The following is a 144,179-nucleotide window of genomic DNA, read 5'->3' on the forward strand; positions in this document are numbered from 1 at the left end:
TACGAAGATGGAAGAAAGCGGTTCTAGTAATTTTCTTTACATGCATTTCAAAGGATAGATCAGGGTCAAATATGACACCTAAATTTTTAACTGAGTCACTCTGTGTGATGTGACATTTGTCAATGTTCACAGCAGTTTTTGAGAATAAGTCACGGCATTTAGATGGACCGATGACTAACATTTCGGTCTTTTCAGAGTTAAGACGCAAGAAATTGAGTGACATCCACTCTTTTATCTCAATGAGGCAGGCCTCCAAATTTCCACAGTTTAGTGTGGTAGATTCCTCCAACGGAAGATATAGTTGAGTGTCGTCTGCGTAGCAGTGGAAGCTGATATTGTACTTGCGAATAAGATCACCTAATGGAAGCATGTAAATGCTGAAAAGAAGGGGGCCAAGCACTGAACCCTGAGGAACACCGCAGGTAACATTAAAGGGCTCAGATGTCATTTCACCATATTTAACAAAGTGCGTCCTATCTGAGAGGTAGGATCTGAACCACGAGAGGACGGTTCCTGAGAGACCAATCCATTTTTCCAACCGTTCTAGTAGGAAATTGTGGTGCACTGTGTCAAAAGCAGCACTAAGATCCAGCAGCAGCAAAAGTGATGAAGCACCAGAATCCATTGCCAGTAGGAGATCATTTGTTACCTTGATCAGAGCTGTCTCAGTAGAGTGGTTAGCCCTGAATCCTGATTGCATGGATTCAAAAAGGTTATTCTCGGATATGAAAACATTCAGCTGCTGTGCCACTACTTTTTCAAGTACTTTAGAGAGGAAAGGTAGGTTTGACACAGGTCTATAATTACTTAAGATTTGTGGATCAAGGTTGGGTCGTTTCAGTGTGGGTTTAATAACGGCGGACTTAAAAGCTGCTGGAACTACACCTGAGGAGATTGATATGTTTATTATATTTAGAACTAAAGGTCCAAGGACGCCAAAAAGGCTTTTAATAAGGGAACCTGGGAGCGGGTCGAACTGGCAAGTTGTCGGTTTGGCCGCATTCACCACCTGTTTGAGATCATCAAGTGACAGTTCACTAAAACCGGACAATTTCCCAGGACAGCCACCCTGTCGTGCATCTGTAGATTTCAGCCCTTTAATATGTGTGATGTTAATAATGTCTTTAGCAATTTCTTCCTGTATGCATTGAATCTTCTTAGTAAAGAAGACCATTAAGTCATGAGCAGAGTGCGTCGAACTATCTGCGATAGTCTGTTGCCTTGTAAGCGATGCTACAGTGTCAAAAAGGGCTTTGGGATTGTTCTTTTGAGACGCAATCACCTTCGAAAGGTAGGCCGATTTTGCAGAGGCAAGGGCCGCTTTATACTTTAACAAGCTGTCACACCAGGTTTGATAGAAAACCTCAAGCTTGGTAGCGCGCCATTTTCTTTCCAATTTCCTGCATTCTTGTTTAAGGGTTCTAGTTTCATCAGTAAACCATGGTGTGCGTCTTTTAGGACGTGATTTTAGCTTTATGGGCGCTATTGAATCCAGGACACTAGTCAGGGTGGTATTGAACTCATTCATGAGTGAGTCAATCGAGCCATTGTATGAAGGAAAGGACGCAACTGCTCCAGGAAGGAGTTCAAAGAGCTCAGAAACTGTGCCAGTGCTTATATTGCGTCCACTAAATCCTTCAGCTTTTTTAACACTACATTTAGCTAGCACCTCAAATGTAACTAAATAATGATCCGAGATAACGGTAGTACACGGTAACACCATAATGTTTGAGGTTAAAACTCCTCGAGTCAGAATCAAGTCTAGCGTGTTCCCATCTTTATGGGTTGGCAAATCAACCAGTTGATTAAAACCAAATGCATCAATTAGAGACCTAAAGCAATAGTAAGTGAACTGAGTGTGGAGTTCATATGAATGTTAAAGTCCCCCATTATTATAATTTTGTCTGCATAGGTTACTAGTTCAGACAAAAGTTCAGCAAATTCGTCTAAGAAAGTTGTGTATGGCCCAGGTGCGCGATAGATAGTTATTACATAAATTGACAATAGAGAGGACCGCATCACAAGAGCCTCAAACGCCTTGTAATTGTTAGAGGTACGAGGATTTAATTTGAGCGATTTTTCAGAAATTAGCGCAACACCACCACCCCTTTTCAACGTGCGTGCTATATGGCTACTCTCATAGTCTGGGGGAGAAGCGTAATTTAGCGCTAAATACTCATCCGGGCGTAACCAAGTTTCACACAGACCCATACAGTTAAGTTTATAATCACGAATAATGTTATCAACAAGTAAAGCTTTTGGAGCAAGCAATCTAATATTTAACAGACCAAATTTTAGCTTTGCTGAATCATTTGACTTAGCTGAACTCTTTGTAGTCTTTGTCAAGATCTTCAAAAGATGCCGCAGTTGTGGCTTTTCGTGTGCGCTGAGTGTAAAGCTTCGGTTGTCCGGCGAGGAATGAATGGTGAAATTAGTTACATCCTCGCGTCCATCTTGCTGCTTAGACTTCGCACGCTTCACACATCTACCTGCACGGCAACCACGCTTCTGTTTTCTGTCCTTACGGCGCCGTTGTCGTCGTTTATTAAGAGGAATAGCTGTCCACAAGGATGCCGGATCTCTTTGAAGTTCGCTCGGTATATCATAGGCGGTATAAAAAGTGCCCGAAAAGTCGAAATTTAGACGCCCACCCAACCGAATAAGTTCGTCCCTACTGTAAGTGTTTTTGGCCACACATGTGTCCAAAAGTGAAAGCAAAAAAGACAAGAGAACGGCAATAAATAGAAGATTAGCTGAAGAGCAACTAGCCGCATGCATGCATCCATGCGCCGCCATGTTACAATATTTTTTTCTTTCTTGCTTCGTTCAGTGTACGACACCCTTCCAACACCAACCAACCTGTACAGGTGGGGTTGAGGGAGGACCCACAGTGCAGGCTATGTGGTGGGAGAGGGACACTAGCACATATACTGGCAGGATGCCAGACTGCCCTTAGCCAGGGCAGATACCGCTGGCGCCACAACAAGGTCCTCGGTGCACTGCCTTAACATCTTGGAGCAGGAAAGGCAGAAGAAGAACCAACCTCAACCTAAATCAACACATTCCATCCAGTTCGTCAGACAAAGGGGAGAAACCAGTGTAGCGACCCTCTTTCATGCACGACACAAGGTTTCACAATCTCTGGGTTTATTGACGACATTCAGTAAACAAAACAATACAAAAGTCAGGGGCCTCTGTTCACGACTGCAATTATCTTCAGCGCTTACAAATTCACTTCAGCTACGGCAAGCAGACAACATGCGAGCACATTAATAATGAAACTTCCATAATAACAATGAACATAACTTTCCCACGTACCTGCATTCAGTAAACAGAACAATACAAAAGTCAGGGGCCTCTGTTCACGACTGCAATTATCTAAAATATTAAAGATACAAAAGAACGGGTCATCACTCAACAGGCCGCACCTCGTGGCGTGTTTGCATCAAAACACGTTGCATCTTCATTTCAAGCTGTATTGCTTTACTTCTTATTTAGTGCTTTTTTAATATACATCATTTAGCACAACTTATATATCTTTATAAACAAAAATAATTTGCGAAAGCAGCTCATATGTCTAGCAAAATATGCATTTTTTATCCAACTGATATTGGGCACATCTTACCTTCAGCGCTTACAAATTCACTTAAGCTAGGGCAAGCGCTGAAGCCCATAAAGTGCCAAACGAAAAAGACAGTCGCAGACGCCCATGACTTAACAACTGAATGAGGTACCGGAATATTAACAGTAATACAACAAAACACAGATTTTGTGAGAATTCAAAAAAACATTCAAAACAATCAAATTTCAACTCTGTTACACCCACCCCCACCGAATTCTGGACAAAATCTCACACTTGGTTATAAAATCAAAATCAATACATAACAGTAGTCATTGGGTCACACATATTAGGACCAACCTGAGAAGTATCCTTTAAGGATGCAGTGGACAGAGAAAATTCTCTGAACCAGCCACCGGCTATAGAATGCCTTACACATTCCACATTCACCCAAGACATATATAAGACATAAATGAGCACAAAACATTCTCTCCAAAACCAAGTTATTTTAGAAGAATTTTAAAGGGAAAAAATATCATGCCCCAAGAGCTCGAACTACTGTGTTATGCATAGTCTAAACATTACACTGTAGGTGTCTGGTGACATCTTGTCTAGCCATAGTGTGAAGAAGCCTGTTGACTGGTCGTATAACACGACCCAGGCGTGTAGTGCGGTGTGGTGCAGACTCTGGTTGATCAGTGTGGCTAATGTTACCTCCAGAGACAGCAGCCACTACAGATTGAACATGGTCATGCTCACTAAGAGTCGAAATGTCATCCCTAACAGCAGTGTCGTGAGTATGAGTGGTCAAGGAATGACCAGAGTGATCAGAACTTTCAGAGTTCAGCCCATGCACCCACTCTCTGGTTCTCTCCCCAGACGCAGGTGTGAGATCTGTGTAGTTGTCAGGGCCTGAGATGCTTACAAGACTCTGCGCATCATCTGCCGCACATCCAGACCGGTTTAGCTAAGCAGGCACTCGAGCATGAGATTCTTCGGAGACAGTGGGACTGGTCATTGAAGAACAAACAGAGGCAGATGATTGTGCAGAGGACAAAGACAAATCAGACTGGAGAGAGGGCTGGTCTTGAACTGGGAGAAAGTTAACCAACATCAGCAGGTTACGGTGAACAACCTTCTCATTCCCTGTGATGGTGTCTTGAATTTTGAATGTGTGTGTTTGAGGGTTCATCTCAATAACAGTGTAGATGGTAGACTCCCACCTATCAGCCAATTTTCGCTTGCCCCTCTCATTTTTGTTTGCCACAAGGACTATCTCCAACTCCAATTGACGGCCCTTTTGCTGCCCTGTTATAGAGTCGAGTCTGTCTGCCCTGTTCCTTTTTTGCATGTTCCTGAGCAATTGACATAGCCTCCCTCAGGTCTTCAGACAGTTTTGCAACATATCTGCCGTAGGTGGTAATGTCAGGATCAGACAAAATGTTCCCAAACAGAGTGTCGACTGGGAGGCGAGGAACTCTCCCAAACATCAAGTAAAATGGTGCATATCCAGTAGTTTCATGAGCAGTGCAATTGTACATGAATGTGAGTGTTTGTAAACGTCTTGGCCAGTCCTGCTTTGATTCAGGGGGCAGAGCTCTGATCATATTGCCCAAAGTATGATTAAAACGCTCAACACTTCCATTTCCCATCGGATGGTACGGGGTAGTATGTGACTTACGCAACCCAGATAATTGTAAAAGTTCTGCGACCAAATTGCTCTCAAAGCTTGGGCCTTGATCACTGTGGATCCTCTCCGGAAAGCCATAAACACAAAAATACTTTTCCCATAGAACTTTAGCTACTTGCCTGGCTGACTGGTCTCTACATGGAAAAGCTTGTGCCAATCTGGTGAAATGGTCTGTTATCACTAATACATCAACAGATTTGTTGTGTGAATCTTCAACGGACCAGAAATCAATACAAACAAGTTGCAATGGGCGGGAAGTAGCAATGCTTTCCAGAGGGGCCCTCCCTGCAGGCTCAGTGACTTTGCTGACTATGCAACGCTGACATTGACGAACATGCATCCTCACATCTCTGTCCATATGCAACCAAAAGAATCTCTGTCTGGCGATGCTCAGGGTTCTTGACTGGCCTTGATGGCCCGCACTGTCATGCACCCCTTTTAAAACTTCGGCCTTCAGGCAATCAGGGACCACTAACTGATGGCGTTTTGCATTTGAAATCTGATTACGGGATACTCTGTACAAAACATCATCACTCAAAACGAACTTCTCCCAGTGCTTCAGGAGGCCCAGGACTTGACTTGTCTCGTGTGCCCTTTCACGTCTAGACGGTCTTCGAGACCGCTCCACATAAAACCGAAGACGAGACAAAACTCTGTCCCTGGACTGAGCCTCCCGCAGGTCATCCATAGAGAATGCAGGCAGACTGGGTAGTGTATCTGGAATAAGGTGGCGCATGTGGCTTATCAGTTGAGCTGCACGAGTTCTCGCACCGGAGGCCCATTCAGTGTGTGACTGGACAACAGCAGCAACTTCTTGATTGGATACAGTCTGGGCCGACACGAGTAATGACTGGACATTTGTGGCTATAAAATGGGACAGCTTCTCTGCCATGACAGGCTGATCTGTAGAGTCTCTGAGAGTCTGTTGGACGGCTGTATCAGACAAAACCGCAGCTTTTGCAGTGAGATCATGAAGAGGTTCACTGACTAGTCTGTGGCCAACATTCTGACAAAAAGGGACACGGCTGAGAGCGTCAGCAACCGTGTTTTTGGGACCAGGCACATATTTGATTTCAAAATTGTAACTGGCCAGCTTTGACACCCATCTTTGCTCACAACAGTCCAATTTGGGTTTAGTCATAATGTGTGTAAGTGGATTATTGTCAGTCCAGACGGTAAACTCATGGCCTTTCAACCAATGGCTAAACTTCTCACACACAGCCCACTTCAGTGCAAGAAATTCCAACCGGTGAGCTGGGTAGTTTTTCTGTGACTGGGTCAAAGACTTGCTAGCGAACACAATTGGCCTAGCCACTGTGTCACCTTCACGTACCTGGGACAAAATGGCTCCAAGGCCATCCAGTGAGGCGTCAGTCGACAGCAAAAATGGACGACTAAAGTCTGGATGAGCCAAAACCACAGAATGGATAAGGGCCTTTTTGAGGTCTGTAAATGCCTGGTCGTGGTCAGCAGTCCAGTCACCTGATTTCAGTTTGCGGCCTACTACAGTGCATTTGGGCTTTCTGCCTTTCTTCTGTTTCTGGCCAGCCAGCAGATAAAACAAGGGCTTTGCGAGTATTGAATACCCTGGAATGAAGTGTTGATAAAAATTTAACATGCCCAAGAAAGACCGTACACGTTTCTCAGAAGGTGTCGCTCCATCCGACTCCATCAAGTCCGCCACAGTCATTTTGCTTATGCTTTCAACTTTTTCTGGATCGGTTGACACTCCATGTTCATCAATAATGTGGCCCAAGAATTTTACAGATTTCCTTAAAAAGTGACATTTCCTGGGGGCCAGTTTCAGATTGTGGGCACGGAGTCTGCTGAACACCATTTCAAGACGTCTTAGTGCAGAACTTTCATCAGGGGCAAAAACTAAAATGTTGTCCAAGTAGCATAGCAGACTTAAATAGTTTTGGTCCCCGAAAATGGAAGTCATCATCCTCATGAAACTCCCTGGGCTATTACAGAGCCCCTGTGGCAACCTGTTGTACTCATAAAGCCCCATAGGCGTAGTGAACGCTGAGTACTTCCTATCATCTTCGTGTAAAGGCATGTTGTAAAACCCAGACGTCAAGTCCATTGTACTGAAGAAGGAGTTGCCACCAAGTGCTGCTAAGCAATCAGCCTGATGTGGCAGAGGATGAGCGTCTTTCAGAGTCCTCTTGTTCAACCACCTAAAGTCAGTGCACACACGCATATCACCATTCTTCTTCCAGATGAGAACTAAAGGTGAAGCATATTCACTTGTCGACTTTCGAATTATCTCTTTCTCTTCCATTTCATTCAAGACTTGGCGTAATTTTTGATACTGACTCGGTGGCACACGTCTGAAAGGGAGTCTGAACGGCTTTTGGTCAACCACATGGATTTTGTGAACAAAGTCCTTCGCCTTTCCGCAGTCAAGGTGATTACGCGAGAAGATGTCTTGGTAGTGAATGATCAGCTCTGACAACTTGTCTTTACACTCAGACGATGCATCACAACAGCCAACATCTAGTTCACCCAGGCCAATAGACTGTAGCTTCTCCTCAGCATTACTTACATCAGAGCAGACAGGGGGCAATTGCACAACGGAAGTACTCTGATGGCCACTGACCAGGTCTAGATCCTCCAAAGCAACACAAGGCACCAAGTCAGCCAGCTTTGCATTGCGTCTCAAAAACAGTGGATATTCTGTGACATTCATGACCTTCAGTGGAACCCATCCATCTGCCCACAGAGGTGTGACGATTCTGGCGACCATTAGACCCTTGGGGGCAGATCGTGCCGACGTAGATTCTGTCATCGCTGCGCTCCCAGGAGATACTCGTGCAGTTTTTGATAGCTTCCCCCACAAGAGGTACTCACGGCCAGGCTCAAGGCATGTGGCTGAATTGCAGAGCACTGTGCCTATCTTCTCGGGCATTTCACCACCACTCCATCTATGCAAGCCAGCTAGCATTGAAAGAAATTGCTCCGTTTCAGCATTAGTGGATGATGGAGCAGAGATTGCTGTCCAGTACGCACTAAACTTCTTTGACTCATGCAATATGTTTCTGATAACATTAGTTCCAATGATTAGGTCATCAGGTTGCCCCTCAACAACAATTGTTGGCACAATAATTTTACAGTTATTGATTTCCATATGGATGTTGAAAGCTGAATTTGGGCACACTCGTCGACCCCCAACACCAATGAGTGTCACGTTGGTGGAAAATTCGTCTTCTGTACGTACTGCTCCAACAGAGAGCATCTTACGCAGAGAAGTCTCACTCACGGTACAGGCCATGGAGCCTCTATCCAACATCCCCCCCAAAGTCATACTGCTCCCCACTCTAACTGGTACATAAAACAAACTATCGCTGCCCCCTATAGTATGTGTGTTTTGATAAACAATATTAGGCAACTGAGATTGTGTGAACGTGTCAGAATTAAAAACTGAATTGAAATTGAGATCAAATGGGTGGGAGAACTCATTTTGACCTGTACGGCCTCCCTCCAAATACAGGTCAGCTAGTTTCCCGAAACTGAACTGATTTGGGGAGGAGCTTTGTCGGGGCAATGCTGCTTAGAGTGACCAGGGGCTAGGCACTTGAAACACAGATTATTCAATTTGCAATGATATAAAGTGGAGTGATTAGCGCCACCACACACCTTACATGGAGGGGAGTTGAAAGGACTTAGGCGCCTCTGAATACGCTCAGGATTGCGTGGCTCCACTCTAGACAAAACTCTCTCTAGCATGCTCATCATTCGGCCAAGGACATCACTGTTATCTTTCTGAGCAGGCTGTGGGACATGCTGTGGTGGGACATGCTGTGGTGGGACATGCTGTGATGGGACACGGACAGGCGGTGAGACATGCTGTGGGCGCTGGGCATGCTGTCGAACACACGAAAAATCTGTATATGGATCAGGGTTAACATGGTGGGGACAAATGGACTGGAGACCCGTCTCTATAGAGCCAGAGTAGGAACAACAAGAAGATTCACTGTCAAGCACTGCAGTCGGGTAATTCTTCAGTGGAGGGACACTGCAGGACCTAGTTGACGCCCCTGATTCCCTTTGATACTCATCTATCCTGAGTTGAACGTCCTTAGAGGTCCACTCATTAACAGGCTCGTATCTGAAAATGTTCGATAGCTGTGGATCAGGACAGTACTTTGAAAACATTTGTGCCACTTCCCCGCCAAGGTTTTCCATTTTTCTGCCCAAGCGACGCAAACCCTCATCAGCAGTGTCTGCTGCTTTGTTTAGTCTGATCCAGTAGTCAACTGGATTTTCCTTTGGCGTGGGTAGCGTGGTGTAAAAATCTTGCAACGGGAGAGTTGACGAGGAATGACTAAAGTATCGTATTAGAATGTCATAAATGATATCTGGGTCTTGCCTCACATCAAGTGCCTCATCACTCCTGAGAGCTACTCTGACAACGTCTCTTGCCCTCCCTAAAAGCCTGCTTAGTATCTCATCTGCTTTTTCAGCTGTTGTATAAGACTGTTTCCGAAGCTGGGCTTTAGTCATGGTGATCCATTCTTGAATTGAACACTTGTCAGAACCATTTCCCCTGAAAGTCACAATTTCACGTTCAGTCTTGACATGGACAATTACCGGTGTAGTGTTTACCTGCGTTGTGTTATGTGGTCTAGGGTCGTCTTTAGTCATAACAGTCGCTGCTTTGCCAGTCATTGTTGTGTCATGTGCATGTGTGCGATCAATGAAACCAGAAGAGAGCAGACTAGCCAATACTGAGTTGCCTATCTGCTCTCCAATTCGGCCTACCATGTCAGTCAGGTGTTGCAGGGCAATATTATCACTCATTGAGGTTGAAGTCTGTGCACTCTCCCTCAAGAACTGTTCACTTGGAGACCAGTTTGGGCTCATACCACGCCCCCTGTCCCTCCCATCACTAACATGTTCTTGGAGACCACCTACACCTTCACTTCCATACCCACGAGTAAATGTGTTTGCATTCAAACCATTAAAATGGACACCCCTGCCCCTGCCAATAGAAAAGCCCTTAAAATCGTCATTTTGACTACTATATCCTTCAGCCATTATACTTTCAGTAGTACAAAGAATAGAAAATAAAACAGGAAAAAATAAAAACCAGAAATTAACTAATAATTTACGTATTGATAGCAAATGCACAGTGGCACAAATACATAAAACGAAATCAAAGCGCAAATGCAGTGCAACGGTACCCTCTAGTGGACACAAGAAGAATATGCAGCAACGCCGGGATCTGCTCAGAGGCTGATAAAAATGATCCAGTTGTGTAGTCACGGCACCAGTGTAGCGACCCTCTTTCATGCACGACACAAGGTTTCACAATCTCTGGGTTTATTGCCTGCATTCAGTAAACAAAACAATACAAAAGTCAGGGGCCTCTGTTCACGACTGCAATTATCTTCAGCGCTTACAAATTCACTTCAGCTACGGCAAGCAGACAACATGCGAGCACATTAATAATGAAACTTCCATAATAACAATGAACATAACTTTCCCATGTACCTGCATTCAGTAAACAAAACAATACAAAAGTCAGGGGCCTCTGTTCACGACTGCAATTATCTAAAATATTAAAGATACAAAAGAACGGGTCATCACTCAACAGGCCGCACCTCGTGGCGTGTTTGCATCAAAACACGTTGCATCTTCATTTCAAGCTGTATTGCTTTACTTCTCATTTAGTGCTTTTTTAATATACATCATTTAGCACAACTTATATATCTTTATAAACAAAAATAATTTGCGAAAGCAGCTCATATGTCTAGCAAAATATGCATTTTTTATCCAACTGATATTGGGCACATCTTACCTTCAGCGCTTACAAATTCACTTAAGCTACGGCAAGCGCTGAAGCCCATAAAGTGCCAAACGAAAAAGACAGTCGCAGACGCCCATGACTTAACAACTGAATGAGGTACCGGAATATTAACAGTAATACAACAAAAACACAGATTTTGTGAGAATTCAAAAAAACATTCAAAACAATCAAATTTCAACTCTGTTACACCAGCATCCTCCAAGGAAACCAAGAAGAGCCTCCTGCAAACAGCACCAGCATGGCAGATGAGGGTAGACCTGGGAAGGAAACTAAACTTTCCCCAGGTAGTCCAAACTTCCTAGAGGCCAGACATCGTGATTTGGTCAGAAGCGGTCAAGTCGAGTTATGTTTATTTGTATAGCCCTTAATCACAAAGAGTTTCAAAGGGCTGCACAGATCAAAGACTATTGCAAACTACAGACTATTATCATACCATCCCCTCATCTAAAACATACGTGAGGGCAAATAATACATTTATTATCAGCATAAAATATAGGTTATTAATATGCTATAGAGTAGAAGTGTGTTTTAAGCTTAGATTTAATAATTTCCACTGAGGTTGTAGATCGGATCTCAGTGGGTAAGAGCATTCCACTGCAACTGGGCCCGAATGGTGAACGCTCTCGAACCTGCGGATCTCCTCTTGCCTCTTGGGATCACTAGTAGGCTCAAATGATCATCAAGATAGAGCTAACTGTACCATGGTAACATGGATGCAGCGAAGCCCATGAAAGGAAAAACGCCAAATATAAAGAACTGGTCCAACAGTGCAGGAACAAGGGATGGCAGACCTGGCTATTCCCAGTGGAGGTCAGGTGCAGGGACTTCCCAGAACAGTCTGTATGGGACACATTAACAGCTCTGGGAATAAGTGGAAGGGAGATGATGGCAGCTGCCTATAGTGTGGGGGAAGCCGCAGAGAGAGACTCTTGCTGGCTCTGGAGTAGGAGAGAGGAGTTTAGCTGGGGACCAGGAGACGATGGGCAGTGACTGGCCATCACTGCCGACCCGCCAGCTCGAGGGCGGTTGTGGTTTAGGGGCGAAACGCCTAGTGACAGTTGGACACCACCTGAAGGCTACAGTGCGTGTGAATGTTTGAGCGACTGCAAAGTTAGCACTGATTAGAAGTGTATGTAATAGTTTACATACATTTTAACAAGTGATCGTATCGTGGTTTTTGCTTTTACAATGAAGTCTACTGGACAATTTTTTATCTGAATTTTAACCAACATTATCCTTTTTTATATATTTGTGAAAATAGAAATATAATTACAATAACGAGTGTAAAAACGGAAACAATTTACCTGCAATGAGCGACACATCATACACACACCATGTGATTATCACGTCCGCTGGTTTTCAACATCTATAAGGGAAATTAGCCTGTCATTACAACGTATGGCAAAAGTAACGTAAATGACGACAGAAACAAAACGAAAATATATCCAAACAGCTTGACAGGGTTGGGTAGGGTTACTTTAACTGGATTACTTTCAATTACTTTTGGATTACTCCAATACCAAATATGCTAATAAAAGACGAAAGAAACTAAATATGAATAAAATGACTAATTTTTGTGCAGGCTTGGGGAGTAACGGAATACATGGAAAGGCAAAAATGATGTTGGCAAGCTGTTTGGATTTATTTTCATTTTGTTTCTGTGGCATTTTATGTTAGTTTTGCCGCAGATCAAAGAGATCAACGCCAGGAGAGAAAGCTTACCACGTTTTGTGAGTCATCTTTTTATTCATATTTAGTTTCTTTTGTCTTTTATTAGCATATTTGGTATTGGAGTAATCCAAAAGTAATTGAAAGTAATCCAGTTAAAGTAACCCTACCCAACCCTGCAGCTTGACAATGTCAACTTACATTACTGTGTATGTTGCAAGATTTGTCAGTTTTGTTTTAATGTTGTGAATAAAGTTTTTTGCGGAGCACCACGTGACAGCTTACAGTTAGCAGCGCGCTGGAGACTGCTTGCAATATCCCGTCTCGTCATAAAATCAGCGACTAAACCTTACTCCACAACAGCAGATAGCGCTGTTGGACTCGTCATTGCAGAACACTTATACACAGACTATACATATTTCAGCCGCTACATATAAATAGCACTTTTCCAGTCACTGAACATGCATTCCTTTACATTCTCGAATATAACATGAGGCTCACCTAGAGGGAGCTGACTCGTTAGCCTGCCACCTTTCTGCTAAGGGTTCTTCCAAAAGGCAAAAAGCATGTGATGTTCAAATATTACTCAGTGAGGCTTCAACGGATGGGTGCGTCGTTTTAGATATCCTAGAAGAGTTGAAATTTTCTCTTATTATGTATATGTTTACAATGCCCAACTTAGTTCAAAGAGGCTTTATATTTTTCCTTCTGCACTTTTGTGCTTTATCTTACTTTTATCAGCGCATGAAAGGAGGGGGGGTATGGAAAAGTGATTACATACTCGTGGCTGTGGTTTTCTATTAGTGTAACATAAAAATAGTAAAAGTAACAAAAGGCCTGTTTCAAATACAATCCAAATGCCAGCTTAAACCCCCCAAAAATATGAGAAAAAAAAAGCGTTTATTTGAGCGCGTCTAAAAAATACAAGTACTTGCACCCAACAAACAAGCAGCTTGACAGAGGTTGTGATGATGATTTAAGCCAAATGATGTCACGACCAGAACGGAATCAGGACCCAATTGCGTAACGTTTACCACAAGTTTTATTGAAAGAAAGAGGAAGGGCTGCGCCCACGATCCGGTGTTCGCTGGACGCAGGAAGAGAGTCGCTCTCGCACTCGGATTGTGGTCCGACTACGTAAGTGGATCTTCCGTAGCGAGCGATGTCAGGGACGGAAAAACAGGTCGGTAACCGGGACAGGGAGAGCAAAAACGTGGTCGGGGTTGGAAACGAGTCGTAAACCAGGACGGGAGAGTAGACGTAGTCGGGATCAAAACAGGTCATAGGGGAGACAAACGGGAGCAAAAATGGGACAGGCGGGAGTCAGGGTTAAAAAAGGCTTGCCTTGTATCAACAGAAGTTCGCATATGGACTGATAACAGGAGAGTGACAGGACTGTGTTTGAATAGGGACAGGGAGCCAATCAGAGCCCGCAGCGGTTGGCGCCAAATGAGCGGGCACAGGTGATACACATCGTAATCATGACAGAAGATGGCATCCGCAAATAGAACATTTTCGAATTCCAGACAGCACCTTTAAATAAAGCCTATATTATAAACATAGGCTGCAGTTGTCACGTTGCCAGGAACGGAGACAGGACTCAGCAGCGTTTGTTTACTCAGTTTTATTGATAAGAGGGAGGGAAGGGCTTGCTTCCACAATCCGACGAACACGGGTAGCAGGTGGCGGGAACGTGGAAGTGGCACTTCCGTGTCGAGTGAAGACAGGCAGGAATTACAAGTCGTTAGCCGGGACTGGAGAGCAAGGGCGGTGTCAAGTTCGGAAACGAGGTCGGCAACAGGAGGCAAGCAGGTAGCGGGGCAAAACAGATCGGATAACGGTCAGGCAGAACGGGGCAGAGTCAGGTCCGGAAACAGGTTGGCATTGAGGATCAGGCAGAGTAAAACAGGGCAGGAACAGATTCTGACGTAAGAGCTTGCCGAGCTGGGAGCAACGGTTCGCATAACGATCTAACAGGGATCTCTTGAGAGCCGGGAGTTTAAAAAGAGTTCATGGGCCAATCAGCTCTCCGGGCTGTTGCCGCCAATTAAGCAGTCGCACGTGCTCTGAATCGGCAATCATGACAGCAGTGCCAGAACCGCGCCCACCTTTTGATCACGACCCAGCCATTAAAAAAAAAAACACCAACGAAGGTTATAAATGGTAAATGGTCTGCATTTATATAGCGCTTTTCAAGTAAATGAAGACCTCCCAAAGTGCTTTACAATGTGCTTCACACTTACCCATTCAGACACAGACTCACACACCAATAGGGAGTCAGCCATGCAGACAACTCACTCGCTCATTCACACTTAAGGACAATTTGGACCGGCCAATTAACCTGACATGCATGATTTTGGAATGTGGGAGGAAACCGGAGTGCCCGGAGGAAACCCATGGAGAGAGCATGTAAACTTCGCACGGCGAAGCTGCAGTAGCGGGAATCAACCCTGAACCTCCGCACCGTGGGGCTACGTGTAACGGGACCCAGGTGTTACACATTTGTTTTAGATATTTTTGTTTTTTTACCTCATCTGCAAAAAAGATGATAGATGTCAGTCTCACACGACACCGTTTACTTGTTGAAATTAAGGATCATTTATTGAACAAGTCTCATTAAATCACCTGAGATCCCTTTTAACATAGAAATACAAAATAATATTGACATCAATTGGTACTTTTCAAGAATCATTTATCAAAACACCATAACTGTACCTTCCAAAACAACCCACCTTGTATAGTTTGGCATCAAATATACAAATTAACATCACAGTACACTTTTAAGTTAGTCCAGCATAACATAGCAAACCTCAACCAAGGCCCTATTTGTTACTTATGCTAACGGAGGACTCATTCATACTACTGTATTTCACTTTTTGTAAAATTTACAGACATCACAAATAACCTTAACACACATATTTTCACATATTATCATCCTCACAGTAAGTATGTTACCCGTATATACATCTCACCTGCTTAATAGATGACAGTCTCACGCGACACCATTTACTTGTTGACATTTAGGATCATTTATTGAGCAAGTCTCATTAAATCACGTGAGGTCCCGTGAGACTTGGCCCAAGCACCCTTCTCTGACCTGTGAGAATTTGTCATCTAGTCGTGATATACTGGTACTTTACTTACCTTTTCTGCTTTACAAAACTAAATACCTTAAAAAATACTAGTACACTTCCCTTAACAGTCAAATACAGATTAAACAACATAAAAATCTCAAAAGATAACATTTAAACTAGTCAGCAACCCTTGTTGCGCCACATACGCGCTAACCACCCAGCCGCCATACCGCACGTTACAATACTCGCTATCGAATAGAAATTGCATGGTGCCAACACTGATCACATTCTAAGCAACACCATAGAGAGTATTTTTAAAACATGGCAGGCTGGATCGTTTTGGGAATTTTGGGCCGCATTTGAGGTATTTGATTAAGGTTGTTTTGCTGGAAATGTACTGTGTGTGTATTGAATAAAATATTGTCCCCAGAGAGCATATTACACCGTACAAAACAGCAATACATCCCATTATCACTGTTTCCATGGAAACCAGACTGGAATTTGGCTGGGACTAGTGCATGATTCAGCACGTCTGTGCCGGTTGTCATGGTAATGCTGAGCAGTGAGTCAGCTTGTTGCCAGGTGATGACTCAGCAAAACACACAAACACCCGCGCACGCAGGCACACGCGCGCATAGACTGCACAAGGACAATAATGACCTTCTATTCAATTCTACTCTATTCTATTCTATTCTGTTCTATTCTATTCTAACAACAAAGCTCTTAGTGTGACTAACTTAAACGAATTAAAGTTGACTAATAACTTGACAGACTGCCTAATCACATGTTTGTACCCGCCCCTCCGGGAAGCCCCACTCCTTGCCTCACAACAAACACCCCCTTCAAATATCCCTTTTGCGCAACGTCAAGCTAACAAGTTTCCCTCAGTCGTGAGCGGATGCGACTCAGACTTCAAAATTAAAACTGGGTAGAATCAAAATTACCGTGGAGGGATAACGTGCTAAGAACTGATTAACAGCCCGTTGCCATATGCAATTATGAGGTTTAATGATGTACTTTGAGAGGAAAAACCTTCATAAGTGAGATTGTTTCAAATTTGTGTAAAGGAAAAAAAATCAACAAGCTGTGTGTGAAAGCATTTTTGTAGTTTGCAGGGGCGTACGTGGACATTTTTTGCGAATGAGTAAAACCCAACGTTCTTTAAATGTATAGAACATTTACTTTTAAAAGTTGACATTCAATCGTAGCTTTCCAAAGGAGCACATTTTTGAAGGGCACGGGGTTAGGAGTTCTTAACATAGTCCTTGTGTTTACCGCCACAGAGTCTAATCTACATTATTGTGATGGCCATTCTTACAGTATTAGTTTGGAGCCTTTCAGGGTCAGTTGTAGTGGGTATTCAACAGCATTTGAGAGTATTTCAATCGTGTATTTGAGAGACTTTTGGAAGTATCCATCCATTCAGCCATTATCTGCACCGCTTATCCTCAGTAGGGTTGCGGGAGGGCTGTAGCCCATCCCAGCTATCTCCAGGCAGCGAGCAGGGGCATTACTTTTGGATGTAATTACTAAATAATTTAAAAGTTGTTTCTAAAGTGTATTGAAGCATCTATGTGATAATGCTTAGTATTAGAAGCCGGATGAGAAACCGGTTGAGTAGTAAATCATACTTGCTCTCACATTTAACATCAGAATCCCAGGCCGTTTGAAAAGTTCATTATACCTGCTCTCATACATAACATCGTACTCTCACACTTGTGCAATTAGACTATCATAGAAACACAATCATACCCATGTCATGATTACTCATTGCACTCACCTGTGCCCGCTCGTTGACGCCAGCTGCTGCTGGTTACCTGATTGGTTCCCCCTCCTATTTAAGCTCAGTTCTCCCACTCGCCCTTCGTCAGTCTGTCAGTGAACCTCTGTTTACACATGGCAAGCACTTTGGCTCTGACTCCCGTCTGTCCCGTTTTTTTTCACCCATATCCCACTCGTCTGTTCCTGATTCGCCGCTTGTGTCCGGCTACAACCCGTTTCTGACCACCGACCACGCTCTGATCCCCCGCTCCAGCTATCGACACGTTTTTTACCGTTTGACCACACTAAGATCTCCCGCTCCAGAAGATCCACTTCCGCAATCCCGAACACGCTCCAATCCCATGAGTGGCTTGCTTCCCTCGTCCAGCAAGCACCGGATCGCTGGCGCTTGTTTTTTTCTCGATCCTTATTAAACTTGTGAGTAAACGTTAAACATCTGGGTCCTCCTCCTGTTCTGGTCTTGACAACCCACGCACAAACGCTGAGTACGATAGTATCAAAGTATGTGTGAGAGAGTATAGGAGTGTGTATGACAGTACAGTATAGCAGTATGCATATGAGACTATAGTAGTGAGTGTACGAGAGAATATATTAGTGTTTGTGCTGAATATGAATGTCTATATGAGAGTAGGGTTGTGCATGTGTGAGAGTATGATGTTTTATGTGAGAGCAAGTATGATTTACTTCTCATAGAATAGTGCCATAAGAGAGTGTCCATAAAAAACATTAATGAAATAATTTCAGTAGTGAGTGTGCATACCTGTCAACCTGTATCAAAGGTGTTATCAGAGGAGGGGGTGGCAGGGGTGGGGCAGTGATTGATTTAAAAATAAGCCATAATGAATCGATATATCTTACTACCTTGGTCATATCCCTTGAGAGGGGTGACCGACAGCAAGACAAACACACACAAAGACAAAGAAATAAAAAAGGGAAAAGGTAGCAAAAAAAAACAACACACAAATTTTTGGACCATGGCCAACACAAATGCCCAAACACCCAAACAACTTGGGCTACTCGGCACCTAAGTTGGTCATGCTTTCGTCCCTCCAGATGAAACGGGACACAAGAAAGCGGCCATGTCATTCGGGTCAGGGTGACACAACACACTCTTTTGTTCAACAGCAGGGCCCAATAGCTTTCAGTAGTTTACCCCTGCCGCATCATACAGGACAGGTCCCCTGCCCATCCTTTAGAGCGCGTCTAAACATCCCACTATCCTTTTAATACACTTCTCCACTCATTCCTTTCACCAACAAGAGCTCGAGCTTCCACTAGATTCAGACCTCTTCCAGCAGTGCATTCATGACATCATCCATCCACGTTAATGGCAGCCTTCCTCTTGGTCTCCTTCCATTTACCTCTGCTCTGTAGATCCTCTTCAACATTCGCTCCTCATCCATCCTCTCCATGTGCCCAAACCAAACGAGTACTGTCTTATCCACACACTTGCTCAGTTCCACGACTACTCTAGTTCTGTCTCTCACAATTTCATTTCTCAATCTATCCAATATTGTCACTCCTAGCATACTCCTCAAACACTTCATCTCAAAAACATTTAATTTCCTTCTCAAATCTGCGTTCAGGCTCCGATTGTTCTCGATTGTTCTCAGCTCAGGGATGCTGCTGGAAATGTGAATTTCCCTTCGGGGATGAACAAAGTATCTATCTATCTATCTATCTATCTATCTATCTATCTATCTATCTATCTATCTATCTATCTATCTATCTATCTATCTATCTATCTATCTATCTATCTATCTATCTATCTATCTATCTATCTATCTATCTATCTATCTATCTATCTATCTATCTATCTATCTATCTATCTATCTATCTATCTATCTATCTATCTATCTATCTATCTATCTATCTATCTATCTATCTAAGTCTCTGCACCATACAACACAGTGGGCACAATCACACTCTCATACAGTCCCCTCTTGACATCCATACTCATACTCTTGTTGCTCATCACACTCCTCAGAGCACCCAAAACCTTGCTTCCTTGATTCACTCTTTGCAATACCTCGCACTCCATTCCCCCAACTGCAGTCACATCACAACCCAAGTACCTAAAGCTTTCAACTTCTTCCAGCACCTGTCCATGCAAGCCTATTTCTAACACCATGCTCACCCCATCACATGAACACTTCATCACCGTACTCTTCCCAACATTCACACATAATTTACGTCTATCACACTCTCTTCCAAACTCCATGACCAACCTTCTCAATGTTTCCTCAGAATCAGCCACAAGCGCTGTGTCATCTTTTTTTTAATACTAGCAAATCGAGAAACTTGCATTCATTTTACACACCATGAGCCTCTCTCCCATAACATTTCCACTAACTCCCCATTTTGGATCATGTCTCAATTTTGTCTCAGATTTCTTGCCATCAGCCATGACGATGAATTGAATGAAGCTTTATGTTGAAAATGCAAACAGGATGTACTTTTGTTGTCGGAACTCCTAGCGCGACTAGATCATGAAATTTACACACAGGCGCACACGCACGCGCACTCACTTGCATGCGCGCCACACTCTCGCTCGGACGACTCCCGGTCTGTCGGAAATAGTGGAGGAAAAAAAACGGCGTCTAAAACTCCTCATGAGGAAATATTGACGCCCCGATAGGTTACATTAACGTCTTGTTAATATCTACGGAAAAAAACAATCAAAAAAAAAAAAACAGTAAGAGGACGCGAGACCGACATATGGGCGTAGTATTCGAGTGGCGATCCCTTTCCACACTCGTAGTTACAGGTTGCTAGCGGAGTTAGCCACTTAGCCACAGTTAGCTCGCCGTTAGTGGCCAACTGTTTTACCGTTTCCCGGCCAAACTCGTTCGTTCAGTCCGACAGAATGTGCTCTTTGTTAGGACGTTTATCCACCTGGCCGTCGGCTAGCATCGGTTAAGAAATTTGGCCTCTTTTTGTGCGTGTACTTTTCCTCCACTGTACTTTTTGGGAGCTGTTGATTCGACGAAAAGTGGACTTTGCCCCACAGCTGTTGTAATGTTAACCCTTGCCAAAGGTCTCAAGTGATTTTTGTCTATTTTTACTTTGGGAAGTTGAAGAGAACTTTTAAGGAAGAAGCAAACGAAGTTGTCTGGGATTTTTTTTTTCATTCTGACTGTGTGGAAAATGGATGCGGGAATTGAGAAAGAATGCAGCGCCTTGGGAGGTCTCTTCCAGGTCATCATGAACGACATGAAGGTAAGCGTGCTTTCGTTGCATTTAGATTGCATTTCAATGGGTTTCAATATTTATAGCATCAAGAGAATGTAGCTTTGTTTTCAGTTTTTGTGGAGTTCCATTTTTGTCAATACGCACCAATGAGTATTCTGTTTCGAAGCTAAAAGCCCTTTAAAGGACTATCGCTGCTTTGCTCTACGTATGCATTGTCATTATCATTGATTTTGTACCGATGAGATCATCACATTATTCGATTTATAAACGTGAATCCTCATTATAACTTTGGCTCCGGTTGAAGAATACTCTTTGCTGCAAGAGCCAAGAAGAGATCCGCAGGTTCGAAAGCGTTCTCCACTCGGGCCCCAGTCCTGTGGAATGCTTTTCCCCCTGAGATTCGATCTGCAATCTAAGTGGAACTGTTTATATCTAGATTTAAAACACACTTCTATTCTATGGCATATGAAAAACTTATATTTTAAGTTGATAATATCTGTATTACTTGTTATTGCAACATCCATTGCAGCCTGGTCATCCTGGAAGGGAGATTACCTCATGTACAGTCCCTTCTCAAGGTTTCTTCATTTTCCTCATGTTGAGGTTTTTGAAATTTTCCTTGCCCTCATGTAGGATTTAGATCAGGGGATGGTGTAATAATAGTCTGTGGTTTGCAATAATCTGTGATCTGTTCACTCGACTTACTACTTTAATTGCACAGTAGTGACTGATTAATAGTAGCGCTTGAAAAATCACGAAGAAGACAATGCAAATGTTCCGAGCACATACATTTTCATTTTTTCAGTGTTCGCACGGGTGCTTGAAATATTTGAATTTTAATGTGTTTTCAATGGTTGAAAAGTGCTTGAATTTTGTTAGGTGCTTGCAAATGCTTAGAATTGTTGCCATGTTTCTCAACAAGTCTTCTTAAATTTGGTCTATGGTGACTTTGCTTTGCCATTGAATTTTTTCCCTTGTGTTTTACGGCAGGTGACATTAATCTGTATAGCATTGTCCTATGAAGATTCATTGCCACTTACTGGTTGCGCCCAAGAGGAAAGGTGCATGCCCCACCTTAACAGGACACTATGAAATCTGTATTAGTCAATGGATTGCGTATCAATTATGGGCAATGCAAAAAACTGAGGTAGCCTTCCCCAGTGTTAAATTGTAATATGAGGAACTTCTGCATCTGAAAATATAGGCTGTATATTAAGGTCATGTTTACCCAATACCTACAGTATATGGGGAGAGAGATCTCAATAACAAAGATATTAGTGAATGACTCAATATCTAAAAGTCAAATGTCTTGATAAATGCACAGACAAGATTAAAAATCGCATATGTAAATCGCAGATACATTTGGGGCTCTGCAAAATATATGTTTCACACCGGATTTCTTCTTCTGATGCTACTGGATAAATTGGAAACTTGGCTTTATAAGTCCTAATAAAGTTTTTGAGTTTGGCCACAAAAATGGTGTACAAACCCTGATTTTTGATTGCAGATGGATTTTCCCAAATTATTATTTTACTGTGCGTTTGGTGACTGTCAGATTTTTTATTTTATTTCATGTAATGTTCAAATCATTTTTTTCATCCCTTGTTTGTGTGTTAGACAGCCCAGTTTTGTATCAGCTAGCTGCTGTTTCATCCTAAATCTTGACTGGACATCATTGTGTTGGTCGAATTACCTCTTGGGGCCAGCGGTTTGTTTTCTCTTACTACTTGGGGCCAGCGGTTTGTTTTCTCTTGTCGTGTTTTGTCTCAAATACGCAAATTCAAAGCAATAACTAATAATGCTTAAGGCTAACTCGAAGCCACTGTTCAGCCTTGGCGCGCCCCACCTACTACCTGGCATGTTCATTAGCGCTATTGTACTATTATTTTAGTGTCAGAGATATTCTATATTTTTTCCCAAAGACCTTTGATTAGTTTCAAGAGTGCTTGTTTTGCGAGTGTTAACTTTCGGGCGGGGAACTTGGTTAACTGAGTGCATGGGTAGCACAGTATTTTTTCAACCAGTGGTCACTAACTAACATCCATCCATATCAGTAGGTGGAAGCAGATTAGTTTTTTTTCTTTTTATTATTTATCTGTCAATAAGTTAGTACGGGAAAATATATCTAATATCTTAATTTGATATGATAAAAAGGTTAAAATTACACTGATGGAGTAACAATAATCGAATAAAGTTTACATACTGCACACCATTCAGCTGTTTTTATGCAATTTTGATCTTATTACCCTTTATTTCTTAACCATTAAATATGTATGTAAACCTTTTATCAGTTTTATTTATGGTATTTTTGCTTTAGAGACAAAATGTTGAAATGGCGCAAAATAAACATTTGCATTGGTCAGCAGGTGGTATAATAAAAAGAGCACTCATGGCTTAACTTCTCGCTAGGCTTAATGGTACTCTGCATCAGGTTTTGACTTACTTGTTCATCTAACATGCTTCCATCGCTGTCAGGTGAACTGTTTGTAATAAGTATTCATAGGCATTTAGTTCAGAGTTTACTGCTAAATTAAGTACTTGGTCTGCGTGCCTCTTTCAATGGATTTCATGAGTGAAGTTGTAGATGAAGATTATGACCTAGAAAATATACAATTCTGTAGCAGGGTTCATTTCACGACAGGGTAAAATTGTTTTCAATGGCTGGGTGACGAGCCCAACATATAACATTTCTGTGTTTTTTGCACTTTAAGGTGCACTGGATTACTGTATAAGGCACACCCCACAAAAATAATCTTTTATATACAAGGTGTACTGGACTATAAGGTACGTAGAATAAAACTACATTGAGCGCTACTACAACCGTTGCGCATTTTGTATACTTACGGTATAAATTAGTGCAAAGATTGATAAGTAAAAAAATGTTGCTGACCCTAATCACAACAGGAATCCAACCTGTGTTTTGGCAGTGAGAATGCCAAAACCTAACCACAGGGCCACTAGTGATACAGATGGCATTAGAAAAGGCACAATTTAATCTCACTATCACTATTTTTCCTCACAGTGCCAGAAATGTATTTCTGGTTATCCTGAAAGATATAAATAATCTCCCCAAGATGACGAGGGAAACAACTTTTTGGTGTACCTGATGATAAATCAGACTTTCTAGACCGCCGTGACCTGGTTCCGATTCCCGTTACATACTGTGCTTTGCGATTATGGTCAGCAATGTTTTTTGATTGATCAATCATTCCACAAATGCGGTCGTACAGACGCTCCCCTACTTACACTCGACTTACGCAAAACGGTAGATACAAACGTTTTCTTCAAGATGTCGAAAAATTTCCAGATATTGCTGTAATTTGGATTTTGTATTGTGTGCACCTTTTCCGAGTAGAGGATGGTACTGTAGTGCTTCTTTCCGACGCCTGGCGGTGTGAGAGTGCACCCAGCATCCTCGCCAAAGAAGAAATATGGCTTCTACTTCCGGGTTCGTGTGTAATCAGAACAATGTGTACCATTCAATAGATAGATAGATAGATAGATACTTTATTCATCCCCGTAGGGAAATTCACACTTCCAGCAGTATCTTTGTCTTGAAAAATAAAATGATAAAATAAAAGAAATAAAATACAGAAATACCCAATATAACGTGTTGTTATAGAGTATTTAAATAGTGCTACGTAAATTACACACTAATAAAGATAGGGTAATATGCAAATGTGGGGGTGGAGTTAAATGTGGGCTTTTCCTCCCCCGGGTGGAGTTGAAGAGCCTCATGGCATGAGGAAGGAATGATCTCCTCAGTCTGTTCGTGGAACAAGACTGTGACAGCAGTCTGTCGCTCAAGCTGCTTTACCGTTTTTAGATGATGCTGTGTAGTGGATTGTCATGTTTAACCCAACACTTGTAACAAAAACCTGCATGCAAAAGAAGACACAGAGAATTGTGTATGGTTTTCTTCCAAGGAAAGTGAACGGAAAACTGCTTTGGTTACAATTCTCCAACTCACTCCAAAGCAGTCTCCTTCTCCTGGCCTTTTATTTAGAAAAAGGGAATGCCCTGTTTACAATGTGATTTCAACACTAAGGGTTTAGGGGATGGTTGAAGGTTGAATTTACATTTGGATCCAGTTTTTGTACAAACACTTGTTATTTGAAATGTGACTGATTAACTCTCTTTAGCTATACTCAAGAAAAGATCCTTGGCCTTCGGGTCAAATCTGTAACTTATTCAAACCATTGGTTCTCTCTTAGAGTGCAGTGGAAAACTTTTGCTTGTGAGAACATCCTATTTCGTAAACACAGAATTTCAAGCAAACTTATAACATTCATAAATCATAGTAAAGTTGAATAACTTATGTACATTATTCCAACATGGATATGATAAATTGTCCATGATTGACCGCAGCTTTTTCAGTGTCCGTCTCTCAGCTACAGTTGTCAGGCTGTCTCTGTGCCCACAACAGAGCCCGCTTTCCTCACCAGTTTATTAAGACGAGAGGCATCCTTCTTCTTAGCGCTGCCCTCCCCACACACTGCCGCATAGAAGAGGGCGCTTGCCACAACAGTCTCATAGAACATTTGCAGGAGCTTGTTGTAAAGTGTAAGGAAGAGGTAAGCCGTTTCTTTTGAAATGAAAGTGGAATAAAAAAGCTTGATGTGGTTGAGAAAATGGTCAGAACGATTTTTTTGGCCACTTTTTACCATGGAGGAGGATGTAGCCTAACTCTTGAAGCCCATCTTTCACAAGCAAGTTAAACTTGACTTTATTTATGTCTATAGAGCATCCTATTTTATAAAATGTTTATTTTTCAGTACAAAACAATACAGGTTACTTATACAAGCCTTAATCATACTTATATAAATCATAAACATACAAAATGTAGCACTGACGTAACTTAGGAACAAATTCAACTTACGAACGATCGTCCAGAACCTAACCCGTTCGTAGGTCAGGCAGCGTTTGTATACCGTAAAAACCTCATGTCGTAATGCAGACGTAAAAATACTGTATGCATTTCCAGTCATATTCTTTATCCATCGATCCATCCATTATCTGCACCACTCCATCCTCATTAGGGTCATGGCGGTGCTGGAGCCCATCCTATCTTCGGGGAGTGGGCAGGGGACACCGTGAACTGATTGCCAATCAGTCGCAGGGCACACAGAAACAGACAACACAATTGCTCATTCATATTGTTCCTAGGGACAATTTGGATCAGGTAATTTACCTGACATGCATATCTTTGGAATGTAGGAGGAAACCCACGCAAGCACAGGGAGAACATGCAAACTCCACACAGGAAGGCTGGTAGCTAGATTTGAACCCATGACCTCAGAACTGTGCCGCGAACGCACTAACCACTTAGCCGCGGTGCCGCCCCATATTCTCCGTATTTTGTGCTATATAAGGCAGACCGGGTTATTAGGCGCACTTTCAAATTTCTTACAATATGACAATCGTGTTATATATGCACTATTTGCTCTGGGAATCATGAATCAAACAGTCCGATATTACAATGAACTTACCACTTATCAGTGAAGCTTACAAGCACATATATTAATTTCTGCTATTGTTTCTACAACACTGAGATGGTGCTATTATATAGGTCAGAGGTAGCCCACCCGGTCTTCGAGAGCAGCATGTCCTGCATGTTATTGGAGTGTCTCTGCTCCAATACATGTGATTCCAATCACCATGGACTTTATCAAGCTCCCACACAGCTTGCTTAGGAAGCTGAAAATTTGCATTACATGAGTTAGAGAAGAAAAAACTGCAAAATATGCAGGACATGCGACTCTTGAGTACTAAGTTGGCCACCGTTATAGGTTGAACCATTTGGTTGAAGACAGTGCATGTATGCATAGTGTGTGTGTGTGTGTGTGTGTGTGAGATTCCTTTTGGCATTCATGGCATTGTTCCAAGAAAGACAGTACAGCTCTCCTTCTGCCTTGTTGGCATGCACTGAATGTCATCTTGCATCATTGTGTCAGAGGACATGAAAGAGAATTAGCCTAATAGCATTTTTTTCAATAGACCTCTAGTTAAAAAAAATTGTAAATGATTACTCTGGTTAAAATGCAACAAAATCTCTTAAATAAATGTTCTTTCCCCAGAATATCTTTGAAAAATGGCAGCTTGTTGAAGATGATCCCATTTTTGATCTAGTACATTATGACGTCATCACGCTCTATGCGAACCAGGAGTTTCTTTAGATGAACACAGTGTATGTTTAAATTCAAGGAATCTGACTGAGTTAGGAATAATCAGTTTACATGACTAGTGTCGAAAACAAACCTCATTTACATCCATCCATTATCTAGTCAAGTCAAGTCTGCACCGCTTATCCTCATTAAGGTCGCGGGGGTGCTGGAGTCCATCTCAGCTATCTCCGGGCAGTGGTCAGGGGACACCCTGAACTGGATGCCAGACAGCCGCAGGGAATCCAGAGACAGACAAGTCACTCGCTCATTCACACCTAGGGGCAATTTGGACCCTCCAATTAACCTGAAATGGATGTTTTTGGAATGTGGGAGGGAACCGGAGAGCCCTGAGGAAACCCACTCATGCACGGGGAGAACATGCAAACTCCACACAGGAGGATCGATCTCATGACCTCAGAACTGTGCCGCACACACGCTACCTCATTTACAGTGCGTTCAATAATAATCTTGATTGCAACGGGCAAGACATGAGCTGTGTCATTCTACAGAGATACTGTAAGTCATTTCCCGATGTAACCTTTGACATTCACAAAAATATAATGCTACCTTTGTCACCCGCCACAATCGATGGAAGTACTGCATTGGCTCCAAAAGTGTACTTTGTTGCTTCCTCTTTTTTATTTGCATGGATATAAATTGCAATAATTTTGCTTTACTAAGAGGAAATAAAGCAGACATTTGAGGAATAATTAACCGATTCATGTGAGGCTTATTAAGCAAAATAGGCACATCAATGTGTATAATTTGTTAGAACAAAAAAACTGTTGAAGAAATCAGCATGTGTATTTAGCTGCAATAGTAACATCCTGAATAAGAGCACATTTGAATGGTTGTTCTTATTTACATGGCTTTACAAAACCGGAATGTCTGCCAAATTCTGATCTTAATCCTATTAACTATTTCCTGCATTTCATCGTACTGACAGAAAAGAGTTGCAGAGTACAACACAGCTTGGGGTTCTTGGCTATACTCAAATTAATGACAAAATAAATATACTTCGCATCGTAGTCTAACTTGATTATTGAGGTCATAATGCACGTCTCATGCATAACATTCACTCAATTTTGGGGTTCAAAAGCAGGTGAAATTTCTCTTTCACTGAATCAAATGTAGTATTAAAGCAGGGTGAAGCATGAGCATGGTGGACCACTGTTTTGGGTCGATCTATTAGGGCCCGGTCACACAGCCGTTTGCATCTGTATCGCGGGTAAAATTTTGCAATTTTTCATTTTTGCCCGCGATGGAAAATGAGCAAAATTGGCCAACCCGCTGTTCATCGGTGGTATGACCGCAAAAGAGACGCCGGCGACTGTTCCGCTTCCTCATCGCGTCATTTCCGCGTGTGGACCACGGGTATAAAAGCTGCCGAGCCAATGTTGTGCCGAGAAATGCATCCCTACCGAGATTTGCATCCCCTGGCTACTATAACCACTTTGACCTGGTTTTATCTCACTTTTATATCACTTTTCAGGAATGTAATAGCGGACATATAACCAAAACCACTTTGTCTTTGTATTTGTTGTGAATGTAATCGAATGGTAATGCACACCGTATATAAATCACTTTTGAGCAGGTAACATGTTTATTTTGCCCTTTTCTATTCAAATCGCTCGTATTGAAACTGTTATGCACTCTACCATAAAGCTTATTACAGCATAATAAGCTTTATGGTAGAGTGCATAACAGTTCTCAAAAGTGATTTATATACGGTGTGCATTACCGTTCAATTACATTCACAACAAATACAAAGACAGAATGGTTTAAATTGTATACATTCCCAACAAATGCAAGTCGAAGTGGTTTTGGTTATATCTTCGCCATCACATTCTCGAAAAATGATATAAAAGTGAGATAAAACGAAGTAAAAGTGGTTATAGTAGCGAGGGGATGCAAATCTCGGCGGGGATGCATTTCTCGGCACAACACCGGGCTGTAGAAATCATAACCGCTCAAGACACAGTCCCGTGAAGATCAAGATTTCAAGCTATGGCACCGAAGAAGCCAATATGTTATTATTGTAATCGTTTTTCATTTTTATTTTATTATCTTGTTATGAAATGAAAAGAAATGTCAAGAAATAAAAATGGATTAAGACGAGGTCACTACGGTGACGGGGATCCATGTTCACCCCTTGACGTCTCGAGCACAACTGACGTGTGCTCGGCAAATCGCGCTGTATATACGCGGAGAAAGGCATTTGACCGTCACACGCTAATTCACGTGATAACACCGCGATACAGGCTCAGAACAAACGTGCTATGAATCAGTATATTACCTAAAATAATTTGATAATTAAAACTGAATGAATATATAGATTTTTATTATATATTTGTCACCGATTTACAATTTAAACCTCGATAACACTAAAATTTGGGGACCCATAGATCTCTGTTGGGACCCATAGATTTTTGAGCATGCGAGTCCCCGGGACTCATCACTTTTCAGAGGTAAAATGAACACTGAAGACGTCACTATTTTTGGCAACATGAAACTGGTGTATGTTAACACTTTATTGTCATGTTCCCGAGTTCAAGTTGATTTTCTATCATTTTTAAAACATGTTTTACATAATAAGTGGAAGACTGTTATGTTTAGTTTGCCAGCCCTTAGTGGTTTTCTTTTCAGATCTGAAAAATGGCCTTATCCGTGTCTCTGAGTCACATACAGAGTATTTTGATCCGTTGCACCCTTATATTCCAGTGTCATTAAAGAATTTTTTTTTTTATCATGGATGTCAACTTCAGGGATAAATATCTGTAGGCCCCACCCCTTTTTTACCTGCACATCACCGTATTTTCCGCACTATAAGGCGCACCGGGTAATAGGGCGCACCCCGAAAAAATAGTTTTTGGTCCTATATTTGACATACATAAGACGCACCGGATTATAACATTGGTAAAAATGGCGGCGCCCTCTGTTGGCTGCGGCTGCATCGGCTCGCTACAACGGGTCAGGTGTATCGACATTTCGTTCTGTGTACATTGTTACAAAGAATGACAATACAAAGGAAATTATTATTATTATTATTATTAGAAGGCGCTACAATGGGAACGTCGACAAAACAGTCAGATAGTTAAGTCAAACTTATGACCCCCTTAACATTCCCAAAGCTTGCAAAGACGCAAATACGTGTCGAGAACACGTGCGGATGCGGTGTCCGTACGATGTCACTCAAATGCATCGTTCCATCATTCAGAAGGTTAAAGTCTTAGGATTCAAGAAATGCCAACCATTCCTTAGTTTCTATTTTCGCTCGCAACTTTACTGTGCATATGACAATGAACACTTGGAATTGAGTTTAATTTAAAAATAGACACTCCATTCCATCCATTTTCTGCACCGCTTATCACAGAAACATCGAGTTCAGTCTGAAACAAGATACAGGGAAAATATATAGCCGAGGTAGCTCACCGAAGTCGTTGTGTTCAATAATAATGTGCAGCCATGGTCCTCTTATATCTGCGAGTTTAGTAAATCCAGGAGAATAAAATATTTACAAATACAGAATAGTAAAAAATGCTTTCTGTATGCAGTCAGCCATGTGCTATAAGCATTCATCTTTTTCGGCCAACTGCAGGCTTTGTTTTACGGTTCAAGCCTATGCCAGCCTGTAAATGATGAAAACGATCCGCCCCTTGACCTCCGAATAACTTTAGCCAATAGTGATCGATTCAAATGATGATTGACACATTGGTTAGCCAATGAAACACTGGTAAATAAATCCCAGCATACACCGCGGACTACTTGGCGTTCGGGGGAAAATCTAGTCGGCGGCTGCAAGTTAGTTGGAAGACTTTGCGATTTAATATTGATCCATAAATAAGGTGCACTGTATTATAAGGCGCATGGTCAGCTTTTGAAAAAAAAATGAAGACTTTTAGGTGCGCCTTATAGTGCGGAAAATACAGTAGTTTTATTTTTGGTTTTAAACTGGGACTCTTGGAAAAAAATGGTAAAATGTATTTCACCAAAATAGAGGGGAAAGATAACCTGTCAGTGTCACTGTGTCCCAATCGTGTGGTTTGGGAGAACTGAAATGGGCTGAGTATCCACTGCTCATACATTCACAGTATTTCTGACGAGCACAAAATAGAGGCAGATTAGCCACACCACATTTCATTCATCCACCCGTTGCTTCTTCCTTCCAGCTGACTCTGTCGCAATGCTCTGTTTCCGCCTACTGTCATTCCAGTGTTTCATGAGAATGCAATTTGTACTTTTGTTTTTTAGCTTTCTACTTAAAAGGAAATTGTTTCTACAAGGCCCCCGACAATAGCATGCTTCTCTTTCTTTCTTATCCTGCCTGTGTGATGACTGAAATTGAAACCTTGTGTGTTTACTTCTGAGTAGAATGCCAACGAGTTGATACAATAGTACACTAGAGCCTCTTGGTTGTTGTTTGGGGTTAAAAGTAATCCTCTCTCATAACATCTGTAGAATTCTGAACTGTCACACGAATGCACAAGTACAAAATTGAAGTAATAATTGTTAATATTTTAATTGATGAGATTACAGGACTTTGCACTAACATTTTGAATCGTGGCACCAGTGCTGATCCCTTTTTTTAAATGTATTCCACATTACAGGAATTGTTTGTGTTTTGTAATTGTGTCTTACGACAGTATGACTTCATCATAGTTTTTTTTTCTTAAAGATGGATTGTGAGCATAGGTCAAGCAAATAAAACATGTTTAAGACACTGCCTAAAGGCAGAAACTCATGGAAAGTTACGTTTGTGGTGAATCACTTCAACTGTTTTGACAAACAAGCTGTGTTACTCCATACTATTGAAGAAAATGCATTCCTGCTTGAAATCTTTCTATCAAGTGGTTTTGGCTGATTAAATAATATAGCATGGTTGTAAGTAACCAATTATCGGGTTGATTTTTATTCATTTATTACTTTAGTTTTATTTGCTATTGGCCCGGATTTGTGTGTCTACATATTTTGCTATTATCGGCCCGATAACAATTAGCCCTATAATTATGTGCATTCCTAATTAATGGACAATTTGGAACCACATTACAGAAATAATAACAACAGACTGTTGTGAGAATACCCTATGTGGTATGGGTATTTGAGCTCTTTTATTTCCTCCTCAATGACATGCTGAGTTATGCGTTACCACAAACAATATTTCATCTGAATAATGACGAAAGACCAAATACAAAAGTCTGAGCCTAGCATAGTTTTTCTATTCTTTCCATGATATCAAAAGACCCAATCAACTACTAAACCTTTTGGCTCTTTGACAACATTTATCCTTAATCAATGGTGTTTGAAAAGAGTATTATGGAGTCTTGCACATGATCAAGCGTAGGATGTACTCTGGGAGGGACATGAGTCAACAGGTTGTGAGATGGATGAGTGATGCTCAATGAAGGGTGTGGTTCTATGACTAATTAACCCACAGGCTCACACATTCAGTCTTCAGAGTTGCACTCCTTTTAAAGGACAAGTCATCCATTAATATTGATCTTGAAGATAAAATGTTATATTGACCGCAACTAGTCTATACACTTGTGGAAGATAAGCCAAGTGTACATTGCTTAAAGTTGGAAAAAAGTAAATTGGATCGGTGTTCTAAGACGTATGTGTAAATGTGTTTTATTCCTTTCAATTGTCACACGTTCCAAATTGAAATTAAAAAAAAAATCATTCATTCATAAAGAAAGAAAGTTTGTTAACACAAATTGTATTTCTTTTATCACGAAACTAAGGAAAGCGATCTAAGCATAACAGAAAGGTATTGTATTAATTATATTAGCTCACTTTAGAACATGAGGCAATGCAAATCTTTTTACTGAAGTTCTTGAATAAACTCTTTTAATCTTTCTATTCTAAAATTTAAAACAAGAATAAGAAATCTAACTTTGAAAGATCCACTAAGGCTTTGGGATTTGTCATTTGCTAATGATTGATGTTTATCTGGAAGGTGTACAATGCCCAGATTGCAGCGGTCGGCTAATCTTAAAATGCTCATCATTTTGCAGCTTCATAGAACAAACCATTTACCTGATTTTTAACGCTCCTCCGCTTTCTGGTTTCACTCCTTTTGTCCAGCTTTTACTCAAAAAGCGCTGCTCAAACAAGCACTTACACCTGCTGTGTGAACAGCCATAACTTCCCTCCTTTGCACTTTAGTTTCTCCCCACTGACCTTTTTGAAAGCTCTCATATGCTCTGTTTTTATTTACTGTATTTTTACGACTGTAAGGCGCATATAAACGTCTCAGATTTTCTTCCAAATGTGCAGTGCCCCCTATCGTGCGGTGTGACGCGCCTTATGCGGTGCGGCTCTATCATTTTGTTTTATCTAGGGATCAGAATTTTCCGCGGATTTCCGCTGTTTTTGAACCCCAAAGGTCATTCCCGTAAATCGTCTAAATTCGATGAGAAAATATTTTGGGGGGGTGAGGTATGATACGTGACTGTTTCATCACCCCAAGTTAGCAGTTAGAGATCGCGAGAAAAATCGGCAAAAAGAAGCGCAGCGCATTAGATCTATAACACACAACAAATAGATCGACTCCTACCATTGGTCGACAGGTTCGCTGAGAACCAATCAGCGGAGCTTTTGTTCAGAGCATTGGCTTTCTCAAACATGGTGCTCCTTCCGGTCTTTTCAAACGGTGAAATGAGTGTTTGAAAAAGTAAATATGAAAATACTAAGAAAAGAAGACGAGGCTTTTGTCTCCGAGATTGATAAAGGAATCAAGAATAAATTTAAGTGGTCATGGCTGGAGAAGACTGTCACAGACTGACATGTATTTTCTTTAAGCATGTTCAGTTTGTGCATTCTATTTTCAAATTAATGATGAATGGTTATTAATGTATATATTTTCATATATATTGTTGATTAGTAGCTAAATACAAGGTCCATCTTCATCATCAAAACACAACAACAATTGTGATGGTTGTAACATTGTAATCCCCCAATTGTTTTAAACATCTTAAAACTGAAAAAAATACATGGTTTCTGTTTTGTTGGATTTAATTCATTCTAGTGCAATTTTCACATAGCAAATAAGATAAATGCCGTTGGCTTCGGGTGGGTTTGCCCCCCTGAGCCCCCCACCGGGCTCCGCCCTGGACCTGGCCGGGGCCTGCGGCCCCTGGACCCTGGCTATTTCAGCTGAAAATGAAAATCTCCATTCTGATCCCTGTTTATCTGTGTGTTTCACTTTGTAATCAATACCTAAATAAACCACAACAAAACACAGTTTTACTTTCATTGTATTTTTAAATATGCACACTTCTATGCTTTTCTGTTGTAACGCGGCTACAAGCTGCGGGTTCCCGTGCCCTATCGTGGGATGCGCCCTTTGTGTGTGTGTTGAATACAGAAATTAAACCAGCTTTGAAGACTGCGCCCTTTTACACAGTGCGCCCTTGTTCGTGAAACTAAGGTAGATTGTCCAGTCTAAGTGCAAGCATTTTTTGTGGCATTCACACTGCTGTCAAAAACCACACGTGTAGGTTCATGTGTGCGTTTACAAGTGGTGCACATAAAACTCTCAAATTGAGTATGAGTAATATCGACTAAGATTTTGTTTTAAAAGTAGTAGAACTTATTTACTTTCAACATTTACAAAGCGTTTCACCCTTAATTAGCTTTTAATCAGAGGACTGTTTTGAGTCTGGTGGATCAAAATATATGTGTCTTTTATACGTGTAATCTAATGAGGTGGGACATTTTTTAATCGTTTTAACTGAGAATAACACTGCTACAAAATGATATTCAGCCATCGGAGGTATTACATCAAGGATACATGCCACCTCTTGAAGAAATGTATTTCAGGATTGAAATCTAGGATTCGAAACTTTCAACTTCAATTGACTGTAATTCTTGTTGCTTTAAAAGCAATAACACTGCATGATAACAGCACCATACCAAATTGATATTCATTATGCAGTTGTTGGGGTGCGGCCGTCAGACGATCAGATGTCGTGGCTGACACCAATGCTAGAGGAACTGGTATGCTCTGATGTGGTCGAAACAAAATTCAGCCTAGTAGTACAAGTTACATAGCCAGCAAATTATAGGCAAACTACAAATGTAAATTGACGACAGACTATTGTTGGAGTGTATTTGTCACTTGGCATTGTTTACCCCCTCGGTATCGCCATACAGGTCTACAGGAAAAACAAACCGATAGTAAGTAATCAATACAGCCAATAAGATCATGTGCTGCTCTCTGCCAGTAGAGGACATTGCTGGCTTGCGATACCGCAGAAGAGCCATCAACTTCATAAACATGTGGTAGGAGCAACCGGTCCCTCAAAACAAGGACAAACGGGCTTAGAGACAGCTTTATTGTCATCACCACCCTAAAAAGCGCTCAACACTGTGAAAACATGTCTTTGCAACCTTTTTTGCTACTAAATGTTTTCGCAAGAAACTTAAAATACCGTACATACATTGTCTGTGACTTATTTATTGTTGCTGCTAAGTATTGCATTTCATTGGACTATATTTACGATGCACTACAGACTCTGTCCTTCTTACAAATGAGATGTGGCGATCGTTTGTAAGTTGAATTTTTTTTATAAGTTGCTTCAGTGCTATATTTTGTATGGAAAGTATGTTTAAGGCTTGTCTAAGTAATCTGCATTATTTTATACTAAAGATTAAACATTTAATAAAATAATATGCTCTATAAAGATGAATATGGTTCAGTTTAACTTACTTTTGGAAGATAGGCTTCAAAAGTTGAGGCGACTTCCTCCTCCGTGGTAAAAAGCAGAAAAAAGCAATCCAACCATTTTCTCAACCGCTTTAAGCTTTCTTATTCCACTTTCATTTCAAAAGAAACTGTTCGCCTCTTCTTTACACATTACACCAACCATATTGAATGGGTGCACAAGATATTAAACAATACATTTCAAAGTTCTTACAGATACATTATAGAATGTTTACACACAAACTAGGAAGAGGAAGCCTAATTTCTTCTTCGGGGTAGATGCTGAGTGAGCTCTCACAGCACCACGCGGCGGAAAGAAGCACTACAGTAATGTGCAATACTCGGAAAAAGTTGCACAATACAAAATCCAACTTACAGCAATGTCCGGATATTTCTCGACATCCCGGAAAAAATGTTTGTATCTACCGTTTCCTGTAACTCCAATGTCAGTAAGTAGGGGGGCATCTGTATTCTTTTTTTTTTAATCATTCACAAACTATTATTATAACTGTAGCCAGTCTCCAAGCACTACATTGTACTTACGTTTTGTGCCTTTTATCTTGATAGTCTTGTATCTTTATTTTCTCTTCAAAGTATTCATTAAATTTTTACCTTAGAGTGCCATTTCTAATCTCGTTGCAGACAATGTTTCACAGCAGCGTCCTTTTAAGGTGTGTGTCAAGTCATCTATTGACTTGATGAATAAATATGATCTTTTAGTCCGTCACTTAGGATGTCACCTGAAGTATCCTCTCAGTGTCCTGTCCTCTATTGTCAGTCAGTAGAGTAAACGCAGATTAAGAAGATTGGATTGGAGGCTGGCTACACACTCTCATTGAAACCAATAATAGTAAATCAGCTTGGCTCAGACTATCCCCTCTGCGCCGATTATGGTTTTGCTCATGTGCACCACATGCACATTCAGGTACAAGTATGTTTTTGATACTTTTTACAATATTAATAAACAGAAGACTTTCTGAAACTATAAATTTAGGATTTGCCTTTGCAAGCTACTCATATTATTTTTAGATTAACACAAAAATATCTTTTTCTGATAACAAACTGCTACATATCTAGTAGAATACATGAAAACCTCAACGTTTTTTGGGGCACAAATGCTTCTGAGCAATCTGTCAAATAACGCTATTACGCTTAATTACAATCTTGAATATAAATGGGAAGGATTGTGCCATCTTTATCGAGTTAGTAAAATGGGTGTAGAATCTTATAACAGGCAGGGTAAAAGTTGTTTCATGAACTTTGTATTAGTGTGATGACGGGATTACACTTTTTATAGGTTTTCAGAGAAATAAAGTTTGTGTCAAAAAGAGTTCGACACCGTTGCGCTCTATAGCACCAACAACATGTTTTCATAGTTGGCTTATATTTGCGCGCTGCTGCTTTTTTGGCGTAGCAATGTTAGATTCCTGGTGGTCGCAACAAACTCCAGTAGAAGGGAAAATTTAGGATAAAGTATTGAAGGAAATATTCTGCACTCGAAATAAGTCAAAGATGTTTCTAAGGTGTTCATAAGCCTTTTGAAAGTTCTCTGCCAAATTGTCTCAATGGTGCTCAACGTTTTAACAGAATAATCCTATCCTGTTTATTAGATGATTATCTCCTTTTTAGGCCTTACTATGGCGGATCATAAATCTTGCTTGCAATGTTCATATGGAATCAAGACCTTATGTGTGGTCCAGCAATGCACGAAAATTACCTTCCGGGGGGAAAAGTCTCATGATATCACAACTGCATTATTTGTGAGAAAAAAGGCAATTTCCATAAAATTGTTTAGCCCCTATAGGAATGGTGGAATTTAATGCAATATGCAGGTTATTGTTAAACTCTATGCACTTTTGATAAAGGTGTGCTTGTTTGCACTATTCAAGTAAAAAATTTCTAAAAGGAGAGTTGTCCTAAAATGTCTGGAATTTATCTATATGGGAAAGAGCATGCTTTTAAAAGAAGCCCAACATTTTTTATTAACTAAATGAGAGCTATCTTCTACAAAAAAGAATAGCCACAAACCAATTCATTCTAGCCGGACAGAGATTTGACTCTACTTTTCTAGTGCACAGTATAACAGCTTAAAATATAGATGTCCTTCCAATTACCCATCATGGATTGTGCTGTTGACATTTTGTCTGGCAGAAATGAATGAAAGAATGCACAGCTTTTTTGCCATTATATAATAGTATGTCGACCTTGGAGGGCTCCTCCTTTCAGTGCTTGTAAAACAAATTAAAAAAATGGAAATGGAAACATGGAAATCTAGCTTAAAAGTGGATCTGCATTATTTTTAAAAGGGTAATTTTATTTTATGGGAGTGAGTCATGGCGTCTAAAGAAAAGAGGAACACAGAGGGGCAAAAAACACCTGGTAGGTTAAACAAAAGCCCTTTGCATGGAGACATTTGTGGCAAAGATCTCAACAACTACCTCGTAAACTAAGTACACTCGGGACCAATTTAGGGCTTACTAGTCTCTCATCTCTCATCTCATTAGCCGTACCGCTTATCCTCATTAGGGTCGCGGGGGGGCTGGAGCCCATCCCAGCCATCTCCAGGCAGTGGGCAAGGGACACCCTGAACTGGTTGCCAGCCAATCGCAGGGCACACGGGGACAGACAACTCACTCGCTCATTCACACCTAGGGACAATTTGGACCGGCCAATTCACCTGAAATGCATGTTTTTGGAATGTGGGAGGAAACCGGAGTGCCCGGAGGAAACCCACGGGGAGAACATACAAACTCCGCACAGGAAGTCTGGAGGTTCCCATGACATGAACTGTGCCGCACATGCGCTAACCACGGCGCCGCCGTGCTGCCCTGCTTACTAGTCTATAAGCCTGAAATTTATAAGAAGCTGGGTTCACGGCATGCGGCAATGCGGGATTGGTCACAGGTGTGGAATGGCAGCTCGAGTAACAGGTGGGTCTGCCAATCCTCTCGATAATAACAATATATAAGTATATATTTTGGGGCATTTTTGCTTTTATTGGACAGTAAATTGAAACTGAAGACTTAGCGGACACATGACGAGGAAATAAGTCACACCCTCATATTTGCCTAATAAACAAAAAATACAAAAAGAAACTCTCTGTACGTTGCTTAGCGGCAGCCATCTACTCTAGGGTCCAACAAATTGAACACAACATGTTTATTTATTGAAATTTTGAACTGGAAGTTAGTTCTACAGTGTTAGCATCTAAACACAACCAATGTCTAGCTACTGGATAGCAAAATTGTGAAATTGTGTTGCCTGAAATATGACAGTCGTATATCTAAGCATACAAAATGTATAATTCACATCACCTGTAATAAAATGATTCGTGCAAACTTCATAGTGTCACTTTGTTTGATCGCGAGTAAATCACCACCCTTAACAAGGGTACAAGAATATGAAAAATATATATCTTTCATTAATAGAAAAATTATAATTCTTACCATATTTATCCACTTATTCTGGAATTGTGTTGCTGCCAAATGTGTTAGCATTATTATGATGCACTATTTTTCAATGCACTATTGGTGCACTCCTACACTCCAACTGAGGCCTGCCTCCATGCGCCACCTTGAATTTTTTTCCCCTTTTTATCCAGACTTTTTTTTACCTGATCTCTTTTAATAATTTATTATGTATTTATACTAGAGTGCCATGTGTAATATTGTTGTAAACAATATTCATTATGATATCAATGACAATAAACACAATTGTAATCTTTAATCCATTGCGGTAGATTTTCAACATTGTAGTAATGGGTTCCATATATCAATACATAGAGATTTAGCGGTATTACTAAAAACAGGATTGCATCAGTTTTTTTCTTATGTCATATTGATACAATTGATTTCCCCCATACCAGCTCGAGAAGATAATACACTAGTCAGTAGCTGCCGCCATGCAAGTGAGTCTCACTGCCAGGAACTACAACCCACCTTGTTTTTTGTTAGCGTCAAAAAACATGAGCTTTGCGCAAAAGCCACACCAGGGAGAATATTGGTGATTTACAGCAGGTTAATAAAAAGCAGGGTTATGCGGATTTGAAAACATGCAAGTGAGCAAGCTTAACAGTGCTGATGTACACAACCCCAACCTGGTTCATGTCGCCAGGTTTGGTAAAGAAAACATTTAGCTAAGACGGCAAGTTCGTGTTCATATTTTAAGCTGGTTTAATTCAAATAGTTGCTGTTTGTGGGACAGGACAAGCATGTTTAAGATTCCATTAAGTTGTTTGTTGAAGTCAAATGATTAAAAGCCATCACAATTTACTGGTCTCACGTTGTTTGCCTACGTGCTTGTTTCGAACCTGTCATTTTCAGAAAAGCTTGATTTCCATCATTAACTGACATCCTTTCAAGGGATGGTGGATTTCTCGTGATTGTGAAAACAACTGAGCATTTTGACTCAGATTTTTTTTTCTCAACCCCAATCAGTTACATTGTACCATTGTAGTGTTTATTGTGGTGCTCCTGGAAAATATGGTTATATACTTTTACAGCTTTTTTTCACCCTCTGATGCACTTCAATGATTAAGGAATTGAAAGTAATTAATAAAAAAACGAACACCTATACCAACCCTATAAAAAGTTCTACAGGATTATTTTAAACAAAGCAAAAATAAGAAAAGTATGATGTGCTTGGTAAGTTTTGGTTAAAATATGAAGTGGCTCATGTATTATTTTTTTCTGTATGCGACCTTGGTGGAAACAGGTTTGGCACTTCTTATAAATAACGTAGCACTCTAAGCAAATCTTTATGTGCCTTTTTTTCCCGAGTAAATTTAGTATGAAAGCCCATTTGTTACTTCGTCAAATGTTTAATGTGTTAACAGAAACTAATGAACATTGACCTCATTATTATACAGTATGTTTGTACTGTGTACATTGTGTAAATTGTATTGAATCGCATCATGCTGTTTATTGTAAGTGGCTTTTTACTTAGGCGTAGGACAAAAAAAACAACCATTACCTAACAAAAGGAAACAACAAAACATTTGTACAAAACAGCTGCACAATGCAATGATATACCGAAAATGCATAAATGTGTGCCCAAAGGGAATAAGCTGAAGGAGAAGCGTTTTATTGCCTATCTATATTCCATTGTTGTCTTACCGGAATAACAAATTCAAATCAAAACAAGCAGTCAGAGTACAAAAGTCATGTTTATTTGTATAGCCCTTAATCCAAAATACTGACCATTATTACACCATCTGATCTAAGGGGCCGGTCACACAGCCGTTTGCGGCTGAATCACGGCTAAAATTTTGCGGTTTTTTTTTTTGCCCGTGGTTGCCCGCGATGGAAAATCCGCAAAATTGGCCAACCCGCTGTTCATCGGTGGTATGCCCGCAAAACAGACGCCGGCGACTGTTCCGCTTCCTCATCGCGTCATTTCTGCGTCATTTTCTCGTGTGGACCACGGGTATAAAAGCTCCCGAGCCGGTGTTGTGCCCAAATCCGACTCCTACGCAACACCCCCACCTCCCCACCCCCTAGCGTGAACGCGCATTCTGCTGCGATCGCTTTTGTTGTAAGCGTGCATTGACGTTGGTGACTTTTTCATCCGCGTTAACAAACGCATTTTGTAGAATACGATCGCACTTTATTGTTTAAATAAACACGTTATATAGGCTAGGATCTCCCAATTGTTATAATTAGCTCGCTTTATTGTTTTAATAAGCGTTTTACATAGAATACGATCGCTTTTGTTGGAAGCGCAGCAGAATGCGCGGTCAAGCGAGGGGGGGAGGATTTTATATACGGTGTGCATTACCGTTCGATTACGTTCACAACAAAAACAAAGACGGAATGGTTTATGTTGTATTACATTCCCAACAAATGCAAGACGAAGTGGATTTGGTTATATGTTCGCCATTACATTCCCTAAAAGTGAGATAAAACGAGGTAAAAGTGGTTGTAGTAGCGACGGGATGCAAATCTCGGCAGGGATGCATTTCTCGGATAACACCGGGTTGTAGAAATCATAACCGCTCAAGACACAGTCCCGTGAAGATCAAGATTTCAAGCTATGGCATCATTTTTATTTTATTATCTTGAAAAGAAATGTCAAGAAATAAAAATGGATTAAGACGAGGTCACTACGCTGACAGGGATCCATGTTCACCCCCTTGACGTCTCGAGCACAACTGACGTGTGCTCGGAAAATCGCGCTGTATATACGCGGAGAAAAGCGTTTGACTGTCACACGCGTAACACGCTAATTTCACGTAATAACACCGCGATAGAGGCGCAGAACATGCTATTACCATGCTCCACCCACGATTACCCGCTGAAATTTCCCGTCCTACCCATGTGTAACCACGCCCTGGCCGCAACCAGAGCACGTCGTTCCGCGTCATTTCCGCGTCATTACCTCGTGTTGACCACGTGTGCGGCACGCGGTTTAACACGTGCTCAAACTTTTGAGCAGCTCAAAAGTTTTGCGCGCGGCCAACCTTGTGTGAATTTCCGACCGCGAGTAAAGCACTGCTGTATCTCGTCTATATGGCGGTCTCTAAACGTTCAACAGCGCCCAATAGCATCTGCTTCACGGCCAGAAATTTCTGGCCGTGGTTCAGCCTCGATACGCACGTGAAAGGCTGTGTACCCGCGCTCTCAAAAATTGAGCAGCGCAAAACTTTTTTGCGCTGCCACCCGCGCGCGAATTTCCGACCTCGTGTTAAGCACTGCCGTATCTCGTCTGAATGGCGATCTCAATGCGTCCAATAGCGTCCGCCTCAAAGGCAGAAATTTCTGGCCGTGATTCAGCCGCAAATGTCTGTGTGACCGGCCCCTTAAACCTACATGAGGGCAAGGAAAAATAAAAAAATAAAACCTCACCATGAAGAAACTTTGAGTAGCGCCCCATGAGGTAATCCCTCTTCCAGGATGACCAGGCTGCAATGGATGTTGCATTAACAAACAATAAAAATATGAAATAATTCAAGTATAATATGAAATAAAAACTAAAATAAAAAGGATGACCATGTTGCAATGGATGTAGCATTAAGAAGGGAAATCAGACCTGAAATTATGCCGCTGGACTCCTATAACATATAACACCCAAAGAAACTGTTGATATTAATCTTCAGCATGTTTATCGAACATAATTTATATTAATTAGGGCTGTTTTTTGCATCATCCTAAACATTCCATAAATGAATTTATTTTTGAGTGGCCAAAATGCCTTTTCAATGTACAAGAATATTGGACCTTGAAGGTAGGGAAAAATAATAAGTATCTGCTCCGTAGAAAAACAACTATTGAAGGTTTGTTGAGAATTGATGCTTATTTTACTTTAAGTACCACTATCATTTCTGGGTGTAATTCCTGTAAAATTGTACCTGAGTCTAAGATTGTGGTGTTGAAAGTGAATGGAATATTTTATTTTCTATGATACATTTCAGAAGTCATTTATGTAAAATATAAACAATAGAGGTCCGAACACAGACCCTTGAGGGACTCTCCAGCGGATGTTAGTTTTACTTGAATTCATGTCACCCTATGTGTCGAAGTGTGTATCGTATCACCCCGTTGAAAAATATACACATCCCTTGACATACACTAGTCATTTTTTCCTTCTACAGCTGCACAGTTTTACTTCCCTACTTAACATTGATCTTTGTAATGTCAAAAAAAATAAAGTATAGCTGTTTGTTAGTCCCCAAACTGAGTACAAGTTAACTATGTTAGTGGATGAAAGGGACATCTTTGTCCATCTGCCCTTACCAGACAAAATGTCTCACATTGGGCTTGTACACTTTAGGGGATATCAGTAGAAACACATTTATTAAAGACCTTCAGAGATCTAAAGGCACACAGTGAAAGGGTTAAAGGCTTTGTCTACTCGGCCAAGCGTCAGCAATATTAGAGGTCAAATAAGCTGTAGCGGGTTGGTTTTGGCAGTGCAGTAGCTGCGTTTAGTGCTTGCAGTCCAAAGCAGCCTTTTGAATACATCATTAGTCAAAACGGATTTATGGCCCCCGAAGGGCTCGTCATTTTTCAGGATTTAAGTTCCTAAACTACTATTTTTTGATAAATGTCATTTCTATTTTGCAAGGGGTTCCTTAACATGAATTGCCTGAGTATCAATTTGTGAATTTATGTATTGGCATCATTTGGCAGTAAAGACATGGCTGATAAAATGTAGTTATTAGTACCATAGAAATCAGTCTTTTCCATCCATAGCTGTACACTGACTTTTCCACTTGTTACACTATGTGCCACTAAGGTTTTTAATTTGTTGCATTAGAGGTATAGATGAATTAAGAATCCCCTGTTTTGTATGATGTAAAAATCGTTCGTGACTTGATATGTTTTCAAAATATTTACTTTTAGATATTTGTAGTTAATATATAGCTTCTGACAAAAAGGTTGAATTATTTTGTACAGGTTAACTAATAAGATCTACTATATATTTGTCTTGGCGCAGAGAGGTTTGATGGATATGAATGAAAGCATTTTTTCCCAATTGCCTGTTGTATTGCTCTTTTCATCATGATCATAGATTTATTTGGCATGTTTTTCAGGGCATCCATTGTCTCACTAAAAATATCGTCTGTTAGACAAGCTATCGTAGCCTAAAATAAAAGTTTAGGTAAAACATCCATGTATTGTTTTTCCAAATTCATGCACACACGTTTTCTGAAATCCCACAAAGACCCACAAAAATGTGATAAACTAAACACTCATTACAAGGAGTGGTTTAGAATGGGTGTCGTTTATTAGATAATTGTTGATTTTTTAAAAACTATTTTTATTTAGCATTTTGATTTACTGTTTCTTGCTATCCATAAACAAAGTTGTCAGTTTTTATGTGATTATTTTTTTTGTTTGAAATGTTTTGGTTTTCATCTCTGAAGCTAATATAAACCCATTTTGTTGTCTGTTTTTCTGCAGGCCAGTTATCCCACGTGGGAGGACTTCGTCACCAAAGGAACAAAACTTCAGTCGCAGCTCAGGTAAGGAAAGTGCAATATAAAAAAAACTTGCATGGCCCCCAAACTGATTGTGATGAGTAACAGGAAGAATATTCAGATTCAGATTCAGATCTACTTTATTGTCATTCTAGTACACGTGTATACAGAACGAAATGTCGATGCATCTGACCCCCACAGTTTCCTTGAATGTACAGATATAAATAAAGTTGTATTGTATTTTGGCTACGTATAGTATTTTACCATAGTGCCGATAGTGCAAGAAGAGTAGCTAACCAGATGTGCAAAATGGGCAGTCAGGTTAACAAGTCAGGTACACAGTAACATTAACACTGTAACAATAACGCTGTAATTACAATAGTGCAGAGAGCAATGTGCAATGAGTGGCAAGCTATAAAAAACTGCCAGTAGTGCAAAAAGTCAGATTAGCAGCCGTTTAGATTTAAGTTAACTATATGTTAGATTGACCATTTAACAGTCTAATGGCCAGGGGGACTAGACTATTGCGGAGCCTGGTGGTCCTGCACCGCACACTGCAGTACTTCTTCCCAGAGGCTAGCAGAGTGAACAGTCCATGATGGGGGTGAGAGGGGTCCCCGGTAATGTTCTTAGCATGGGATAGGCAGCGCTTCTGGCCAATGTCCTGAATGGAGGGAAGTGTAGTCCCGATTATTTTCTCTCTCTATATATATATATATATATATATATAATTGCCAAAAGTTACATTCAGAAACTACATTTTTGTCTTTTGTGCGTCACGCCTTCAAGTCGGGTTAGTGCCATGATTGAATCTTGTCACTGGTCATGTAAACGCATTATTAACATTGCTTCAAAAACCCAAAATTTGATCTTAATCAGACTACTGCCTGCATGTAAACATACCCGATGGTTGAACTTGTTGGCGTTGAACGAATTAGTGTCATACAGAATATCACGTTTCTAAATTATCAACTTTCTACTTGTGAAGCTCAAACTCAGTTTATGTTGTTTTATGTTGACCGGGCAATAATGCAAACAATGGGAATAGGCAATTCTGTGTACAATTCAAACCAGCTTTGTGTGTACTTGCTGGTTTACTAGTTCTGAGGAACTCTCCTCTCTTGAGCTTTTTATAATCGTGCCTTGTTTGTTCGGGAACACTCGTTCCTTATTGGAGGAACGGTTTTGTGGTCTTTTTGAGTTGGCTACTAAGTGGTGTCAGGTCTACCTTTTAAGACAGTCTTTGTATTAGTGAGGGTTACATAATTGTTCAGAAATCTTAAAGCAGAGTTTAAAATCACAAAATTTGCTCCACATAACCACTACTTATTGGTCCTCCACCTTTTGTTGTTTACTCCTTAATAGCTTTAATATGGAAATGACCCATTTTAACTCGTTATTTTTTAAAAAACAAATTAATACCAGCTCAAGTGTCCATTTTTTAACTTGACTCCACTTTGCATAAAAGCCTTATGTCATCTGATCTCCTTGGTATACAAGGGTAGTGCAATTCAGCCGTGGTGTATCATACATAGTCTAGCCTGGTAATAGAACACACACAGAGACTGCAGACAATGAGTCCATTGATTTTAATGATATGGCTTCAGAGGGTTTCCAGTTGCACTGCTGAACTGGTGTTTGAGAGTCTTTTACGTGTTTTTACATAAGGATTCAAAGAGTGAGAGTGGAACTGGTCTTGACATTCGTGTCTTAGTCTAAATCACTTTAATATATTTAGTGTGCTGTGGAGTTGTTATAAAAGTCAAGGTTACTAATGAATGCAAACTGTTAAAAATATGGGAACGTGTGCCACCGTTAAAGGAGCAAATGTGTGTTGAATATTGTAGTGCTTAGCTGTGTCTTTAGTAAAGGTAACAGATGTATGTAATGTAAAATGGTAAATAATATGGCGTGTTAAGTAAGTATGAGTCGTAACATAGTGTGTAGCTGATACTTTATTACTCTAGGTACATAATACTCTGTGACCAAACACTGTGCACTTGAGACTCAGAAAAGCCATGCCTCAGGCAATGTTTAGAACGCAGGGTTGCTCAATACATCAATAGCGATCTACCTCTCGATCACAAAAGGAGCATTAGGCTACATTCTCACTGCAGGGAAATCTTTTTTTGTACTAATGCGACATATATAATGTTAAATTCTGTCTGAACAGCACATATGTGATTTTTTTTTTTTCTCACCAGACCCAGGCCACTTACTGGACTGTCTCAGAAAATTAGAATATTGTGATAAAGTTCTTTATTTTCTGTAATGCAATTAAGAAAACAAAAATGTCATACATTCTGGATTCATTACACATCAACTGAACTATTTCAAGCCTTTTATTATTTTAATATTGCTGAATTTGGCTTACAGCTTAAGAAAACTCAAAAATCCCATCTCAAAATATTAGAATATCATGAAAAAGTATACAAGTAGGCTATTCAACTAATCGCCTGAATCATCTAATTAACTCGAAACACCTTGCGAGGGTTTCCTGAGCCTTAAAAACACTCAGCTTGGTTCAGTAAACTAAATCACAAGTATGGGGAAGACTGCTGATCTTACTGCTGTCCAGAGGACCATCATTGATACCCTCCATCAGGAGGGTAAGACACAAAAAGAAATTTCTCAAAGAGCAGGCTGTTCACAGAGTGCAGTTTCAAAGCATATCCACAAAAAGTCTGTTGGAAGGGAAAAATCTGGCCGGAAACGCTGCACAACCAAGAGAGATGACCGCAGCCTTAACAAAATTGTGAAGAAGAGCCGCTTCCAGAATTTGGGGGAGCTTCAAAGACAGTGGGCTGAAGCTGGAGTCCAGGTATCAAAAGCCACAGTTTACAGACGTGTCCGGGAAATGGGCTACAATAGCCGTATTCCCATGGTCAAGCCACTTCTGAACTCAAGACAACGGAAGAAGCGTCTGACTTGGGCTATGGAGAAGAAGCACTGGACAGTTGCAGAGTGGTCCAAAGTCCTCTTTTCAGACGAAAGCAAGTTTTGCATTTCATTTGGAAGTCAAGGCGCCAGAGTCTGGAGAAAGGCTGGAGAAGAGCAAAATCCAAGTTGCTTGAAATCCAGTGTGAAGTTCCCACAGTCAGCAATGGTTTGGGGAGCCATGTCAGCTGCTGGTGTTGGTCCACTGTGTTTCATCAAGTCCAGAGTAAATGCAACTGTGTACCAAGAGATTTTAGAGCACTACATGCTTCCATCTGCTGAAAAGCTCTATGGAGATGAGGATTTCGATTTCCAGCATGATCTGGCACCTGCCCACAGTGCCAAAACCACCAGTAACTGGTGCACTGACCATGGCATCACTGTCCTTGATTGGCCTGTTAATTCCCCTGACCTGAACCCCATCGAGAATTTGTGGGGTATAGTTAAGAAGAAGATGAAAGACACCAGACATACAAATGCAAATGAGCTGAAGGCCGCTATCGAAGCATCCTGGGCATCAATAACACCTCAGCAATGCCACAGGCTGATTGCCTCCATGCCACGCCGGATTGATGCAGTAATCCGTGCAAAAGGATTCCCAACCAAGTACTGAGTGCATCAATGGACATTTTCAAATGTTTGATTTAGTTTTTCTGTTATAAAATTATTTTTTTACTTGGTCTGAGGAAGTATTCTAATATTTTGAGATAGGATTTTTGAGTTTTTTTCAGCTGTAAGCCAAAATCAGCAATATTCAAATAATAAAAGGCTTGAAATAGTTCAGTTGATGTGTAATGAATCCAGAATGTATGACATTTGTTTTTTTAATTGCATTACAGAAAATAAAGAACTTTATCACAATATTCTAATTTTCTGAGACAGTCCAGTACATATGTAGTTTTAAGTCCCATACATAATTGATCTTTTGGAATGCGACTACTGTGTGAGCGGTCGAGACACGTTCATGCATCGGTAGGCGGCAGACGTTACTATTTTGCGTGCAACCAGGCGGAAGGAGGCGGAGAAAACACTGACATTCAATAAAGGGAAAGAAAGATTTTTTGATTCAACTATGCTGCCTCCACTAGCTTTAAAATTTCTAGATGCGCTCAGCCTTTAACATCCATGAGTATTTCTTCAAACATCGAGTGAATTGCATGTGACGTCATGTGTCTCTTTGCGCATGCAGGACACTTGAGGCGTTCACTCAGGAGATCACATACAAGTCTAATTTAGTTGGAAATGTGAACAATCTCACAAAAGCTACAGATTTCACCCCAAAAAGGGGAATTGAGCATTAAGCTCTGCGGTGTGAACCTAGCCTTAGTTGTTTAAAGCATGACATTAAAAAAATATCAGCCATTCATTTATTGATAAACAGGGCAGCCAGTTAAATAACAAAATTAATTTGATATTCCAGTGATCAACCAAGCGCTAACAGTGGCACAGAGTCCAGGAGAATGTATTTTCACGTCCATAAGGAGCACCATACTGAAAGGCACGATTTTAGTTGCATTTGCCTTTTTTGTTATTTAACACGCACTCAGGGCGCACCTGTCACATGGCATGGGCTTTATTACCGCCAATACCTCACCTTTAAACATGCTCATGATATCTTCTACTTCATTCTCCTTACACCAGGGGTCGGGAACCTTTTTGACTCAGAGCCATAAAAGCAAAAAATATTAATTTTATTTTGGGAAAGAGCCACACCATATATTATGAGACAAATTTACTAAATTGCTAAACCCGCGCCCCAGACAAAAGCTTAGTCTTCAGCACATTTATTTTTGATGATTTGATAAAAATTATGAAAAGAGAATAATGCCAGAGCCCCTGTCCCAAAATCAACAAACATACCACTTTAAACTTGTCTCTTTCTTGCAATTACTCAAGATCGGTTAAACTCCTTTTGACCCTTTTTTTTCATACATATTGGTTTCAAAACCAGATGCAAGCAGTTATTGTGTAAAAACGTCACAACATTCTGCAAATAGGGAGCCTGATGAGCTCACTTTTGGCGCAGACGGCGTAGGGCGAGAGATGGGAGGTAGTGCTTGCACATTTTGCATAGCTCCACCCATCCCTCCCACTCACCCAATCAAATGACTAAGTTCTCTTCCGGTGTCTTGGCGTATTTACAGTTCTGTGGATTCATCATAAGGTATCTGAACACTGAACACAGATTATATAGTGAACTTTTATATAAAGGATTCTTTAGCGTTGTACAGCCAAAACGAGTTTTTTTTCCCCCTTTATTTGTGTGACACCTTGACTGTAAATTGTAGTGAAAAACGTGCCCTATATATACTGCGAAGTAATATCTTGTTATTTAGCTTTGGTTTGGCTTTGCGTGTACCTGAATAGGATAGACATCTCAAGTTTTGAACAAGATGGAGAAATTTTGCATGCAATCAAATTTGTCTCTGAGCCACAGATACCATAGAAAGAGCCATATATGGCTCGCGAGCCATAGGTTCCCGACTCCTGCCTTACACCAACATCGGGGGGGTAGGGTGGGGGCTCCGCCCTGCTTTATTCCTGGACCCTGGCTATTTCAGCTGAAAATGAAAATCTCCATTCTGATCCCTGTATTTGTATCATTTTTTATTTTAAACCTGTGTTGTCTGTCACACTATACAGGACCACCATCTTGGTGACCGGCGCATTCCTAGATGCTTTTCAAAAAGTAGCTGACCTGGCGATGGGCTCCAGAGGTAAGCACAAACACAACTCTAACCCGTCCACCAGCGAGAGTTAAACACAGCAGATTGTGTTGATTCATTGCTGCGCACTAGGAGCTTTACAGTAGGCTGAAGTCTAAAACAGTTGCTGTGATTATGTAAGGACAGTTGGTAGTAAAATAAAATACAGCATGTGGGGTTGGAGTGCTAGGAGAATAAATCATAGCTACTACTCTCAGCAGCAGACTTGCTCTATCATGCCAGAGTGGTTGCTTTTTAAAAAAAAGTTTGGAGCAATAACAGAAAACTGTTTTTACTCACTATTGACAATATCAAAATTAGACTACACTAAAAAGGTTTTGCCCTAACAAGCTGGGCAAAAATGCACCTACTACCTAGGTGTTGAAATTCCTGCTAAAATGTAAAAACATCAAGCTCTGAGGAGTGAATGTGTTTTTTTTTTGTTTTCTAACAAAGGATATCCGCATCTGGATAAAAGACAAAACCATCCATAAATGGGTTTTTTGTATAAAAGGCGGCATATTATTTCTGCAGGGTTTTTTTTACTGAAGAAGAAGAGGACCTTTCTTTTCGTCATGTTTAGGACCCCAGGCGCTCGCACAGGTAGCATTGCCTCACATTTGTCACATCACTGGAAAGTTGAGAACAAAGACTTCTTCAGCATATGCTAATAGCATCACCAGATGATCAATAAAACACCCTCAAATCAAAACAAAATCAACTCTAACTTAACGTTTACAGAAAACAAATTTGCCTGTATCACAGGCCAGTGATTGATCTGACTCTGCGACATTCGCAAATAAAACCGCCAAGATCTATTTGCTCAGACTTAGTTGGTCTAAGGGCCCAGTCACACAGCCGTTTGCGTCTGAATCACGGCCAGAAATTTCTGCCTGTGAAGCAGACGCTGTTGGACGCTTTGAGATCGCCATACAGACGAGATACAGCAGTGCTTTACACGCGGTCGGAAATTCACACGCGGTTGGCAGCGCGAAAAACTTTTGCGCTGCTCAAAACTTTAGGGCCCGGTCACCAAGCCTTTCACGAGCATCCCAGAATTGTGAAATTCACGGAAAATCGGAAGATTGTCCTCAACTTCCACCCCATAACTATTGCCGTCAAGGGCGTCTTCCTCAATATCTGAACGTACCTCAACTTTACAGACATTGTATGCTTAAATTTAGAGGTTGCAGTCTTTTTTGGCGCACATATTCTACTGGTCTTAATCTTACATTTTATACTCCAGCGCCGCTGATGGCCGTTAGAAAAATTCCATAAATTAGCCGCTTCGCTGAATTAGCCGCAGGGCTGAACATTTGGGAAAAAAGTAGCGGCTTATAGTCCGGAATTTGCGGTAGTGGTTCTCTTGACAGCCTAATATTTATAAATGTATTGTTCTTTTATTTCTTACCCTCAAAGCATTTGTAGCAAAATATTGATGCTTGTGTATGTGACATTGAAAATAGGTCAGGTTTTCTGTTTCGCAATTTTTCTGTATCAGGTTGCCTTTGAGTGTCCTTGAAATTGTTGTTGTTTTTTAGGGTGGAGTGTTGTTTAATGTGTATACTGGTTAAATGTACAGTGCAAATACGTGAACACAGTCGCCTACAAAACTCTCGTAGCAGTATGGGTATTCGAAATTTAGTTAGCCATTTTAAGAAGTGGCAAATTAATGTAAATTTTTCTTATTACTGTTTTGGGTATTTGATTTTGGTCTTCTGTGTTTTGGGGCCATGCTTGTATTTTGGCCAAGTGCCAAATTTTCTTTTTAGTGTTTCTCCACTGATTACCCATTATTATTTCACCAGTAGCGTGCTCTAATTATATATTACATCCATTCAATAGCTTGACTAATTGGAGTCAGTATCCCAATGCGTCACATCATTGATTGACCGGTGATTGAACGGTTTCCATAAATAGAAAGAGCAAGCCATTTGAGTTTCTATTACATGTCACTTGTGACCAGGGCCAGAGTTGGCCCCTTTTTCAGCCCAGGAGTTTTCTACCCAAAGCCGGCCCACTTAGCAATAGGGGGGAACTTGAATGAACGGAACCGCAGGGAGCTTGTATGATGCATTTTTATTGGGGGAAAAATGGGTATATCTTGTTAGCAGAAAACACTTAACCATTTTATTTCAAAGAAAAATTATATGAAAATTTTGATATAGATGAAAACACATTTAGCTGTGTACAGAATCAGTTATTTGAGATCAAATTTGCGTTTGCCTTCCCAACAGATTCTTAGGCTTTTAACTAATGATCTGCGGAATGATCTGTTGCACTGACTGGGCAAAATAGCTGATTAGACAATAAATGCACTAGTAAGTTTAGATGCATGTTCAAATTATTTTTCTCATTCAGCCAGCTCAAACTCCACCTTGACATGAGCCAGCCCTTCGGGAAATCTCCCGTTCCTTTCAATTAGCCACGTTGCTTGTGACTCTGGGCCAATTTTTTTTTTATGTGTGCAAATTTTCTAGCCTGGTTGATTATGCCAAACTCTTATCAAGACCGGTTTTATCAACACTAATGTCATCCAAATTTTTCATTTAATTATAAGGTTTTTACTCGCTCACAGTAGTGTTGTGGCATGTGGTGCGCGGGGGAAAGCGCCGTCTGACAATCGTGCTGATTGCAGACTGCATCTCACAAATGGCGCCTCATCTGAACGGGGCTTCACAGCCAATGTGAAAAAACACAAAACAAACAAGTGAAGTCAATGAACTCTGAGCCTTGTTGCCATTGAACGAACTCTGAGCCTTGTTGTCTTTCCGGGAGGCCTGACATTTGAAGGCCAACCCCTGGAAATCGGTGTGAAAGACCGTTCAAAGAAATTTTGCGAGCGGCCTGGGTGCGATGCATGACTGATGGAGACCACATTTTTACACTGGAAGGCACCGCTAAGCGAGTCACGCCACAATTTGCGAATGGATTGTAGGTACTTGGGCTAATTTGTCTGCCCGTACTGTTGTCCGAGCTTTTGTAAAAGCTGGCATCATTACCCGACAGTAAATAAAGTGAAACTGGGACATTTGATGTAGATTTAGCGCAGGTGTTCAATTCAGGAACGGAGAATGTAGACTTGGATGGGTTTGATTGTTTGAATGTTTAGTTCACGCTCTATTTTTGTGCTTTTTTTAAAAAAACAAAACAAAATCGTGTTAATTTACCATGCCACTACCTATGGATAATCAAAAAAAGGTCGTAGTACTTTGTTGTCAATACTTAGTAAAGCACAACCAATCTCAGTCTTGCTCTGCTCTATATGCGTGGTTGCGTGCGGTTGTTGTTAGTTGAAGATGAGCTCTGTAAAGGACTCTGTGATAGTTAAGGACACCATCATAATATTTGAGATTTTCGCTTTGCTGCTTGAGGTATTAATGTGCGGATACTATACAAAGCCCTCACTCTATCATCAGTACATACTGTAAGTGCTGCTACACTTTGCTTTATTGTCTCCGTTTATTGATTACCTAAATATTAGAAAAACTGAAAAAATAATCAATTTCGAAATAATGCTGTAATATAACTAACCGTGAAAAAAATGTAATCACTGAGAATACTGTTGCTAATGAAGAGGAGTTTTGTAGCAATGCTGGTCATTTGAACAAAAAGAAAGTCAGGCAGGGCTGCTACCATTGAGGACCACAGTTGGACACCATTGGCTTAAGAAGATTGCAGACAAAAAAAGCACAAAATCTCAAAAGATAATATGCTAAATTACACTAGTGTTATCATCAGCTAATCACACAGAAGTGTTCTCATTCCGTTCCGTCTTTGTCGCTCCCGTGTGACCGATCACATGGTAACAAAGGAGAAGTTGACATTTTCTGCGTCATGGGGCTTTTTAATTGTAATTTCTTACCCCCTAGCAAACACAGACAATGGTATCATGCCATCATAGAGGTTTCCAAAAGTCAATAGCTGAAGCATAGCTGTTGACTCTCTCTGGCAAGCTGTTCAATAAATCAATAGTTGTTCAATTCAAACAGGCTGTAAGATTTACATGGTGCAATCTTTTGGCCCTCTTTCAAACTTGGAACTGTTGTCATTTCAACCACTTAGCGAACGTCGCTACAGTTCTAAGCTTATTACCACAGTTACACACTTTACACATCACACACACCTAGACAAATTGCTCTTGAATAAGTTGCATTATGAGCGACGGGAGTGCAAGACTGGAAAAATGTTGCTTTGGCCTGCTTGCTGAACAGTTTGTGCTGTTTTTCCCTCAAAGGAGAAACATTGTAAATTGAGAGTGGGGCTAAGATCCCTTTCATGCTTCCATCCACTTCAAATAGACCAATTTTTTTGTCAATTGTTTGAGGTCATTAACAGGTGGGCTGTTGAAGGACTGATAGTTTACTATATGGGATGCAAGCCTTTAGCTTCTCGTTAACTGTATTGGTTTTGGAATTAAACGAGGGGTGAGAAAACTGTCCTGTAGGGCAACATGTACTGAATGTTTTGGTTAGGTCTTTTTTCCAACACAGGTGATAAATGATCAGCCTGTGGCGAACTCCACAGGAGCTTGTTAGTGATCATAGTCTTTTTAATCGTCTTGTCTTGCAGCAAGAAAAAATACTTACAAAATCATGCAGGACAAGCCCTGGTGGACCAAATTTGTCCAAGCCTTTTTAAATTAAATCTATATTTTATATAGATATTTTGTAAAGTGCCAAATTAAACTAAGTGTGACAAAAAACTGGAATTCCTGTTAAGGGTAATCTTCGGAATAGCACTATTTAAGATAAATGGATAAAAATCTAATGTTTTTTCTTATCTATTTGGTTTTCTAATGAGAATGATTTTGCTTCGATTTATCATATATTTTTTAAACAACAATGTCACATTTGCTCTCTGTTCATACAGACACAAGTGATGGGAAAAAATTGTGAAAATGTCTCTTTACAGGTTTTTGTCCTACTTTCCCCTGAGCAAACACTGGTTTTGTTCTTGCCTTAAGTAGAAGACGTGTTTTGTGCATCAGACAGGATACAAACACGCAAGCAAAGCATTGTACAGCAGCAGATAATTTGATGGCAACAGGGCGGGAAGGGCAAACAAAGCAAACACGCCTTGCCGCACCTTTTACCCAGGCGTTGTACGTTTTCTAATTGCAAAGAAAGTGATTATGAACGACAGATGAAAGCAGCTGTATTGCGGTCATGACTTGTTTTTAGACACCTTTGCATGCATGCCCTTGATCTCCTAAACCAGGGAGTTAAATTCACGAGGGGCTTAGTAAGTAATTTGGACCAGACTGATTTAATTTTGAATATTTGTAAATTGACATTTACAGTCTCTTGAAACCCATTGAACCTCTCTAAAACCCAACAGTTATATGCCAATAGGTTTAGGTAAATAAAGCAATATTTTCTATTAGCTGTCGGTAACCTTGAATTTTCAACTCGCACAAAATAAACATTTCTTTGAAATAAAAATCTTCATAAAATAGCATGGACATGATATTAATTTCCAAAAGTTTTTATCTGAGCAAAATCATGCTAAATTTTCTTCAGAGAAGAAAAAACAGTTTTCTATTATTCAGTCAAACTGAAATATTTTTTGTTATGATTGAATTGAAATACAATTAAGTGCAAAAATGTATGAACCAAAAACACTATCCAAGAATTTATCCTGGTGTATGATACAACAATGAATCAAGATAATTTCAGGGACCTTAGAAAACTTAAAAAAAAAACCTGCAGGCCTTGACTTTTGTCATGTGTGTCCGAAATGGTTTCACTTTCATTTAAGTTATCAGTATTCTTTTGGAAGCACCCTTCGTCCTAAAAATGGTTCAGACACCAACCCCTGCATATTTAAAAAAAACACCATTCTAAGTTGGAGTGTTCAATTTGTGAAATTTGTATAAAACCAAAATAATAAATGTTTAAAAAATCATGTGAGACAACATAGTGATACGGAAGAAAAACTGTTAAATCTTTTCTAAGAAGATATTTTCGGCGCAAGAGAATGAGGGAACTGATGATGCAACTAGTCACACTCTCACTTTCACCAAAGTAAAATAATATTAATGGTAAATTTAACTCTCTGTATGTAGCTTAGGACTTAGTAGACGAAAGTCACTCACATAGTGCGGGCTTACGCATTATAACTGCTAAACTGCAGTACCTTAGGTTAGCTTTGTAGTGTTAACAGGTAAACACTATCCAAAGTCCAGCTAGCAGCTAACAAAACAGGGAAAGAAGACCGTTTAAACGTGGTAAAATATAACATGCTAACATGCTGTATTTTACAAAATTGAAATACCCAGAGTGTAGTGCACTAGTCACTGATGCCGTTCTTACCATTAAATCTACATAGAGTCACTGCACTCAATGTATTTGTGACACATTGTACTAAACAACCAGCAAAATTTGGTGATAACACAGTATATTCAGTCCAATCTCCACTTCTTTAAATACACACATCAAAACTTTGGACATATAACAGGGGGCTGCAGGCATGAAATGTGCAACAAAAATAAGCCTCATTTAAAAAAAAAAAAATACTGACCAGCAACTGAGCACCAGTTCACCCTTCAAGGCAAGCATAGTTAATTAAATACTTAGATCGGGGCTAATTATTTGATCCACTACCAGCCTTGACATGTTCAGACAATTCCAAAGTTTTTGAGCGGGCAATAACTTGCAGAGGCTTCAATATCACTATTTTAGTCATTAAGCCACAGAGATATATTTCTTCATATAGTAGCAATTTTGGTTTAAAATGGCAACAAATGATAGATAGATAGATAGATACTTTATTCATCCCCGCAGGGAAATTCACATTTCCAGCAGCATCCCTGAGCTGAGACAATACAATAATAAAGCAAAAAGAATACAATATACAAATACCCAATGTGACGTGCAAATGCCCACTGTAGCGTGTTGTATAGAATATCTAAATAGTGCTACACAGAATACATATTGCAATAAAATTCGGTAATATGCAATGTAGGCGGTGTGGTTTAATGTGGGCTTTTACTCTGCCGGGTAGAGTTAAAGAGCCTCATGGCATGAGGAAGAAAAGATCTCTTCAGTCTGTCCGTAGTACAAGACAGTGACAGCAGTCTCTCGCTGAAACTGCTCTTCCGTCTGGAGATAATGCTGTGTAGTGGATGCGATGGATTGTCCAAGATTGACCGCAGCTTTTCCAGTGCCCGTCTCTCAGCTACTGTTGTCAGGCTGTCCAGCTCTGTGCCCACAACAGAGCTCGCTTTCCTCGCCAGTTTATTGATCTACCTGTGTGTATATATATATATATATATATATATATATATATATATATATATATGTATATATGTATATGTATGTATGTATATGTATGTATGTATATGTATGTATGTATATGTGTGTGTGTATTTATGAATATAAATTTGTTTTGTTCTACAGGTGCTACCAAGGAGATCGGTTCAGCACTAACCAGGATGTGTATGAGACATCGCAGCATTGAGTCCAAACTTAAGCTCTTTACCACGTAAGATGAAGACACACGTGTGTTGGTGCAGTAACCATGGCGTATGATTTGTCTATCTGAAGGATAGGGGGAAATACGATTGTGTCCAATTCATCTGTTTGGGAATGTCCGGTAGCGGTTTCAGTCATACTAAGAGCAGGCTAGTATTGATCAGGGTTTGGTTTCAATCATAATTGGAAAGGATTTGATGCAGTGTGGGCAAAGAATGCAGAACACCTTAACTTTTTTTTTTCTAACCCTAACCCTGAAAATTAAAGATCATTAGTGTCACAATTAAGCTTTCAAAAAGTGCATTTATGGCTTTTCTTTATCATGTTTGCTCCTCAAATGTTTTTTTACATTTTACTGTGCCTATTTGCCATCAATGCATTGAGTTTTTGGGACAGACTGCAACGTTTTGGGGATGAAGAAGAGTTGAAGACGATATGTTTGTTTACCGTGGTACATTGGCTAAGTTCCTGCATGCACACTGAATGTGCAACAACTAACGTATGACCAAATCAACGAACTTTTTATATGCAATTGATTTATTGTTCAGATACCTTTTTGGGTGAGTATTTCTTCAAATCCCCAGATGTTTAGCTTCTCAACAGTAAATATTAAGATTCCCTTGTGTAGTGACCACTCAAGACTATTTACATAAAGAAATGTAATCAAGCTCAGTTTTTGTGTGTTTTTTAATTAATGCAGTAATTAAAATAAACAATCTAAACATCTGTTTTCCTGTGAAAACGTTTTGGAATAATTTCAACTCAAATGTCTTTGTTTATTTTGATTTATACTTTACTTTACAAATACTACCAAAGTTCTTCAAATTGCAAATCCTGATTTAAAAATCTTGTAATACCAATAAATGTATGGTAAAACAGATTGATCAGTTTTAATTCTCATTTTTAGTCATGGCTTCCAGTTTTTTACTTTAGCTACAGTAGCTGTTTCTTTTGGATAGTGTTAGTGTTTGCATGCACAAGCACATCAAGGGTTCCAGTTTTGTTGTGTTTCACATGGGTCAGTCTCAAGTCCAAATGATCTTATCTGTAAAATAACCCTTTTATGAGTGTGATCCTCACCAAAATGACCAAAACGGCAACTCATGGAGAAATTTTCAATTTTCAGAGCACTCTCCGAAAGTCTCATCACACCACTAGAGTTAAAAATGGAGGAGTGGCGAAAAGCAGCCAGTCAACTGGACAAAGATCATGCAAAAGGTAGTCACACATGATCACTATGTTCCAATGCCTCTCAAATAATATCTTCTCCAAATGTTTTTTTCTCTCCTAAAGAGTATAAAAAGGCAAGAGCAGATATCAAGAAAAAGTCATCCGATACTGTCAAACTGCAGAAGAAGGTTAAAAAAGGTAAGATCCAGACTGGGCTTCTTTTGCTCTGCCTTTGAAACTCTGTGATAGGCTGATGATAAAATGCAATATAGAATGCTTTAAGTCAGGGGTTTTGAATGTATGGCTCACGAGCCAGATATGGCTCTTTTCATGAAATGATCTGGCTCGGAGATAAAATAAGTGCCACAGCAACCTCCTCTGTGTCTTTCCAATTTAAATGTATGCGGAGCTGAATCAACACAGTAAGTGGTTTGTCAGGCCAAAAAGAATAGGGCAAAGTTTCAATTACAGTTTACACTCACAGTGTTACATTAGCAGACCCCTTTTTGACTCTACGTCTCTAAAGAATCCTTTATATGAAAGCTTATTAAACAATCTTTGTTCAGCGTTGAGACACTTTATTATGAGAACCCATTGCATACCTGCCAAGTACTACGCTTTTGCCGTAATGAGTACGGTTTTCTTGAACCCACTACGGTATTACGGTTGGGTCACAAAAAACTTTGGTGCCGTCCGTACACCTTGGATTACTTTCTATCATATCGGTATGGGGTTTAACGTACAAAAATGTGTTTATCCGAGAACTCAACTCCTTGCCCTGAAGAATTCTCGCGCCGGCGTAACAAGGGGGCCCTATCGTGGATGCAGTGTCGGAGCTAAGGCTAAGCAGCTAGCGGCGTTATAAGTCTTCTGTACAGTCCGTAATCATGGTAAATGTGAACTCTTTACCAAATAAGACCGACGAACTGGCTGTGCTGGTGAAAAACATCAAAGCGTACAGAGAGTGCAGTTTTCTGTGTTTTACGTAAACGTGGCTCACGTCTAGCACCTCGGACGCTAACGTGGAGCTACCTGGAGCAACCGGTAGCTACCGGAGCTAACCTCTTCTCCGATTCCCGGCTTAGCGTGTGACGTCATCCACTCTGCTAAACGGAACTCCGGAAAATGAAAAATCTCCATCGGCATACATCGCAGGTCATTGACTATGCAATTTATTCAAAATTATTATTATTTCATATCGAAACTGATCAAAATCAATTATATAATTATTCACTTACAAATGGAATATCTAAAAAAAAAAAGTTTCCAAATTAAATTGAAAACCGACACTGAATAATATTACTTCAATGATAAAAACATGTTTTGTTTGTTATCGTATCAAATATTGAAAAGAAAAGAAAACTATGAGGGTTTTCTGTAACATTGTTATATTAAATACATTATTCAGCTTTAAAGAACTTTCTTTTGATTAGAAAGCAAATCAGAATGCAGAACACAATACATGATGCAAATACATGAAGTAGCAAACCTGAAATAAATCTTGTTATAGCAAGGTATGCATATACTCATACATGAGATTAAAAACAGTAAAGTGAGGTAATAAATGGAGAGATTTTTATCCTTTTACAAAGTAGGTTGCCAATTCTCTCTGTGGAATGAGCCTCCTGTGACACACCTGGTTGCCACCATGACAACACCTGACTACACCATTGTCAAGTACAGAGATTACCACTTGGCACCATAGAAAAGGGGCGACGCCCTAACACATGTTCAAACACCCCAAGTTCTGTCGCAAACGCGCGTCAGTGAACACACACATCACACATCACATACCCTATTAGTGACACTTCAGACCTTTCCAGGATGAACCCCACTCATGTGATTTAATCTTATCCGAACATGTTTTTTGTCTTGTTTTGTTTTCCAATTTGACTTAGCACACACTTTGTCATTCATTCTTAAAAGTTAACTGAAACAAAAACACGTCATGATGGCCATTTGTGCTTTGCTAGATTTAATCAGTACTGTTCATGAGCTCGCTGTGAGCATTTTATTGATTGCACTGCAGCTGGAGAACGAAGACTTTTAAATCTTAAAAGGACTTTTAATGTCAATGGGTTTTTTTTGTACTGTATTCCACCAATGCGTATCTCAACATTGTTTTTCTTGTAGTTGCTTGAATATTCTTTCTGCTGAGTTTTTCTGCCAATTCCTGTTCATTATTACATTAGTTCACATCAGTTCATTCACGATGGGCTTGGTGAAAATATGATTATGTATTGTTCCACGTTATATGTGTGTGCATGTGCATTGGCATGCTCTATCATTATGTGGTTTACGACCACTTCAGATAGCGTCTCAAATTGCTTGTAGCGAGTGGCAAGATGATGGTAGGAGTAAAATGAGCTTTTAAAGGTGGTGTACTATATGCTTCACCATAAGGTTGGGATGTTTTTATTGTTACTCCTCTGTTGTTCTGTAAAGAAAAAAATATGCAAAGAGAATGACTTGGGCCAAATACTCTTGATGTTTTTTTTTGTTTTTGTGTTTTTTTACTTGCATTCTTTTGCTTGAGGGGGAAGGAAGTCAAGTCAAGTCAAATTTATTTATATAGCCCTTAATCACAAAAAATGTCTCAAAGGACTGCACAGGATTACAGTTACAAAATTACACAATTACCTGATCTTAAACCAGCATGCGGGCAAGGAAAACTCAAAAACCTCAGTGTGAGGAGAAAAGAGAAACCTTGAGAAAGGACCTCACATGTGGTAATCCCCCTTCCAGGATTGACCAGGGTGAATTACAATTAGCATTACTGTACACATAATAGTAAACATAAGGTAAGATGTTGAAAATGTCCGGAAAGTGCATGACATCAACGACGCCCCCAGCCTGCAAACCAGTCCAAAAAGTCTATGACGGCCACGACGCTGCCTCCCGTCTCTGCCAGCTGGTAAATGCAGGGGTTGACATGCTGCAGGTCAGACGCCGGTCCGCTGACCCATCCCAAATCATCCTTCTCCTTCGTATCAGCCAGGCAGGCGTCGGAAAAAGACAGGACAAAACAGAATATGAGGTGGGCATCAATCATATGCTTTGGAATAGAAGTGTGTCTTAAGCCTCGATTTAAAAACTTCCGTTGAGGTTGCAGATCTTATCTCCAGAGGCAGGGCGTTCCATAACACCGGGGCCCGGATGGAGAACGCTCTCGAGCCCGCAGACTTCTTGGCTCTCGGAGTCACAAGTAGACCGGCATTTTCCGAGCGCAGACTCCGTGCAGGAACATAGGGGGAAATCAAATGGGAGAGATAAGAGGGTGCAAGCCCATGCAAACATTTATATGTTAATAAGAGAACCTTAAAGTCACATCTTAAGTGGACTGGGAGCCAGTGCAAGTTGGCCAATACAGGAGTAATATGCTCAAACTTTTTGGTCTTAGTCAAAAGTCTAGCTGCCGCATTCTGAGCCAGCTGCAAACTTTTAATGCTAGACATCGGGAGACCAGAAAGCAATACATTACAGTAATCAAGCCGAGAAGTAATAAACGCATGAATTAAAATCTCTGCATCTGATTGGGACAGCATCGAACGAATCTTCGCAATATTACGGAGGTGGTAGAAAGCTATTCTAGTAATATTTTTCACGTGTAACTGAAACGACAGATTAGGATCAAATATAACACCTAGATTTTTGACCGAGTCGCTATGGGTGATATTACATTTGTCTAGGTTCAGGGTAGTGGATACGCTGTTGCTTAGCTTACTAATTCTTTTACATTTAATTCATACTTCGCCGAAATGTTATTTTGCCAAGCAAGTCACTTCACAATTAATGCTGCTCGTTCTTTTGTGGAATTGTCTTACCCCGTCGAAACTTGCTCTCACCTTATTGGTTAATATCAGAGCAGAACAGAACGTCCAGCATACCTTTTTGTTATCACTGTTAGTGAGCAAATGTCAGTTTAGGCTGCCTCAGGCTAGCATTACCCCAGTGTTATTAGATGTGAATGTATTTGTGAGCGTGTGTCGGGAATGCAGACAACCTTGTTTTTTACATCAGTGAAAGTTTTCCCAGAAACCTACCTAGTTGGCGTCTAGATTTTATAAATACCTGTAAATGCAGGGCGCCTCACCAGTAGACATGCACTAAGATAGAAAACTGTTATTTAAAAAAAAAAAATCAGGCCAGGGCTTTACCTGGGCATGTGTTAATGAACTCTAGGCAAACGTTAACTGAACTTAGTACCATTTTGTAACATAAACCTGCTCATTCTGGGGCCAATGAATGTTATTTAAATCACATTTCAGTATTGTGTTCAGGAGTGTCTCGGACAACTCCTAATTTGGCACAAAGGGCCAGAAAATATTTTGGAACACCTGGCCACCAGCTGTTAAAGATTATTGAAATGCTAAATGTCCTTCGAGAGTGCCTTGCCTTTAAAGGTGGGAAAAGGAACACAAAGATGCACATCTGCACCCTACGACCAGCATGCAGCCAGTCGTGCTTCGGCAAATAATTAGGTGACCTTTTATAATATTAAAGAATTAAATGAGAAGGTCACTATATAAGAATAACCAAATCTGAAATTTGTGTCAGCTTTGCTCTCTAATAAAAAAACAAAGGATTTTTTTTCAATTGCTTCAAGATGCAAACATTCATTTTGGATGAACATCCACTGCCTGACTTACGAACTAGTTAGGTTACGGATGATCATTCTTAAATTGAATTTGGACGTCAGTTGCTTCTGTGCTATATTTGTATGTTTAATATGTATGTAAGTATGTTTAAAGCTTTTATAAGTAATCTGTATTGTTTGTACTAAAAAAATAACATGCTCTATAATGATAAAGTGAGGTTTAACTTACTTTTGGGAGATACGCTTCAAGAGGTCCTACTCCGTGGTAAAGTGGCCGAAAAAAAGCGTTCAGACAGTTTTCCCAACCGCGTCAAGCTTTCTTATTCCACTTTCGTTTTAAAAGAAACATCTCGCCTCTTTTTTTACACTTAACACCAACCATATTGAATGGATGCACAAGATATTGAACAATAAAAACGTCAAAGTTCTTAGCACGCTGGAGATAGTGTAGTGTCAAATGTGAGATGCGCATGAATGATGTCAGTAGGGCAGCGAATGTCGCGAGAGTTGGTGTGACAATGTAGGTGGGCGTGAGAGTTTATTTTTGGAGAGAGTTTGGTCTGTTTACAAAGAGACCATACTGTAAGTGTTTGAGTATTTTTTTTCATGAAAGAGGAGCAATCCATTACCCACACAAAACTACACACTACTGGTGGCAGCAGTGGGATTACGAGCAGGTGAAGGAGAGATGTTTACATACGAATTAGGAAGAGGAAGCGGATTTTTTCACTTCCGGGTTGATGCCAGGTGACCTCAAACAACGCCACACGACGGCAGCAGAGGAAAGAAGCACTACAGTAATGTCCTGTACTCCGAAAAAGGTGCACACAATACAAAATCTAATTTACAGCAATGCCTGGATATTTTCTGACATCCCGAAAAAAAATGTTTGTATCTACGGTTTTACGTAAGTCGAATGGTCGTAGGTCGGGGAGCGTCTGTAAATTGAAATTGCATTTCAACAAATAAGAGACAAATATTCGCAGATTATTTTTCTAATATTAGCTTTTAAAACAACAGGATGACATAAATTTGGCTTTAAAGAAGATAATGTAACGGATATCGATGTGAAAAATGTTGTCTCGACACATGGAAATTGGTGGAATAATGGACACAATTTCATAAATATAACATTTTAAAAGGAAAAAAATAATGAATTACATGAATAGACAAAAAACTCAATTAAAAAGGTTTTTTATATATATATATATATATATATATATGTCTTGCAAATTGAGAATTCAGAAAGGAACAAACTAAAGTATTTGACCTTTAAGAGACAATCATGAATTTAGTTGCCGAGTCATTTCATAAAATTCTAATAAGTTACTCTACCAGTGTTATGGTTTGGGGAGAGATAAGAAAATGTTTCCTCAACGTTCACATGGGCAAATTGCTGTTTTCTTTTTTTTAAGTCCCAGTCCTAAGTTGTGTGCGCAGCTGTGTTTATGTAGGTATGTTTCTATAGCAGGTACATGTTAGGCGGATATGGCAGTACAGCAACATTGAACCTTTTTGAGCTATGAGAAACTGACCCTTTCACGTATAGATGGTCTGTGTATGTGTGTGTGATTGGTATTTGCGAATGTGTGCATACGATTATTCACTGCAGCAGCTTTATTTGTTATATTTTTGAAGTCAATTTTTCGATATTGACTATACAGTTTATGCCGTTGTAAATCCAATTATATATAACTGGCTAGTGAAAAACAAAAAAATTTGTGTGTCATTTTTTCTTTACAAACACATTACAGAGCTCTGGTAAACATGTCTTCGAAAAGTAGTGTTGGAGAGACTTTGACTTAATTAATCAATCAATCAATTGATGAATTCCATTGTTTGTCAATAACTGTAACAACAAGACATTTTGAGCACATTTATACCTACTAAAAGTAAGATCTTTGGCCAGTTTTGGGCTTAAAATGTCGAACATGAGGTTGGTTGGTTCAGAGCTTCGCAGGTCTAAATAAATAAATAATAATAAGCTTCTCTCTCTCGCTGATTTATTATTTTTAATGTTCCACTCGTCATGTGTTCGATGTTTTCTTTTTCTCCGTGGAGGATCTGCATAATATGCACGGTACCCTTGGTGACTTTGGAAGGGTGATTAACACCGTCTACCCCCCGTCTCCTACAAGCCGTTTGTTGTCGGAAATTGCAAATATCACGTTTTTGAGGTAATCCGCGTACCGTGCATACTGCTGCACTTCGTGCTGGGCTGTTCATTGCGAAAATTCGGGTTTTTGACAGGCTGGGTCCCTCCCTCAAATCCAGTGAATCTGTTAGGCTTGGGTTAGTTCGGGTTTTCCACCCTCGGACCGGGTTAGGCTGTTTTTTTTGGGGCCCGATCTTACCTCTAATACTGACATAAATAGTGCATATGTATGTGATTATGGGGTTGCTCAGTATAATGGTATCAATGTGTGTTTCTGCAATAAACAAACAATATCCTGAGTGAAAACATTGTTCCCCAAAGCACGTGCTATTGCTAAGAAAAATGTTATCACTCATTATTATCATGTGGCATTATCTTAATTGTGCACATAGGTAAATCAAACAAATTATTCAAATGCTGGTGCATAGAGAAGAAACTACATAGAGCAAACAATGTTCGGCCAATTCTGAGAGTGAAGGTCTCACTATAGCTTAGCAAATCTATGGCTGTGATGACCTGCCCAAGGAGTAAAGACATCAAACCATGTACACTAAATGTTGAGGCATCTTTATATAGATGTCAAGTATGAAAAAGTAACACATTTGTTAGGATTAAGTCAGTTGCTTGCAGACTGTCAATCTTAATCAGTGAGTGGCATGGAGCCAATTAAATCTGTGTTCAAGCACAAACACAAAGACAGGAGCGTGACGGAACACAATCTTTAAACAATACAAAACTCCCCGTACTCAATAATTTTCAAAACACAACACAACAGTGCTGTATGTACACATCCTGAGCCACATGAATGTCAATGCACTTTCTCTCTGATGCCTCCAGCATACTATATATAGGAAGAGTGCAACATTTTAATGAGGTACATAGGTGCTTTGAATCTTTCTAATATGTTGTGTAGGCTGATTGAATTTTATAGTGGGACTCAAAATGACCTACTACAGTGGGACCTCGCTACTTTGCGGTTCCACGTTCGCGGGTTCGGAGCTTCGCGAGTCTAAAAAAAAAAAAAATAATTTATTTTTATCTTTTTAGGCATTTTTGAAGGGGCGTCGCTACTTCGAGGATTTTCACTTTTCGCGGGTGGTTTTGGTCCCCATTAACCGCAATAACCGAGGGATTGCTGTATTGTGCCTATTTTTTGCTATCAGTCCCATAACTGTGATGTCATATTTTCCATTATCAGTCCGTAGCTATCACACCGGAGTAAAATAATTTGTTCCCCTGAATATTCTTATTCTACCTGAGCGTATAGGATTTGTATTCGTTCCTGTAGTAAATAACTTCCTGTTAACATACAAATGTGCTGCTCTGATGACTACTTGTAACGCCAGGCTAGCAATTTAAAAGAACACTTTTTCTTGTTAATATGACAGTTAACGCCAATTGAGAGGTCATTTGCATTTGTTTGCACTGGTCTTGCTCTAAATCAGGAGTCGGCAGCCTTTTTTTAATCCGAGAGCTTGTTTTGTTACGTATTGGTACAATGGACTACCATTTTAAAATATACATCTCTAAAATATCAACTTATAGTTGTTACTATGTTGCTACTACTTTATTACCAGGATAGAATTATTAGAAGTTAAGTCAACTATGAAAACATCTTGTTCGTTAGCAATTAAACTTACTAGAAAATTGCAATGACCCCCATGCTGGTGAAATATTTTCAGAAACTGTCTGCAGGCTACTCATTCCTGCATTCTTTGACGATCTTCGTTGTATCCGCCTGTTTGGCTTCATAAATCCCCTTTAAAATAAACAGATATGTGAGATAAATTAAATACCTCCGTTAGCCTCTGACATTATGACTGACACCGCTCTTATGCAATTGCAAGATTATTTTTTTTATAATTCATAGCCCGTGACAAACTATGAAGGCCATCCACCCTTTATCTGCTCCGCTTATCCTCAGTAGGGTCGCGGGGGTGCTGGAGCCCATCCCAGCCATTCTCGGGCAGTGGGCAGGGGACACCCTGAACTGGTTGCCAGCCAGTCGCAGGGCACACAGGGACAGACAACTCACTCGCTCATTCACACATAGCGACAATTTGGACCGGCCAATTCACCTGACATGCATGTTTTTGGAATGGGGGAGGAAACTGGAGTGCCCGGAGGTAACCCACACGGGCACAGGGAGAACATGCAAACTCCACAGAGGAGGTACGATCTCATGACCTCAGAACTGTGCCGCACACGCGCTAACCACTGCGCCGCCGTGAAAAACTAAAACTAAAACAACGTCATGACCAATCTTAAAAACTCTTTATTGACACATAGGTTCGCAAATGAATTCTCTGCGTAAATATGTACACATTTGATGTGTGTATTCAAATCAGAGCCGAAGGTAAAAGTGCGCAAAGCCAATCGTAATTCATTTTTACACACCATTATTATGCGCAAGTGTGCACAATCATCGATTCATACCTGGAGAGAGAAGTCAAACATTTACAGCTCTTTCAGCTCTGAACTGGTTGTCTCCAAATGGCCATTTTTGGAAAAGCCTACACCTACCATTGAAAAAAATGAGTAGAATAAAAGTTTTCATTTTTCAGATTGTGATCAAATTTGTCAAGGTACTAGGTAAGGCTTCATTCAACCTATTGTCTTACCTATTTTTCAGCTCAAATGGCAATGATACACTCTTGCAGGCATTTGATTGACAAAAAAAAATTCAAGCGAAAATAAAACTTCTATTTCTGTATGTTCCAACTCTGATTACTAGATGTTAGTAGAATTTTCAGTGATTATTTCAGTTTAGGATAACCTTCAGGGTGTTACCTTCAAAAGAGGCCAAAACCGTCCAGATTCTCAACAGTTTAAGAACAGCATTCAATTTACCCTGGGTACTTCTTGGATTGGAAATTTTATAGTAACTGTAAGGGGTTGAAAATATTCAGAGTAAATGTCAGTCAAGGACATATGTAAATCTGCGAGTATCTGAAACGGCAGTCTTTACTGCCCCCTGCAGAAAACGGCAGTCTTTGATTCTCTAATGCGTGAACCATGAAACCTGCTGTTCATCTAAAAGAAATATTCTGGTGTTCATTTATCTTCCTACCTTTTATAAAGGGTACATTCAACTACATGGATTAGTCAGCAACATAACCATCAAGCGTCTCTTGTGTGTTTCTGTGCAGGGAAAGACGCAGTGCGCGGCCAGCTAGACAGTGCACTGCAGGATGTAAACTCGCGCTACGCAGTCTTAGAGGAGACAGAGAAGAGAGCCGTGTGTCGGGCGCTCATTGAGGAGAGAGCGCGCTACTGCACATTTGTTACATTGCTGAAGCCAGTGCTGGTGTGTGTGTTTGTGTGTGTGTGCGCCAAATCCCTAATAGAATAAAATGCGTTAATGGTAGTTTCTATACTGATCAGGATCACGAGATCAACATGCTGGGTGAGGTGACCCACCTGCAGACCATCCTGGAGGACCTGACCACGCTCACATCAGAGCCCAACAAACTGCCACCAGCCAGCGAGCAGGTGTGCTATTATGCACCACTTCAATGTCAGCTTCTGCTTTTACGTGGGCCATTACTGCATTTACACTGCGGGTTTAAACGGACATTCCCATACATTTAAAATGTGCATATTAGTTTTTTGCTGCCTCCTGTTTGCATTTAAGGATTGCACATTTTCTTCTTTGGAACTGACTCTTAATGGCAAATAAATGCAGACCATTTATCATAACTTTGATTTTATTTAGGTTAGGCAAAAAAATCTGTACTCTGGCGCCACTTTGTGGACGTGTTAGACTTCTAAGGCGAGTTTTATTTGATGTTCACTGACATTGTTTATTTTTTTGTTCTCATACTCGAAGCTTTACATTTCACTATGATCATTCCAAGTGAATATTGCTGTCAGTTGATTTTACAGAGATTGCTAATCAGAAGTAGTTTTATTCACCCTCAGGTTATACTGGACCTGAAAGGTTCAGACTTCACCTACACTTACCAAACACCACCAGCCTCTCCCAACAACTCAATGTCACGTAAGAGTAGCATCAGCAGGTAAGCTTTTACTGAAAAAAGTACACACAACGGTGGTAGTTTATGTAATAGTTACGCAAATGCTCTTTGTCTCTAAATAGCTACCAGTCTGGTTCAGTCCGACATGTCCCTTCCTTGGATTCCATTAGTTCTGCTGTGGATGGCGTACACATCAAGGTACCAGCTCACATTTTAAATGTCTTATAAATATCTAATGGTAAAATAATACACGAATATTATTGACAATATATTATATATATATATATATATATATATATATATATATATATATATATATATATTATGACAAACTCTCACTGACTTGAACTTTTACGTATACATCTTCTATGCAAATATATCAAATCAGGGTTCACAACATTTTCTGAAGCAGAAAACTACTTTTTAAGTACAGCTTAGTGTTGAGGGCAACCATTTTATAATGTGTTCTTGTAATAATGACTGATAATATGTTGTTTTAACTATGTGCACGACTCATTGTTTTTTTTAAAATAAAGAACAGTGTTGAAACGGGATCAGTCAAACAAAAACAACTTCAAAATACGGCAACGGGAGATTACAAACAGTATTTAGTCTATCACCGATTGTGCAACTTCTCCCACAAAATAAGATTTGTTGGGCCGATCGGTGCAATCTTAATTTTACCCCAAACTATGACGGAAGTATTAAGGACATTTTTTGTTGTCTTTTTCGTATGGTGTCTTGTGTCCACAAAGATTGAGAGGACACAGAAAAAAACAGTTGCCTGAGCAGCCAAGTCAGGGGATGCTTTCTGCATTAGTCCATCAGATTATATTACCCTGGGATGTTTTGCTCTGTGGGGTAGTTTAGCACCTGCTGATGTGTTACTCACATCGATCATTTCTACAAGATCTTTTCTAGAACCTTGCCCAAGCGGCTGCTTGGCTCTTGACATACTGGCTTTTGTATGTCCTGTTTTATTTACTTTCTCCCCTTTCTTGATCAATGAATCCTTAGCAAGCTTCTATGTGTTTCAGGGTATGTGAAGTATCTGTAAAAACATTAAAGTTTTACCAGAGAGAGGGGGGCTTATACAAACGTTAATATGAATAAAATTAATATCAGAAGCATGGTTTATTGTTAAATGATATTAATGTTGTATATTATAACAGCATTCGGTGTATCGATTTGCCTTTCCTGACTTTTTCTTGGAACCAATAACTTGGCTTTGCAGTACAATGGGTCACTATCTATCTATCTAGAGTACTTTTCATATGTCTAATACCCTGGTCACCATTCTCCTGGAACAGCACACATCTCTGGGCTTTTGAAATACATTTTACTAAAAGCTTTGTCTGTGAAAAGTTGAATGCAAGTATGTTTATAAAAAATGTAACTGGGGGGGATTGCATCTGCTCTGGTTGCAGTCTCCTTGCTCTTAAACCTTGACAGCTCTACAAAAGGAGCCAACACAGTAGCTATGTTCGTCATTAGGGTCCACTGATTTAATGTCATCGTTATTGGAAGCCCATGGTCAGATGAATAGATGCTGAGAGCCGATTTCTGCTTAGAGAGACTCTTTAACATATAAAAATACTGTTCCACCTAACTTATACATCCTGCTGTAGAGGCCTGATTCCTTTATGTATATTGATCTGAATATCTTCCAGACGTGAACAGGTCATGGGCGAATGTTTGGAGTGGTGCACAAAACCCATAGCATTTGCAAACCCTCTTACACCACAAATTAAAAGCTGTAAGCAAAACAGTTGAGACTTTTTACTTGTATATTAGCCATCAATTTCTTTATATTTCAGGGATTGTCCTTCAAAATTACGTGGACACCCTCTTTGTTTATTTCCCAATGATCAGTATATTTCAACAGCCTCATTCATATTCTGAGCTGTATGCAAATCACAAAGGTGCTGGGCATGCAAAATTATGCCCCGAAAATTGAAATATATACAATCCAACACGCTGTAAGACAGAAGGGAAATTGGGCACACAGAGAACTCCAAATGTCGATTATAATTTCTAAATATGGTACATCTTGTAAAGGAACAAGTAGGTGGTCACATGCCTCTCTATGAAGAACACATATGCCTAAATGATGATGGGTGGGTCTCTCAAATTGGCCTCCAGTTGCTCCAAGAGATGACTAAAGCCAATGTTGTGTACCACTCTCAGAGGTTGGTCATCAAGCGCGATTTACTGATTAATCGTTGTTAAGCCTTAATTGCTATCTTTTACCATGTTCTTTTTCCTCTGCAAAGTCTCTTTAACTCTCGGTTGAGTCCATGTGTTGTTTTGAGTGGCTGCCATAAACTCTTTGTGTAGTGTTTATATTTTAAGTGCCATATTATTTTTGGTGTATTTTCTGTTTTTTTCTGCCACCGGAAATGTTAACCTTGCATTAGATGCAAGTTTCTGTTGTGGCAGAGTCATTTTCAACGTGGAAATATCTTCATTCTGCTGACAGTTATACACATCGGAACCAACAAAACGCTGTTGTCGCCATTCTGGACACACAAAACTCGTTTTGGTTGCCCATTTAAGTTTTTTTAAATCTTCCTTAAAAATGCCCCCGTCCCAAATGAATCACTCAAAGTTTTAGCAAGTTCCTCAAGGTCCACATATGGCTCTACCTTAACTGCTCCTCATATCAGAGAAATCGAGCTCTGTTGCCCCTATTAGCATCTTCTTTTGTTCACTTCTCCATCCACCAGTCAGCCTTAATTTTCTAACCGTCATAAGCGGGTGTCTTCCAACCATATACAAAATAAGCCATTTTAACTGTAAAAACCTTATTCACATTAACCTTCCCCTCCTGTCAATATTCACAAACATGCAGTTAGAGTAGCAACCTGCCTGTGCTAAATGTAAAAACCATACAAAACAAAACTTTATCATTAATGTGTTTTTGATTACAAACTTGATGGTATCCTCTTTTTGAGAAACGTGGCCTGACAAAAGTTGTTTTCACTGAGACTTGTCCACTGAATTTTGACCTTTTTATTCTCAATATGGAAGGGGGAAAAAAGGAGATGGCACACCATCTATTTTTGATTAAATGTCCACCGGCTGATGCTCATATTCTCTGGGGACATGCCCAAATTGGTATAACAGTGCCCAAAATGATTTCTCAACCATCTAACTTTTGCATTCAGGGTGGTAGAATCTGCTAAATATGCATCTTTGAGATGTTGAGGCAACTCAGTGTGTCCATAAGATTGTGAAGGGCAGAAATCAGTTGCGGTGTGAACTCTGATAAAGCAAGCTTCAAGTCTAATTCTAGTGATCTTGAGAGATTCTGCTACTTGTCTAATAGCAAACAATCTGTTAGACTAGCTTCTGGTTTGAAATGAAAGAGCCAAAACAGGAAACGTTGCTCCTCCTGTGTGTGGCAGCGTTCGTCCCAGTATCTTCCGATCGGCTGCGACGAAAGCGGCCGCTCGCTCAGCGAAGGGAGCGCCCCTTCCCGCCCTGGCGGCCGCCAAGGCAGCAGCAGACGTTACGGCTACGTCGCTGGCACGGCGCCAGGCCGCCGTGTCAGCCGCCGAGATAGGACAAAAGTGAGATGCAACAAATTTTTGTTTCATTGGTGCATTGTAGTAGCCTCACCCTCATCGCATTTCCCCTGTCTCGTGTCGTTGAACTCCTCGTGCCTGCACAATTTGTCATTTGTTATTCTTATTCTCAGTTGCTGTTGAAAATATAAAACACAGATATTTTTAAGGCTATAAACAAAAATGTCGGGTTTTAGGCTTTGGTTTCTCATCTAAAGTTTGATATGAACATACACGTTTCATATCATGAAGAGCGCGTGAAAAAGCAAAATCTCCCCCTCAAAAAGAATTTGGATCTTTTCTTTTTCAACGCAAAAGCAACAATACATTTAATATTAACAGATTTAGAGAATGATTACTCTTTAAATAACTCTTGAATCTAACTTTGGTTGAGAGATGGCTAAGACGATGTATGTATATATGTGTATATATGTATGTATATATATATGTATATATGTGTATCTATATATGTATATATATGTATGTATATATGTGTATATATACATATATGTATGTATATATGTGTATATATACGTATATGTATGTATATATGTGTATATATACGTATATGTATGTATATATGTGTATATATACATATATGCATGTATATATGTGTATATATACGTATATGTATGTATATATGTGTATATATACGTATATGTATGTATATATGTGTATATATACATATATGCCTGTATATATGTGTATATATACGTATATGCATGTATATATGTGTATATATACATATATGCCTGTATATATGTGTATATATACATATATGCCTGTATATATGTGTATATATACATATATGCATGTATATATGTGTATATATACATATATGTATGTATATATGTGTATATATACATATATGTATGTATATATGTGTATATATACATATATGTATGTATATATGTGTATATATACATATATGTATGTATATATGTGTATATATACGTATATGTATGTATATATGTGTATATATACGTATGTTTATACATATATATATATATATATATATATAATACATATATGTGTGTATATATATGTGTATATGTATATAATTTAGAATGAAACTTTTTATTTTTTTGCAGCTCCAAAAATGTGTTTTTTTTGGGGGGGGGTCCAATATGGCTCTTTTCTTGGGTTGCCAACCCAATGGAGTAAGATAACGAATATTTGAGATGCATTTTATCACATGACAGTGCTGATATTTTGATAACTTCTAAATTTGTTTTCTAACTATCTCCCAAATTTTCAGACCAAGACTCATACCCAAATTTAAGTAATGATCCGATTTGTTCATAAAATTTTGTTCTCTTGGCTGATATTTTAAAGGGGCGTTAATAATGAATTGGTACCCAGATTCCACACAACTGCGCCACCAGTATTCCTGACATCACTTCCATTGTCATCCATTTTTAGTCTTGTTCACTTGCAACACCCTTTTAGATGTTCCTTCGCATTTTTCTCGCTCCAAGCAGTTTTTCAAACTGATGTTCTGTATTTGCGTCAGGATGCAGCAGGCTCAAACTATCAGATGGCTTCTGTTGGGCTGGGCAATGAGAATGGCCTCCTGGCTCTTCCACACTCTGCCTACACACAGCATGGCGAGCGGGCCCGCGCCATGTCTGCATCTGGCAAGGTAACACACACAATAACACATGATTGTAGAGTGCAGCCAATAGCCTGGATATGATCTCTTCATACACTATCATTCAAAAGTTTTGGGTCGCTTCGAACTTTACTTATATTTTTAGGTAAAGAACAATTCTTTATGCTAACGTCTGGTTTTAATATGATATCTACATAGATGTATAGAAGCCCATTTCCAGCAACCTGCACTCCAGTGTTCTAATTGTATATTGTTTGCTCATTGTTTTAAAACACTTTTATTATATTAGCACAGCTGAAAACAGTTTAGCTAGTGAGAAAAGCTAATAAACCGACTTACTGACTTACCTTACTTTGAGATAGTCAAGTAATACGGAGCATCACTTCAGCGGGTGTGATTAAACATTCACAATGGCTAGACAAATAGAACTTACTTGTGAGACTCAACAGTCTAAGAAATTAAGTCTATTCTATGCCAGGATTTCCCAAGAAAATAAGGATTTCCTACAATGGTGTGTACTACTCCCTTCAGAGAACAGCACAAAAAAGCAATAACCACAGTAGAAAGAAAAGTGTGAGGCCCCGCTGTACAACCAAGCAGGAGTACAAGTAGATTACAGCCTCTAGTTTTACAGGTCCTCAATTAGCAGCTTCGATAAATAGTACCCACAAACATGCTGGCCTTTGAGGCAGGGTGGCAAATAAAAAGCCATACGTGGGCAAAAGAACAGACATTGGACAGAGGAGGATTGGAATAAAGTATTATATTATTATTATGATATAAGTAATCTACTTGAATTACCATTCCATCCTCCTCCCAAGTCCTCACAAATAAAGTATGAGTATCCGTGTTTGCTTCGGGCACTGCCCCTCAAATCAAGTTAATTTGTTGGGCTTGGGCTAGTCCGGGCTGTTATACCCGCTGGCCGGGTTTGGGTCTGGCTGGATTTTTTTTTAGGCCAGATCTTACTTTCACCATATATTAAGATAATTTAGTGGGGAAAAGACCAAGGCTTTATAATTACCTTTTCCGTCTTTCCCTGCAGTCGTGTTCAGCCCGAGATCAGCTGGCCTTGACTCTGGGCACGTTGACGGCGGACACGGCTCGGAGTAGCCGCGACTCGCTGCACTGCTCCAGCGGTTACAGCACGCAGACCACAACACCTTCTTGCTCTGAAGACACAATCCACTCGCACGGTAAGAAACGCACATTCACCCGCACGTGTGCGCTCGTTTTAGTTCGCCTCAGCACCTTGAACACTTCCGTTTGTCTTTCTTCATTTCGGTTTTGTTTTGTTTCCCTGCTTTTAAAACTCATTCCTTCTCTTCCAGCTCTAAAGAGAGAGCCTCCCCTCTCTGGTAGGACTTCGGCTGTTTTTTCCTTGCCTATTTCTTATGCTCGAATCTCTTTCACTAAAAGCTGTGTAGTTACTCGTTTCTGCATCCATTAACTTGCATCTAAAATCCAGGTAAATTGAATGGAAATGCCACGAATCTATTACCGCCGTCTAGAATTCACCCATGATGTCCTCTATGAAAGAAATTTGTCATCTTCAGTAGGGCTGCATCTAAAAACTATTGTTGTAGTCTACGAGTCACCGACTACTATAACAACTAAACGAATGAATGGATAATTATTAATTTTGTTTTAAATTAAACATGGCCTCAATTGAATTATGAGTACTATTTTATTGGACGTACCTTGGACTTTTACAAAACGTAAAAGAAAATACATCTAAAACAAATTCTGATCAGTGGTCATCAATTGGGACATAAATAATCCTCTGTCCATCTTTTAAGCACTGGTAAATATGTGGGAAATTGAAATCAAGTAAACATTTTCTATCTGTTTAAACCATTGTTGTCCAACCCAGTACTCAAGAGCCGCATATACTGCATGTTTTGGAGGTTTCTCTTCTCCAACTCAGGTAATGCAAAATTTCAGCTTGTTAGCAAGCCGTGTGGGAGCTTGATAATGATCAAGGTGATTAGAATTACCTGTATTAGAGCAGAGAAACTCCAAAAACATGCAGGACATGCAGCTCTTGAGTACCGGGTTGGCCACCCCCTCGTGTAAACTAAGAATAGAACTAATGAGCTTCAGCAGCAGTAGAATAGCAAATTGAACAAATATTGTGAGCATTTTGTGAAGTATAAAGTCTGTAAAAATAAAATAAAAAGTTAACCATTGTTAACCGTTTGAAATAAAACCGTTTTAAAAACTGACGTTTGTTGTTTTTGAAATTTGAACAACTGAAGTTTGGTTTCCGGGCTGCGCGCATTTAATTTAAATACGTTTGTCGTTCAAGCACTCTCTTTTAGCAAAATATACACAAATAAAATGTGCAACGCATGTCATCAAAACCGCATCAGCTTGAATGTTACTTGAATCTTACCGAGGCGAGTCAGACTTCATTTCATTTAACTGTCTTACCTTCTCTGTAAATGTTCATGCGTAAAAAAGGTACTGCCGTGATATACAAGGTCTGCTTTGCAAACTTTGCAATTCGTTTTTTTATTGGCTGTATCCAGGCTAAAATGCTCCCAAATTTAAAAAGTTTTGGTATCCGCTCTTGATGTTAACGCTGCCACTTCTGTATTGGGAAAATGTTTGGTGACAATAGTTGACAATGGAATTCACTGTTAACTTTTTCTCTCATCGATTTGTGTCGACAATGTTGAGTAACCGTCACTCTCCTTCTTCCTCCAGTTGACTATGAGTCAATTTCCCTCCACGGGGACAGCGACTCCATTTCTCTTCACCAGCTGTCGCACATCGGCGGCAGCCAATCTGACTTCGACAAGTCCTCCACCATCCCGAGGAACTCTGATCTGAGCTTCCAGTACCGCAAGTTTTCCCAGTCCAAGCGTCCTGCCTCTACCGTCAGCTTGCTTGGCGAAACGGAGCTGTCCGCCACTGCCACCATTCGCCGCAAGCCGTCTACCAAGCCAGCGTTTCGCCGTGGCACAATCACAAGTGGGGTGCCCATTCCAATCAGTACGCCGCAGGTTCCCGCGGGAGCCTTGACACCCGGCAGCGATGAGAACGTCTTCATTACATCCTCTGGAGGAGGTTTAGGTTACAACAAGGCCTTCACCTCCACACAAAGCCTGAGTGGTCTCCCTCCATCCTCTTTCAACTCCTCGTATTCTCCGTACTACCAGCTGGTGCCCGGTCAGATGCCCATCCCTGCTCCTGTGCCCACCGTTCCACCAGAAGGCAGTGTCACCAAGCAGCAGCAACTCCAACAACTCAACCACAAAGTGCAGATGCAACAGTATCACCAAGAGCAGCAGGTTCAGCAACAGAATCGGCCCCAGATCCAATTCCAGACTCAACCCCAGTTGCAAAACCAGCAAGACAAACAGAAGCTTTACCACCAGCAGAGGTCCCAGTTCCAGGCCTCTCAGCCCCAGCCAGATGAATCCCTTCCAGGCTACTCCACTCAGGAGCACCCCCATACATCCTCTGACCAGGACCAAGACTTCCTGTCTCAAGAGAGGGGGGACAAGGACATGCTGCGTCTGATCCGAAGCGTGAAGCTCAAGAGGACCCTCACCAATGATCGCTCGGCCCCCCTGCTTCTTCCCCCGGCAAATCACAAATGAGACGGACGCTATTTGATTGATTTTATTATTTTTTTGCTTAGTGCCGTGCCTGACTTTCTGTTTTCAAAAAAGATTTTTGCCTTTTGTTACGCTGAAACATTTAAGTTGTTTAATGAGGTGGCTTGCCTCTTAGTTTGTGGACGTTTCCTGGACCTTATCCGTTTATTTCCATGAGGACCTAAAATGGGAGTTTTAAGCTGTTCCCACACGTGAGGGCAGCACAGTACTATAATTTGCTGTTTTTATTTTAGAGGTACAATTGATTTGATTTGTCCTCATTCACAAAGAAAACGGCTCCCTTGAAGAGACAACGCTTAGTTTTTCATTTCCATGAATTGCTGTTAGCTCAAACAAAAAGTTGAACGTTTCCATGACATTTTGAATTTTACAGCACTGCTAGATATTGAGGAGTCACTTCCTATGTGGGTACTAGTTTATTTTTTTCCAAAAACTCCCCACCGAGTAGGGTTTCTTGGATAGTCATGAACGTGGCCCTTAGGCCTGTTAGAATTAATTTTTTAATGCTATTTTTTGTGACCAGAGTACCCTGTTGACTGAACCTGAAGATTGCGTTTTTAAGAAATGGAAAAAAAATTGAGATACGTTTGCAGTTTTAGGGTTGAACAAAATCCTCAGAGATGACTGTTGGTTATTTTAAGTGTTTTTTTTTGTACTTGTTAACGTCATAGCAGGCTATGAAGAGAACAAGATCTAAAATGTTTCTTTTACTCATTTTGGCCACATGGTGGCGCGCTCAGCATTAGGGATGTAGTTCAGGGTTAGGAATGCTTATCAACTCGATGCAACATTTGTATGAAAAAAATCTTTATGCTGTTTTGTGGGCTCGAATTTAAGTTTCTGTTGACTCAGACTTGAGAGTCCTGAATTTTCTGATAGTGCTGGAGCTTGGTAGCGTCCACAGTCGCCACAGTAACATCACACTTTGACTGTCTGGTTGTTAATATTCTTGTTCAAAATTAGCGCTGTACACATATATATTGCTTTTTTTCTCTGCATCAGTGATGTGATGTATGACGCAGACGCCTTATTTTTATAAAAAATAGATACATTTAGTTAGAGCCTCCCTGCGAGGGGGCCAAGAAACAGAATGTACTTTGAGATGTTATTTTCCTTTTCTTGTGTCAGCCCATTTTCATCGGCATCAAAATTATATTGACAGTGCATGTCAAATGACTCCCTGGTGCCTTCTTTTAAAATGAGTTGTTTATTTGGGACTGTAGTATATAGACAGGTAATAAAGATACGGAGGCTTCAAAACTGCTGTAATATCCTAGTTCACCGCTTGATGAAACTGAATATTAATCATCGTACCTTTAAAGATATTCCCAAATACATAAACACCCAAAATGTGAGAAAATATGACATTATTTTTGCATAAAATCTACATATTCCCTTGGTATATTCCAATTATTTCCCAAGATAATGCATTTTGAAGACAGTTTAATTTAGTTATCCTGCGCTGTGACTTCATTGGAGGAATACCAACACCCTAGCAAGCCAGTCGCCATATTATTTTACGTTTTAGTCGAAGAGGTTACGCGTTTTTTAAGCAACGTTTTGGCCCTAGCTTAGTGTTGCAGGTGGATGCAGTAATGGTAAAACAAAGAAAAATCAGAAAAACGGTCTACCTGGCAAAAATTACACACGGACATCTAATGAGCTAACACAGACTGAGCAACAAAAAAGCGACTGCAGCCTCTGATTCAGTGGCAGATTCTGGCCACTGTTGTCCTTTCGCATTGTGGCCCAGAAAGCAGCTTTCTGTACTTTGTCAAACGTCTTCTTGATATCAACAAAAAACGTAATGGTAGTTTCTCTGGTGGTGTTGAAACTTCTCATGTAAAATGCACGGATTAAAAATCTGTTCTGTGGTGCTCCTTGCCTCCCTGAAACCTGCCTCTTCTTTAGCTAGGATGTTTTCAGCCTGTGGTTTCAGTCTGTCCAGGAGGACCTTTGAAAAAAATTTACTTGCATCACTAAATGAGACTGATGGTTCTGTAGTTGGTTTCAGTTCTTTGGTAGTATTATTACTATCGATTTTTTTCCATAAAGATGGCCACTGTCCTGTTTGCCAGATTATTTTGCAAATCTTTGTCAAGATGTCTATAGTTTGCTCACTACCATTTCGTATGAGTTCTGATGGGATGCTGTCGATTCTTGGAGACTTTCCGATCTTCAGCTAATTATTGCTGCCTCCTGCTTCTCTGATAGGGAAGTTGCCACTTTCCCCTGGGCCAGAATTCGAAGGGACCTCATGGTCTGTCTGTGTCGGGTGGTTTTAGAGTTTGGAGCAGTAATTTGTCCATCTATTCAAGAGCCCTTTTTCTTCTCTCAACTTTTTCCCGGCCTTATTCTGAATGCTCTGGTTTGTTGGTCGGCTTTTCGTGAAACTTCTTTTGAGCAATCGACTACTTTGAGGACTTTCTTTTTTTCCTTTTCTTTTTGATGATTTTTGTCTTTGGCTTTTTTCTGTCTGCTGGATGGTTTTCGCTGCAAGGAGAGGTTTCGAGCCGTGGCGTGGAGTTAAGCAAAGCTAACTAGCGTGGTCAACTGATGGGTGAGCTGATGCGAGCAGGGCGACTTCAGAGGGTCTTGATTGGAGGTAAAAATGGGGCCGAAAAGAGATCATGCCTCGGACAAGAAGGAAGAAATGAAAAAAAACATTGGACTTTCTTGCAAACAAGGCTGAAGATATCACAAACAAAATATGCTACTTAAACTGTTGGCTGAGGTGAAATAACTCAGGATGCAAGTTGTGGAGAAAGATAAAATATATTAGAAAGGAAAGTTGATGACTTGGAGCAATATTCAAGGATGAACAATGTCATTGTGACCGGGCTGAGGATCAAACCCAACTCATATGCAAGGGCAGCTTCGACCGGTACCGACAACGGGGTGGAGCCCGGCAAGGAGGCTGTTGCAGGTGCCAAAGCACAGGTGGCGTCTCTCTCACCGAACATGGATAACATTGAAGCTTGCCACCCTCTACCAATGAAGCAACAGTTTTCCAGCTGTGATCTTAAGATTTTCTAACAGGAAGAACAAAGTTAAATTGATGAAGCAGGGAAGAAAACTCAAAGATACTAATGTTTAACTTAATGATCACTTAATCAATAGAAATGCTCACATAGCGAAAAAAAGCAAGTCAGTCAAGTCAATTTTATTTTTACAGCCCTTAATCACAAAAATGTCTCAAAGGACTGCACAGGATTTCAATGACACAATTACCTGATCTTAAACCAACATACGGGCAAGGAACAACTCAAAACCTCAGCGTGAGGAAAAAGAGAAACCTTAAGAAGGGACCTCACAAGTGGTATCCCCCTTCCAGGATGACCAGGGTGAATTACATTTAGCATTACAGTACACAAACATAGTAAACACTAGGTAACATGTTGAAAATTTGTCCGGAAAATGCATGACAGCAGCGACGACTCCAGCCTGTAAACTAGTCCAGAAAGTCTATGACAGCCACGACGCAGCTTCCTATCTCTGCCAGCTGGTCCATGCAGGCATTCACATGCTTCAGGTCAAACGCTGGTCTGCTGACTCATCTCAAATTGTCCTTTTTTAAACAAACATTTACCGCACTCCAAACTTTTCGTCAGGCAAATCCGCCATTGTTGTTTTGGTCTTGCGCTGATCTCAGCAAACGAGATCTCGCTGCTTCAAGATGACGTCATTGTTTTGGTGGTTGTCGAGTGAAAGAGAAGTATGCCTCCGTAAAAACAGTTGGTATTAGGTGCAAATCAACAAAAAAATGGTAATTTCTTCAGTGTCGGTAATAAGTCGAAACATAATACAGAAAGTGGTAACAACGGCAATAATTAAGGCATGAAAAAATTCTTCTGAAGAGCGCGAAGGCAAGAAAAACACGTGTTTTCAAGCGAATGAATCAACGAAAGATAAACAAAAGAATGCTATGAGGAGGATGATAATGGATTGGACCTTGAGAAGGCATTACAACTGTGGCGGGACAGCAAACCACGAAGAATATATGAACTGAAAAATCTGAAGTGATTAAAACTGCATGAATATAGAGACTAATATTTCAGCAGTATTATTTTGTATAATGTACAGTATTTTTGTGAACTGAAAATCTGAAGTGATAACTGCTTCGTATTACCAGTTAAGTGTGATTATTAAAACTGAATGAATATATAGATTTATTTATATATTTGTGGTCTATTTACAATTTCAACCTCGATAACACTAAATTTTGGGGACCCATAAATCTCTGTTGGGACCCAAAGATTTTTGAGCATGCGAGTCCCCGGGACCCATCACTTTTCAGAGGTAAAATGAACACTGATACACTAATGTAATGATATTTATTCAAAACTCATTCATGACAGACAGTGAAATAGGACCCAATCAAAATATATTAGACCAAGAGGTACCGGAACTGAGATGTATTGCGCACACTGACTATAATTATTTAGAACTGGCTGATTCTGATAACCATTTCTTAACAACTGGCTCAAAAACCTGCAAGTATTATCCTGAAAATTGTACGGTAAATCCAAAGGGAAATTCTCAATGATTCACCTAAACAGTAGAAGTATGTATACAAATTTTGGAGCAATTACAGAATACTCGCAGCAGTTTGAGAACCCACATAGCACATTGCAGTTTCTGCAACCTGGTTAAACGATCAAAAGGGAGTCGATTTTCAGTTACTATATTAAAACTACGTAAATAGATCAAACAAAACAGGAGGAGTCGCCACTATATATGAGCACAGAAGATTCAGGTTCAAAATTGGCAATTATTGGCATAGTCAGCAATACGCAACAAAAATCTATTCATCTTTGGAGATTTCGACATTCATCTGATGAATCCAAACAACCATCAAACCACTGATGACTATATTAACAGAATGTACAGCATGAGTTTCAGACCTAGTAGGATTACTTCACTCAGTGCAACACTCTTTGATTAAATCTTTACAAATAATATTGAATTTGTGCATTATTGGTTTGTGAAATTTCCAACCACCTTCCAGTACCGTATTTACAGTATATGATGATAAGCTTACTAGTCAGTAATCAACTATTGAATATATTTACAAACGAACTGAAGAGACTATTTTTTTTTTTAATGACAACTTAATTAAACAAAACTGGAATACAATACATAGTACAGATGATGTAGATAGTGCGTTCGATATATTTTTGGAAATATTCAATACAGAGTATAATATAAAACGTCCAATGTGACAAATTAATATTAACAATAAATCAGTAAAGCATCTGTGGATACCTAAGGGTTTATACAATGCTTGCAAGAAGAAAAACACTGTATTAAACTCAGAAATAAGTAAGCTGTATCCCGATACAAAACGTATAAAAACACATTTATGGGCATATCAAAAGCTAGAAAGAAATTATATTAAACCAATTTATTGCATGAGAATAAAAGCAATATTAAAGGTATTTGGGGAATATTGAATACCATGATATAAGAGGGGCAGCACGGCGGGGCTGTGGTTAGCGCGTGTGCGGCACAGTTCTGAGGTCGTAAGAACAAACCCTCCTGCGTGGAGTTTGCATGTTCTCCCTGTGCATGGGTTTTCCTCCCACATTCCAAAAACATGCATGTCAGGTTAATTGGCCGGTCCCAATTGTCCCTAGGTGTGAATGAGCGAGTGAATTGTCTGTCTCTGTGTGCCCTACGACTGGCTGGCAACCAATTCAGGGTGTCTCCTACCCACTGCCCGAAGATGGCCGGGATGGGCTCCAGAGCACCCGCGACCATACTGAGGATAAGCGATGCAGATAATGGATGGAACGATATGGCATCATTCATTCATTCACAATGATGCTGACTTTTGCCCGTTTGCTTTGCATGAGGTGTTTTACAATCTGGAAGGCTTTCTTCGAATTGTTCTTGACAACGCAGTCTCCCGAGTACAAGTATTTTCCTGCTAAAATATAACTCCCCCCTCAGTCATGAAAATGAAGTTTGGTTTGTTTTTCTTTAGTTTTCCATTGATGATTAAGCGCGACTTGGGTCACACTAACCCGGCATTGACGCTTGAAATCAAATATGAGGGTTCAATCATTGATTCTCGAATTCCAACCAAGGTCAATCAAGGGCATGAGTTTTAAGGTTATAGCAAACATAAACCTTAACCTCCAAAACACACACACACATAGATCATGATACTTTGAAGTGGCCGTGCATGTGTTTTATACAATATGTCCCGTGTTACCCAATTTTTGGGGAGCAAGGGCAGACTTAATGTTTATTAATAAAACCTTGGGGCACACAGTCTCAAAAATGTTAAAAAATAATTTCCAACACCAGTTTACCTTTTTTTAAAGCTTAAATTATCATGTACCCTAAATTGACTGTCAAGTTTTCCTTATCATTTGTGATCACCTTGATCTTGAGGTAAAATGAGTTACTGTATACACTTTTGGTTAATAATTGTTCTGTAAGTTTGGATTTTACTTTATTTTTAAGTTTTACTTTTTTTTATTGTTTGTCTAGAAAATAATAAAGATTGTACCTAAAAGGAGCAAAAATGATCTGCAAGTGGGACAAAAATGTATTACATTTTTTAAGTAAAAAAATATTGTGTCCTAGAATGACAGTACAAGGTTTTTCTTCTCATTTTTATTTATTTTGGCCAATAACGTTGTCAATTTGGATTTTGCTAAATTTAAAACTGTTTAATTGCATTTTTTTCTATACAAATATCAAGAATTATATTACGATTAAGCAAAACCTATCTTCCAGTGAAACAAGTATTTTTTTTACCTGTTCTAACATTTTTTGTAGAACTAATATAATATTCTATAATTTTGCAGCACATCCTCAAACAAATATAGTTATTAAATATACTGTACAACATAATGAGCAGATAATATGGATATAAAAGGAAAAAAGTAATCTGATATGGATGAATGTTAGTTGTTCGGTTGATTACCAGAAAAAAGCAACAATATTGAGCAATGGCTTACTTTTCAAGCAAAGTTAAGATTTTTTCCCCCCTCACTTTAGACAAGGTCTCCCGGTACACTAGTGTACCCCGGCACACTGAAGCATTGGATGAGTAAAGTTATCAAATGCTGAAGTTGTCATGTTTTTTCAATTGCCCTCACCTGCGCTCACTCTTTCAGCCCCAGCTGCCACTCGTTCCCTAATTAGTCATCCTCCTATTTAAGCACGTCATTCTCGTTCACTCCTTGTTAGTCCGTCAGCGAACCTCCGCACATGCAAGGCAAGCATTTTTTTCCTGCCCATTGAGCACCAGATCGCAGTCTATTTCCTCTCGCCCTGACTTCCCCGATCCCTCAACAGCATTGTGTTAAACGTTACACATTTGGGTCCACTGTCGGTCGTTACAGAAGTTTCAAGGGACACTGTGATTTATTTAGCACATCCTACTACTACAAAGAAAATATTTATTTAAAAACGAGACAATATTTATTTGAATAGTAGGACAGAAATAGATGAATTATCATACAAATGTGCATTCTTTTTTTCTTTCAAAATTCTCGTAGCGTGGAGATGTTGAATTTATTTGAGGTAACATGAGCATCAACTAGATTGTCAGCCATCTTGCTGCTAAAGGTACCCTCAACAAAAAACCTGCAAAAAGCTAGGCAAAGAAATGAGAAGACTAATGGTGCTGTTTTGTCATTTTGAATCTCCTTAATTTTTGCTTTTCCCTTTGTAGCTTTTTTTTCAGCAGCATCTAGTCGTCAAATATTACACTGTGTCCCGTTAAGATAAATTGCAAGTGGGCAGGGGACACCCTGAACTGGTTGCCAGACAGTCGCAGGGCACACAGGGACAGACAATTTGCTCGCTCATTCACACCTAGGGACAATTTGGAGCCGCCAATTAACCTTACATGCATGTTTTTGGGAATGTGGGAGGAAATTGGAGTGCCCGGAGTAAACCCCTACAAGCACGGGCATAACATGCAAAATCTGTACAGAAGGATTCGATTCCATGACATCACAACTCTGCCACACACGCGCTAACCACTGTACCGCCGTAATGTAAACATTACCTTGCTCAAATAATGTGCCTAAACCGGGAGTCTGCAAAAAGAGACTCATGAGTCACATTGGGCTTTTTGGCGCTCCCTAGCGGCTCCCTGACACTGTTTCAAAAATGTTTGATAACGGAAAATTATATGGTTTCTGTAAGACAATCAACATGACTCAAACAATGGTTTTTCAAGGGATATAGATATATACCAGGGGTCTCCAATGTGGTACCCTCTAAGGAACGTTGAGGTGCCTGCAGCCCTTTTCTGAAAATAGCTCACCAGTGCTTGGTCATTATGATTTTCTAGAAAAAAAAAAAATATATTGGTTGACTGAGTCCACCCTATTTTTAATGGTTGACCCGGTAATGACTGACATAGTAATAGCATGATAAATTGTTATTTTAGAAATTTAAATAAATACATTTCAGTTCATGGGCTTCATATACAAAAACGTTTTTATTAAAGTGTTGATAACTAGTTTTAAGTAATTATTTAAAAGAACAGAATGAGAATCTATTCGTGTATTCAACAGTTGTATTTATTCATCTTTTTATTGATTCATTTGACAGGAAATACAAAAAAACAAAATTTATGGGTTTTAAAAAGCATATCCGCAAAATATATGCAGTTTTTTCTAGCTTTCTGGCAGTAGCTCAGGAGGTAGAGCGCTCGTCTTGGGATCAAGGGATCCCAGTTCGAATCCCGGCTCGCCTGTGTTACATGTCGAAGTGTCCTTGGGTAAGACACTGAACCCCTAATACCACCAATAAGCAGGTTAGCGCCTTAGATGGCTGCAAGGCCGCTAATGGGAAATGTGGAGCACATTGTAAAGCGCTTTGGAGAGTCATTGACTTGAAAAGCGCTATATAAATGCAAATCATTTCATTTCATTTGTAGCAGCTATTTTCCTACATTTTTAGCTATTTAGCAAGCTAGCTAGCTTTGTACATTCTTTGGATGCTATCTTGCAAACATTTTGTATTTCTTTTAGTAGTTATCAAGGTAAATGTTACCCTCATTTCTAGCTAGCTATCTAGCTTTTTTGAGCTTACTATCCTTCTATTTAGTTGGCTTTTAACTCTTTAAGCAATCGATCTCGCACCTTGTTGTTTTTTTTTACCTGTTTTCTTTTCTAGCTAACTATCGCGCTACTTTTTTTATAGCTATTTAGCAAGTTGTCTAGCTAAATTTGTATTTTAGAAATTCCAATAAAACTGGGTGCCCTTTGCGCTAATTAGTGACAAAAAGTAGTTGCCGTATGTGTTTCCCTTTTAAAAAGCTTTTCATTTTTTGTGACTCCAAACATGGGATTTTTTTGGGGGGGTCCAATATGGCTCTTTCAACATTTTGGGTTGCTAAACCCTGGTCAAGACTGATAATTCAAAATAATAAAATGTTATCAAAGTTCAGCTTATACCACAAATACTTTCTGCTCAACTTGCAGGTACATAAGAAAACTGTGGCATGCGTTTATTTTCTCAAAGTGGATTTTCCACCTGATGACATAAGATGTCATCAATTTATCTCGCATCATTAGAATGTTGCGGTGTCCCTAATGGTCTGGCTGTTTTCATGGAAAGCTGCGAGGTTTGTCGACTTTGAGAACAATAAAGCCGGCAGGTGGAGTGACTCACCTTTGCTTGTATTGTGGATTGACGCACTTCTCGGATCTCAGGTAACATAAACACATGACTCATGGTCTTAACAGGGCTCTTGTTACTCGCCCTTAAAATAGCTTCCAATCATCCCTAATGGATGTTGTGATGCACTCAACAAACCTCTAATCACTACATTTCATTACAGATGCACAATTCCCCTTTCATCTTTTTTATAAAACCGCAGGAGAGTGGAAATGTCACAAACATCAAATCGGCTATGATGATCCCATCGAGAACGTGACATTGGTCTATCTCGCGTTTGTCAGAGTCGAGGTTTTGATCTTAAGTCATTATCACAACCAGCCTATATACTGCAGCAAGCCGGAAGCCTGCAGATCTTTTGATTTCACAAATACTACATTTCTCACAACGCAACATGGATGCACATTCCGCATTAGGATTGACTAGCTACTTCCTGCAGCGTGCACATGTAACAGACTATAATTTTCAAAAAACATTACATTTAGTGGGCAGCACGGTGGAGCAGTGGTTAGCGCATGTGCGGCACAGTTCTGGGGTCATGAGATTGAACCTCCTGTGTGGAGTTTGCATGTTCTCCCTGTGCTTGCGTCGGTTTACTCCGGGCACTCCGGTTTCCATGCATGTCAGGTTAATTGGCCGCTCCGAATTGCCCCTAGGTCTGAATGAGCGAGCGAATTGTCTGTGTGCCCTGCGATTGGCTGGCAACCAGTTCAGTGTGTCCCCTGCCCACTGCCCGAAGATGGCTGGGATGGGCTCCCGCGACCCTACTGAGGATAAGCAGTGCAGATAATGGATGGATGGATTGCATTTAGTGTTACATAAAAGTTGGTTAAAAGCAGTGGCGGGCGTTTCAATTTCATCAAGAAGTTATTTTCTGTCAAGACCAGAACAGGAGGAGGACCCAGATGCGTAACGCTAACTCACAAGTTTATTGAGCTAACGTGGAAAAACAAGCGCCAGCGATCCGGTGATGGCTTGGCGAGGGGAGCAAGCCGTTCACGGGATCGGAGTGCGTTCGGAATGCGGAAGTGGATCTTCCGGAGCGGGAGATTGTAGCGTGGTCAAACGGGAAAAAACGAATCGTTAGCTGGGACGGGAGATAAGAACATGGTCGGGGTCAAAAAACGGGTTGTAGCCAGAGACAAATGGGGAAATCAGGAACAGGCGAGTGGGGAACGGGTGACAAAACAGGACTGACGGCAGTCAGAGTAAAAATGTGTAACAGGCGAGTGAAAGCACTGAGCTTAAAAAGGAGGGGAAAACAATCAGGTAACCAGCAGCAGCTGGCGTCAAACGAGCGCGCACAGGTGAGTGTATTAAGTAATCATGACACTTTTCTATCACGATCGTAGTTATTGCTGAAACTAGAGCCATTCTTGTCTAATCTATGGCATAAGTTTGTATTCGATTTAGTGCTGAAAATGTCAATTTGACGGACACAGTGGACATTTCTTCCAATTTCGTTGGAAAACTTCTGTTACCGCACCGTACCCAATCTTAGTTTGTGAAACTGATGATGTTTCCCAAGGCCCCGCTAACAGGTGCTCAGATGCCAACTAGTATCTGATTGGCCAAACCATTAGCATTATCAAACACTGATGTTATGTCATCTCACGGCCTCAAAAGTTTTTGTGAAGGCCTCCGGGCAGATTACTGACCCTGGCGACAAGTAATGGCTCTAATGTGATTGGTTAGATGCTTGAATATGAAAGCACACATATTGAAGCAGCACAACCAATGGAAAAGCAATGAATGGAAGCTGACAGACAATTTAGAATTATTTATTAAGTGTTCATGGAAAAAAATAATAACATCGCATGATTCAGAGAAGACCTTTCAGGCTTTGACGACCCGCCAATGGTGAAAGGAGGCTATTGCCTTATTCAATGTATGGTGTTGTAATATATTTATTTCGCTTTCACAACGTTCATTTAGGTCATGTCAAGTCAAGTCATGTTTATTTGTATAGCCCTTAATCACAAAGACTCTCAAAGGGCTGCACAGACCACAGATTATTGCAAACTACAGACTATTATTACACCATCCCCTGATCTAAAACCTACACGAGGCCAAGGAAAATCTTCAAAACCTCAACATGAGGGTTTGACTCACGTATGAAATGAATGAGATCCACCCACATCTACCACTGGAGAACGCTCTCGAACCAGCAGAACACTTCTTTGCTCTTGGGATCACCAGAAGACCGGCACTCTCAGATCGTAGGCTTCAGGGCAAATCAGATCTGAAAGATAAGAGGGAGCAAGTCCATGTATGATTTTGTATAATACTAAGAGAACCTTGAAATCACATCCAAGGCTAACTGGGAGCCAATGCAGGTTAGCCAAAATCGGTGTTATGTGATCGTACTTTTTTGTCCTAGTTAAAAGCCTCGCTGCGGCATTTTGTACCAGCTGAAGAGACTTGATTCTAGACTTCGGGAGACCAGAGAGTAGTGCATTACAGTAATCGAGACGGGGGGTAACAAACGCATGAATTATAATTTCCGCATCCGACTGAGACAGTATTGAACGGATTTTAGCAATGTTACGAAGATGGAAGAAAGCGGTTCTAGTAATTTTCTTTACATGCATTTCAAATGATAGATCGGGGTCAAATATGACACCTAAATTTTTAACTGAGTCACTCTGTGTGATGTGACATTTGTCAATGTTCACAGCAGTTTTTGAGAATAAGTCATGGCATTTAGATGGACCAATGACTAACATTTCGGTCTTTTCAGAGTTAAGACGCAAGAAATTGAGTGACATCCACTCTTTTATCTCAATGAGGCAGGTCTCCAAATTTACACAGTTTAGTGTGGGAGATTCCTCCAACGGAAGATATAGTTGAGTGTAAGTAGTGGAAGCTGATATTGTACTTGCGAATAATATCACCTAATGGAAGCATGTAAATGCTGAAAAGAAGGGGGCCAAGCACTGAACCCTGCGGAACACCACAGGTAACATTAAAGGGCTCAGATGTCATTTCACCATATTTAACACAGTGCGTCCTATCTGAGAGGTAGGATCTGAACCACGAGAGGACGGTTCCTGAGAGACCAATCCATTTTTCCAACCGTTCTAGTAGGAAATTGTGGTGCACTGTGTCAAAAGCAGCACTAAGATCCAGCAGCAGCAAAAGTGATGAAGCGCCAGAATCCATTGCCAGTAGGAGATCATTTGTTACCTTGATCAGAGCTGTCTCAGTAGAGTGGTTAGCCCTGAATCCTGATTGCATGGATTCAAAAAGGTTATTCTCGGATATGAAATCATTCAGCTGCTGTGCCACTACTTTTTCAAGTACTTTAGAAAGGAAAGGTAGGTTTGACACAGGTCTATAATTACTTTAGATTTCTGGATCAAGGTTGGGTCGTTTCAGTGTGGGTTTAATAATAATAATAATAATAATAATTTCCTTGTATTGTCATTCTGTGTAACAATGTACACAGAACGAAATGTCGATTGCACCTGACCCGTTGTAGCGAGCCGATGCAGCCGCAGCCAACAGAGGGCGCCGCCGACCACTTTTTAAGTCTTAGGAATGACTCGGCCGGGGCGCGAACCACCGACCTCCCAGTCTCAAAGCGGGCGCCTTACCATCTAGGCTACTAACGGCGGACTTAAAAGCTGCTGGAACTACACCTGAGGAGAGTGATATGTTTATAATATTTAGAACTGAAGGTCCAAGGACGCCAAAAAGACTTTTAATAAGTGAACCTGGGAGCGGGTCGAATTGGCAAGTTGTCGGTTTGGCCGCATTCACCACCTGTTTGAGATCATCAAGTGACAGTTCACTAAAACCGGACAATTTCCCTGGACAGCCACCCTGTCGTGCATCTGTAGATTTCAGCCCTTTAATATGTGTGGTATTAATAATTTCTTTAGCAATTTCTTCCTGTATGCATTGAATCTTCTTAGTAAAGAAGACAATTAAGTCATGAGCAGAGTGCGTCGAACTATCTGCGATAGTCTGTTGCCTTGTAAGCGATGCTACAGTGTCAAAAAGGACTTTGGGATTGTTCTTTTGAGACGCAATCACCTTTGAAAGGTAGGCCGATTTTGCAGAGGCAAGGGCCGCTTTATACTTTAACAAGCTGTCACACCAGGTTTGATGGAAAACCTCAAGCTTGGTAGCGCGCCATTTTCTTTCCAATTTCCTGCATTCTTGTTTAAGGGTTGTAGTTTCATCAGTAAACCAAGGCATGCGTCTTTTAGGACGTGATTTTAGCTTTATGGGCGCTATTGAATCCAGGACACTAGTCAGGGTGGTATTGAACTCATTCATGAGTGAGTTAATCGAGCCATTGTCTGAAGGAAAGAGTTCAAAGCGCTCAGAAACTGTGCCAGTGCTTATATTGCGTCCGCTAAATCCTTCAACTTTTTTAACACTACATTTAGCTAGCACCTCAAATGTAACTAAATAATGATCCGAGATAACGGTAGTACACGGTAACACCATAATGTTTGAGGTTAAAACTCCTCGAGTCAGAATCAAGTCTAGCGTGTTTCCATATTTATGGGTTGGCAAATCAACCAGTTGATTGAAACCAAATGCATCAATTTGAGACCTAAACGCAATAGTAAGTGAACTGAGTGGGGAGTTCATATGAATGTTAAATTCCCCCATAATTATAATTTTGTCTGCATAGGTTACTAGTTCAGACAAAAGTTCAGCAAATTCGTCTAAGAAAGTTGTGTATGGCCCAGGTGCGCGATAGTTATTATATAAATTGACAATAGAGAGGGCCGCATCACAAGAGCCTTAAACGCCTTGTAATTATTAGAGGTACGAGGATTAAATTTGAGCGATTTTTCAGAAATGAGCGCGACACCGCCACCCTTTTTCAATGTGCGTGCTACATGGCTACTCGCGTAGTCAGGGGGTGAAGCATAATTTAGCGCTAAATACTCATCCGGGCGTAACCAAGTTTCACAAAGACCCATACAGTTAAGTTTATAATCAAGAATAATGTTATCAACAAGTAAAGCTTTAGGAGCAAGCGATCTAATATTTAAAAGACCAAATTTTAGCTTTGCTGAATCATTTGACTTAGCTGAAGTCTTTGTAGTCTTTGTAGAGATCGTCAAAAGATGCCGCCGTTGGGGCCGTTCGTGAGCGTTGAGTGTAAAGCGTCGGTTGTCCGGCGAGGAATGAATGGTGGAATTAGTCACATCGTCGCGTCCTTCTTGCTCCTTAGACTTCGCACGCTTCACACATCTACACGCACGGCAACCACGCTTCTGTTTTCTGTCTTTACGGCGCCGTTGTCGTCGTTTATTAGAAGGAATAGTTGTCCACAAGGATGCCGGATCTCTTTGAAGTTCGCTCGGTATATCATAGGCGGTGTAAAAAGTGCCCGAAAAGTCGTAATTTAGACGCCCACCCAACCGAATAAGTTCGTCCCTACTGTAAGTATTTTTGGCCACACATGTGTCCAAAAATGAAAGCAAAAAAGACAAAAGAACGGCAATAAATAGAAGATTAGCTGGAGAGCAACTAGCCGCAGCATCCATGCGCGCCGCCATGTTGAATCCATGTTAACTATGGGGAACATTTATAGTTTAACAATCTTCCATTTAAATGTTTTTTTGCAACCAACTGTGTAAGCTGGTGTTAGCCTGACTGTTAAGTATAGTTGAAAGTGGATGGATGGATGGATGGATGAGCCATTATTTCTCTAGTGTTTGCTTGGTTTTGCATGTACCGAATCAGCAGTCATTTTCCAAACCTTGGAATCCCAGAGAAATGAGCTGCAGTCAAACTTTAGCCATATCTACTCATAAAAAGAGCCATATATGGTCCGTGAGCCATTGGTTCCCGATCCTGCTTTATAGTGACATTCTCAACAGCCGCTCTCACTTGCACTTGCCACATCAATTGTTGCGCTGGGCCATATTTTGACCCTATTTCGTGAGTTGGACCGTTTTCCTGGCTTTAGCGAAGGCGACTACTCACTCATTCTCTCACTCTCACTCTTACTCTTACATATCGCGAGAGTGAGTCACCAGGCCGAAATCGGACTCGTGACTCAGCGGCCACGTCACAATGACACAGCAGAAATATGGCGCTCATTTACAGGCAGGTTGCACTAGATGAGCCTTCCCTCTTGCACCACTGGGGGGCGCAAAAGACCGTCGCCTCACCTCACGTCACCTTCCGGTAAAGACACATCAGCAAGAAACGGTTTCCACTCCACACCCACTTACAATAGTTTGAGTTTGCCCACGTTTGAAAGTGTTCTGGGGCGCCTGAACACGTTTGGTGAAAGCACAAAAATAAAGGGTTGATTTCTTTCGACCAGTCTTTTATTTTCGTATAACCTTATTTATTTAAAATTGTCAAACTTCAAAACACGTATGATGTCATTAACATACTTGACCCCTTAACGTTCCTTTGATTTTCGCCTTAAATCTAAATCCAAGACGTCCCTAAAGTAAATTGAATGCCGTTCTTGAACCAATTAAAGTTAACACTGAGGTTTTGTTCCAGACTGAAATAATAATAACGTTACTAACATGGAGTTGGAACACACAGAAAGAAATAGGTTTTTATTTTGTTTGCAATCAAATGCTTGCAGATGAGTGCAGCATGTGCATCTTAGCTGGAAAGTAGGTAAAACAATAGCTTGAAGTCTTAAGTGCTACCTTTTCAAATTTTATCACAATCGGAACAACCAAACATTGTATTTGAGGCATTTTTCCAAGAGTAGGTTTAGGTGTTACCAAACGAGGCCATTTGGAGACGACCAGTTTACAACACTAAAACCTTTGCAACTGTGTATTTTACTTTGGCCATTTTTTTCGAAATTTTGAAAAAAAGTTGTAAATGTTTGACTTCTTTCCACGTCTCTATCACTATTGTGCACACCTGCGGGTAATAATGGTGCGTGAAAATGAATCGCGAGGGGCGTTATGCGCGTTTATTGTAGGGTCTAATTTGAATATTATATTTCATTGGCTAACCTATCTGTCAATTGGCATCTGATTCGGTTACTAATGGCTGAACAAATTCAAAGCTAAAGGAGGCGATGTCCATTTTATCAATAAAGGCCCTTAAAGGATAAAGCTGGCTGCAGATCGTGAAAGAAAGCCTGCAATTGGCTGAGAGTAGTGTCAATCAAAATGTCAGAGGTTAACGGCCATATTTGAAATCATTTTTCGAGTCTGTTTATTTGTAAACAGGAAATATGTGACAAAACAAGGAACGTCCAACGATGCAGAAATGCTTTTAGGCGGATTTCTTCTTTTTTTTTTTTTTAATCTCTCTGCATTATCGTGTTTTGGAGTAAATATTTTGCACGGTTAGATTCACTGGACGTTCCTGGATGACAACAACTCAGTGTTTGCAGATAATCATCTCAATCATCCCAATACCAGGGAATTTATTGGTGAGCAGTAGCTCAGGAGGTAGAGCGCTCGTCTTGGGATCAAGGGATCCCAGTTCGAATCCCGGCTCGTCCTTGTTACATGTCCTTGGGTAAGACACTGAACCCCTAATACCCCCAATAAGCAGGTTAGCACCTTACATGGCTGCAAGGCCGCTATTGGGAAATGTGGAGCACATTGTAAAGCACTTTGGAAAGTCATTGACTTGAAAAGCGCTATATAAATGCAGATCATTTAATTTCATTTTCACCTTATAAAAAGACCAATACACATAGGTATTGACATACATCTATCCCTAATTGTGAACAAAGATGGCTCCAAACCTACTCCAAAAGAAACAAAGATTATTATTGCATTATATATATTTACTTCTTAATGTTTATTTCACCAAAACGTATGACACCTTGAAATGTGGTTTAGTATTAACACAATACCTGCTATTGGTCATTGCGCATCCTGCAAAGACAAAATAAAAACACAGTTTAAAGGATGGGAAGGACATCCATCCTTTATCTGCACTGCTTATCCTCAGTGGGGTCGTGAGGGTGTTGGAGCCCATCCCAGCTATGTTCGGGCGGTGGGCAGGATACACCCTGAACTGGTTGCCGGCCAATCACAGAGCACATAGAGACAGACAACTCACCTGCCCATTCACACCTAGGAATGGTCAATTAACCTGACATGCATGTGTTTTGAATTGTGGGAGGAAACTGGAGTGCCCAAAGAAAACCCATGCGAGCATGGGGAAAACATGCAAACTCCGCACAGGGAAGCTGCAGTAGCTTGAACCCTGAACTTCTGCACCGTGGGGCTGCGCGTTAACCACCCAGCTGCCGTGCTGCCTGGAAGAATATTCATTAAAAAAAACAACCCAGATTTAAAGAGTCTGTGTGTACAATTTAGCGCCTCTTTATTTTGATTATCTATAGAAGTAGTTGCACATCTTGGTCTTTTCTCCTCTTTTGCCACCTCAAAATGTGCGTGAGGCATCCAAGTTACATTATTATTGTGAGTTTTTGTTAAGGGTTTAAGGATCTCTGAGCCTTGGATTTATTAGTTTAGATACATAAATAATCTGAGTATAGATACAAAAATAGACGAAATGCATAGTTCTTTACACGACAAAGAGCCTTTAATAAGAAAACGTAAGGAAAGAAATTAAAAGGAAGTGTTTTCCCTACGACCCTAGGGGTTAAGAGATCTGAGAAATGTGAACTGGTGAAAAAAACACCGTCATTTATCAAAAAACAATATTGAGTTTGAATAGTAAGCAAAAATTCATGAACTATCATATAAATATGCACTTTTCTAGAATATGCGTAGGTCGAAAAGTTAGCATTTAATTTACATTCAATGAGCCTCACCTAAACGGAAGCTGACATAATTGCCCTCCATCATGCTGCTTCGGGTACCTAAAAACATCAGAAAGGCTGGACAAACTAATGAGAGGTAAACTGGTGTGTTTTTGTGGTTTTTTGGTCACTTTTAGTCTTATTAGTCTGTATTCCTCCATGTGCTGTTCAGCACTCGTTTTCGGTTGCACTACACCATACATTGAAACCAAAAGTTAAAATCATACACAATTTCCCTTCAAAGATTTCTTTGTCAAAAACAAGAAAAAGGTTTTCCTTTTACAGCTGAATGATGACAGAGTTCTAAAACTCAAATTCTTCAGGTCAATTCTCGCCTCGCTGAATTCAGCCGGTGAACATTTTCGTTGAATGCGAAGGCGGCTTTGACTTTAAACCTGATGTTTTTTTTTATTTGCTTTCATCTCCAGAATGTCACACACTGAAGTTTTATGACGTTTGTCTTCTCGTAGCATTTGCAACCATAAAACAGTGCGGCAAAGCTCAGAGGGCGGTGGGGGCGCCCCTATCACACGGTGGCGGTGCTAACGAACTCAAGGTTAGCTGATAATCCGCCATGCGTGGCAGCGTCCCTCCCCCCCACCTTTTATCGCTAACCAAACAGCGGCGGCTCGACCAAAAGGAAGCAGAAGGCCGCTGTGTGCAAAGACCTGCGGATGATAACCAAAACGTAAAATAAAAATCATGTGTCAAACAAATCTCTTTTTTCTATGCGGCGGTTGCCATTGCGACATCAGAGTGAGTCATCTGCATTACGTCGCATAAATGCCGCTATTAGTAATATTTTGGGATGGGAAATCCTTGCCTGTGAGCACAGGTGAGCACAGGTTAATGTAAACGGATCAACGTTTGATCCAGGTGTGGTCGGAGGCATATCTATCCTTTACACAGGGGTGTCTAAGTGAAATGGACAGAGGGCTGAGTCAAACATTTGGCTACAGGCAGAGGGCCAGACTTATGGATTGTTGAAAATAAAAAAGCTGTTAATGCCAGTTGCTGTGGTTGTGCTCGTCGCAGGTAGCCTCCCTTAAAGCAGTGGTTCTCAAATAGTGGGGCGAGCAAAGACTGGTGTGCTTGCTTGTTAAAAATGTTGGCAGCGGACAGCATGAAGCCAAATAAATTAAGCTGTCAGTTCAAGACATTACAAGCAAATCATGCTAAAACGCTAAGTTTATTTTCAGCGTAAATGTGTCAAATTAATAATAGATTTGGCACAGACGGAGGTGGCGTGTTACCACCAATATCAACCAATTGATGTTTTGTCTCCACCAATATGATGTGATCACTTAAAAGAAATGGATCAATCGTGGGGGTTGTGGGAGGATGTCTTCTTCCAAGAGGGGGGTTGTGACAGAAAATAATTGAGAAGCACTGCCCTAAAGCAATATTAGACAACAGTAAAGCTAACCGCTACAGCTAAACGTGTGCTGAGTTTAGGCCAGGAGTGTCAAAGTAAAATGTCCCGAACCGGGACAGGAAATAAGAATGAGAACCCAATCGCGTAACGTTACTCACATTTTATTGAGGAAGAATGAGCGCGCACTCGATCCGGGGATCGATGGTCGCGGAAGTAGATTGACATCAAACAGATCGGGCCAAAAATAAAACAGGATCAAAACACAGTCAAAAGCTGAAATTCACAGGACTTCACACAGAGTCTAGCAGAAGTTTCGCAGACGCTCTGACAACAAACATCTCAAAGGACTGCGTTTAAGTACTGGTGTCCAATGGGCAAGGGCAATTGGGCGCTGTGTCAACCGTGACACAGAGGGCTGAATCCAATATTTGACTGATTGATTTTTGAAAATGAAAAAGCTGCTAATGCTAGTTGCTAATATTTTGTTCGTCTCAGGTAGCGACCCCTAAAGCGATGCTAGACAAGAGTAAAACTAGCAACTAACCACTAAAGCTAAATATGTGTTCCGTCCGGCTGTTGACGGCCAAAAATCAAAGACACTTACAATGAGAAAAAAGAAATTTTGTTACAGTGCATCAATTTTCAATTATCCTATTTAATTTGAGCAATGCAATGCAAGTTGTTAATTCTCTTTGCTAATTATAAAACAGCTAGTAACACACACGCATACACTACACTCAAGGGTGTCTTCAAATATTTCCACTTGAGTCATGTTTTCTATTGTGTACCAATATTATTACCACAAACACTAAAATCAGGTCAGTCTTGTGGCTCCCTTGAGGTAAAATCCGCTCGAAATGATTATCATGTCACTTCTCGATGTGTGTGTTCCTCTGACAGTTATGTGGTTATTCCACAATGGTGTATGGTTCCCCGCAAGGTTGTGTTGCTTCACAACAATGCAGAGCACTTCAGAAAGTTGTGTGGTCACTCAACAAAGGTGTGGGGTTAAGGGCATCCTACCTTTCTTTTGGTTGTTCCATCAGGTTGCGTTGCTTGCTCCTCTGTGTCGAGAGGAGAACGTTTCACAGTGTTGTAGCATGGGTGCGTCACACTGTTATGTGGTCTACAAAGTTTTTTCGCTTCACTTTTTGCCTCTGATTTTTGTCTGGTCTTTTTGAAATATTCTGTGGTTGCTCCAGAACATGCAGTACTGTGTGGTTGTTTCACAAGTTTGTGTCCTATTCTTGTTTATTTATGTCATTACACGATGTTGTACCTCACACAGTTTATGGTTGCTGAACAATGGTGTATGGTTCCCAGCAAGGTTGTGTTTCTTCAAAACGATGCATGGCACTCCTTAAAGTTGTGTGGTCACTTAACAGGGGTTGTATGAATCCTCCATAATTTGTTCGGATGTATCTGCTCCTCAGTATTGAGAGGTACCTGCTGAATTTTGTCACTGCGATGTTGTATGGGTGCCTCTGTCACAATCCAACATTCAGGTTTGTTTCCTCTATTTCACTCTCTGTATTTATCTCTCTCTATCTCGCTTTCTCCCTTGCTCTTTCTTTCTATACCTCTAGTTTGTTCTTACCCTATTTGGTGACTCACTTTCTGGCACCTGTTGCCCTCCAATCACACCTCTCCCTCTCCACTATTTAAAGACCTAGTGTCTCCTTGGTTTGATGCTAGTTCGTTGCCTTTAGCCACATCCCTAGCCAGAGACTTTTACTATACACTGTATCAACCCCTCACCTGGCAGTCTGGATCACGACCACCTCTTGGACCACGGCTGCTGCCTCTGGTTTTCTAAATACTGTTGCCTCGATACCTGATTCCCTGTGTACCGAACCCTGCCTGATATGAAGACCACTGCACCAATCTGTTCTTTTACATTGTCCTTCTGTACCACCCTGAGTGGGGCCCTGAAAGCATCACACTATTATGTGGTCGCTGCACAATGTTTTAGGGATCCTCGACAAGGTTTTTTCACTCCACTATTTACCTTGTGTGATCTGGTCGCAATGTTGAGTGGCCACTCCTGAACATGCAGTGAACATGCACGAACCAGAAAAGACGGCTGTGTGGCTCTTTCACATGGTTGTGTCCTATTTCAGTTTCTTTACAGGACTCATATTTATTTTACCTTTGTGGTAATTAAGTTTAATAAAGACATCCCAAAAAGACGCCCACTCAAATCTTCATTTCTGTAGACAAATGTCCGAAAATGAAATGTGTAGTGCACATATGTCAAACTCATGACTCTTGAGTAGCTGAATAAACAGGTTAAAAGAATGACTTGACCAAAAAACTATATTTCCCACAAGGCCCGTCTGTCGACTACAATATAGTACGTCTCGGTGCACTACATGTCAGTATTTACCATATCGATGCCAATGAGTGGAATCGAGAAATAGATGATCTTGAAAATGTACAAGAATATATTGTAATTTTGTCAATTGTGATACAGGTACCTCAACATTCTAGATTAATTTGTTACCGGATTGTGCCACTATCTAGAATATCTCTTATCTCGAGCGAATTTTCCTAAAACGGTATAACTGACATCCATTTAATACGTCAACCCTGAATAGCTATAAAACTCATCTCCCTGATCACTAAAAACACATTAAATAGTAATTGAACATTAAACGAGAGTAATATAAATAGTATGATAATAAAATTACTTTAAAGCCCCGTTCTTTAGTGGTAATGCCTAGAAATTCTAGTAATTTGGATTTTCTCTTGTATATCGGGCAAATATTTGGTCGAAAAACATCTCTATCAAGAATTTCTTGTAGCTTAGTGGCTCGTATATAGAGGTGTCACCCTATTTAATTTGTAATATCTAAACTTTGATCTGATCTAATGTAATCTAACCTAATCTAATCCAATCTATAAATCCTAGTGTGTTTGTGTGTGTGTGTGTGTGTGTGTGTGTGTGTGCGTGTGTGTGTGTGAGAGAGAGAGAGCGTGAGTGTGACGTATTAGCGGCGAAGCAGCAGAAACGATTTGCTGGGAAATTTACATCGTCAGACGTAAGCCTTCGGGAGTGTCTTTGGCTAGGTTTCATGTCAACGCACCTCAAATTAATACTAACAAGATCGATAAACATCTGCTTTTGTGGGGTCTGCTTTCATGGGGTTTCTGACACCCTCTGGCGGCCAATCTCAGCACTGCAGCTCGCGACCCCTGACAACTACAAGCAGCCGAATACAATCTTCTGCTGGAACCAACACCTTGATTGATGCAATTGTTTCTTATGCACACAGCTTGTATTAAAGTGATTTTTTTAATGTAACTGTTATGTTTGTTACTTGAATGATTAATACATTTAGAGTTACTTCACACCACTGCTCCTTAATTATATTTCGTCACGCCACCCCATTTTTGTGGCTGTCGGTCTCCGTACGTGTGGGTGGTTGCCAGGGCCGCAGCGGGGTACCTATATTAAAGCGTGTCCGGGGATAGCAACCCACTGAACTTTTGTACCCATGACGTTCTTCCTCGCTGACGACAGTGGCAAGTCACGAGGAGTGGAAAAAGCCCGCCAAAGTTGCAAGCCTCTCAGCCAATAGACGAACAGGGGGGCGTGTTCTTCTGAGAGTAGCGGATGAGTAATGTGCGTTTGTGCATTTGGGGTGAAGTCACTCACTGCGACCCAATCAGAGTGAATTGTTCCAACTGGGAGACCTTTTTGGACTGACTCAATCAAAACTTTTTACTTGTTTCCAAACAGAAAACTATAACATTGACCTCTAAAAGACTGTCTCCTTTCTTCGGTCAAGCGCCTTAATCATACATTTTCAAATATAGTTGCACAAAATCTTTGTCACGGTACTCAGCAGTTTGGCACATTAAATAAGTCAACAAGTTTTTCAAAAATATTTTTGCACTCCCAGTTAACCTTTACCATATATATATATATGGTCGTGTTATATCATTGTTACCATTATTATCCATTTTCTGAACCGCCTATCTCAGCTGATTTTGGGCAGAGGACACCCTAAACTGGTTTCCAGCCAGTTGCAGGGAACACGGAAACAAACAACCATTCACACACTCAGTCATACCTAAGGACTATTTGGATTCACCAATTAAGAAACCAACCAGGGTGCCTTGAGGAAAACCAATGCAGGTAAACGGAGAACAAGCAAACTCAGTAGCTGGAATTGACTCTGGGCCTCTGCACCATGGGGCTGACACGCTTACCTCGCAACTGCTGTGCCACCCCACTCCAATGGTTCCATTCCTTCTCCTGTGACCTTTCTCCGCTCGCCACAGGTGTATCCCAGGGTTAGGCACCGGGCCCCCTGCTCTTTATAAACTACCACCTTCCCTTTGTCCATGTCGTCCGTAATTCAACATATTCTGTAAACACCTAGCACAACACACAAACGAGGACATACAGGCTACGGCAAAACGTGCAAGATGAGTGAAATAAATGATAGCAGTCCTTGTTTTAAGGCTTTTCTTTTTCTTTTCCTGGCTTCATTGGCTCTAACAAGCCCCTTTCAGCCCTCCATCGTACATGACTCACATCATTTGCCCTGTTCCGTGTTCATTTTACCGCTAGAGAAAAGAAGAGTGATGGTCAGCCAATCAACTTAAAATTTAAGAGGTCAGAATTACCCCAAATGAAAAAACTCACCACATCTGTTGCGCTGAATGTGACTAAATAGCGGATTAGAGAATGAATGCACGAGTAAGGTTAGACAGTCTAAGTGCCGTACACATGTTCTAATTGTTTCTCATCCAACCAGCACAGCACTGTTTTGAGTGTTTTTTAGGGATGTGTTTCACGATTCGCTTTTTAAAAAAAAATATATGTAGTTGATTTGTTGTTGCGCTGAAAAGTCAACATCTTTAACAAACATTTTGTTGTGTGATGCAGGGATTCCAGTTTAAAGTTGCTTGATATAAAAAAGTTTAATAGAGTTAAAAGATCACGGCAGAGTGAATAAAATACATGTTAAGATATGATTAGATTTGTTTTTTTTCTTGCTTGTTTTCTTTTTTTCTCTCTTCTTCCCTTACCTATTATTTTTAGATTTTTTAGATTTTTACTCTTTTTTTGTTTTTTTCTCCCCTTTTTTCCTTTTATGATTTATTTTTCTTCTTCTCTTGTTGTTTAGGGTTAGGAATAGGGTTAGGGTTAGGATTAGGGTTACGGATAGAGTAAGGGTTAGGATTAGGGTTAGGGTTAGGGTTAGGGTAAGGGTTAAGAAAAAATAAAAAATAAATCAAAATGAAAAAAATAAAATAAAATAAAAATAAAAGTAAAAATAAAAAAAAAATCGAAAAATCAGGGTTAGGGTTAGGGTTAATAAAAAATGAAAAATAAATCAAAATGAAAATAAAAAATAAAATAAAAATAAAAGTAAAAATAAAAAAAATCAGGGTTAGGGTTAGGATTAGGGTTAGGGTTAGGGTTAGGTTTAGGGTTAGGGTTAGTGTTAAGGGTTAGGGTTAGGGTTAGGGTTAGGGTTAGGGTTAGGGTTAGCTTTTCCCAGTTTTTCCAAGTTTTTTTACTTTTTTTGTTATTTTCTTTTTTATTTCATTTTCTTTTTAATTTAATTTAATTTAATTTTTTCTTCTTTTGTTTGCCTTATTCTTTTCACTTTTCAGACTGCCCCCACCACTACATCCAGTTTTCTTTGGGTGAACAGAGTATTTCCATGGGTTGGCACTTTCCACCCCTGCCCCCTGTCCTCTCATGGTAACGCCCATGCTTTCCATTGATACTAAAAACCTAAATTTGATTTGATATTTGCCTCACTGTGACTCATTTCGGTAGATCGGGTCACATTTATATTTCCGATGTAAGCTAAAATGTCAGCAAGTACTACTCATTATAAAACACATCCAGCACTTCTTTTTTAGTAGTCTTACTTTTAATACTCGCCGCGTGTCGGGCTTATCGCTAGCTTTGTTTTAACTTGCATTTACTTTCAGGTCAAGTAAGGATAAGGCCGGTGAAGCTTGTTGAGCTCAAGTTTCGCTAAGGATAAAGAGGCACTCCAAGAAATGACCTTCCCAGCACTCGCTCTTTTATTTTTTTGGGTCGGCGGAGCGCCTCCTGGCGTCCCGCCAACTTTAAATTCCTGCGAGAGGGAGCAAATACTTTCAAAGCGACCCGGGCAAAAGAAGGAACCACACACGCTGGCAGCACTTTCTCATTCACAAATGATTCTTTTTTTGTGTGTGCGTGTGCTTGCATACATTTCCCATGAAAGGAAACTCATATACTGCCCCTCTACTGTTTACATTATGGATGTTAATGACATGTATCTGTCATTCAAGTGTGCAAAGTCAACATGAATGAGGGAATCAAAGACACTTGAGCCATTTTTAGGAAATGTAATCGATGTTGGGAGAAAAAAAATTATAGTTACTAGTTACTTAATTAAAAAAAATAATTCAATTAGTTTAGGGTGTACTCACTTTTTTACCAGAGGTTTAGCTATTAATGACTATATAAGCTTTACGCAGACAACCTGTAATGGTGTCAGAGCAATGTTTCTTCAGTGTTGTTCAATTAAACGTTATAACAAAATCTCTGTAGAAATGTGAGGGGTGTACTTTCTTTTGTGACATACTGTACTCGCATAGTTTCAAGGTTGCCATGGTGCCCAATTGGCCCCACCTGTGTGGCGGCAGCTGCGGCTCCTTGACGGATTGGCTTTCCATCTATTTAAGCACAGTGCGCTCATTCTTCCTTTGCCAGTCCGTCAACGAACCTCTGCCCTGCAGGACGTGGGTCTTGTTTTGCTGTTGGTATTTCCAGTGCAGTATTGTTACCGTTCATTTTGTCCTATTTAATATCAGTTTCCAGTTTCGTTCCCGTCTATTTTTGTCCTGTTTATTATTCTCTCCAGTTTTTGTTCCCGTCTAGTTTGTTCTGTTTAATTTCGATATCCTGTTTCATTATCAATCCTGTCTGTCCCTTCCTGTCCGGTATTGACCCCATCTGTCTGATATCTGTTCGGGCAATTGGAATCGATCTCGTCGCCCTCTGGCTTCCTGTCTTTCCACAGCAGACCGCTGCCTAATGTGCATGACTCCACATTTCCCGTAAAATAAAAGCCTTTTGTGAGAATGTCACGCATTTGTGTCCTGATCCTGTTCCGGTTCTTGACACATAGAAGTCGACCCTCTTCCATTGCTTTAATATAGCCTCATAATGTAAATGGTCTGCATTTATATAGCGCTTTTCAAGTCAATGAAGACCTCCCAAAGTGCTTTACAATGTGCTTCACACTTACCCATTCACACACACACTCACACACCAATAGCGGCCATGCAGCCATTCAAGGCGCCGACCTGCTTGTTGTGGGCATTAGGGATTCAGTGTCTTGCCCAAGGACACTTCGACATATAACACGGAGAAGCTGGTAATCGAACCTGCGATCTCTTGATCCCAAGACGAGCGCTCTACCTCCTGAGCCAATGCTGAAAAATAGAAGAAAATGTGTACACCAACATATGGAATCAGTAAAACCTTTATATGTCTTTGTGCAATATTGAGAGCTTGCAAACGAACACTTAGCCGAGACACTCCATATCCATTTTGCTTCTGGGGTTTAAAACACTCCAAGATCTCCTTCTCCATTTCTGGGTACTGTCAAAGATGGGAGTCTTTTTCCTCCAGGCATGGTGTATTGCAAAATTTTAGAAATATAGCCAACAGAATTAAGCATACTTTTACCCTAAATTCTGTGCCCTACTGATTTCTGATGACCCCCTGTTCTAAGTACTTTATTTCATAGTTGTAAATTCCTCTTAGACACGATAGGGAGATTATCCACATAAGGAGAATTCAGTATCTTGAGACGGCACCACTATAACTATAGTCACTCGTATTTTGTACTTAAATATAAACACCGTAAAAACACCGTATAAATATATTGTATTTACCGGTTTGATGGACGTATGTGACAACATTTGTGAAGCAAGAGGACACTAAAAAGATCGATTCGCATTTATAAAGTAGAGCAGTAACATAGTAGCTCACCAAGTAGAGATACACATTTTTATGAATAACACGTAACAGTACTCACTACCAAGAAAACTAAAATGTATTCCAGAACATGTTCCTCTGTAACACATTAGTCCCTAAACTGAATGTAATACAAAACTAGTACAACAAACTCAGCTCCATGTCTTCTTGAAAATGGGCTTGCTAAAAAACCTACTTTACACCAGTGGTGGGCCGTCAGGGCCCGCGTGGCCTTCTATGCTGGCCTAAAAAACATCTCAATCACATAATCTTGATTATCTTTTGTCTATGAATACTTATTAAATCATTCTAAATTGTCTGCTAGCTGCACGGCGGGACAGTGGTTAGAGCGTGTGCAGCACAGTTCTGAGGTCATGAGATCGAACCTTCCTGTGTGGAGTTTGCATGTTCTCCCCGTGGTTGCGTGGGTTTCCTCGAAGCACTCCAGTTTCCTCCCACTTTCTAAATACATGCATGTCAGGTTAATTGTCCCTAAGTGTGAAGGAGCGAGTGTGTTGTTTGTCTCTATGTACCAGTTCCGGGTATCCCCTGCCCACTGAACGAAGACAGCTGGGATGGGCTCCAGCACCCGCGAGGACCTTACTGAGGATAAGCGGTGCAGATAATGAATTAATTAATGAATGTCTGCCAGCTTAATTTTATTGCTTTTGTGTTGTTTGTAGATGTGTGCTTTCATATTCAAGCATGTAACCAATTACATATCTACCATTATTTGTTGCCAGGCTCAGAAATCTACCCGAACGCCTTTAACAAGCAGTTCCGCAGGCTCTGAGGCATAAGTGCACATAAAACTGTTGGTTTAGCCAATCAGATTTTGTGTTGGCGACGTCATGGCCTTCTAGCAGCACTAAGGAATTGTCAGCGGTTTGACGAACTATGATTGACTAAGGGGCAGTAACAGATATATAACAATGAAAAAGTATATAAGGATATTGGATCTCCATTTCTGCTGCTTCTGTCCAACAAAAAGGCAGAGCAGGACAGAGTCAGGTCCAGAAACAGGTTGGTAACGGGTATCAGGCAGTGAAAAACAGGGCAGGAAAAAATGTCGGACGGAATGAGCTTGCCTAGCTGGGAGCATAGGGTCGCAACGATCAGACGGCGTCCTCTTGAAAGCCGGGGATTTAAAAGGAGTCTCTTACCAGCTCAGTAGCCTAGATGGTAGTGTGCCCGCTTTGAGACTGGGAGGTCGCTGGTTCGCGCCTCGACCGAGACATACCTAATTGGTATAATGGCGGCGCCCTCTGGCTGCAGCTGCATCGACTCGCTACAACGGGTCAGGTGTATCGACATTTCGTTCTGTGTACATTGTTACAAAGAATGACAATACAAAGGAAATTATTATTATATTATTATTATTAGCCAATCAGCTCTCAGGTGCCTTGAATCGGCAATCATGACAATATTCCTAAATAACAGTGCACTTTTATAAGGTTAATATTGATGTTTTATTTTATATGTGTTTGCAACTTTTGCTGCAGTAAATGTTTAATAACCATAAAATAGTTATTGAGGGTTAGATTAATTCAGCTGTAGCACTACTGAAGGCCTAGGTGTGAAACACACATAAGAGGGAGTGCGAGTGCACAACTACGAATGCGTTTGTGCAAAAATACCTCTGACGTCCTCTCGCCGGCACACCGACACATGCTCATGTGCTCACATGTCAGCGCACTCTTCCCACTCTAACGCACAGACACACACACTTGGTTTATATTAAAGTACCGTTTGATGCTTTGCGGTTTTTGTGTAATGCTGGTAGCGAGGGCCAGAAACGGGTCAAAACTCAACACCGCCGTTTCCTGGAAGAGGTCCTAGGACATGTGAAGTGCGAGTCACACTTCAGCTGCAAACCCCCCCACGAGACCCCATCGGCCATCTTATCGCACCTGCTTGACATAAACCATTCAGGTTTTGTGTATGTATGCGTGTGAATGTGCGCTCTGTATCGAAGGCCGTGCAAATGGAAAAGCCGTTTGCTAGCCGTCCGTGGAATTTTGATGCCAGTTGCAAGTAGCAGCTTGAAATTCGAGGGGGGGGCTCCACCAAAAAGTCTCAAAAAGTCAACGAGCGTTTTTATCTGAAGGAATTTAGGGTTAGGTTTACAGTTGGGGTGTCACACATACAGTCTGCTTGCCGAATTAGGCCTGCCCATGGATTAAATCTGGCAGAGGAGACAATGCTGAGCACAAGAGAAAAATGAGCCGCATGATGTCAAACAATGACCTGCAGTTTTAAATATGTCCATTGGGTGTCGCCAAAGTTAGCCACAACTCCCACTGCAAAGCAACCACTGAAGCTGTATTGCTAACTACAATTTATCATCTAAAGAACATTTGAGGGGCAGCACAGCGGGCAGTGGTTAGCACGTGTGTGGCACAGTTCTGGGGTCATGAGATCGAACCTCCTGTGTGGAGTTTGCATGTTCTCCCCGTGCTTGCGTGGGTTTACTCGGGGCCCTCTGGATGGATGGATAGATGGAGAACATTTGAGGAAACACCCCTTCCAATATTATTTTGTTTAAATCTTTAATCACAGACTTGCTTTTTACAGCAATACGTAGTCAATGGATGTCTCTTTTAACCACCACATTTGAGACCAAACTATGCTGTTTATCCGCAGTAATTGAAAATTATCGGTTAGCACCTGAAAATGAAAAATAGTACATGTGTGTTAAAAAATGTTAGTTCCTTTCTCATAGATATGAAATATGACAGCAAAGTTCACCAAATTCCGGTTAACATTATCATTTGAAAATGCAGAAAAGACTTTTAAATCCTTTCCACATGACTTAGTGTTTTGTGCTATTCTTGTCACTTTTGAGTTTGCATAAGTTAAATAAACTGTCGTGGAAATGAATTGTTGTTACAAATGCACAGTTGATAAACACTACAAGAGAATAATTACATCTTAGTGTAGCAAAATAATATTGAGGCATTCAGAACCTTCAATAACCATTTCATAAACGAATCCTACACCCCTGAATCATAATTGTAATTTAATTGTGCCCTACAGCTAAGGCACACTTTTTACAACATTATCTTCTATGAGAGTGTTTTTTTTCTACCGCGTGGCCCTTGAGCTAAAGTGAGTTTGACACCCCCGGTGTAAGTAGTTTTAAAATGAACACGATTGGAAGGTAGTTCATGTATTTTTGCTTATGATTCAAATCAATTTTATTTTTATAAAACTAATGAAGTGGGGTTTTTTTTTACCACTAGGAGGCGACAAATAATACACACTGTCCCTTTACTGGCATGCAGTCTCACACGTGATCAAGCTTGTGCTGACATGGCGAAACGATGCACCATTCAGCTCAAGTGCAAACGGATGAAGCAAGACAAACTGGCGCAATTTAGGGCGCGGCAACTACAGCGCCGGTGCAAAGTGCCCACTCCAGGAAGTGGCCATATAAGGACAAAGTGCCCATATGAGGACATACCGGTGCGGGGGGTTAAAAGGGAGACAGACGGGATGCGCGCCAGGGCGGTATTCTGTAACACGAGACGGTTGCGCGCACGCACGGACGCACGCGCGTGCACCACGAGGGAATCTGGAAAACGCTTTTACCCATCAATGCAGCGCTGATGCCGTCAGCAAGGCGGGAAAACGGCAGCGTAAAGGGACAGTGTGTATTACTTAGCGCCTCCTTGAGGTAGAAAAAAAACGTAATTCTCATCTCATCTCATTAGCTGCACCGCTTATCCTCAGTAGGGTCGCGGGGGTGCTGGAGCCCATCCCAGCAATCATCGGGCAGTGGGCAGGGGACACCCTGAACTGGTTGCCAGCCAATCGCAGGGCACACGGGGACAGACAACTCACTCGCCCATCCACACCTAGGGACAATTTGGACCGGCCAATTCACCTGAAATGCATGTTTTTGGAATGTGGGAGGAAACCCACGCAAGCACGGGGAGAACATACAAAAACGTAATTCGTTTAAGCAAAAACATTTTGACATGAATAATAAGCAAAAAACATGAACTATCATAGAAACATACATTTTTTTAATAGCCCTGGTTGAGTCTGTCCGCCATCCTGCTGCTACAGGTGCCCTGTAAAAACAGTTTTTCTAGCTTATTTACTCTTTCTTCATTTCTTCTACCTTTTTATTCTTTATTCTTCCTTTATTCTTTTAACTTTCCTCCTTTTTGTTCTTCAGTTTTTCTTCATTTCCCCCATACATGTTCTGTTTCATTTGTCTTCTTCTTCTTCCTTCTTTTTTTCTGTAGTTCTTTTTCTTCCTTTTCTGTTTTTTATTATGACTTTCTTTCTTTCCTCGGTTTTCCTTTCCTTTTTCTTTTTTCCCTTGATTTCTTTTCCACTTTATTGTTTTGACAGGCCGTTTTGGGACCAAGAGGTCATAGGTTTGATTCCTGGGTCCTCCGAGTTAAATGTAGGACATTGAAGCCACAGTGCCCCCGATAGACAGGCAGGCTGCCCTGGTTATTGGCGAGTGAGCTAGCTAGATAAATTGCTAAATAGCTAAAAATGTAGAAAAAAAAAGTTAAAAAAAAAGTTAGCTAGATTGATAGCTAAAAATATGTGTGTTCTTTGCTCATTCATTTTATAAAACCCATAGATTGAAACTGAGATTGTTGTAATTTCCTGTATGATGAAAAGATGAATAAAGAAACGTCTTTAATGCTTGAACAGATTATCTTAATTAATAGCTTAAGCATAATTATCAATACTTGAATAGATCTTTTGGTCAATGAAACCCACAAACTGGAATTTATTTATTTACATTTCTATAAAATAACAATTTATCATGTTATTACTATGTTATTACTGTGTTATTAGCAGGTTATGTATTCAAAATAGGGTTAAATAAACTCAGTTAACCAATGAAAAAATTATTTTACTTAAAAATACACAAAAAAACAGCATTGGTGAGCTGTTCAGACCCCTGCGCTAAAGAATATTATCGCTTTAAGAATGAGCGCGACTGCTTGTTACATGTTGTGAATCCAGTTGTATGCAATGAAATGTTGGCCTTTCCGTGAGTTACAAAATAAACAAGTGTTCATCTTACGTGAAAGTGTGAATTCATGACACTCCGTATTTTTGTCCGCCATGGTTGTTGATCTATCCGCTTCCTCCCGCCTTTTGTGAACGTCTGTGGCCTATCGGTGACATGCAGTTCGCGTAAATGTGTCTCAAGCTTTCACTCAGCCGTCGCATTCCAAAAGATCGGACACGGATCTGATTTAGGACCACATATGAAAGTGGCCTGGATCAGCTGATAAAAAAGGACTTTAGGAGATCGGATTCAGGTCGTGTTTGTGAACAAAAATCGTATTTTTCCGCAGTGGGAACCTAGCCATACCTAGCCATATGTGACGACCCCTAGCCTCACTGGCCCCCCTTTTTGCCCCCATTTAGTGGAATGGACATGTCCAGACATGTCTTCTTTCGGTGCCACCAGAAATATTCTTTTCAATGGAAGCAAGGAAGGCTTTAATGACTTGAATATGATGAATATAATATTAGAGCATTTGGTCATGCGTAAATGCAATTTAGAGCATACGAGTTGGCTGCGAATGCATTTAAATCTTGTTTGTGAGATGTTGCGTATAATTGAGAGCGCTTGGAATTGAAACATTACATCATGTTTAAATCAGGGGTCCTCCAGGTTCAGAGTTCCTTCGCTCCTTCGTTCCTCGTTCCTTTGTTCCTTCGTTCCTACCTTGGCTCCTTCCTTCCTTCCTTCTTTGGCTCCATCTTTCCTTCCTTGCTTCCTTCCTTGTTCCTTCCTTCCTTCCTTTCTTCCTTCCTTTACTTCCTTTCTTCCTTCCTGTCTCCCTTGCTTCCTTCTTTCATTCCATCCTTGATTCCTTCCTTCCTTGATTCTTTCCCTCTTTCCTTCCTTCATTTTCTTCCGTCCTTCCTTGCTTCTTTTATTCATCCACCCCCCTCTCTCTCATTTCCCTCTTTCCTTCTGTAATTCCTTCCTTGATTCCTTCCTTCCTTTATTCATTCCTTTCTCTCTTCCTCGCTTCCTTCCTTTATTCATTCCTTTCTCTCTCCTTCGCTTCCATCCTTTAGTCATTCCTTGCTCTGTCCCTCGCTTCCTTCTTTTCTTCCTTCCTTCCTTCCTTCCTACTTACCTTCCTTCCTTCCTTCCTTCTTCCCTTCCTTCCTTCCTGTCTTGAGAAAGGAGAACAACCTCCTTTCTAACTAGTATCTTTTGCTTTATTCCACGTATTCTTTCTCACTCGCTTCCTACACACATGCTCCTTTTTGTTACTTCCTTCTTTCCGTGTAGTGTCCTTCTTTTCCCTTTGGTCATATGTAGCCCACCCCATCCGCTCTATCATCTACTTTTTGACGTGGCCTATTTTTCTTTGGATCCAGACCAACTTCTACTGGGAAGTCATTTGGCGTGTAGCAGCCGCTGTGTATGTGCATGTTTCTGTATGTGTGCATATGTGTTCACACGCTTGAGAGTAGTAAAATATGATATGCAATTGGGAGAACTATTAAAACACTCACGTGTACAGCAGTCAAGCTAGGGAAGTGCCCTTTATCTCTTTGGGCATGCTTTTCCAGTCCTTTTTTATACTGGAATTACAACAATGACAAAATAATATCTATAATTACCATTTCAACAATATGATAAAAATAATCATATTGATAATGCAAATTATTGTTCATTTCCTGTGGTCTCATTTTGTGGGTTCTAATGCCCTCTGAGGGCCAAATTGGCTGCTGCAGCTCCCGACCACAAACCACACCAAGCGGCTGAATCCAATCTTCTATCGGCCGGGGAACGGCAGACCATTTTGCTTGTAACTGAATAAAACAGAAGAAAATTATCTTTCAAGGCTTCGATGTTTAACTAACGAAAGAAAATCCAGCGTTTATCTTTTTAATATGATCACCATTTTCATTTTAACGGTAATAACACAATAAACATTATCATGATGATTTAATGTTATCATTTAGTACAGGGGTCTTCAATCTTTTTCAATCAGTGAGCTACTTTTGGTAAGTAATTCGAGCGAAGGGCACTTAGTTTGATAACAATGTTCTCGTTTGCCCGCGTCCCTGCGTCCTAGACGCATTATTTTTGCTGGGGACGCATCGTGTCAAATCAACGTGCGTCCCCAGGAAGTAACTTTTTTGACACGAAATTGTCATTATCATTTTTTAACAAAGATTTACCGCATTCCAAACTTTTCGTCAGGCAGATCCGCCATTGTTGTTTTGGTCTCGCGGTTCGAGTTTTCGTCTGCACGCCGATCTCCAGTTCGAGTTGTGTAGTTAAAGTCCGTTTCTTTTTATAGAACCGGGTTTTTCGGCTCAACTCATTAAAGAGAGCCGGCTCTCAAACGGCTCACTTGCTTTGATGCATTATATTACGAATGATTATGTTGTATAAAGAAGTTAAGAAAAAAAGGAAGTATAAAAAGAAAATGAAAAAAGACAGGTTTGTGGTGATCCCTTTTAATCAGTATACTACCAACAATAATTTAATGCAGAAAATGAATTAATAATTTGAATAAGAAAATGCATTATTCTACTCAATTATATTTGCATGTATTTTTTCCTTCTACAGTGAACGTCCAAGCGACTTCATTTTTGAACTTTTTTTTTATAATAAACCTCATTCATGTCGAGCAACTCAGTGTCTCACAACAAAACGTTCATTATCAATATATATGATATAAGGAAACACATGTACAATATAACATGTTAAACTACATAAATAAACATGTTGTATTTTGTTAGGGAAAATACGACAGTTTGTAAGGGCATGGAGTACACTAAATTTTGGGGACCCATAGATCTCTTTTGGGACCCATAGGTTTTTGAGCATGCGAGTCCCCGGGACCCATCACTTTTCAAAGGTAAAATGAACATTGTTGATAGGCAGTTCTTAAATAATAAATCCTCATATACAGTGGAAGCTCAGTTTTCGAACGCCTCTCAGTTTGAACAAATCGGAGTCCGACCGAAAATTTCGAGAAATACTTGCTTCGCTGTTCGGTCAAAAAAATCGGAGTTCGAACGCCGGTAATGCGTGAGTGCGTACGCTAGGATGCGATGCTGATCGGCGTACGGGTGTAGATTGCTCTTTTCGTGACCAACTGTTATCGTGTGTGGACGTGCTTCGTTTTCCTTTGCTTTTAATATAGGTGTAAGAAGTGTTTTAGCCTCTAATTATGCCTCCGAAGAAAGTCAGGTCAAGCAGCAAAGTTGCATGCACGAGATATTAAATGAAAAAAAACATCAAAGTTCTTAAAGCACTAGAGATACAGTACGCACAAACTAGGAAGTATAAGCTGGATTTCTTCTTCGGGGTGGATGCTGAGTGACCTCTCACAGCGCCACACGGCGGTAGCACAGGAAGAAACACCACAGTACTGTCCTGTACTCGGAAAAAGGTGCACAAAAGACAAAATCTAACTTACAGCAATGTCCTTATATTTTTCGATCCCGAAAAAAACCTTCGTATCTACTGTTTTTCGTAAGTCGAATGATCGAGCGTCTATACTTCTTTTCATTTCTAGTTCCTTTTCATCTCCTTTTTATTCCTCTTCCTTCAACAATATTTGGATATACTATAGTTAACCCCACCAAAACTGTATGAAATACAACCCAAAATGTGTTCAGCCCATTTACTATGACATGAATTAAAAATGTTGTTTTTGTTCCGCTTTATTGTTGGATGCAAATCTAAGCAGTGTGTTTTTGCCAGCGTGTGTGTGTGTATGCGTAACATCATGTGACAAGACAATAATGTGATCAGCAAGGCTTGTGAATGAGATACTCGTGTTCCCAAAGGATCATGGGATACACTGCCACGCCCTCGCGATGTCCATTTTTCAATGACGCGGCATTGAGCTCTCGCTCGCTTTAGCCCCCGGGCGAGCACACACACATTTGGAGCATGTTGCTTCATCAGCTTGTTTGCTATTGTGCGTCTTGTTATCTTGCAGTCATAAAAATACAATGTAAACATATGCACACCCTCACAAAAGCACACACACTTGAGGGTGTGACTCACTCATTCCATTGAAGTTTTTCCCACACTCTTGACTGCGCACCTTCAGTCACTTTCACACAGAGATCCTGCCAAAATTGCACAACGCCTGTCAAAAATGGATTGGTCTTTCGCACAGAACACTGTAAAAGTATACCGATTAAAGATATAAGTAGTGACTTGGGTGAAAGGATCTCTTGTGTGTGTATGTGTGTGGTTTAAAATTCAAAAAATTGCTGTTTTTTGTGTTAAACTCAGGTGTGTTTCAATCTGTTTTCGGTCATAAGGACCAGGGGCAGGCCGTGTATTTAACACCTAGGCCTTCAGTAGGCTAAGTCAATCGTACCTTTAATAACTACTTTATGGCTATGAAACCTTTACTGTAGCAACAGATGTGACACATATACAAAAGCATCAATAATAACCTCATTGAATTGCAACATTATAGGAATAGTGCCACATTATACTCACCCAAAATCCTTTTTGTTTTCGCACAAAATCTATTATCTTTATTTTCCTCAAGAAAATTTCAATTACTCTTTCGTACCGATTCGTTTTGCATTTTAGTTCCGTCAAGAAGTTATTTTCTATTGTCATCCAAACTAATGCGGAAAGTTGAGTCTGTCCTATCTTTGCATTGGTTTTTATTAGATTTATTGCTGAAAATGTCCGTTGGACGGAAGCAGTGGACACAGGGATACTGTAATTTCTTAAAGCTCGATAGCCAATCACAGTTTGTGAAGCTGGTGATGTTTGCCAATGTCATGATTACCCAAGTGGAGCCACCTGGGGTAATCATGTGGTGCGCTGGAATGTGCTTCCTGATTGGTTAATGCTCCCTTTTTAAACGCGTTACGCGGAGAACTCTTGGTCGGAGGATACCTTTTACCCCGTTTGACTCGCCTGATTTTCCTGTGTCTTTTTTTTTTTTACTTGTTTACCTGATTCTGCATGCCTCCGATCCGACCTGTTTCCGTTCCACGCTACGATCTTCTCTTCAGTCCCGGTAAACTCGACCTGCTTCCGTCCCACGCTACGATTGGCTACGTGTCCCGAAGCTGTCTTCACGGCGTTGCTGCTGACGTTCGACGGTCATCGCGTCTCCCGTTAACCCTGTACGCTTCCCCAAATAAAAGACTTGTAACGAACGCTCTGGGGTCTCCTGCATTGTTCTGGTCCTCCCTGACAGAATCCTCAGACCAGAATGGACCCCGCGTTCGTACAAGTGCCCCCTGACGACCATAAAAGTCAGAACCAGCAGCCCAATCCCCCTTTAGAAGGTGCAGTTCGGCAAGTAATTTCCGACGTGGCGGAATTGGCTAAGCAAGTGAGTCAGTTACGGCTCGAGTGGGATCTGTTAGGTCAGGACTGGTCCTATCTCTCCAAAGTAATAACCCATCAAGCCACTTCATCGGCGCCCAACACTGACCGGCCACCTTCGGCCTTTCCCAGTTCATTCAGCGCGGGATTCGCTGAGCCGCGAGTGGGCTCGCCAGAAAAGTTTGGGGGAGATCCCGCTCAGATCCGCCCATTCATAGTAAATTGTAGATTAATATTTGATCTCCAGCCCCGCAATTTTGCTACGGAAGCAGCTAAGGTAGCGTTTGCCATTAATCACCTCACGGGAAGAGCGCGTCTTTGGGGAACGGCCGCCTACGAGAGAGGTGCTACGGCGTGCAAGTCATTCAACCTCTTGGCTCAAGAGCTGATTAAGGTCTTTGACTCTGGTTCCTCATCGGTCGACGCGGCCCGCTCGATCATGAACATCCGCCAGGGGAGACGTTCCATTGCCGACTATGCTGTCGACTTTCGTACGCTAGCAGCACAAAGTGAGTGGAATGAAGAGGCGCTGGTCGACGCCTACCTCCACAGTCTGTCCGGTTATCTCAAGGATGAATTAGTCTCCCACGCTCCTCCGGCAACACTTGACGAAGCTATTGACTTGACCGCCCGGATCGACCGTAGGGTTCAGGCGAGACGCCGAGAGAGGGAGGGTCCCAGCCAATCCGTCACCAGGCAAGTTCAAGAAGCTAATAATGTACCAAACCCCCGGGTTCTGTTCAGCCCCATCGTAGAAAGGATGGAGGTGGACCAGGTCCCGGTCATCCCCAACGAAGAAAGGATGGAGGTGGACCGGGTCTCTCTTTCCCCCGAGGAATGCTGGTGAAGATTTGTCAATCAATTATGTTTATACTGCGGTGGTAAGGGACATCGCGTGGCCACCTGTCCGGTAAAAGGCCAACGCTCGTCGGACGTAAGGGGCGTCCGATTGAACTCAGTCCTTGTATCTGCTCCCATAGACGCTAGACCCGTTATCCAGGCTTCTCTCTTCCTCCCCGATTCTACGCAGACATTCCCAGCCCTGATTGACTCTGGCGCTGAGGTAAATATCCTTGATCTGTCCCTCGCACGCAAAATGGGGATACCTGTTAAACCCCTTCCTAATCCGATATCTGCTCGGGCTTTAGATGGTCACCTGTTAGGCACCGTGTCTCAAATAACTGAACCCATAGAATTACAGCTGTCTGGAAATCACCAAGAGAAGATCCGATTCCATTTACTCCACTCCCCGAGCCAACCCCTCATTTTGGGTCATCCATGGTTGGTCCAACACAACCCCCATTTCGACTGGCGCACTGGGTCAATACTGGAATGGGGCAGGGACTGTCACCAAACCTGTCTGCGAGCCGCTCCTTACCCAGGTCACTCCACTTCCATAAGAGCTTCACCCAATCTGTCCAAGGTCCCAGTTCGTTACAACCACCTACGGGAAGTCTTCAGTAAAGCTAAGGCCCCTTCCCTGTCACCCAATCGGCCTTATGACTGCGCAATGAGTCTCAGGCCTGCCTGTTCGACTCCCATGCCTGCCTGTTCGACTCCCATGCCTGCCTGTTCGACTCCCAAGCCTGCCTGTTCGACTCCCATGCCTGCCTGTTCGACTCCCATGCCTGCCTGCTCGACTCCCATGCCTGCCTGCTCGACTCCCATGCCTGCCTGCTCGACTCCCATGCCTGCCTGCTCGACTCCCATGCCTGCCTGCTCGACTCCCAAGCCTGCCTGCTCGACTCCCAAGCCTGCCCGTCTGACTCCGACTCTCCGGCCTGCCACTCCGACTCCGCTGCCGGCCCTGATTCTGCCTGTTCTGATTCTGTCTTTTCTGCCTGTTCTGTTTGCCGGTTCGTATTCTGCTTGCCCTGTTTTTGCTGGTTCTGATTCTGCCTGTTCTGTCTCCGCCTCTCCTGTCTTGCCTGATCTGATTCTGCCTGTCCTGTCTGAATTGCCGGTCCTGATTCTTCCTGTTTGCCCTCCGGACCCACCCTCTGCCGCCCCTTCGGATGCTGAGGAGGGGGCTTCCCTCCATTCGGAAGGATTCTGAGAGGTACTGTGCTGTTACATAGTTCCCCGATTACCTGTGTTTCCCTGTGACGTGTCTTGGGTTAAATTTATTTATTTTATTTTTTTTTGGGGGACTTCTGGAGCCGTCCCTTGAGGGGGGGGTTCTGTCATGATTACCTAAGTGGAGCCACCTGGGGTAATCATCTGGCGCGCTGGAATGCGCCTTCTGATTGGGTTATGTTCGCTATTTAAGCATTCTACACCGAGACATGGGTGTCTGAGGATTACTCCTGTATTCGTAAGACACTCCCGATTACCTGCCTTGTTGTTTACTTGATTCTGCCTGTCTGCCTTCGATCCGACCTGCTTTCGTCCCACGCTACGATCTTCTCTTCAGTCCTGGTAAACTCGACCTGCCTTCGTCCCACGCTACGATTGATCACGTCTCCCGCTAACCCTTACGCTTCCCCAAATAAAGAATTGTACGAACGCTCTGGGGTCTCCTGCTCTGTTCTGGTCTTCCGTGACAGCCAAGGCCAGCTTGCCCGCACTGACTGGCCAACTCGGTATCTGATTGGCTAAAACAACAGTTTTATCTTCACTTATGTTTTGCTCCTGGGCCTGCAGAAGTAATCTCAAAAGCCTGCAGGTAGATTGGTAGTAAAAGCAGAAATATGATTGGTTAAAGGCTCGAATATGAAAGTACACCTCGGGAAGCAGTGCAATCAGGGGAAAGCACCGAAAAGAAGCTAGGAGACAATCAGGAATAATTAGATAAGTATGCATGGACGACATGTGAATAAATTCACACGATTCAGGTTCATTTGGGCCAGCAGGGAAGGCCTTGCAGGCTCTGACAGCCCATCACTGGTAAGTATAAATATATAATTACTTTTTGTAAAAACAGATATTAATAATAATAATAATAATTTCCTTTGTATTGTCATTCTTTGTAACAATGTACACAGAACGAAATGTCGATACACCTGACCCGTTGTAGCGAGCCGATGCAGCCGCAGCCAACAGAGGGCGCCGCCATTTTACCAATGTTATAAGTCTTAGGTATGACTTAAGTTGCATTTTTTTTGCAATGTCACTGCATAGTAGAGTTGACCATTTTGCAGAATATCTGTTTAAAGAAGAGATTCCTAATTGTGGACAAGTAAATTGACTTCAAAGGAATGAAAATTTTGTAAGACAAAAGGAAATAAAAGGAGGAGAAAGAAGATAAAAGAATTCAAAAGCCTGCCCAAAGTGTGAAGGGCGCAAAGGAGAGAATGAGGAAGGAAAGGAAGGCAGCAGACAGCCTCAGGGAGAAGAAAAGGAGACGTGTTGAAAGCAAGAGGCCTTCGGATGGTTTTACAGTTTGAAATTTGAAAAAAGAGAAAAGAAAGAAAGAAGCCGCTTGAGGAATTCCATTCAGGCATTTCGCAGAAGGCTTTGGATTTTCGTAGAAGGAAAAAAAACTCTTGAGGGAAAAGTCGTTAAAAGAAAAATATGTTTTCTTTTTTTAATAAAAAAAACCTTTTTCATAGCATACTGTTTTGGCTTGCTGGCTAACAAATGGACTACGACGCTTCTGTTGGCAACACTAATTGTTAATTTCCTTCGAAACATGTAGAAAATAGACTAAAAACGTGAAATTACGTATTCTGGGTTGTGAAAGCCAACTGTGATTTATGAGGCTTTGGTATCGCTCATAAGTCCATGAAACGTTTTTCAAGGGTTGTAAGGAATTTCTTTCTCATACTTGTGGTTATGCTTTCCAAGCATTTAAGTTTTCGGAATTCAAAGTACTAGCACTCTAGAACAGGAGTCGGGAACCTTTTTGACCATAAGAGCCATAAAAACAATAATATTTTTTCCAGGGAGCCACACCATATATTTGAGGACAAAAGACAACAAAACGGCCAAACACGCTCTTCAGAAAAAAGTAAATACTCATTCGATTTCACGATGTGACGTTTGATGATATGATCAAATGTACAAAAGTCAATTCCATTGAAGTTGGGAAAAAGTTTAAAATGTCAGTAAAATTAGAATAGAATGACTTGCAAACCTTTTCTAACCCATATTTAAATGAATACACCACAAAGACAAGATTATCCATGTTCAAACTCATAAACTTTATTTCAATAAGCAAATAATGATAAACTTAGAATTTTATAATTGCAACAAGTGCCAAAGTAGTTGGGAAAGGGGCTTCTTCACCATTGTGTTACATCACCTTTCCTTTTAATAACACTCAATAAACGTTTAGGAAGTGAGGAGACTAGTTGTTGAATCGTTGATAGTGGAATCCTTTCCCATTCTTGCTTTATGTACAGCTTCAGCTGTTCAACAGTCCGGGGTCTCCTTTGTCTTATTCTGCGCTTTATAATGCGCCACACATTTTCAATGGGAGACAGGTCAGGACTGCAGGCAGGCCAGTCAAGCACCCGCACCCTCTTACTACGAAGCCACGCTGTCGTGAGACGTGCAGTGTGTGGCTTGGCATTATCCTGCTGGAAGAAGCAAGGGCGCCCATGGTAAAGATTCTGTTTGGATGGCAACATACTTTGTTCCAAAACCTGAATGTACTTTTCTGCATTAATGGTGCCTTCACAGATGTGCAGGTTACCCATTCCTTGGCCACTCATGCACCCCCATACCATCACAGATGCTGGCTTTTGCACTTTGCGTGCATAACAGTCTGGGTGGTTCTGTTCTTCTTTGGACCGGAGGACACGACGTCCACAATTTCCAAACACAATTTGGAAAACTGACTCATCAGACCACAGAACACTTTTCCACTTTGTATCAGTCCATTTTAGATGGGCTCGGGCCCAGAGAACCCTGCGGCGTTTCTGGATGTTGTTGATGAATGGCTTACACTTTGCAACATAAAGTTTTAACCCACACTTACGGATATAGCGTCGAACTGTATTGACTGACAGTGGTTTTCCAAAGTGTTCCTGAGCCCATGTGGTGATGTCCTTTACACATTGATGTCGGTTCTTAATGCAGTACCGCTTGAGGGCTCGGAGGTCACGGGCATTCAATAATGGTTTACGGCCATGCCGTTTACGCACAGTGATTTCTCCAGATTCCCTGAACCTTTTCACAATATTATGGACTGTAGATGATGATATCCCTAAATTCCTTGCAATTGTACTTTGAGGAATGTTGTTTTTAAACTGTTCAACAATTTGCTCACGCAGTTGTTCACAAAGAGGTGAACCTCGCCCCATCCTTGCATGTGAATGACTTAGCTTGTTCGGGTCTCCCTTTTTTATACCCAGTAACAACTCTCACCGGTTGCTAATTCATCTGTTCACCTGCAAATAGTTGGTTGATTTCCATTCATCCACTTTCTGAGTAGTTATTGACACCTGTCCCAACTATTTTGGCACGTGTTGCTGTCATCAAATTACAGAGTTGATGATTTTCTCCCAAAACAATAAAGTTTATGAGTGAAGACAATAAATATGTTGTCTTTGCTGTGCATTCATTTAAATATGGGTTGAAAAGAATTTGCAATTTACTTGGATCAATTTTTATTTGCAATTAACACACTTTCCCAACTTCATTGGAATTGAGTTTTGTATGAAATAATAACAATGTCTGGCCTGTTTCCCGTATCAATAAAAATATACCGCTTACATTTTTTCTCCCTCCTGCAATTACTTAAGAGTATTGAGGCTCATTCTGACAGCCATTTTTGTCCTTTATTTGGAAAAAATGTCACAAAATACTGCAAACGACGTAGTGGGAGGAGTGTGCACGCTCTATGTATAGTTTCGCCCAAATTGCTCTGAGTGCTTTGTTAGTTTTTTGAGTGTTAAAGGTGTGTTATGTGGAGTTTCATTATAAAGTAGATATAAACCAGGGGTCTCAAACTCAATTGAGTTGGGGGCAGCTGAAGCTAGGATCCGGCTGAGGTTGGGTTTTTCCCAAAAACAGCGCTGATAAAAACTTTCCGATTTATGTTTTGTATTTGTCCACTAGATGTCGCTGTAATGGATACCTGTCAACCTGTACGGTTTTGCCGTACAAAGTAAATTTTTTATGCATTTTAAGACGAGTACGATGTACAAGGCAATCCGTACGGAAAAACGCAAATTTGTCAATCGCATGCGTCTGCCGCCTGGGGATTTCCCATCATGCATCATGCCGAAAAAAATTATGGTGTACGATTATTTTGTATTTTGTACGGGAAAATACGACAGTTTGTACGGGCATGGAGGTTGACGGGTTTTGCGTAATGTGTAGGGCAACCAAAAATGAGGCCAAGGAAAACTATAGAGACTGAAAGTGAACAAAAACCACCATTTTTCTTTCAATTTTTACCCAGCCTTTCTGAAAGAAAGACAAAAAAGAGGAAAAATATATTTTTTAAATGGAATGAAAAATAGGGCAGAAAAAAATAAAAAAAGAAGCAACAAAGAAAAACGGGAATAGAAAGAAGGGATATGGGGTAACAAAAAAGTAAAATGGAGGAAAGAAAGGAAAGAAAGAAAATAAACAGAAAAAGACAAAAATGAAGAAAAATGCAATTGTATTTATTATTTCTTTTCATTTTTGTATTTTTCTCTTTTTATTCATTTTTCTTTCGTTTTTTCCCCTTTAAGTCCTATTTTTCTTTTCTTTCTTTTTTCTTTTCTTTTTCTTTTCCTTCTTTTCTTCTTATAAAGAGTAATGAAGTGCGTTATAGTCACTTTGAGTCTCCAAAAATGAGTGTTGCAAAGGCTGTGAATACTCATGTAAATGTGATTTCTTAGTTTTCTATTTTTAATAAATTCTAAAAAAGTAAAAAAAAAACTTTTTCACATTGTCATAATGGAGTATTTTGTGTAGAATTTTGAGATAAGAGATTAAATTAATAAAATTTGGAATGAGGCTGTAGCATAACAAAATGTGGAAAAAGTGAAGCGCTGTGAATACTTTCCGGATGCACTGTATAATATCAACATCAGTTCGGGACTGCAATGGGTGTATCTTCACAATGTTGCAAATATGGAAAAAAACTGTTCTGCTCATATTATTTACGTATAACTGGAACGACAGATTGGGGTGAAATATGACACTTACATTTTTGATCGAGTCCCTCTGTGTGATATTACATATGTCAAGGTTCAGAGCAGTGTTTATGATCAAGTCACAACATGTACAAGGACCAATAATCATCATCTTAGTTTATTCAGGGTGAAAACAAAACAATTAAGTGGAATCCATCTTAATATCTCAGTAAGGTAGTAAGGCAACTTTCTTCAATGTCAGATACTTTTTGTTTGTCATCTGCATTGCAATGGTAACTAATATTATACTTGCCAAAATATCACATGTCCCTTTCATCTCTGAACTGCAAGAATATGTTCAAAGTGACTGGGTTCTTGCAATGCTAGACCAACATGAAGTCAACGTGTTTTCACCCGTCATATACAGCAGGGGCGTCCAACTTATTTCAGCTCTGGGGGCACATGGTGTGCCTTAGCTGGAGGGCTGGGGGTCTTTTTGGAGGTTCCGAATAAAATTAGGATTCAGAGGTGTAAGATTTGATTATAAAAGTATTATTGAGGGATTTTTTCCCTTCAATACTTTTTTTCCCTTTACCAAAATGTAATTTCCAGAAGTGTGTATCAACTGATTGGAAAGTTATTTTTTTCAATTTTTCAGAGAAGTAAAAAAATTGTGATAGAACGTAAAGGTCTGCCCCAGTCTAAACATTACCCAAACCCCAAGAAAAAACCCCGTGACTTTAATTTTAAAATAAAATAACTTCGAGGTAGGTTTTCTCAATGTTCTCTGGTTGATGAATGGTAGTCAGCAAATACATCAACAGTGGTGCCTGGCTTTGGCAACATCCAGTGGACAGATTCAAAACTGCAAGTCGTTGTTTGACAGATGCAGAAAATGCTTCTCCTGTGTTTCTCTCGTGAGCCAATTAAAATGATACGGCGGGCCGTCCTTGACCCGCGAGCTACCAGTTTGATGCGGGTTCTACACAGTATCGTGTGTGTGTATGTGACAAGTGCTTGTGAAAACAGCAACGCTTGACACAACAGCGGGCGAATGAGAGCAAACATGTGCAAGCTCAATGAATGAAACTTCCCCCGGCGTGTTGTTCCACTTGCAGGATGTGTGTGTTAGTGCGTGTGCGTGGCTTTGCATGTGTGTATTTTAAAATATGCGTAGCTGGCGATATTGGTGGTCCTTTGAGAAGTGTGTCATACTCGCTCTCACAATAAACATCATACTCTTACACATGAACAACTATAATCTCATATGGTCATACCCACGCACAAACACTACTATACTTTCTCGCACATACTGCTATACCAGGGGTCAGCAACCTTTTCAGTGTGGAGTGCCACTTTCAAATTTCCTTGTAAAGATTAATGTCTCGCACAAAAACATTTTTATATCCAACAGAGCTGTAATTTTACACCAGTCCAATTATACAACATGGATATACATTGAAATCGTACAACTGACCAATTTTATCTTCCACTATTGTTGTTCATTGGGGTTTGGCAGGCATTTTACCTGCCAAAATCTGACTCACCTGCTAATACGGACCCTGTTTGAGATATAGACTTGTGACTTCTAGGGTAAACTTCTGTGACATAAATATGTCAGCACAGTGATTTTAAAGAGTTTCAGACGTTTCTCAAAATATTACTATTATTAATAATAATAACTCTTATTATCAAACGAACAAGATTTGCCGAACACCTATTCAGCATAATAGGTTTAAAGTGTGTCTTACTTTGCAAACAGTATAGGCAGGGAAGTCCGATATTAAATGAAAAAAAAAAAAAACGATTTGTTTACACCGCGGGATTCAATGCAACCAGGGTTTCATTTACAATAAAATACATCACATATGGCTATCATAGTACATTTAATAAAGGCTATTTGTGTACAATTAATTGTGATCGTGCATATCATAGCCAACATTGATTTGTCTGCGGTGTTGGTGACTTTTTCTTCCGCGTTAACAAACGCATTTTGTAGTCGCTGATTGGCTCCTTGCCATTTTTTAAACCCCCCGGCTCCCTGTTGCCACTGCTGGCACGCGTGCCATAGGTTGCCAACCCCTGTGCTATACTCACACAACTTACTCTCTCTCACAAATATAGAAAGTATACCGCTGTACTCTCGCCCACATACTACTATTCTTACACAACTCTCTCACAAATATAGATGTCATGATTGCTGATTGGGGGCACCTGCGAATGCCCCGTTGGCGCCAACAGCCTTGAGTGCTGATTGGCTCATTGACTCTTTTGAAACCCCTGACTTACAAGAGGAAGCTGTCAGACCGCCCTGCGAACCTACACTTTTGCTAGGCAAGCACCGTTCCCTTCGACAATCTCCTGCTCTATCTTCTCCTGCCTGTTACCTGTTACCGACCTGTTTCTGGACCCATTTCTGCCCTGCTCTTCCGTCCCGGCCATCGACCTGTTTTGCCCTGTTTCCTGCCTGATACTTGTTGCCGACCTTTTTTCTGGACTCTATTACGGCCCTTGCTTTCCTGTCCCGGGTACCGACCAGCTTTCTTGCCTCCCACGACTATCCCCGCTCAACACGGAAGTGCCACTTCCGCGTTCCTGCCATCAGCTACCCATGTCCGACCATCATCGGATTGTGGAAGCAATCTCTGCTGTCTATTTCAATAAAACTGAGTTTAACGAATGCTATTGGGTCATTTCTCCGTTTTTGGCTTGTGACAGTAGAAAGTATAGTAGTATGTGAGTAAAAATATAGTAGTGTGTGTGAAAGAGAATAGTACTGTGTGTACGTAAGTATATTAGACTGTTTATGAGGTAGTATAGTAGCGTGTGTAAGAACGCTACCAGATGTTGTAAATCGCGTTGCTTAAATGATGTTGAAAAAAAAAAATGTATTGGCTTGTAGTCCAAAAATTACAGTAGGTTGTCCTGTTGTTGTATTTTCAGGAGGAGTGGTGAAAGTGGGAGTTGCTGTCACACACATACTACTCTCTCAGATATACTACTATACTCTCATAATCACTTCACTATATTCTCTCACACTTACTTATATACTCTCACACAAACACTTTTATGATTCTACACACTCTCTCGCTTATAATACTACTCTACTGTATCTTGTATCCTGTAAAATAGAATATAGTTGTGTGGTAGTAATATAGTAGTATATTTTTGAAAGTATATTTGTAAGTGAGAGAGTATAGTAGTAAATGTGACAGAGTAATATGTGTGTGACAGAAAAGTAGTGTGTGTATGAGAGTAGTAATGAGTGAGAGAGTGTAGTAGTGTGTGTATGAGTGTATGTTAATAGGTTTTTGAGAGTTTAGCATTGTGCGTATGAGAGAATAGTAGTATGAGTGAGAGAGTATAGTAGTTTGCACGATAGTAGGGTAGTATGAAACAGTACATGCAACCGTGTGTATGTGTTTCTTATGTCGATTTTTGTGAGAGTACAGTATACTATGTATGTTAGTATGAGTGAAAGGGTATACCAGTGTGTACGAGTGTGTGTTTTTTGAATAACTTGTAATAGCGGTATTATGTAGTGTAGTATAGTAGTGTTTGTGCATGGGTATTGAAGGATTTTATACATTTGACTATAAAGGATTCTATATGATCGAATACAAATTACATTTAATACAAAAGATATTCACTGGCTGGGCTGTGGTGCGATGTAGGGCGATGTGGAAAATGTTGTTTACAGGAACGGCAGAAAGGCTGATAAGATAATCAGCACATCCAGACGCAGAAAGGCCCTGATGACGTAGAAACGCTCGGTGTTGTTTTGAGTATTCCAGACATCGCGACGTTCTAGGACAAGATGGTGAAGCCCAGGGGGGGCTTCCTTGGCACGCCCATGGGAGGAGTCGGCAGGTCATTATGCGGGGAGAAGATGGCCAAAAGGAGAGAGCTAAAAGACTTGAGAAAAAGGCTTCCCACAGACGCCAACGACACTAATTTGGCTGTCTTCGATGGAGTACACTTAGTCAAATTGTTAATGAAATTAAATCTGCCCCCGTGTGAAAATGTCGGCTTTCTTGTTCATCTTTTCCCTCAAGAAACGAGCGTGCATAATTTGTCGGGTGAATGTAGGTTGTGTTTGGTTAATAGAGTAAGATAACTAATTTGAACAATTTGGTAAACGGTACATTCTGATATTTAATTCCCAACAATTTGACTGCGTCTGTTTGAGAGTTTAGTTGTGCACGTGTGAGAGTATGATGTTATATGTGAGAGCGAGTATGATATACTTCTCAAATGGCCTCTCTTAGGTCAGAGAAGCACGATTTTTACACTTGCTACCACCGTTCCTTCCTGGCGCTTGTGCCTTTCACTTGTGCTTTTTCTCATCTTTGTAAAGGTGAGACTGTGTGAGCCTCTGTCGGTAATGTGGTAAGAAATGTCCGTCTGTTGTGATGAATAAGAAGTTGAATCCAGTGAGTCAAAGTAAAAAAAAAAGAGAGGAAATTACGATTGAGTGTTTCTTTTCCCGTCACTTTGCGGTATCCTTCAAAAACGGGAAAAGTCTATTAGTCATTCGGAAGTCCATTTGAAAAAAATGTCAGTTAGTCACCATGATATCAAATTGACCTGCCAGCTGTGTTGAGTTCAAGTCCGTTTCAAACCGTCCGGCTTTCCCTTTTCCGGCCAATAGTGGCATTCCTTCCCCGCCCACGTCTCTCTCTCTCAGCCAATCGCTGCCAACGCTGAGTATTCCATTCATTCTTCCACGCTGAGTCCTGTTCTGTGTGGGTGTGGGTGTGTTTAACACTTTCTATAGATGAACACTTCCTTCAAAGCAGTGTTTCGCAACACAGAAAAGTGGGCCGCGGACCTGAGAAGAAAAAAACACACAAGGTCAATTACACTCCTTAACAGTAGTTAGTGATAGTGCCCTTCTTCATTTGTTCTTACTGTTCTGCCATCTTATTTGTGTTTGAGATCACATCTTATTTTATTGCAATTTTCTTCGTTTTGATTTCATTTTTCCGGCAAATAAAATTTAGATGTCGGGCCTCAAATGATTGTTACTTTCGGGGTCCGGCTTGGCTTCTCTCTCGCTGACTTTTTGAATTCTGCCACAACTCGCTGTGATGTTACTACGGTAACATGTTACTACGGTAACATCGCAGCGAGCTAAAGCGTTTCGTGGCCACGCATAGTTTTAGACACGAGAGACAATGGTCCGCAAAAAAAACAGAAGTCGCCTCATCAATACACAAACTGTATTAAGCTTTTACATTTTGACATTTTACATTTTTTCTGTTTAAAAATGCCTTGGTCCTTGCTTGTGACGTTTCTCGTGTCCATCTCTGGCGCCTTCATTTGCCTCATCTTCTGATCCCAACTTCTCAACATCTAATTTTGCAACTTGGACTTTCTTTCGTTTTTTATTTTTTCTAATCTGCTAGTCGTTCCTTTCTTAATTTTCTTGTCTCCATCGCTAACTTCTTCACTCGTCATGCCTTTTAATTGTTACATTTATTTTTTCATTTGTGATCGTCTCCTTTTTTTTTCTTTTTGTACAGTGGCTTGGGAAACAATTTGGCCCCCTTTAACTTTGTGACCTTTAGCCACATTTCAGACTTACAACATAAATATATAAAACTGTAATATATTGTGAGGCATCAACAATAAGTGGGACACATGAGGTGGAACAAACTTTATTAGATATTTTAAACTTTTTTAACAAAGAAAAAACAAAAAAGTGGGTGTACAAGATTATTCAGCCCCTTTACTTTTAGTGCAGCAAACTCTGTCCAGAAGTTCAGTGAGGATTACTGAATGATTCAATGCTGATCTAAATGACTAACGATGATAAATTGAATCCACCTGTGTGTAATCAAGTCACTGTATGAATGCACCTGCACTGTGATAGTCTCAGAGGTCTGCTGGAACACACCAGGCAGGTCCGAGATACTGTTTTGGAGAAGTTTAAAGCTGGATTTGGATACAAAAAGATTTCCCGAGCTTTAAACATGCCAAGGAGCGCTGTGCAAGCAGTAATATTGAAATGGAAGGAGTATCAGACCACTGCAAATCTACCAAGATAGGGCCGTCCCCTTAAACTTTCAGCTCATATAAGAAAACTGATCAGAGATGCAGCCAAGAGGTCCATGATCACTCTGGATGAACTGCAGAGGTCTACAGCTGAGGTGGGAGAATCTGTCTAAAGGACAACAATGGGTCGTATACTGCACAAGTCTGGCCTTTATGGAAGAGTGGCAAGAAGGAAGCCATTTCTTAAAGATATCCATAAAAAGTGTCGTTTGAAGTTTGCCACAAGCCACCTGGGAGACACACCAAATACTGGACTGTCTCAGAAAATTAGAATATTGTGATAAAGTTCTTTATTTTCTGTAATGCAATTAAAAAAACAAAAATGTCATACATTCTGGATTCATTACACATCAACTGAACTATTTCAAGCCTTTTATTATTTGAATATTGCTGATTTTGGCTTACAGCTGAAAAAAACTCAAAAATCCTATCTCAAAATATTAGAATACTTCCTCAGACCAAGTAAAAAAAATAATTTTATAACAGCAAAACTAAATCAAACCTTTGAAAATGTCCATTGATGCACTCAGTACTTGGTTGGGAATCCTTTTGCACGGATTACTGCATCAATCCAGCGTGGCATGGAGGCAATCAGCCTGTGGCATTGCTGAGGTGTTATTGATGCCCAGGATGCTTCGATAGCGGCCTTCAGCTCATTTGCATTTGTAGGTCTGGTGTCTTTCATCTTCTTCTTAACTATACACCACAAATTCTCGATGGGGTTCAGGTCAGGGGAATTAGCAGGCCAATCAAGGACAGTGATGCCATGGTCAGTGCACCAGTTACTGGTGGTTTTGGCACTGTGGGCAGGTGCCAGATCATGCTGGAAAATGAAATCCTCATCTCCATAGAGCTTTTCAGCAGATGGAAGCATGTAGTGCTCTAAAATCTCTTGGTACACAGTTGCATTTACTCTGGACTTGATGAAACACAGTGGACCAACACCAGCAGCTGACATGGTTCCCCAAACCATTGCTGACTGTGGGAACTTCACACTGGATTTCAAGCAACTTGGATTTTGCTCTTCTCCAGCCTTTCTCCAGACTCTGGCGCCTTGACTTCCAAATGAAATGCAAAACTTGCTTTCGTCTGAAAAGAGGACTTTGGATCACTCTGCAACTGTCCAGTGGTTCTTCTCCATAGCCCAAGTCAGACGCTTCTTCCGTTGTCTTGAGTTTAGAAGTGGCTTGACCATGGGAATACGGCTATTGTAGCCCATTTCCCGGACACGTCTGTGAACTGTGGCTTTTGATACCTGGACTCCAGCTTCAGCCCACTGTCTTTGAAGCTCCCTCAAATTCTGGAAGCGGCTCTTCTTCACAATTTTGTTAGGGCTGCGGTCATCTCTCTTGGTTGTGCAGCGTTTCCGGCCACATTTTTCCCTTCCAACAGACTTTTTGTGGATATGCTTTGAAACTGCACTCTGTGAACAGCCTGCTCTTTGAGAAATTTCTTTTTGTGTCTTACCCTCCTAATGGAGGGTATCAATGATGGTCCTCTGGACAGCAGTCAGATCAGCAGTGATTTAGTTTACTGAACCAAGCTGAGTGTTTTTAAGGCTCAGGAAACCCTCGCAAGGTGTTTCGAGTTAATTAGATGATTCAGGTGATTAGTTGAATAGCCTACTTGTATACTTTTTCATGATATTCTAATATTTTGAGATAGGATTTTTGAGTTTTCTTAAGCTGTAAGCCAAATTCAGCAATATTAAAATAATAAAAGGCTTGAAATAGTTCAGTTGATGTGTAATGAATCCAGAATGTATGACATTTTTGTTTTTTTAATTGCATCACAGAAAAAAAAGAAGTTTATCACAATATTCTAATTTTCTGAGACAGTCCAGTATGTGGAAGAAGGTGCTCTGGTCAGATGAGACCTAAATGGAATGGTTCACCAAAAACATATCAAGGTGTTAGAATGTTATTTGTTAAAAAAAGTTAAAAATATCCAATAAAGTTTGTTCCACTTTATGATTGTGTTCCACTTATTGTTGATTCTTCACAAAAAATTACAGTATTATATTTTTATGTTTGAAGTCTGAAATGTGGCAAAAGATCACAAAGTTCAAGGGGGCCAAATAGTTCCGCAAGCCACTGTACTTGTTCCCTAAGGCGGCATGGCGGCTGAGTGGGTAGCACGTCCGTGGCACAGTTCTGAGGTCATGAGATCCAATCCAGCTACCAGCCTTCCTGTGTGGAGTTTGCATGTTCTCCCCGTGCTTGCGTGGGTTTCCTCCGGGCACTCTGGTTTTCTCCTACATTCCAAAACATGCATTTCAAGTTGTCCAAATTGTCACTAGGTGTAAATGACCGAGCGAGTTCTCTGTCTCTGTGTGCCCTGCGACAGGCTGTCAACCAGTTCAGGGTGTCCCCTGCCAACCGCCCGAAGATAGTAGGGATGGGCTCCAGCACCCCCGGGACCCTACTGAGGCTAAGCGGTGCAGATAATGGATGGATAGATGTTCCCTATTGACTCTCCATTTGTCTATCTTTTGCTCTTTCACTTGTCTCCTCCTCTGATCTCAATTTGTTAGTCATTGTAACCTTTCTCATCTCCACCTTTGCGCTTTCTCATATCCAATCTTATGTCCTTTAATTGTGACATATTTGCCTTCATATGTGACCTTCATTTGTATTGATTTTATAATCTGTGTAGTTGTTTCTCATCTCCATTTCTGGTGTGTCTGCATTTGTTTCATCTTCCGATCTCCAGTCTCACGTTCTTTATTTTTTTTTCCCATTATTTGTGACCTGAATATGTTAGTCATCTCATTGTGACTTTTCTCGTGTCCATCTTTTGCTCCTTCACTTGTAACATTGTGTTTTTTGTCTTTCTGCCTTATCTGTTATGTCAATTTTCTTGTTTCTCTCTTTAATCGTTCCTTCTATCCCTCTTTGGCCTCCTCGTCTTGTCATCCAATTGTGACATTTTTTCTTAATTTGTCTTTATATGTGTTAGTCGTTCCCATTGTGACTTTACACATGTCCATAATTTGCACTTTCAATTGTGTCATCCTCTGATCTCCAATCACATGTCCTTCGAGCCTGACATATTTTTCCTTTACATGTGACCTTTTTTCTTTTTTTATGTGTTGGTCCTTCCCTCGTGACTTTTCCCATCTCCATCTCTTGTGTCTGCGTTTATTTTATTCTTTGATCTCCAATCGCATGTTTTTCAATTGTAATAATTTGTAACCTTCCTTTCCTCTAATTTTGTTGGTCCTTTCCTTTTGACTCCTTTTGTCTCCATCTCTTTTATGCTCACTTGTCTCATCCTCTGATATCCAATCTTTTAATTGTGACATTTTTTTCTTTCATTTGTGACCTCCCTTTGCCTTTTCAAATGTGTTGGTCATTCCCTTGTGACTTTTCTTGTGTCCATCACTTGCCCCTTCACTTGTGTCATTCCAAGCTCCCCAAACTTATTTCATCCTATTGTGATATTTTTTCCTCTTCATTTGTGTTTTGGGGTTTTTTGTTTAGTTTTTTTTCTTTTAAATTTTGTTGGTCATTCCTTGTAACATTTCTTGTGTCTATTTCTTGTGCCTTCATTTGTCTCATTTTCTGATCTCAAATGTCACGCCCATTTTTCCACTCTTATAGGACTTTTGCCTTTTTAAGTCTGTTGGTCGTTCATTTGTTTCTTGTCTCCATCTCCTGCTCCTTCACTTCTGTTGTCCTTTGATCCAATATCATATCCGTCAATTGTGACAGTGTTTTCCTTCCTTTGTGACTCACTTTTCCTTTTCTTAAATGCGTTGGTCCTTCTCTTGTGACTTCTCTTGCTACCATTTCTTGTACCTTCACTTGTGTCATCCCCTGATCTCCAGTCATTTCGGTTGACCAATGTTTTTTTTTATATGTATTTGTTGTTCCTTCTGACTTTTTGTCTCTATCTCTTGTGTCTTCACTTGTGTCATCCTCTGATCTCTAATATCATATTATTTAACTGTGACTTTTTTCTATACAAGATTTATGTTGAGTGATTCAGGTTTTCGTTTTTTATAATTCAATCAACAGGAACGCCGTTGTTTCCCAAAAACGTCAGAGCGATAAGATCGCTATTTATGAGCCTTCAGTCATAAGAGGAAGAAAATGAAGAAGCTAGCGCAATAAAGCCGGGTGCCATCTTGACTTTTACGCGGTGCCTGGAGCATCTCCCGGGGGGGCCCCGGAGCATTCTGCAAGCACATTCCACGTCATGTGATCTGATCGGCCTCAGAGCTCTGCACTTTCATGATGGTCTTTCAGACATCTATGTGGCAACGTTTTCTGGAGAAAAAAAAGGGGGGATGGGTCTTTTTCTCAGCGACCTGCGACAACCCTCACCAAAACGTTTCTTTTAAAATACCTGTACTGTCATATGAATGTATATTCCATATCTAGCATACGAAATGTTTGAGTGACACCAACAGCTGCGAGCACATTCCATCTGTGTTTTAACATACTTGTTTTGTGAGGTTTTGGGGCGGGGGTTCACAGGTTATGACCCCCATATGGTTAAGTGTATAGGGGGCAGTTACAACCAGATGTTTTGGGGATTAATGAGAACAATCTGAAGTATTGGAACAAAGCAAAATGTCTTATGTGTTTTGTTTGTGGGAGACCTTCAACCTATGCTGCTCGATTGAAGTACACATTAAATATGTGTTCAGAGTGGGACATGGTTAGAGGATCGACTCAGTCGTTCTCAGAAGGGGCAATTTGGCCAAAGTACTGCCACAACCAGGAGAGGGCAGTGTGACAGTAAAAGAAAACCTGGGGGGAAAAAACGGTTTTTCACAATGTATTTTGCAATGATTTAAGATTAACCTCTGGAATATTTGTATTATTTATTGTAAGTATTTATTGAAAGTATGAAGAATGTGTTTATTTTCTGTTAAATATGTAACATGTTAGCTTAATTTGGCTGTTTTTTATTTGAAAAATATTGCTTAGCAGCAAGTAATTTCAGCAACACATTTCATTTTGAGTGAAACAAAATAAAAAAAAATTCTGTTATTCAAATCCGCCCCCCTCCCCTAATTTTTGGTCTAAAGTGTAATTTATTTTTTTCTAAGGTCCTTTTTATAGAACAGGGTTTTATTTTCTTGTTTTGATTCTGAATATGTCTTTCTCGCAAGGAAAAGATGGAATAGGGGTAGGCAGTTAAATGCTTCTGCTTCAGCCTAGTCCCTTTGGAAACATATTTATGTGAGTGATTGCTGTTTTTTTACAGCTTTTAGAGCAAATTTTTGGTTCTTTCCCTATTGTTAGTTAGTGGTTAATGGTTCTGTACGGAATTGTAAACTCCCCCCTAACCTATCTCCTGGCTCACGATCGCAGCTTCAGTCAACTCATTCATGAGAACGCGCATATCTTAGATGTGCTCATATGAATTCTTCTTTTTCACCTTATTAAGGGGGTTCGGTGGTCGTTTGGATTCTTACTTTTACCATTTCCATGCTACACTATAAAAACTGCTATGACAAGCATAAAGTCACTCTCGAGCCTTCTCCTACCCTTTCCTTCTACCTAATATGTTCCACCCTGAATAGCGTTGCTAAAAGTAGAAATAAAAAACACCTCAGTGCAGTGGGAAAAAAATTATAAAGGCTCTTTGAACTCTGGTGGGTATTGTAAACACATATGTCATAAAATATTGTACTCACAACTTTTTAAGGACACCCCCATCGACACACCCCACCTTTAATGTTGTTGTTTTTTGTGCCGTGCCTAAATAGAGAGCCACAATACAACCACGTGAAATCCTTGTACTTACTTTGCGACAAAAACACAACAAAATGTGTTTAATTAAGCATTTCTCCTTGCTTTTGGCCTAGTTTGCATTAACTCGAAATTTATACTGTTTATTTTTAGTCGGGTTGTTTTTCGACAGCGCGGGATTTTACAATGCCGATTTGAGTGTGTGTCTCTCCACGGAAACGCTCGCACACGCATATTCCCTGGAAAGCAGCAGTGAGGACATGTGTTCCTCGACTGTTCGGTCCTCTCTAAGTTACGTAAGTGTAGTTTGGCAAGTGCTCAGCGAAAACACACTTCCTTGTGTCCTCAACAAAATTGCAACAGTCCTCAGATCAAGCTGGAAAGGGACAGCACAGAATTGTATGGGGTTCGATTAGTTCCAACATTCTGTCTATAATTTATCATCATAATTATAATTGTTTTTTTTAATTATTGATGACAATGTTGTAAACATTGTTTGCAATGTATTAGAAACGGCACTATAGGATAAACACATAATAAAGACCTCAATGACATTTAAAAAAAAAAAAGATCAACAAATGTCAAAATAAATAGGCAAAGCCTAAGTTGTAATAACAGTGCAATTAAAAGTAATGCAATAACATTTAGCAGCAACAACAAATCTCAAATAAGTCAATAAATAAGATATGAATATCCATTTAGCGTTGCAACTTGTGATGTTGCTGTGAATAATATTCTACAATTCATAAATGTTTCCATTGACTTCTTGAACTTGGTATTAGTGTAGCATAGCACTGAGGAACTTGAGTGCCTGGCCTTTCTTTAAGCGCCGAGGGGTGATAGTAACAGAAAGAATGATTATTACTATGCTACGAGTTTAACCATTTGACAATGGTCTAGTTACCAATGAGGACATTAAATATAGAAGAACTCTTTTATTTCGTTTTTCAAATATCGTTATATTTGTTGATCCCAAAGTGTCTGAAACTCGTGACAAAAAGCCAGCGGACACCAGGGCAGACAACTCTGAAAAGTTGCCTGCCTAGCCATAAAGTTGCCTGCCCCATTTTTCATAACTTGAAACACAATAAGACAACTAATCACAAAAAAAAACATTGTTGCAAAGTATTACGGATTGATAATCAAAATATATAACAGAACAACACTTTAAAATTAAGTTTGTTATAAATCTACTTATAACATTCATTGCATGTGTATGATATCTCTGTTTTCCATCTGCCATCAGTGTGTACCTGTATTTACTCTTCTTCATTCATGCAATGTTTGCGATGCATCTTCTGCTGCAAGCCACGTTGAACTCCTCTTTCCACGATGCTTTTAATGTACTTTTACTTTTAGTAGCGTCATAAATTTTGTTAGCTTCTTTTGAATATTTCTTCTGGGGCTGAGGTTTTGGCTTGATTCCTAACCACTTCTCAATTTTTCTTGTGTTCCCTGTGCATCTACTCTGGAAAATTATATGCAAATGCATGACCTTATAACGCTCGGGAAAGTCCGGAAGCACGAAGTTATTCGACACGGGTTTCTGATCGGCTGCCAAGTATGCAAACTGCTAAACGAACAGAAATTTCCAAACTGAACAAAGATTTCGAAATCAGAATAAAGCAAATGTTTGATTTGAAAAAAAAAACTAAAACAAAAAAGAAAAACTTTAGTTTTTTTTTTTTTCTTGAAAAGTTGTCGTCCACCCGGGCGAAAACGTTGTGTAAGTTGTACGCCCGACGTAAAAGATGCACGCCTCCGGCGTCCGGGCAGACGTTATTTCAAACACTGCCTAAAGGGACTTTAACTGGGTGATACTGGTAACTTTATTGCCATTAGTTAGATTTATCCTAGGCGGCACGACGGAGCAGTGGTTAGCGTGTGTGCGGCACAGTTCTGAGGTCATGAGATTGAACCTTCCTGTGTGGAGTTTGCATGTTCTCCTTGTGCTTGCGTGGGTTTCTTCCGGGCACTCCGGTTTCCTCCCACATTCCAAAAACATGCATGTCAGGTTAATTGGCCGGTCCAAATTGTCCCTAGGTGTGAATAAGGGAGTGAAGTGTCTATGTGTCAACTGGCTGGCAACCAGTTCAGGGTGTCCCCTGCCCATGGCCCGAAGATAGCTGGGATGGGCTCCAGCACCCACGACCCTATCGAGGATAAGCGGTGCAGATGATGAATGGATAGATTTATTCTAAAACCTCAAGTATCATCCACCTCCATCAACAGTACCACTTTGGATAAGAAGGTCAAAACAAAGTGATAATAGGATATTCAAACAATTTTCATAAACATGTGTCACCTTCCTGGCTCTGTTTTACAAACTTTTCGTGAATTGATACTTTCAAATGATCCTCCTATTCATCTTTTATGCAAACTAATTGTGTTTTTTGAAAAAAAAGTTGACTGTGAACCGTTTTATTAACCAGCAAGGCGTCCTGCGAACGCTTTCCGAATGGAAATAACTGTTTCAGAGAGGAAAATGTTACGTTTCGTCTGCTGGTTTGCAGCAAATTTTGCTGCAAACTTCCCCCGAGGGCGAATATTTGACTGTGATTTGCATGTCGGGCTGAGGCCCGTTTGCAAAACACAACATTCCTGTCGGAACGACGCTCGTTTAGTGGGAATTGCCAGCTGCTTTAGAACCGCTAAGTATTAGCATAGTGCCACAAATAGTTCGTAGTGAATAATACTTATCCTAAACAAAAGTCATTCTAAAGCCCGAGTGTATAATATTTGACTACTAGATGGCAATGTTGTCTAATGCAAAGGCAAACTAGTTTCATAGCAAGCATGGCAGACAAAAATGGCGGAGAATTAAGTAGTGATTCAACTTGTGTAAAACAAACATAAATTTCTTAAACTCTCATTTGTTTTAAGAAAAATTAACATTGGTATGATTGTTCTTGTAATTTTGCTTAGTATTCAAACCATTGTTTTCTTTTACTGAATGATTTTTTTTGTATCTTGTTAGGAATTAAATACGAAAATATGTACCGTTTACCAAACTGTTCGAATCTGACTCCATTAACCAAACACAACCTTCATTCACCTAAAAATGCTCGCTCGTTTCTTGATGGGAAAATATGGACAAGAGACCGGCATTTCCACACGGGAGCAGATTTAATTTCTTAAACAATTTCGCTAAGTGAACTCCATCGAGTATATGGCCGAATTAGCCGAAATAGTGTCGCTTGAGTCTCTGTCAAGCCTCCTCTCTCGATTTTCTGCCTTCCTTCTCCCGGCCCACGTTTTTTCCGCAAGCTGGTGTGACGGCTCCTCCCATAGGCGTGCCAGGAAAGCCCCCTCGCCTCGATGTCTGAAATGGTCAAAACATCCCCGAGCGTTTCTACGTCACCAGAGCCGTCTGCGTCGAAAAGTGCTGATTATCTAATCAGCCCTTTGCCCCAGTTCCCCGCTGTTCCTGTAAACATCATTCTCCACTAGGTTGCATTGACCTTGCCCCACAGCTCAGCTAGTGAACATCTTTTGCATTGAAATGAATTTTGTATTTGATCGTATAAAAAGTTTTATAGTAAAATGTATAAAATCCTTCCATCTGTAGGAGTCACTAAATATAACACACTGTCCCTTTAATGGTGGTTCAGTGATTCTAGTTAATAGTTTTTTTAATACTGATGAAAATAACAGTTTGTAATGTTTTTTTATAACATACTAGAACATTTAATTTCTTCTTGATCCATCTCTCATCTCATTAGCTGCACCGCTTATCCTCAGTAGGGTCGCGGGCGTGCTGGAGCCCATCCCAGCAATCATCGGGCAGTGGGCAGGGGACACCCTGAACTGGTTACCAGCCAATCGCAGGGCACACGAGGACAGACAACTCACTCATTCACACCTCGCTCATATATATATATATATATATATATATATATATATATATATATATATATATATATATATATATATATATATATATATATATATATATATATATATATATATATATATATATATATACATATATTTATTCATTTATTTATATGTAAATGTATATATGTATATATACATGGTTAGCACATTAGCACATTCGCCTAACATGCTAAAGGTACCCGGTTTGAGACCGGGTGGAAACGTTTGTTGGCCTGGAGAGGGATGGGCGCCACATGAAATGGTGCCCCTACAACCCTAGTGGTTAAGGTATATACCCATATTTATACATGTAAATATCTTAAGATATGCATTTATTTACGATTTATTTTGCAATAACACTGTATTCAGGCTAATTTTGGTAGTCTGTCTATCATCATTTTATCTTACAGCATTGTTGTCTTTGCCTTGTGTAAAGCTTGTAATGAAATATACACGTCAACATTTTAAACTTTGGCCTCTCCAACGTAGCGTCCGCTGGCACCAGGTTGACCCCTGTTTAAGAAGGTATGATCGGGCCTATAAAAATCCAGCCCAACTAGATCCAGGCCTCAGGGTATTAAAGCTCGACCCATCCCGAGCCCGACCAATTAACTTGGTTTGAGGGATCGAACCCAAAGCAAACCCAAATGTTCATATTTTATTTGTGAGGACTCGGGAGAGGAGGGACTCAAATTTGGTCGGGCTCTGGCCTTAGCTCCACGCTGTGTTAAAGCATGCATACCTGACCCCTTTTCAAGGTGTTTGCTACACAACAGCGCACAACACAATCAGGGTCATTTTTGTTTATTTGTTTGTGCCTCCTTCCTGCTAAGGTCAGCATACTTCCTTCTTCAAAGGCCAACTTTAGTTCAGTCCAATCCGTTCTGGGGCTTCTCAAGCCTTCCTAGGCCGGTCGCTTCATGGTGTCCCAGCTTAACCTTCAGGCCCAATGTACAGGCATGACAACAAATTACATTTAATTAAAATATATAAAACTAAGCTTGCAATCGAGGGGAAAATGAAAGTGAGTCGTAATCGTAAAAGGATGTACCTTATTGCCTCCCCCGCAGAACAGTTGCCACTGCAAGCGACGCATCTGTCACTCACAAAACAATCACGGAAGAATGCACACCTAGACAAGTCATTTCCATTTCCAGTGATTTCACATGTCGATGTAGTTGACGTTTGTGTATGATGAGCTATAAAAGGAATGTCAACCATCTGGGCCTAGTATTAAAGTCTGTATGTTTATGTGTAGGTATTTGTGGGGGTAAGACCTACTAAAGTGAAGTGTCAGCAGCTAAGCTCATCTGTTCGGCTTTATTACCTCCACCAAGGAGATTAGAGAGGTTTTATTGGGGTCACGTTTCCTCATTTATGGGGTCTGATGCAACTGCTTACATATATTCCTTTTCATATTCCGTCTGTACGTCAAAGAGCTAAGATTACATAGTAATTCATTCAATGCATTTTCATAACATGATAACGTTATTATTATTGATTTAGGTGCTGTGTTACACTTGGTCATGATTATGGCTATTACCAAGCCACCTTATTTTATTTATAATTGTGATTGGCATCTGATTCTAACCCAGTAGTTAGTATATTCTGCTTGTTTCTGTTTTAAATATTTGAAACCTGCAAATTTAAACAGGATACTAGTTCATTACTGAATATTATTGCTCACTCTTGTCCGTAATTTGGACTGTGCACTGTTCGCATTATTGTCACCATAAGCCAATAATGTTGCTGTTCTTAGATTTCCACAACCATTAGGGCGGATCTGCTTTTTATAACCTAGGGAATTTAATAAAAAGGAAGGGCTCAGGGGAGGGCTTTGACAACCGGGTTGTAATGTGCCATTGTGAGGGTTTTTTGTTCATTCCTCTCCTGCTTTCCTTGCAAGTTTCAAATTAATTGATGTTTTCTCTCAATATTTTCAGCACCCACTAACCTAAAACACAACAACAACAGCAAGGACAAAAAAAAATGATTTCAATTATTTCAATTGTTGTTACACATGTAATTAATTTATTCAGATTTTGGATTCACTTCAATGGACTGTGTCCTCTATTGGATAGGCCTCGACCGTTGGGGGTGGGATAAAACACATGGCAGTGCAAATAAGGGCTTACAGAGGTTTATACAGAAACCAAAATAAAAATATACAATAAACAAGGCATGTAGACGAAATGCTCTCTCTGCCCGCTAGAGGGCAGTGTTGAATTCATATAGTGTGCTGAGTTGGTTCAGGTGCATTCACTCAACTGTTAAAATAAACCAGTTATTACTTTTGATGTGAAACGTGAAAATATTTTTCCCCATAGTTTGTGAATAAATCTGTTATTAGAAAAGATCCCTTGGCGTCTGAGATTATAATATGAAGGGACGGTTACTATTGTAAGCTGATTGATCCAGCCCGCCACAGAGCAGAAAGTCTGGATCCGGCCTCACAGCCAAACTGAGTTTGACATCCCTGCAATAAACCATTAGTGTGCTCCTCTCTGCCAAGGATGAAGAATGCATGACTGTAGGCATCTGTCTATACCTGTATATGTTGTTCCACCATTTTAGTATTAAATATGTGCTTAAATAGTTCTTACACCAATGCAACACCAGAACCCGTATAATTATTTTTGGGATTATTCACCAGCATTATGCTAAAAGGACCATGTGGTTCACGATGTTGCTTTGCTTACTGTGGCAGTAAGCGGGCTGTCACGGGGGGGTGAGGGGTGACCGGACCAGAACGGAGACAGGAAGGGAGAACTCAATTGCGTGACGATCAAAACTTTTATTTACCAAAATAAAAGTCGTCCAAAAACTCCGGGACAAAAAAGAACAAAAACATTCAATGGTCAGGTACAGGTTTCCTCCAACTCAAACTAAACAGGACAGGGCATAACAGAACGTAAAAGGTGTAATGAGCCAACAATCGCAATACCCACAACCCAACCTTAAATAGCACCCACGCAATTAGCTGATCTGCTTCAGCTGGTGCCCAGGGTATGGGGCAGACCGGTCGCCACGGCGACCATGACACGGGCAAAGTCATAAACAGCTTGAATGCTCTTAAAATATCTTCACATTTTCAACAAAATGCCAGATTCCTACCTTGCATATTACCGTACTTTTATTGCAGTGTGTATTTTATGTAGCACTATTTAAATACTCTATACAACACGCTACAGTGGGTATTAACACTTCACATTGGGTATTTGTATATTGTATTCCTTTTGCTTTATTGTATTGTTCTCAGCGAAGGGATGCTGCTGGAAATGTGAATTTCCCTGCGGGGATGAATAAAGTATCTATCTATCTATCTATCTATCTATCTATCTATCTATCTATCTATCTATCTATCTATCTATCTATCTATCTATCTATCTATCTATCTATCTATCTATCTATCTATCTATCTATCTATCTATCTATCTATCTATCTATCTATCTATCTATCTATCTATCTATCTATCTATCTATCTATCTATCTATCTATCTATCTATCTATCTATCTATCTATCTATCTATCTATCTATCTATCTATCTATCTATCTATCTATCTATCCATCCATCCATCCATCCATCCATCTATCTATCTATCTATCTATCTATCTATCTATCTATCTATCTATCTATCTATCTATCTATCTATCTATCTATCTATCTATCTATCTATCTATCTATCTATCTATCTATCTATCTATCTATCTATCTATCTATCTATCTATCTATCTATCTATCTATCTATATTCGTAATACCATTGAATAGCCAATCAACAGCATGATTTCCCTCTACATTATATTTTGTTTTCTTTTTGAATATTGTTGATCAAAACTCCCACAGCGTTTGCCAACTTTTCATTTGTGGCTCCAGAACCCTTTGTGACACCCACGTGTTGCGGTTAACCGGCAAAGGTCCTCGCACTTCCTGCACCTTGACAACTAATGCGCTTGAGAAGTTTGTTATTGTTTGTTATCAGCATGTTATTCGTGTAACCGTCACAGTTTAGAGTTCAGAGTTTAGAGAAGAGGAGGAGGGTTTCCGGTAAGATAATGAGGAGGAGGAGGCAACTATTATTCAATCAGCAGAAATTAAAAACATATAAGCAAAATTCCATGATGTCTTGTAATTTGTAGAAAGGTAACAACCTGAAAAAATATTGACAAGTCGGGCTATCGCAACGTCTGCCTTGCGCAGTTTCTGACGAATTGTCAAAAGCTGGTAAAAGCAAACGTCATTGGATCAGTTTTCAAAAAAAGGGAAGCCAAAAAGTTAATTAATGTTCTCATTATTTCATTTATTCTTTTTTTTTCACATTATGTGCCTCTTGTTTTATGTTTACTGTGCGGTAATCTAATATTGACATGTACAGACTCTACCCTACTTACGGTTAAAACGGTAGACACAAACAATTTTTAGGGATGTCGAAAAATATTCAAACATTGCTTTAAGTTAGACCTTGTATTTTGTGCACCTTTGTCGGAGTACAAGACAGTATTGTAGTGCTTCTTTCCGTTGCTCCCAACGTGTGGGGCTGTGAGAGGTCACCCAGCATCCACCCATAAGTATAAAAATCCGCTTCCTCTTCCTAGTTCATGGGCAAGTGGTGCACGTGAGCAAAACCATAATCAGCGCAGAGGGGATCATTTAAGCCAAACTCATTTACTATTATTGGCCTCAATCAGAGTGTGTAGTCACTTGCAGCCAGCCTCCAATCCAATCTTCTTAATCTGCGTTTACTCTACTGACTGACAATGGAGGACAGGACACTGAGAGGATACTTCAGGTGACATCCTAAGTGACGGACTAAAAGATCATATTTATTCATCAAGAAAATAGATGACTTGACACACACCTTAAAAGTAAGCTGCTGTGAAACATTGTCTGCTACGAGATTAGAAATGGCACTCTAAGGTAAAAATTTAATAAATACTTTGAAGAGAAAATAAAGATACAAGACTATCAAGATAAAAGGCACAAAACGTAAGTACAATGTAGTGCTTGGAGACTGGTTTCAGTTATAGTAATAGTTTGTGAATTAAAAAAA

The 144,179-nt window shown here is 40.4% G+C and overlaps 1 protein-coding gene and 2 long non-coding RNA genes across 6 annotated transcripts; 2 read left to right on the plus strand and 1 right to left on the minus strand.

Moving 5' to 3' along the window:
- Positions 1–20,127: 20,127 nt before the first annotated feature.
- On the plus strand, positions 20,128–79,559 carry mtss1 (MTSS I-BAR domain containing 1). Of its 3 annotated transcripts, XM_088337651.1 has the most exons (15): positions 20,128–20,804; positions 44,546–44,607; positions 50,143–50,216; positions 57,605–57,689; positions 58,806–58,897; positions 58,973–59,047; positions 68,751–68,908; positions 68,986–69,093; positions 69,523–69,620; positions 69,701–69,776; positions 72,986–73,150; positions 74,658–74,786; positions 75,802–75,952; positions 76,088–76,114; positions 77,466–79,559. In XM_088337651.1, the coding sequence occupies exons 1-15, from the start codon at positions 20,733–20,735 to the stop codon at positions 78,362–78,364; spliced, it is 2,271 nt and encodes a 756-aa protein (XP_088193777.1). In that variant the 5' UTR covers positions 20,128–20,732; the 3' UTR covers positions 78,365–79,559. The 3 variants fall into 3 exon arrangements, with proteins under 3 accessions (XP_088193777.1, XP_088193778.1, XP_088193779.1); XM_088337652.1 differs by lacking the exon at positions 76,088–76,114; XM_088337653.1 differs by lacking the exon at positions 72,986–73,150.
- On the minus strand, positions 71,194–93,975 carry LOC148363678 (uncharacterized). Of its 2 annotated transcripts, XR_015850684.1 has the most exons (4): positions 90,146–93,975; positions 75,781–75,928; positions 74,503–74,778; positions 71,194–73,281 (listed from the first exon to the last, which is right to left on the minus strand). It is a non-coding gene; the product is annotated as an uncharacterized LOC148363678 (long non-coding RNA). The 2 variants fall into 2 exon arrangements; XR_015850683.1 differs by lacking the exon at positions 71,194–73,281 and having other exon boundaries at positions 74,230–74,778.
- Positions 93,976–128,233: 34,258 nt separating this feature from the next.
- LOC148363679 (uncharacterized) lies at positions 128,234–134,537 on the plus strand. The gene is made up of 3 exons (XR_015850615.1): positions 128,234–128,344; positions 131,894–131,984; positions 133,567–134,537. It is a non-coding gene; the product is annotated as an uncharacterized LOC148363679 (long non-coding RNA).
- The last annotated feature ends 9,642 nt before the right edge of the window (positions 134,538–144,179 follow it).

Source organism: Urocampus carinirostris, chromosome 6 (assembly GCF_059441175.1).
Source record: "Urocampus carinirostris isolate Australia breed hairy pipefish chromosome 6, RoL_Ucar_1.0, whole genome shotgun sequence".
In the NCBI taxonomy this organism is placed as follows: domain Eukaryota; kingdom Metazoa; phylum Chordata; class Actinopteri; order Syngnathiformes; family Syngnathidae; genus Urocampus; species Urocampus carinirostris.

Bases quoted from the DNA above. Each gene is read 5' to 3' on its own strand.
- mtss1 (XM_088337651.1), top strand. From the start codon at position 20,733: ATGGATGCGGGAATTGAGAAAGAATGCAGCGCCTTGGGAGGTCTCTTC. The intron at 50,217-57,604 runs GTAAGCACAAAC...TTTGTTCTACAG, and splicing joins CCTGGCGATGGGCTCCAGAG to GTGCTACCAAGGAGATCGGT. The intron at 69,094-69,522 runs GTGTGCTATTAT...ATTCACCCTCAG, and splicing joins TGCCACCAGCCAGCGAGCAG to GTTATACTGGACCTGAAAGG.